Below are 124745 nucleotides of genomic sequence, written 5' to 3' on the forward strand. Positions count from 1 at the left end.
GAAAACAGATTTATTTACATACTGTTTACAAAGGTTAAGTCAGAACAAGACCCAGCTGGAGTTACTCTCTAAGATGCTTTCAGTCATCTTCTCTCAGTGAATGATATCACTGAGAGACAGCTCCTTACGCACACGCTCAGTTGCTATTATTAGAGTTAACCCTTTAAAGAACAAAGAACAGTACAGCACAGGAACAGGCCCTTCGGCCCTCCAAGCCTGCGCTGATCACGTTTACCTATCCAGACAAACCACTTATATCCCTCTATTCCCCATCTGTTCATGTGTCTATCAAGATAAGTCTTAAATGTGGCTAATGTTACTGCCTCAACCACCTTACTTGGCAGTGCATTCCAGGTCCCCACCACCCTGTGTAAAAAACTTCCCCTGCACATCTCCACTGAATGTTTCCCCCCTTACCTTGTGTTGAACTTGTGCCCCCTTATAATTGTCATTATTAAAAGCTTCCAACTCTTCACCCTATCTATACCCCTCATAATATTATAAACTTCTATCAGGTCGCCCCTCAGCCTCCGTCCTTCCAGGGAAAACAATCCCAGTTTATTCAATCCCTCCTCAAAGCTAATACCCTCCATACCAGGAAATATCCTGGTGAACCTTTTCTGTACTCTCTGCAAAGCCTCCAAGTCCTTCTGGTAGTGTGGCGACCAGAATTGGACTATATTCCAAATGTGGCCTAACCAACGTTTTATACAACTAACATAATTTGCCAATTTTTATACTCGATGCCCCGTCCGATGAAGGCAAGCATACCAAATGCTTTCTCCACCTGTGCTGCCACTTTTAAGGATCTGTGTACCTGTACTCCCAGATCTCTCTGTGTGTCTATGTTCCTGATGGTTCTGCCATTTATTTTATAGTTCCCACCTGAATTGGATTGACCAAAATGCACAACCTTGCATTTGTCCTGGATTAAATTCCAACTGTCATTTCTCTGCCCATTTTTATCCTGCTGTATTCTCTGATAATCTTCATCATTATCCGCAACTCCGCCAATCTTAGTATCATCCACAAACTTGCTAATCAGACCAGCTACATTTTCTTCCAAGTCATTCATATACATTACAAACAGCAGAGGTCCCAGCACTGATCCTTCAGTTCACTCAGTTACCTGCAAAGAATCTTGAAGCAGATAATGTGAAGAGGCTCAAGAATTAAATCAATCATATTTCTCGGAAGCATTGACATTCAGTAGCATTGCTGAGTTGAAGTATCACAAAGGGACAAGCTTGTTGGGTACATAGAGACATCAGAATTAGGAGCAGAAGTTGGCAAATTCAGCCCTTCGAGCCTGCTCCACCATTCAATCAGATCATGGCTGATCTCTCCCTGGTCTCAAATCCACCTCCCCACCCATTCCCCATATCCCATTAACCCATTTACTGTTTACCGCAGACTGGCCTTTTCCTGTTCCCAAACATTCTTACACTCTTAATTCAGTCCTAAGTGCGGTGGTGGGTGACTCCTTTCCCACTCACCAGAATGGTGGGATCCCACCAGATTCTGCACTCGGCGTCTCATTAGTTATACACAGGCTAGTTCCCTCCGAGTCACCTGGAGGGCCGGCAGCTGACTCGCCTGCCCACTGTCAGCTGACGGGTTCAAAGGTCCTGGCGCCATATTTAAAAGTGTCGCTGGTAGCCATGATGTGGAGATGCCGGCGTTGGACTGGGGTGGGCACAGGAAGAAGTCTCACAACACCAGGTTAAAGTCCAATAGGTTTATCTGGAATCACGAGCTTTTAGAGTCTCTTTGGAGACTCCGAAAGCTTGTGCTACCAAAGAAACCTGTTGGACTTTAACCTGGTGTTTTGAGACTTCTTACTGTGCCATATTTAAACACCAGTCCAGTTCACTCATATCACTCTCTCCAGCCCGCCTGTCTTCACCAGACTGTCAGCAATCCAGAGGGAAAAGGCTAACAGCCTCAAGAAGAAGTCTGTTCCTCTATTCATCACCCTCCCTCCCAAGCCCATCACCTGTGAGGCGCCCATGCCCCATTTGGACCTCTACCCACTGCCTCTGAAGTGTTCATGCATCCCCTTCCTGTCAACAATGTGGCATCCCTTTGAACCCCTCATCTGTGAGCTTTTCATGCAGCATTGTCGGGGTCGAGCTCCCCCACGCCCAGTGCTCTCTCTACCTTCAATTATCCATCTCCTTCATCCATTTCCTTTCCTCTCTGCCTGCCATTATGAGCTCTCACCCTTCTCCCCTTCTTGGACAACCCTCCTTCCACATTGCCCCCCTTGGTTTTGCCACGCCAATTCACTATCCCACACACCCACCACCACTCCCCCACAGCCTCACCTTGCACTCCGCCCCGGGTCAAACTCCAGACCTTTGTTGTGGTGGCTGAATGTGTCCCGCAACACGGTGCTGTCCAGATAGACACTGGTGTGTGGCACCAGGGGGAAGGAGACCCCTGTACTCCCCAACCCTAGACGCTGTACTGATCTGACTCGGTGACACAGGAGGGTCCATGGGTCCAGTAGCACGGAGCTGCCATGAAGACCAGCGCGGCATGGAGATAGAGGCAGGAGCTGGTCTGCCCTGGCAGAGTGGTGCACATCGCACCAGGAGCAGTGCAGTGCTACGGCAGAAAGATGTTGCACTCACCCCAAAGTCTCTTGTGAACTGAGGGCCGCCTTGTGCATGGCTCTCTTCAGCAATTGGGTTATAGAGCGACGTGATTTCCCACTGGCAAGATTGGAAGGCCTGACAGGATGTGGGCGGGCAGCTATTTTAACGAGCATTCATGATAAACAATTGCATTCACGCCATCCGGCAACTGGGTAACAAAGCCTCCATTAGCCCACTTATGGGAGACTTGCAATGTGATGTTACGCCGGCGGGTTTCCAAATTTTTGGCTCCCGCTAAATTCTCTGCTCCCTTATCACAAAACCCACAGCGAGGAGGATGACAGAATTTTGCCCTCCAATCCTGTTAATTTGGTAAATAGCCTGTATTTTGTGCAGTGTATCTCATGCAGCAGGTATTCTGAATGCACTTGGCTTCTCTACACCCTCGCTATGACTGTAACGCCATGGGGTGAATTTTCCTATTCCGCCTGCCGCGGGAGTTGTAGCGGGTGAGGGGGCGGACCATGGAAAGGTCCGTTGACCTCGGGCGGGATTTTCTGGTTTCGGGGCGGGTGCAGCCGGAAAATCCCACCCTATATTCTGCACCCTCTCCTTTCCTTCTCCCCTATGTACTCTATGAACGGTATGCTTTGTCTGTATAGCGCGCAAGAAACAATACTTTTCACTGTATTCCAATACATGCGACAATAATCAGTCAAATCAAATCTAAAGATGATTATGCACTCTGCCACAGATCTCTCAGTGACAGAAAAACTTTCTCCAAAAGCGCTGTACCGCGTCAAGCTTCTTTTGTTACCCACTGTGATTATACCTTTACAGAACCTCACCGCCTGTGCTTGTCTGAACATCGGCCCCATCAAGAATGCCACTGTAATCCCAGGCAAATGTCCGAGCCCAGGCTGCCAAGAGGCTTTTCTGACCTTCATGTGCGTGATGTGTGTTTGCAGTCTTATTGGAGCCATGGCCCAGACACCAGCCATTATTATACTCATCAGGTAGGCCGGACTGCAACTAATACCTTGTCATGCAAGCTTTAACCTGTTATCTGGTTGATGTGAATGGTTATAATTAGTTCTAGTTGCCTTGATGTTGGAGTGGGATAGACACCGTCACTTGGTGTAGTAGTCCCAAAACCACACTGACCAGAAGATACCACCTTCAAACACTGCTCTGTGCTGAGTTAGATGATTTCGGCTAAGTAGTTCAGACTTCTCAACTGATCCCAAAGCAGCCAACCAGAATACATGCATCCCCACATCTACAATGGACCTCACATGCAAATTCCCATGGATAAAAGCAAATTACTGCGGATGCTGGAATCTGACACCAAAAGAGAAAATGCTGGAAAATCTCAGCAGGTCTGGCAGCATTTGTAAGGAGAGAAAAGAGCTGATGTTTCGAGTCCAGGTGACCCTTTGTCAAAGCTGATGTTTTAAGTCCTTACCTGGTCTGGCCTACATGTGACTCCAGAGCCACAGCAATGTGGTTGACTCTCAATTGCCCTCTGAACAAGGGCAACTAGGGATGGGCAATAAATACGGACCAGCCAATGACGCCCATGTCCCACGAATAATAAAGGTATATTAATGGAACAATGATCAACTTCAAATGGTAAAAACAAAAGAAATATTTACGCTTTGGGCACAGCTGTCATACTCAATGTTCTGAGCAATCACAAGACAAAGGGTGACATGGACTCGAAACGTCAGCTCTTTTCTCTCCTTACAGATGCTGTCAGACCTGCTGAGATTTTCCAGCATTTTCTTCCTCGCACCATGGAGCCCATTGTAGAGAGAGACACATTTAAGCAAGTCACCTTGTTTAACACCAGTGTTTCTTCAACATATAGATCATTCCCAGGCTTCTCTTTGGCGTATTCCTGTAGGGTTAGAGGAATGGTGTTTGGGTGACGCACTAACTTTTTGTCTCTGGGACCCGGGTTCAAATCTAGTCTAGCCAGACGGGAAGACACGCATCTAATTATCATTAGCAGGAGGTGTATGAAATGAGTTTAGCCAGTCTCAGAACAGAGATCATTGGTGTGGGATCCACAACCAGCCAGCAACACACACACAACGCATCTAGCCAGCGATTCCCACATCCCATGAAAGGACAAATTATAAACAAAAACACAAAATTGCTACAGTTGGACATTAGGAATGTAAATCTCACTCAGAGTGACTATATGGTGTAGGAAACAGTGACCCAGCTGTAGAAACTCTTGAAGTTATGGCTGAATGACATTGTTTCAGTTTAAAGTTTATTTATTAGTGTCACAAGTAGGCTTACTGCGATGAAGTTACTGTGAAAATCCGCTAGTCGCCACACTCCGCCGCTGTTCGGGTACACTGAGGGAGAATTTAACATGGCCAATGCACCTAACCAGCACGTCTTTCAGACTGTGGGAGGACTATTATCCTCCTTTTCAGAATCAACAGAATAGACGGGGCCTTCCTCCTTCTCCTCCTCCTCCTCCTCTTCCTCCTGCTTCTCCTCCTCCATCTTCCTCATCATCCTCCCCTTCCTCAGAAGTTGAAGCCCTGGTCGTGGCATCTTCCTCGTCGAGTTGTAGGCCCCTCTGCTACACAATGTTATGCTGCATGCTACACACCCTGAATACTCTTACTGGAACATTCTACAGAGCTCCACCTGAGCCAGCGAGACACCTAAAGCATTTTTTTTGTGCTTTAGTACTCCTGGTGATGAGATGGCTGCCATTGTAGTTATGTTGTGTTTGAGGGCTCCTAAAGGGGGTCATTGACCAAGTTCTTAAGGGGTAGCCTTTGTCCCCTAGAAGCCAACCACGGATCTGTGTTGGCCCCTGAAATAGGTGAGGGAGTTGGTAACTTATTGGTGTGAAGGAGGCATGGAGGCTGCCTGGGAACCTTGCACACACTTGAAGGAAGATCTGTTGAGGTCACGAACCACCGGACGTTAATGGAGTAGAAGGACCTCTGTTTGACAAAGAAGTCCAAATACTGAGTTGGGTGGGGCCTTATGAGAACGTGGATGCAATCAGTGACACTCTCCACCTGATGAAAGTTTTCTCATTGGGCAACGGTCGTGGCTGTCTGTGTCTGAGATGCCACATCACCAGAGAAATCCATGTGTTCCTCCACACATGCAAACAGGGTGTTAAATTACCTTAATGCAGCAGAAAAATCTCCTGGAAAGAACTTGAGGCAAAAGAAATAGAGTCACCATAGTTACCTTTACAGCCATTGGCAGAGTATGGACTTTGGTTTGGGTTGTTGCTGGATCATGTGACATATATCAGGGACCACTTCATGGCTGAGCCTCAGACACCTTTGGCAGAGGGTCTCCCTCATAATGAGTATGAAATCTGGGGTCTGTGCACCCTTCCCACAGAGTAAACTTGCCTGTCCTCCCTCCCCCCCTCATTCATGATGGGAGCGATACTGTCTCTTTCCCCTCACCTCGTGCCGAGCCTCTGGCTTCCACCTGTTCATGTTCACTTGCATCTATGGTGCCCATGTGTGAGGGTGCCTTGCCCATTTTAAATCTTCCATGGCACCAACGCCGTTCCGGGCACCGGGGTGCATGAGTCAGTAAAATTGCCTTGACAAGTGCAGCAGCCGCATCCTTGGGTTAAAGCCAGCCAGTTGCAAGTGAACATTTGCCATTTCTGGGGCAGTTTATACAACTTCTAGAGCAAATTGCAAAGGGAGTCCCTGCGCCTCTCCAAAAGAGTATCCTGGCTCTCCAACAGATCCACAAGGTTCAGATCTGCTCCCACCAGCTCTAATCTGTGCATATTGTTTTTCATAGCTGCCTAAGGAAAACAGGCACGTGCCAAACCCGACCCCACCCCTCCCCCCACCAACCCCATTCTTGCTCCCATACAGATAATGGATGCCATGTTAATGGACTGGACTTCCGAATCACTATCGGTGCGGACTCCGCACGTTCTCTCCATGTCTGCATGGTTTTCCTCCAGGTGCTCCGGTTTTCAGACAAATGAGGGGGGATCTTACAGAGACTTATAAAATTCTAACAGGACTAGACAGGGTAGATGCAGGGAGGATGTTCCTGATGATGGGGGAGTCCAGAACCAGGGATCACAGTCTGAGGATCCGTGGTAGACCATTTAGGACAGAGATGAGGAGACATTTCTTCACCCAAAGAGTGGTGAGCCTGTGGAATTCATTACCACAGAAAGTAGTTGATGCCAAAACATTGAATGTATTCAAGAGGCAGCTGGATATAGCATGTGGGGCAAATGGGATCAAAGGTTATGGGGAGAAAGCAGGATTAGGCTATTGAGTTGGACAATCAGCCATGACCGTGATGAATGGCAGAGCAGGCTCGAAGGGCCAAATGGCCTCTTCCTGCTCCTATCTTTTATGTTTCTATGTTCTATGTTTCCCTCCCATAGTCCAAAAGACGTGCTGGTTAGGTGCATTAGCCATGCTAAATTCTCCCTCAGTGTACCCGAACAGGCACCGGAGTGTGGTGACTAGCGGAATTTCACAGTAACTTCATTGCAGTGTTAATGTAAGCCTTACTTGTGACCCTAATAAATAAACTTTAAACTCCTCTGCCATTTCTGCAGTGACGGAGAGGCTCTCTGTCAGTGTGGAAATCCAGGCCTCCGGGTTCAACGTCCTTGACGCTTTAATTTAATTTGGCTGCTCATGTTAAGAAACGCACACAGAGTAGGAAAATTGCCCAGTGCATCCTTAAATCTTTCACTTTTGTAACGAATCGCAGTATCAAAAGATGTCGAAAGGTCAGACATGTCAGAGCTGGAAGTTAATGATTCAGAAAATAACAAACATCCATCTGGAAACTCCCCTTTCATTTTTGATTCCATCTGGCTTCAGGTTGTCTGCTTGAAGTGGTTTGCAATTTGTGAAAGAAGTAATTGCAATGGATGTAACCAGTCGCTATGCGGTTGCAGGAGAAATTGTTTGTGAGCCTGCTAATTAACTCCCATTCAGTTTTGTTGTGTTTTTCCTGTTTTCCTTCAGGGCTGTTAATCCCGAGCTCAAGTCGTATGCGCTGGGAGTTCTGTTCCTGCTTTTGCGATTGCTGGGTGAGTTTCTACATATCTGTGTTTTTTTTATATATTAAATTGAGAAAGCCATGTGGTGACCGGGCCATGATGGAACAGCAAGAGTAGGTAAGAGGATGAGAAGAAGCAAGAATTAAAGGTTGGGTAACACCAAGTTCAGATATTAAAAGGTTGCCACGGTAATTGAATACAGGGAAGGAAGTGCCAAAGTGTAAGCTTTTTTTGCTAGAGTCACGAGTAGGCTTATATTAAAACTGCAAAGAAGTTACTATGAAAATCCCCTTGTCGCCACACTCAGGCGCCTGTTCGGGTACACTGAGGGAGAATTTAGCATGGCCAATGCACCTAACCTGCACGGACTGTGGGAGGAAACCGGAGCATCCGGTGGAAACCCACGCAGACGTGGGGAGAACGTGCAGACTCCGCACAGACAGTGACCCAAGCCGGGAATCAAACCCGAATTTCTGGCGCTGTGAGGCAGCAGTGCTAACCACTGTGCCACCATGGGCTGACAAGACAAGACATTGCATCCCAACTTACCAAGAACAAAGAACAATACAGCACAGGAACAGGCCCTTCAACCTACCAAGTCTGTGCCAACACAGATGCGTCTCTAATATTTTCTTGCCTCAATGTGGTTCATACCTCCCTATTCCCTGCCTACTCATGTATCTATCCAGATGCTTCTTGAACATTGTTATAGAATCTGCTTCCACCACCTCCTCCGGCAGTGCGTTCCAGGTATTCACCACCCTCTGTGTGAAAAACTTGCCCCTTACCTTACTTTTGAACTTTCCCTCTCTCACTTTCAACCTCTGCCCCCGAGTAATTGACCCTTTGACCCTGGGAAAAAGACTCTGACTATCCACTCTATCCAACCCTGTCATAATCTTGTAAACCTCTATCAGGTTCCCCCCTCATCCACCGACGCTCCAATGAAAACAAGTTTGTTCAACTTTTCTTCATAATCCATATCCTCCAAACCAGGCAACATCCTGGTAAATCTCTTCTGCACCCTTTCCACTGTATCAACATCCTCCCAGTAGTGTGGTGACCAGAATTGTACACAATACTCCAAATACAGCCTAAGCAAAGTCTTATACAGCTGCAGCATTATTTTCCAATTCCTATACTCAACGCCCCGACTGATAAAGGCCAGCATGCCATAGGCCTTCTTGACCACCTTGTCCACCTGAGTTGCCACCTTCAGGGAACTGTGGATCTGCACGCCTAGATCCCTCTGTATGCTCATATTTCTAAGGGCTCTACCATTTACTGTATACTTTCCTTCTGCAGTAGACCTTCCAAATCGCAGCACCTCACATTTGGGGGTTAAATTTCATCTGCCATCTTTCGGCCCAGGTCTCCAGCCGATTTATATCCTGCTGCATCCTCTGACAATCCTCCTCACTATCCGCTACTCCCCCAATTTTTGTATCATCTGCAAATTTACTAATCAGACCACCTACATTTTCCTCCAAATCATTTATATATATTACAAACAACAGAGGCCCCAGCACTGATCCTTGTGGAACACCGCTTGTCACAGTCCTCCAGTTAGAAAAGTACCCTTCCACTGCTACTCTCTGCTTTCTATGCCCAAGCTGTTTTGTATCCATCTTAGCAGCTCACCTCGGACCTCATATGACTTCACCTTCTGAATCAGCCCATCATGAGGAACCTTATCCAAGATTTTACTAAAGTCCATGCATACAGCATCCACTGCCATTCCCTGGTCAATTTTTCTTGTCACTTCCTCAAAGAACTTGATCAAGTTCGTGAGACACAACCTCGCCTTCACAAAACCATGCTGCTTACCGCTAATAAGCGTATTCTCTTCCAGATGTGAGTACATCCTGTCCTTAAGAATCTTCTCCAATAATTTCCCCACCACTGATGTAAGGCTCACAGGCCTGTAAATTCCCGGATTGTCTCTTCTGCCCTTCTTAAACAGAGGAACAATGTCAGCTACTCTCCAATCCTCTGGTACCTTGTCCTTGACTAAAGAGGATACAAAGATTTTGACCAAGGCCTCAGCAATTTCTTCCCTCGCCTCTCTCAGTATTCTGGGATAGACCCTATCTGGCCCGGGGATTTGTCCACCTTAACGTTTTTCAAAACCTCCAATACCTCCTCCCTTTTTATCTCAACATGTCCTAGAATGTCAACATCCTCCTTTCTACACTCATCATCCACCACATCCTTCTCCTTTGTGAATACTGATACAAAGCACTCATTAAGGACCTCACCCACCTCATCTGGCTCCACACACGAATTCCCTCCATTGTCCTTGAGTGGACCTACCCTTTCCTTAGCTACACTCTTCCTCCTTATATACGCATAAAAAGTTTTGGGATTCTCTTTAATCCTGTCTGCCAAAGACATTTCAAGCCCCTTTAGCCCTCCTAAGACCCTGTTTAAGTTACTTCCTGCTACCTTTGTATTCCTCAAAAGGCTTATCTGTTTTCAATTCCCTGAAATTAATGAATGCCTCCTTCTTCTTTTTCACTAAGCTCACAATCTCTCTTGTCATCCAGGGTTCCCGAATCTTGACATCTTTATCCTTCATTTTTACAGGGACACACTTGTCCTGAATTGTTAACAACTGACTTGTCCACCTTAATGTTTTTCAAAACCTCCAATACCCCCTCCCTTTTTATCAATCCACAGGTCGGATGTGGATTTACCCTCAAACAGCCGTCCCCAGTCTACATTCTCTAGCTCCTGTCTAATAATGTCATAGTTAGCCTTCCCCCGGTTTATTGCTTTCACTCTGGGACTACTTCTGTTCTTTTCTACAAACTTATAGAATTATGATCACTGTTCCCAAAATGGTCTCCCACTAAGACATCAATCACCTATCCGGGCTTGTTTCCCAGAACCAGATCTAAGATGGCCCCTTCTGAGTTGAACTATCGACATATTGCCTCAAGATGCACTCTTGGACATGCTGAACAAACTCTGCCCCATCCAAGCCCCTGGCACTAAAGGAATCCCAGACTATGTTGGGGAAGTTAAAATCGCCCAACTCAACAACCCTGTTGTTTTTACATCTTTCCTTAATCTGCTGACATGTTAGTTTCTCCACTTCAGGTTGGCTGTTGGGAGGTCTGTAGTACAACCCCAACAGTGTGATTGCACCACTTCTGTTCCTGAGTTCTACCCATATGGCTTCACTCCATGATCCCACCAAGGTGTCCTCCCTCTGTATAGCTGTGACATTCTCCCTAATCAGTAAAGCAACACCCCCCCCTGTTTTGTCACCCTCTCTATCTCACCTGAAGCATCTAAATCCTGGAATGCTAAGCTGCCAGTCTTGCCCTTCTTTCATCCAAGTCTCCGTAGTTGCCACAACATCATAGTTCCATGTAGTAATCCAAGCTTTAAGTTCATCCACCTTACCTGTCATACTCCTTGCATTGAAGGAAACACATCTCAGACCATCTGTGCTGTCATGTTTTATACATTCTCCCTGCGTTTTATTTCTCTTAGCCTTACTGGACACATTCACTGAGTTCTCCACAGTCTTTATACTCTCTGACCTGCTGCTATGGATCCCACACCCCTGCCTTATTAGTTTAAATCCTGGGTTCGATTCCCAGCTAGGGTCACCGTCTGTGCTGAGTCTGCACGTTCTTCCCGTGTCTGCGTGGGTTTCCTCCGGGTGCTCCGGTTTCCTCCCACAGTTTGAAGGACGAGCTGGTTAGGTGCATTGGCCATGCTAAATTCTCCCTCAGTGTACCCAAACAGGGTCCAGAGTGTGGCGGCTAGGGGATTTTCACTGTGGCTTCATTGCAGTGTGAATGTAAACCAAACTGCACAGTCAAATCTCCGCGCTAGGATGTTAGTGCCCTTCCAGTTAAGATGCAACCCGTCCTTTTTGTACAGGTCCCATCTGCCGTGGAAGAGATCCCAGTGGTCTAAAAATCTGAAGCCCTCCCTCCTGCACCAATTCTCAAACCACTTGGGCTTGATCAAGCAAGATCCAAGCCCAGCCATTTTAATAAGTTCGAGGAAAGGATAAACTAAAGTTTGGTGAGAGATGGGGCAGGATTTTCCAAGTGCCTCCATGACGTGGCAACCCACCATTGGCAGGACGATCCCGCCACTGTCAACGAGGTTTGCTGTTCTGTGCATCCCACCACTGGGAAACCCACGGTAGGGGTTTGCCGTTAGCAGGACTGGAAGATCCGACTGGCAAGAACAGCCAGAAAATCCCGGGCATGGAGTATGAGAGCGAAGCAGTTCACCACAGGTTAAACACCGTGGAATAAAAATGGCCCATAGCAACATGTCAACCTTGGCTCAAGCGGTAGCATCCCACCCAATGACCGGAATTTTACCAACCCGCCCCTCACGGGAATCAAAACGGGCGAGGGGCGGACAGTGGGAAGGTCCGTTGACCTCGAGCAGGATCTTACGGTTTCGGGTTGAACAAAGTCCTAAAATCCTGCCCACTGTGTTTTGCCCTTATTTCTAACCCTAACTCCCTTTAAATGAACCACTTGGCAGCACGGTGGCACAGTGGTGAGCACTGCTGCCTCACAGCGCCAGGGACCTGGGTTCGATTCCCAGCTAGGGTCACTGTCTGTGCTGAGTCTGCACGTTCTTCCCGTGTCTGCGTGGGTTTCCTCCAGCTGCTCCGGTTTCCTCCCATAGTCCAAAAGAAGTGCTGGTTAGGTGCATTGGCCATGCTAAATTCTCCCTCAGTGTACCCGAACTGGCTCCGGAGTGTGGCAACTAGGGGATTTTCACTGTGGCTTCATTGCAGAGTGAATGTAAGCCTACTTGTGACACTCATAAACTTCATTAGGATCAGCTGAACTTGCCACGTAATGCTTAAGAGTGAATGTTAAACCTGCCGTAATTACCATTGTCAGTCCACCTCAGTGTGACAGCGACTGCGCTGTGCTGGATAGTCAGAAAGCTGATTGGAATCAATTCCTTCGTTAAAAACTGTTGAAACCTGATTCTTTAAAGCTTTCAAAAGTTGCATTTTAGACCCAGCTGCTTCATGATTTGTTGATCAATCCTAACTTGTTTGCTTTATCAGCAATTTATATAAACCATTAAAAAAAGATCTTGGCCATTCAGGATCCATCGCTGCATTGCTAGACTAAGTTGCAAAGTTCAGTTCAAACACTTACTGTGTGTGATCTGCAGAAGGGCCGATGTTTTCTGTACTAATGATCAAAGTTAATGCTGAGCTAATCTGTCACTTCCTCCATTTTGCCCAGTGGCATTAATCCTTAAACGTTGCCCTCTGGTACCTCACCCGAGTAACCATTTATAGTTTGCATGCCAAGACAAAGTCAGGGGGAAGGAGGACTTTTTTTGAGCCAGCGGCAGAGAATCTCGCTCGACACAGCATGTGCCAGACGTGACCCTCAGAGTTTGATGAGTCAGTTGAGAGGGTTGCATCACCCCTGAGCTGTGTCCTGTTTCTCCCCAATACCCACACACAAGCAGGAGGCATGGATCTGGAGTGGGAGCCCAGACATATTTCCTCCAGTACCACAATAACACCAAGGTTTATTTCTCTAGTGCCTGTAATGCAGTGTGAGAGAGGATGAATGAACTGAGTCTTCAGAGACCATGTAGAACTTCAACAAAAATGGCTTTATTCAACATGCATGAGCAAGAGCAGAGCTCCTGGCTGTAACTACAGCTTGCTTCCGAGCTACTCTACTGAGCACTGGTTCTTACATATTCTTATACTTTTTCACATTACAAAGTGCTACATTTCCATTAGGTCATCAGATTATTACTTTGAATTGGTTACAGTTCTGTTTTTGATCACATTATTCAGATCCATTGTCCTGTGTGCTTTAACATAATCGTTTTCTGGACAAATCCTGTCTACCTGTTTACAATATCAAAGCATTGTGTTTGTCAGACTGATTTCGATGGGCTATTAATTGACCCATCTCCTGGATATTTGATTAAGCTTTCAGAGGCACAATGGATCCTCTCGACCTTTTGGAGCCTTGATAATTGATGTCAACTCTCATATAGCTGTTGTAACCTTGGAGCAATGCCACCTGGGGTGTGACTGTTTTAGTGTCGACTGAAATATAGTGATTTGTATTTTGTGCTGTCTGCCTGCAGTGAGTGTGAATACTATAGTGCTATCTATTTAACCCTTTCCATACATTCCTCTCCTGCTGCATCCCATACTCCCTGGGTTTTGCCCTACTACAAGCAGTAAAACATTCAAGGTCCTTCATAGGAGTGTTATCAAACAGAACATAACACATAGCCACTAAAGAAATATTCAGGGGGGATTCTCTGGCCTACCTCGAGCGTGTTTCCCATGGAACAAGGCGGCACACCATTTGACCGTAGAGGATCATCTGGGTCGACCGCTGTCAATGGGATTTCACTGGGAAACCCGCGGTAAGGGTGTGCCGTTGGCAGAACCAGAAGATTCTGCCAGCATGAAGAGCCAGGGAATTTGGGCCATTAGCTCAGAGTTTTGTCAAAAGGGGTAGGTTTGAAGAAGTGTCTCAAGGCAGGAGTGCCGATACCCGAGGGCTGCGTAGGGTAGGAGGAAGTTCAGGATGTAGGAGATTGGAGGGATTTGAAAATAAGGGTGAGAATGTTACAACCAACCCTTGCTCAGCCAGGTCCAGTGTGGGTCACTGTGCACAGGACAGATGAGTGAATGGGACTTCCTACTTAATGCAGAGATGCTGAGGTCAACAGAATGGGAGGTGTAGGTATTTGTTACAAACACTAAATCTCACTCTACCTGCCGATTGAACTGTGCCGCAAGAGATATAGTGTGAAATTCTGCACAATCAAAATTAAATCTTTTGTATCTGAAGAGTCTGACAAAGGTACATTTCCTCAAAATAAAATTAATTGAAATACTTATCAAGGTCCAATCAACCCTTCCCACCCATTGCTACAAACCTTATGATCAATAACGGACAATAACAGCAAAGTAAGGGAACATTAGCACTTTCAAGGTGACACGGTGGTACTGTGATTGGCACTGCTGCCTCAAAGCACCAGGAACCCGGGTTCAACGCCGACCTTGGGTCACTGTCTGTGTGGAATTTGCACGTTCTTCCCGTGTCTGCGTGGGTTTCCTCCGGGTGCTCCAGTTTCCTCCCACAGTGAGAAAGACATGCAGGGTAGGTTGATTGGCCATGCTGAATTGCTCTTTAGTGTCAGGGGGATTAGCAGGGTAAGTATGTTGGGTCATGGGACTAGGGCCTGGGTGAGATTGTTGTCGGTGCAGGTCTGAAGGGCTGAATGGCCTCCTTCTGCTCTGTAGGGATTCTATGATTCACCCTCTTCCCTCTGCCCCCACCAATTCGTTTTTAATATTCAACTTTACACTGGACTGGAGTTATACTGCATGCAGTGTCAGTCCTGAGTTTGGAGCGTGCCTCACCGAGGGAGTTGAGCGGATTTTGCGATAGGCTGGAGATGCTGCCATTGTGTAAGTTAAAACCGAAACCAGTTCACATTGGATACCGAGTTAAATAAACTGAAGGGTAATTAATAAATCATAGAATCCCTACAGTACAGAAGGAGGCCATTCGGCCCATCGAGTCTGTACCGACCACAATCCCATCCAGGTCCTATTCCCATAACCCCATGCATTTACCCTGCTAATCCCCCTGACATAGGGTCAATTTATCCTGGCCAATTAACCTAACCCATCTTTAGGAGTGTGGGAGGAAACCAGAGCACCCGGAGGAAACCCACGCAGACACGGGGAAAACGTGCAAACTCCACACAGACAGTGTCCCGAGGTCGGAATTGAACCTGGGTCCCTGGCGCTGTGAGGCAGCAGTGCTAACCACTGTACCACCATGCCGCCAATGGACAGGAATTTGTCCGTACAAAAATGAGAATGTTGTTAAATTCCAAGTTAAACTCTACTGAAATCAACTGTAACGACTTTGGAATTCAGTTTATGTTTACATGGTTTGCTTAATTTGAATTGTCCGTTCATTCAAATTTAAATTGTGCAGAAAATACCGCCCTTGCTGTTTCATTAAAATTGCTTAATTCAAACCACTGCATCATTCAAAAGATGAACAAGACAAGACTGCATCATCAAATCAATTACTTGTGTTACATATAACACAATGAATGGGATTTTCCAACAACCCCTGACCCCCAGCCCCAGGGAGCGTGCTGTAGCATTGGAGATGGCCCGCCATTGGCCGGCGGCAGAATCTTCCAGTCCCGCTGCTGTCCTGTTGTTCGCCCCCTCCGCCGCTGGGGAACCCGGGGTGGATGTTCGTCATCTCTGTCTTAAATGGGCGACCTCCTTAATTTTAAACAGTGACACTTAGTTTTAGATTCTCCACATCCACCCTGTCAATAACCCTCAGAATCTTAAAGGTTTCAATCAAGTCGCCTCTTACTCTTCAAACCTAACCTCTCCAAGTTTTCCTCAGAAGACTACTTGCCAATTCGAGATATTAGAATCATAGAATCATAAAATCCCAACAGTGCAGAAGGAGGCCATTTGGCCCATCGAGACTGCACCGACAACAATCCCACCCAGGCCCTAACCCCACACATTTACCCCGCTAGTTGCCCTGACACTAAGGGGCAATTTAACATGGCCTATCAACCTAACCCACCTAACGGCGGCACGGTGGCACAGTGGTTAGTACTGCTGCCTCACAGCGCCAGGGACCCGGGTTCAATTCCGGCCTCGGGTCACTGTCTGTGTGGAGTTTCCAGTTTCTCCCCGTGTCTGTGTGGGTTTCCTCCGGGTGGTCCGGTTTCCTCCCACAGTCCAAAGATGTGCCTGTTAGGTTGATTGGCCATGCTAAATTGTCCTTTAGTGTCAGAGGGATTAGCAGGGTAGATATGTGGGGTTGCAGGGATGGGGCCCGGGTGGGATTGTGGTCGGTGCAGACTTAATGGGCCGAATGGCCTCCTTCCGCACAGTAGGGATTTTATGATTCTATGAACCCACAAATCTTTGGAGCGTGGGAGGAAACCAGAGCATCCGGAGGAAGCCCACACATTAGTATTAGTCTAGTAAACCTTCTCTGAACTGCTTCAATTGCATTTACACCTTTCCTTAGATAAGGAGAAAGACCAATACTGTACTCCAGATATGATCTCAGCAATGGCCTGTACATTTGAAGCATAACCTCCTTACTTTTGCAATCAATTTCTCTCACGGTAAACGACAATCCAACTGGATATGGAACACATGCTAATAATCATTGCTTTTTGCTATGGAGCCATAATCAATCATCTCTCAACTATCACACCCACACTCCCTCCTATCTCATCTGCATGATTGTAACCTTGATGAAGTGTTTCGATTCACTGGTTTAAGCAGCTTATGGAACACTTAATACATTTACATGAGTATCATGTGCCAGTCATCTGTCGAGATGTGATTCCTTTTTGAGTGATAGCTTCCGCTCCCCCATACATCTTTCTTTCCTGTATAGTTCTGATTGTAATACATTTGTGAAGGTCATTAGGTAAATATGAAGAACAGAAGTTTGAGGGTTGAACAGCATGATTCCATTAATCACTGGTTGTGACTTCAACACTTCTTATTCATGACGACGGAATGCTTCTTCAAGCAAAGACAGTTTTCTCTCCAATTTGCAGCTTAATAACCAGCGCCTCGCCTCTGTTGTATATTTTGTGGAGCACCTTGCCAAGTGCTTCTGAAAGTCAAGATATATTGGGTCATACCACCATCCACAAATGTGATCACATCCTCAAAGAAGGTCACCAGATTTGCGAAGCACATCATCCTTCTCAAGCTATTCCTCATTTATTTTAAACCCTTGATCCTCAGTTGCTTCGTTTATAGGGTAAGAAGTCTCACAACACCAGGTTAAAGTCCAACTGATTTATTTGGAATCACGAGCTTTCGGAGGGCTGCTCCTTCATCAGGTGAGTGGCTCCTTCATCCACTCACCTATTGAAGGAGCAGCGCTCCGAAAGCTCGTGATTCCAAATAAACCTGTTGGTGTTTAACCTGGTTGTGAGACTTCTTACTGCGCCCACCTACCCCAGTCCAACACCGGCATCTCCACATCTTAGTTTGTAATGACCTTCCTCATTTTCAACATTGAGCTAACTGGTCACTGACTCCCCAGCTGAAGCCTTTATTCTGTTGAAGATTTGGGATCATGTTAATGCTTGTGCCAGCTTTCTGCATCTGTGGAGCTGTGATGAACGTTATCAAAGAACAAAGAAAATTACAGTACAGTATGGCCCTTTGGCCCTCCAAGCCTGCACTAACCATAGTGCCCGGGCACTGACCATACTATCCAGTGAACCCATTTCTCCACAGCCATTTGCTTGAGTATTTTTAGTCAAATTCCTTTGAGTGTTCTTCATCAAATTCCTCAGGGTCCAATCCTTTGTTCAAGGGTCGCACTTTGGACTGCTGCATAATGTTGCACCTATGATTTGATTTGATTTATTATTGTCACATGTATTGGGATACAGTGAAAACTATTGATTCTTGCAAACTATACAGGCAAAGCATACCGCTCACAGAGAAGGAAAGGAGAGAGTGCAGAATATAGTGTTACAGGCATAGCTAGGGTGTAGAGAAAGATCAACTTAGTGCGAGGTAGGTCCATTCAAAAGTCTGATGGCAGCAGGGAAGAAGCTGTTTTTGAGTCGGTTGGTACATGACCTCAGAATTCTGTATCTTTTTCCCAATGGAAGAAGGTGGAAGAGAGAATGTCCAGGGTGCATGGGATCCTGTGATGGGCTGCAGTTCTGAGACTGTGGCTACCCCACAAAGTGACCTCCCAGTTTCACTTCATTCCTTCCCCAGTTTCCTGTGTTGTCCTGGTTGGAAAATACATGGATCTGGGAAGTGGATGAGAGGGGTCCCTGGATCGATGCACGATATGCCCATCTCAAGCTAGGAGACAGTAGAGGTTGCTACAAGTCACCTTGCTGCCCCTTGGCAACTGGGCAAGATGTCGCTCAGAAATTCGCTAACAATTTGGGACCAGCCTGGGTCGGCAGGGTAGGGAAAAAGAAATTATTCATTAAATCTCAGCCTTTTGATTTGATAATCTTTTACCTATTGATTTGATTTGATTTATTAATGCCACATGTATTACAGTGAAAAGTATTGTTTCTCGCGCACTATACAGACAAAACATATCGTTCATAGAGTACATAGGGAGAAGGAAAGGATAGGGTGCAGAATGTAGAGTTACAGTCATGGCTAGAGTGTAGAGAAAGATCAACTTAACGTAAGATAGTTCTATTCAAAAGTCTGATGGCAGCAGGGAAGAAACTGTTCTTGAGTCGGTTGTTACGTGATCTCAGGCTTTTGCACCTTTTTCCTGACGGAAGAAGGTGAAAGAGAGAAGGCGGGATTTTCCAGTCGCGTTCACCACAAAACTGGAAAATCCCACCCGAGGTCACAGACCTTTCCATGGTCCGCCCCTCGCCCACTCCGATTCCCGTGTTTGGTGGAACAGGAAAATTCACCCCAGTATGTTTGGGGTGTGTAGGGTCCTTGATTATGCTGGCTGTTTTTCCGAGGCAGCGGGAAGTGTAGGTGAAGTGTAGATGGATGGAAGGCTGCTTTGCGTGATGGACTGGGCTATGTTCACAACCCTTTAGAGTTTCTTGTAGTCTTGGTGAGAGCAGGACCATACCAAGCTGTGATACACCGGATAAGATGCTTTTTAAAATAACTGGTGAGAGTCGTAGCAGACATGCTGAATTTCTTAAGCCTCCTCAGAAAGTAGCGCGTTGGTGGGCTTTCTTAACTAAAGCGTTGGTGTGGAGGGATCAGGACAGGTTGTTGGTGATCTGGACACCTAGACACTTGAAGCTCTCGACCATTTCCACTTCATCCCCATTGATGTAGACAGGGGCATGTCCTCCACTAGGTTTCCTGAAGTCGATGATTGGTCAATTTGATTCTTTTTTTTTGTTGTCTATAACGCTTTGCAATTTTCTTCCCTCTGACCAGGTTTCATTCCTCCTCCTCTCATCTTTGGTGCTGGGATCGACTCAACCTGCCTGTTCTGGACCACAATCTGTGGGGAGCTGGGAGCGTGTATGCTGTACGATAACGTGGTTTACCGGTACCTCTACATCAGCATCGCTATCACACTGAAGACATTTGCGTTCATCCTGTACACGACAACCTGGCACTGTTTGAGGAGGAACGCCGGCAAGTACATTAGAGACGATGAGAGAAATCTGCAGCCGCTGACTGCGAGCGACCTTTTTGCATCGACCTTAACGTTGGACACTGTGGGAAGGGACTCCAGCCAACCTCACTCGCAAAAGACCAAATTTATCTACAATCTTGAGGACCATGAATGGTGCGAAAATATGGAATCTGTCCTATAAAACAAACTTTTAAAATTTATTTTGTACATTTTTTTGGGGATGGAGAGAGGAAAAAAATGGCATAACATTGCCCCGAAGGTGCATTCTTAAACTTTTCAAATTTTTCTTCAGAGTTTTTGGTTCCAGGCCAAGAGGAAGACCTCATAAAGACTGCAGAATGACTACTGAAAATGCGATGATGCTTGTGTGTGGGGAGGGAAGGGTTTAATCAGTGTCACCCACTGATGAATTGTCAAGGGCCATAATCACAATGGACATCTTGCTTGTGTGTCACTGTTTGGAATGTTGAGGTGTGCTACGTCACAGGGTGAGGGGGCACAGCTCTGATCGCGCCAGTACCCCACACGATGACCTCTTGGTTTCAATCGCGCTACTGTGGGCAGTTGCCAAGTGGAGGCCAGGCATTCCTCCCGCAGTAGTACATAGGACTGACTGTTCCACCTAAAGAGAGGCCCCCCTTTGAATTGTGGGAAGGAAACTGGGATAACCCCCTCCCCCACCTCACCTCCTCTCAAAACCTTTCCCTTGCCTTCTTTACCTGGAGAACAGGGAAAGAAGTGCAGAGAGCTCTGAGTGCCAACTCATCCAACATCTGAAAGCTGGAATGGAAGCCCTTTAGGAGGCACAAGTGAAAATCAGATCTACAGAGTGCCACAATAAAGGAGAGAAAACTAGGCCATATGTGAGCTCAAGGTGGATGATGAGCGCCACAGAGTTCGATAAAAAAAAGACCTTGACCAAAATAAAGAACAAGGGACCTCTGAGAAATGAGATTCCAACAAAGTCTCTGAACACTTTGTTCTGGTGTAAATAAATTTGTGAACTTCCCTACACTTAGCAGTAGGCAGAAGAAATAATTTGCCTCTCTGGTATCGGTCAAAAATGTTTTGCTCCTGTCCTTGGTTACGGAAGAAGTTCCACCTTGACATGAAGGTTTCTCCCTGAAGGAAATGCCGACAGGTCCCAATAAATGAATGCTTCGTAAGTTATGTGCTACTTGAAAGGTTATATTTGAGTTTTAAATAGCAGTTCTCAAAGCTCCCTCATGGCCCAGAGAAACTCACCGGTGTCTTGCAGATTTATTTTGGGTCACCGGTGTCTGACACACACACACAAATCATAGAATCATGTGTGTGTCGGCTGCTTTTGAAGGAACCATCCAATTATTCCCACTCCTGTCCTTGTCCCATAGCCCGGCATCTTTCTTCTTTACAAGTACTAGGTGCACTATAAGTTAGGTGCATTGGTCATGCTAAATTTCCCCTTAGTGTCCTGGGATGCGTAGGTTGGAGGGATTAGCAGGTTAAATATGTGGGGCTACGAGGATAGGGCCGACGTGGGATTGTTATCGGTGTAGGCCGAATGGCCTCCTTCTGCACAGTAGGATTCTATGGTTCAAGAACAAAGAACAAAGAACAGTAGAGCACAGGAACAGGCCCTTCGGCCCTCCAAGCCTGCGCCGATCATGTTGCCTGCCTAAACTAAAACCGTATGCACTTATGGAGTCCGTATCCTTCCATTCCCATCCTATTCATGTACTCGTCTAGTTGTCCCTTAAATGCCGCTATCGTACCTGCTCCCACCACCTCCCCGGGCAGCGTGTTCCAGACAGTCACCACCCTCTCTGTAAAAAAACTTGCCTCACACATCCCCTCTAAACTTTTCCCCAAACACCTTAAACCTATGTCCCCGAGTACTTGGCTCTTCTACCCTAGGAAAGAGCATCTGACTATCCACTCTGTCCATGTCACTCATAACCTTGTAAACATCTATCAGGTCACCCTCAACCTCCATCGTTCCAGTGAGAACAAACCGAGTTTATCCAACCTCTCCTCATAGGTAATACCCTCCAGACCAGGCAACATCTTGGTAAACCTCTTCTTTACCCTCTCCAAAGCCTCCACATCCTTCTGGTAGTGTGGCGACCAGAATTGTACACAATATTCTAAATGAGGCCCTAACTAAGGTTCTATACAGCTGCAGCATGACTTGCGAATTTTTATACTCAATGCCCCGACTGATGAAGGCAAGCATGCCGTATGCCTTCTTGACTACCTTATCCACCTGCATTGCTACTTTCAGTGATTGGTGGACATGTACACCCAGATCTCTCTGCCTGTCAATACTCCTAAGGGTTCTACCATTTATTGTATAATTCCTACATACATTGGACCTTCCAAAATGCATTTCTATGATTTCTAAGTACTTACCCAATTCCCTTTTGAAAGTTACTATTGAAACTGTTTCCACCACCCGGTAAGACAGTGCATTCAGATTGTAAGAACTCACTGCGAAAAAAATCTCCCCCTTTCCTCCCTGGATTTTTTGCTACTTTACTGAAATCTCGTGCCCTTTGGTTATCAACCCTCTTGCCTATGACGGTAGTTTCTCTCATATACTCTTACCAAAATCCCTTACAGTTTGGAACAACTCTTTAAATCTCTGCCTGACCCTCTCTGTTCATGGAGAATCAGTCACTAGTTTACTGAGAAATCCACACAGGTAGAATCAGAATCACAGCAGTGCAGAAAGAGGCCATTCAGCCCATCAAGCCTGCATCGACAACAATCTCACCCAGGCTCTATCCCTGTAACCCCACATATTTACCCTGTTAATCCCCCTGACACTAAGGGGACATTTTTTAACATGGTCAATTAACCTAACCTGCACATCTTTGGACTGTGGGAGGAAACCAGAGCACTCGGAGGAAACCCACGAAGATACTGGGAGAATGTGCAAACTCCACACAGACAGTGCCCCGAGGCCAGAACTGACCCTTGGTCCCTGGCTCTGTGAGGCAGCAGCGCTAACCTCTGTGCCACCGTGCCGCCCCGAGATTTGGTCTGTTAAATATGGAGTTCATGTTGCACAATTCCTCCCTGTGTGTGTGTTTTGAGGGGGGGGAGGATGTTGCAACCCATCATCCCTGCCAGTACAGGGGGCAGTGCAATTTGGCAAGTATCAAGACTTGGGAACATCCCAAGTGCACACTCAGAGCTAAAAAAATGTTGTAGCTTTGCAACAAGGGGCACTTATCAGGTCCCATTGTTCAACCAGGAACACATAACCCATTTAACATTAGCTTGGAGTTCTATTCACCCACAGGGACATTACAACCAAGCCCAAGTCTACTTTAATCTGACATCTCACACACACATCTACTATCCTGCAATCCTGGTTAAATATTAACTTACATCCAGATGTGTCCATTGTTTTATTCATTCTTGAAATGCGAATGCCGCTGGCAAGGCTAACATTTGTTGCCCATCCCTGATTATCTTTGAGACTTGGTGGTGAGCCACTATCTGGAACTGCTGCGGCCTATGTGGTGTAGGTACACTCACAAGTGCTTTCGGCAGGGAGTTGTGGGACTTTGACCAAGCGACAGTAAAGGAACGGGGACATATTTCCAAATCAGGAGGGTGTGTGGAATGGAGAGAAATGATCTCAGAAAGGCCCTAACAAGCCATACAGTTCAAGGGCAACTAGGAATGGGCAATAAATGCTGGCCAGCCAGCGACACCGTGTCCCACAATGAACAAACAAAAAAAATCATTCAGATCCATCAGGACTCCCCAACTGCTTCTGTAGTTGAGATAGCATCCCTACAGTGCAGAAGGAGGCTATTCAGCCCATCGAGCCTGTACTGACAACAATCCCATCCATGCCCTATCCCCGTAACCCTACATATTGACATTGACACTAATCCCCCTGACACGAAGGGGCAATTTAGCATGGCCAATCAACCTAACCTGCACATCTTTAGACTGTGGGAAGAAACCCACGCAGACATGGGGAGAACGTACAAACTCCATACAGGCAGTTACGCATGGCCAGAATTGAACCCGGGTCCCTGGCGCTGTAGGGCAGCAGTGTTAACCACTGTGCCGCCATGCTGAGATGAAGCAGCTCAGCGCAGACTCAGGATTGAGACTTGCTCCTGAAGCTCAGCTGCACACTAGGCAGAGCATCCCATATCGAGTCATTGGGGAAGCCTACCAGAAACAGCAGTGAGGGACAATTTGGGTCCTAGTAGAAATAGTCGCGTTCAATATTTAGTTTGTGACCATGTGTGTGACATCCTTCATAAAATGTAGGCATGTGTATATAACATTACATGTAAAAAGAAGTAATCTTGTACCATTCTCAGGCATTTTTCAGTCACTGTCAATGGGTTAACCCCCTCCATAAATACCGTATCACAACTGAAAAGAGTATGGATAATAATGTAAATTGATCTACGGGAAGATATTCTTCTGAACTCTTACAAAAACCTTCATTTTCTTAAAACAAGTTGCTTGTGGACCTGATTCCGTGGCTTGGCCAGGAATGCAGATTGAGGAACTGGCATCAGTCCATGTTTTCTGGGCAGGATATCAGAAGCACCAATTGTGCCCTTGGTCGTGCTAGGCCGTGACTCAGTTGGGGAGTCAGGCATTTGTTGGTTCAAGTCCCACTCCGGAGTCTTGATCACCAAATCATGGCTGGCTCTCTGGTACAGGAGTGCTGCATGATTGGAGGTGCTGTGTTTCCGACAACATATTAAACTAAGGTCCCTGTCTTGTGATTTATTTCTTTCCCATTTCCTTGCTCTCTATTAAATGGCTGCCAATCTTTGCCCAGTTACCAGGAGGTGGGGTTGAGTGGGCCACCACGATCTTCCATTCAATCTCTTCTCCTTTGGCATGTTTGTCCCCCTATCGGTTGATTCCTCATCACACTGTTGAGGTATTGTGATAAACAGTCCAGAATTTGCACTGTGTCAGCGCGCACCGATTTCAGTCTCCGGGTGTAATCTATCATGTTTTTTTCTCCCATCGTGAGCCATATGCTATAATAATATACTCTCTCGGGTAAACTTTGGCCATTTCCCAAAGAATGGAGACAGGTTTGTCCTTGTCCTTTAATCCCTTGAGTTTGCCAATTCCTTTTTTCGCATCTGACCTCTCTGTTACAGATACTAATGTAAATGCCAAAGCGGATCTATTGTAATTGATTACCTCAGGGATCTGGAGAACTCCACTTCTAGATTGATGCCCTTGACTTGTAAACAAGATGGTGAAGGTAACTCTCACTGCAAACCCCTTTTGTTCAATATTCTAACATCTAATGAGGATGGGGCATGGGTGAGATTGCTGTCAGTGCAACTTCGACGGTCCAAATGGCCTTTTTAACAACATGATTGTTGTTAAAAAAAAACCCATCTGGTTCACTAATGTCCCTTTAGGGAAGGAAATCTGCCGTCCTTATCTGGTCTGGCCTACATGTGACTCCAGAGCCACAGCAATGTGGTTGACTCTTAAATGCTCTCAGGAATGGGCAATAAACATTGGCGACACCCACATCCCATGAACGAATTTTTTAAAAGTTTACTAGTGCGACCAATTGAACCAAGCATGGGAACTAGCACAAAAGATTATTTAATTACATTTAATTACATTTTTTAAAGTTATGTTTAGCTCATATTGCTTCTATAATTTACAATTGCATCCATAATTTATTTTCTATTTTGGATTCGAGCAAAACAACCACGTCACCCAAGCTTTTAAAATTCCTTAGTAACTGGACCACATCCACCCGTAATCACTTGCTGCTCAAAAGGTTATCATCTTCTGTATGCTGCATTTCTCTCAATTATTCCACACTCTCTGCTACCAATCCAAGTGAAATAATTACTGACTGTTCTGAATCTGATCGGGAACTGGGTTGACACAGTTCTTTAAGAGGCAAGAGGACCTAATGGAGAAAACTGTAGAGAAACAATAGTTTAGCCTCAATCTGAACCCAGGCACAGAGGCAAAAGATATATTTTTAAACTCCAAGCTATTTCAGGGAAGAAAAAGGAGTCATTTAAAAAATAAAATAAAATTTTGCTGTGATTTTGGTACAAACACTGTCCAGCCTGGACTGAATAGTGATCTACAATCAACAAAGTAAAGTTTACTTATTAGTGTCACAAGTAGACTTGCATGAACACTGCAATGAAGTTACCATGAAAATCCCCAAGTCGCCACACTCCGGCGCCTGTTCGGGTACACTGAGGGAGAATGTAGCTTGGCCAATGCACCTAACCAGCACATTTTTCGGACTGTGGGTGGAAAACGGAGGAAATCCACGCAGATATGGGGAGAATGTGCAAACTCTGCACAGACAGTGACCCAAGCCGAAAATTGGACCTGGGTCCTGGCGCTGTGAGGCAGCAGTGCTAACCATTGTGCCAAAGACAAAAATATTGAAATATTAAAATGGTGGGAGGGTGGCACAGTGGTTAGTGCTGTTGCCTCACAACGCCAAGGACCCGGGTTCAATTCCGGCCTGGGGGTCACTGTCAGTGTGATGGCTGCACATTGTCCCTGTGTCTGCGTGGGTTTTCTCCGGGTGCTCCGATTATATTTCCACACTCCAAACCTGCCCCTTAGCATCAGGGAGATTCGTGGGGTAGATACCTTGGGTAATGAGGATGGGGCATGGGTGAGATTGCTGTCAGTGCAACTTCGACGGTCCAAATGGTCTTTTAGTGCACTGTAGAGATTCTATGATTGAATATACCGGGATCCAGATGATATTCTCATGTTCATGCTCTTAGTTACAATGCGAACTGTACCCAAAAATTAAATTGTAGCCTTGCAATAATTTCCTGCTATTAATTAACCCTTTGATAGAGTTTTCGGGCAAGCAGTTTGATCAGTAGCTAGTTCTGGTTACTTCATCAGAACCCCCATTGTTTGGATATTATGCATGTTTGTAGAATTACATCAAATTCCATAGAACTGGGCTCAACTTGCTGATGCCAGTGTTTAGCCTCCATACAAGCTTCCTCTCCACCTTATTTAGTTTCATCTCATCAGCATATACATTCATTCATTTCTCCCTCTTATACTTAGTTTCTCCTTAAGTGTAAATATGTTATTCCCCTCAGCTGCACCATGTGGTAGCGACTTATGTTCAAACGCACCACTCTCTGGATAAAGGCATTTCTTCTAAATTCCTTCTTGGCTTTTTAGTGACTATTTTATATGTATGATTTCTTGTTTTAGACATTCAGGTGGAGACACTTTTACAAACCTCAACCCTGCTAAACCCTTTCATAACCTTAACCTCTGTCAGCCCTCTCATTAGAGAAATGAACCCAGTATGGTCAATTGATCCCAATAAGGTACAACTTTGGGCAGCACGGTGGCATAGTGGTTAGCACTGCTGCCTCACAGCGCCAGGGACCCGAGTTTGATTCCCGGCTTGGGTCACTGTGTGGAGTTTGCATATTCTCCCTCTGTCTGCATGGGTTTCCTCTGGGTGCTCGGGTTTCCTCCCACAGTCCGAAGACGTGTGGTTTAGGTGGATTGGCCATGCTAAATTGTCCCTTAGTCTCATCAGGACTAGTTAGGATAAATGCATGGGGTTGTGAGGATAGGGCCTGGGTGTGATTGTGGTCGGTGCAGACTGGATGGGCTGAATGGCCTCCTTCTGCACTGTAGGATTCTCAGTTCTGGTTTCATCTTTGCAAATCTTCTTTGCACCTTGTCCAGTCTCTCTGGATACTTTTTCTCCAAATGTGCTCTAAACAAGACTCTATACTAGATTAGCACAACTTTGTGACTTCCAATTCTATCCCCTAAGGAGGGAACGTGAGTGCTTGGTTTGTTTTTATAGGGAGCTGAATTCACATCAGTTGATTTATTATTCATTCCAGAAGGTCCAGCATTAGTTGCGTGAATGCTAATTTGGTTCCATAATCCAATTAGTGACTCAGTTCTCCTCTTCTATTGGTCAATCGAGTATCACCAATGAAAACATAAATCAACAGATGTGCCCCCTTTTTGGAGGGGCACAAACAGTAAAATCCAACTTAGGACTGAAAACAAAGGAAACCTGTCAACTTTTATCTTAATATTTTACCAGTGGTTCGCAATACACACCATTGGTGACAGAGTATCTCAAACATACCACTGGACACTCTGTGCTCCCTCTTCAGGGACATCTGGGTGCAGCCAAAGCCACAGCAGAGAGGTGGACAATCAGGCCAAATGATCCCATTCACCACCCACTGCCTGTGGATGGTCACTCTGGTCTGGAGAACCTTTGGTTTGACACTCCCCTCTGCACCAAATGGTCAACGATCAGTATCAAGAGTGGTGCAGCCAGACGGTGGTGCAGCGGTAATGTCACTGGACTAGTACAACAAGCATCCATGCTAATGCTGTAGGTGCATGGGTTCAAATCCCATCGCAGCTACTGGTGGAACTTAAATTCGATAAATAAATCTGGGATATAAAACTAGTTTCAGTAATGGTGACCATGAAACTACCATTGAGTATCATAGAAACCCATCTAGTTCATTAATGCTCTTTTGGGAAGGAAATTTGCCATCTTTACCTGGTCTGGCCTACATGTATCTCCGGACCACAGGAATGTTTAAAGTTAATTTATTAGTGTCACAAGTAGGCTTACATTAACACTGCAATGAAGCTACTGTGAAAATCCCTTCGTCGCCACACTCCCACACCTGTTCGGGTACACTGAGGGAGAATTTAGCATGGCCAATGCACCTAACCAGCACGACTATGGGAGAAAACCAGAGCACCGGAGGAAACCCACGCAGACACGAGGAGAATGTACAAACTACGCACAGTCACCCAAGCTGGGAATTGAATCCGGGTCCCTGGCGCTATGAGACAGCAGTGCTAACCACTGTGCCACCATGCCACCAATGTGTGGTTGACTCTTACTGCCCTCTGAAATGGCCTAGCAAACCATTCAGTTCAAGGGCAATTAGGGATGAGCAACATGAGATGGTCAGGGGCTCTTAGCTCCCATGTAAGAATACACTTCGAAAAAATGAGTAACACCCCTTCAAGTAGGGAGGGAGGAATGTGTCTCATTCCAAACAGACGTGGAACATGAGCTTATTGGGGCCACAGGAGTTACAGGCCGACTGGGACTCGGTAAATCTGCTTAAAATCCATGCCCAAGAAATAAGCAAGAACGCCCGTGTTGAAAGCCCTTTACTACAAGAGCGCTGCCTCCGCTGGGCGGCAAGTCAGAATGCCATGATGTGGAAGGTGAGAGGTGATAAAGTGGTGAATGTGCAGGAACGACCTGTACAAAAACCATTCCGTGCTAAGAGGAATGGAATGGAGAGAGTTTCCGAGAAGGGGCTCGAGCTGATGTAAACTTCAATTTGATTTGGGGGGTTCAGTTCAAACAGGATCACTCCCCATGCTTAGCTCTGACTGACTGAGTGGAGTCAGGCTCAAATGCACATTTTAGCACCCATGACATGGCTCCAGGCCACATCTATCGCTGGGACATCCTGTGGAGTAATCAATTTTTTCCCAGGTGCGGCACAGTGGTACAGTGGTTAGCATTGCTGCCTCACAGCGCCAGAGACCTGGGTTCGATTCCCAGCTTAAGTCACTGTCTGTGCGGAGTCTGTATGTTCTCCCCGTGTCTGCGTGGATTTCCAGTTTCCTTCCACAGTCCAAAAGACGTGCTGGGTAGGTGCATTGGCCATGCTAAATTCTCCCTCAGTGTACCCGAACAGGCGCCGGAATGTGGCGACTAGGGGATTTTCACAGTAACTTCATTGCTGTGTTAATGTAAGCCTACTTGTGACACGAATTAAAAAACGTTAAACTTTTTCCATTGGCTGTTGTCAGTACTCTATTTCAAAGTCAAAGACTTCAAGTTGATCAGATTACTTTGTACTAGTTTCTTCGGACTAGCTCTGCCGGGTGTTCACCCATTCCCTTCCTGCCTGTGGAGTCTTAGCCTGCAATGTGACCATCTCTCTATATATAATATCCATGATATTCTCTGCCTCACGGATGCACCACAGTGTCCCCAGCTGCCGATCCAGCTCTGAAACCTGGGCTTCCAGGAGCTGCAGCCAGAGACACTTTCTGCACACATGGCACTGGAAATGTTACTGGCTTCCCACATAGAGCATGAGGAGCACACCATGGCTTTGAGCTCTCCTGCTGTGACTTACCCCTTAAAATTAAACTTTTCAGAAGATACTTAAAATCAAATAATATCAGTTAGTCTAGGTCCCTCCTTCCCTGGTCTTTGTTACGAGAGAAAATAGCTCATAACAAACTATAGACAACAAAATATAGTAAATACTTACCTGACTGTACTTATCCAATCAGTTGCTTCCACTTCTCTCACGTCACTTTTGAATCCTGATATCACCTCAGGAATTACCAACTCCAAGCGAGTACTCCTCGCTCAGTCTCGCTCTTTCTCACACTCTTTTATCCTCACTGGATCCACTCTCAGTGTCGATTTTGGTCAGATCACACTTTGAGTACAATGCCCATTTTGATCATTAAAGAAGCAAGGGAGACAGACATTCAAGACCTGGAGGAAGTCCTGATAGAAGGGGAGGCGATGGCCTAGTGGTATTATCACTTAACTATTAATCCAGAAATTCAACTAAAGTCCTGGGGACCCAAGTTCGAACCCAAGTTCGAATCCCGCCATGGCAGATGGTGGAATTTGAATTCAATAAAAAATATCTGGAATTAAGAATCTACTGATGACCATGAAAACATTGTCGATTGTCAGAAAAACCCATCTGGTTCGCTAATGTCCTTTAGGGAAGGAAATCTGCCGTCCTTACCTGGTCTGGCCTACATGTGACCCCAGAGCCACAGCAATGTGGTTGACTCTCAACTGCCCTCGGGCAACTAGGGATGGGCAATAAATGCTGGCCAACCAGCAATGTCCATGTCCCATGAATGAATAAAAAGGAGCAATATGTCTAATCTCTATAGTGTTCATGGTCTGGAGAAGTTTCTGTTTTTTCAACCCATGTACAGTGTGAGAACCAGGTGGTCTTAGAGAAGGTATATGATGCAGAATGGTTAATCTGGAACACTATTTAAGGTTACACTGAGGAACACAAGTAAAGTGCAACTTTGGGAATGATGTCAGGAGTTTCTTCCACACATGGAGTGATCAACACTTGGAATGAGGTCCCAGTGAGAATGGCAGAGCCAACAAGCCTGGAATGATTTGGGAAGTAGAAGATGCAACAACAGGGTAGAGAGCCGAGTTGTTTTAGGTTCACCAGTTCAGTTGGGACTGATTTCCTTCCTCCCCCATATTTAATAGATGATAGTACAACATATTGTACACAATTATACAGCATATGATTGTATAAAGCTAGTGCAAAGATATATGAGGGCGGCACAGTGGCACAATGGTTAGCACTTCTGCCTCACAGCACCAGGGACCCTGGTTCAATTCCAGCTTTGGATCACTGTTTGTGTGGAGTTCGCACATTCTCCTCGTATCTGCGTGGCTTTCCTCTGGGTGCTCCGGTTTCCTCCCGCAATCCAAAGATGTGCAGATTGGGTGGATTGGCCATGCTAAATTGCTCCTTAGTGTCAAAAGATGTGTAGATTAGATGGATTATTCATGGTAAATGCACGCAGTTATGGGGATAGGGCAGGGTGGATGGACCTGGGTACCATGCTCTTTCAGAGAGTCGGTGCAGACTCAATTGGCCGGATGGCCTCTTTCTGCACCATAGGGATTCTATGGATTTCATTATTTAAGAGCAATCAGAAATGGAAGCTTTATTTCCCTCCCTATCTCACTTCCAGAAACTGCTGAGAACAGTTAATGTTACACAGAGAATTGAGCCTGTTTCCTACCAGTCCACCTCATTCGGTACAAAAGTTACCATTATCCATTTGAGCATTGAGGAATCCCTGTTTACTTTGTCATCCATCATAATAATTAAAAACCATGTGATAATATCACATGGACTCAAGTCACTCACCCACCCCAGTGCCGCAACCTGTCACCTCCCAATTAGTCTTAAATTAATTGGTCCATAGATCATTAGCTTTGAGAGACATGGTGGTCGGTGGGGGCGGGGATGGGAGTTGCCTGGCTTGATCTTGCCCCAGATTCCACAAGGAAATTAAATATATCCTTTTGGGCCCCTCTTGTCCTTGATCCACTACCTCAGTAGATTGGCTATGTAGACTACTATGTAAAGTTAAAGCACGGATTACAGCTAAGGTCTTGAGATGGATAGAAAGCTGGTTAGCAGATAGGAAGTAAAGAGTTGGCATAAATGGGTCTTTTTCTGATTGGCAGTCAGTGACTAGTGGGGTTCCACAGGGATTTGTGCTGGGACTGTTCACATTATATATTAATGATTTGGAAGAGGGAAGGGAATGTATTTTCTCCAAATTTTCAGATGATACAAAGTTGGGTGGGAGGGTGAGCTGTGAGGAGGATGCAGAGGTGCTTTGGCGTATGCATGGCAGGTGCAGCATAATGTGGATAAATGTGAGGTTATCCACTTTGGTAGCAATAATAGGAAGACAGATTATTACTTGAAAGGGTATAAATTGAGAGAGGTGGATACTCAGCAAGACTTGGATGTCCTCATACACCAGTCGCTGAAGGCAGATGCAGCAGGCGGTGAAGAGGGCAAATAGCATGTTGCCGTCATAGTAGGAGGATTCAAGTGCAGGAGCAGGGATGTCTTGCTGCAATTATACAGGGCCTTGGTGAGACCATCCCTGAACTAGTGCAGTTTTGGTCTCCTTATCTGAGGGAGGATGTTCTTGCTGTTAATTTAGACATGGGCCTCCGGGCAAACATTTACGTTATCAGGCCCCAACTGGCCTGTCGAGGACCCTGAGAGGCTGTTCTTGCTGCCTGCTCATGAAAGCAGGTTAAAATACAAATCTGTCGACTCCCACCAACTCCACGGTGCGTTCGTAATTTGGGCAATTTACACAGTAATCCCATTCAGTTTCTGCTAGCTAATGGGTATGAAAATTCATCCTCCCTGTCTCTGTAGATGCTTCAACGTTCAAGTTTTTTTTTCGCTGTTGTTCCGCTGAATATTTTGTTATTTATAACCCGGTTGCTAGTGGCTAAATCTAGCGTGACACAATGCACAGGGATCACAAGAGAACTGTACGGCTGTGAACTGCATTCATTAGAAAGGGAGTGTAGGTTGTTATGCCAACATGTTGCACCAGACAGCCATGGGACCTGCTCATGCCTTACTGATTCCCTCCCTATTCCCCGCCTTGCCCACGCAAGTTCCATCTTCTACTCGTGTTGCAAAGAGACCGAGCAGAGGCCTCATTAGTGCAGGTGGAAAGAGTCTGGACAACTCTTCACCAATCCCCCCTCCAGATTTCAATGTCTGATCATCAGCTCAAGGTTCGATGGGAGCAGATTGCGTGATACTAGGGGACTAAATTGAAGGGGACTGTATTTAAAACAGCATGCCGATACCGCTGGCTTCTAGACTGCAAGCAGCACGAGAGTAGAAGTGTCAGCTTTTTTTTAACTAGGAATTCAATCAGATTATTCACGTACAGAATCGGATTATCCACTGAGGTCACGCTCCATTAGACCTGACCCTCAAGTGGCTCATGGATTCTCCAGCAATGTGGAAACCACTTCTCTGTTCCTACATTGGCTCCATGTTCTGACTAACAAATTGCAGTCGCTTTACCCACCTCAGAAAGACAAAAGACTGAAATATGAAAGGACACCAGAGTCCAAGACAAAAATTCACCCCGCCCCCCCCCCCTCCCCCCACCCTGGCTCCCCAAATCTAGCACTCAACTGACCTCGAACTATTCAGTTCTTTCTAAAACAGCAAACATGGAAACCTAGAAAATAGGAGCAGGAGAACCACTTTTGCCTCTTCGAGCTTGCTCTGCCATTCATTATGATCATGGCTGATCATCCAACTCAATAACCTGATCCTGCCTTCCCCTATATCCTTTGATCCCACTTACCTCTCGCGCTATATCTAGCTCCTTCTTGAAAACCTTCAATGTTTTGGTCTCAACTGCTTTCTGTCGTGGTGAATTCTACAGGCTGACCACTCTCTGGGTGAAAGAATTTCTCCTCATCTCAGTCCTAAAAGGTTTTCCCTGTATCCTTAGACTATGACCCCTGGTTCTGGCCACCCCCACCATCGGGAACATTCTTCCTGCATCTATCCTGTCTAGTCCTGTTAGAATTTTACAGGTTTGTCTGAGATCCCCCCTCATTCTTCGGAACTCCAGCAAATATAATCCTAACAGACTCAATCTATTCTCATACATCAGTCCAGCCACCCCAGGAATCAGTCTAGTAAACGTTCTCTGCACTCCCTCTATAGCAAGAACTTCCTTCCTCAGATAGGGAGACAAAAACGACACACAATATTCCAGGTGTGGCCTCAACAAGGCCTGTATAATTGCAGCAAGATATCCCTGCTTCTGTACTCGAATCCTCTCACTATGAAGACAAAATACCATTTGCCTTCTTCACCACCTGCTGCACCTGGTGTGCAGCAACTGGTGTGCAAGGACACCCAGGTTTTATTGCATATTCTCCTCTCCTGCTTTATAGCCATTTAAAGGTGTGTAGGTTAGGGGGTAAATATGTGGGGTTATGGGGATAGGGGCTGGGTGGGATTGTTATCAGTGCAGATTCAATGGGCCAAATGGCCTTCTTCTGCACACTGGGATTAACCCATCTCCGCACGCCTGCCCTCACCCCTTTCCCTCCCTCCCAGAACGATGATAGGGTCTCCCTTGTCCTCACTTTTCACACCACCAGCCTCTGCATTCAAAGGATCATTCTCCACCATTTCTGCCAGCCCCAGCATGATGCTACCACAAACACATCTTCCACTCACCCCACCCAACCACCCCCCCTACCCCCCAACCAGCATTCTGCAGGGAGCGCTCCCTCGTGACACCCTGGGCTACCCTTCCATCATGTCCAACTTCCAATCCCCTTCCCACAATACAATGGGGTGGCACGGTGGCACAATGGTTAGCATTTCTGCTGCACAGTAACAGGAAATTGGGTTCAATTCCGGCCTTGAGTCACTGTCTGTGTGGAGTTTGCACATTCTCACCGTGTCTGCGTGGGTTTCCTCCGGGTGCTTCGCTTTCTTCCCACAGTTCCAAGATGTGAAGGTTAGGTGGATTGGCCAAGCTAAAATTGCCTCTTTGTCCAAAGATGTGCAGGTTAGGGTGGGAGCAGGAGGTTGGGCCTGGATAAGATGCTCTTTGCAAGAGTCAGTGCAGACTCAATGGGTTGAATGGCCTCCTTCTGCATTGTAGAGATTCTAATCACAGAAGGTGCAAGGCTGACCCTTTACCTCCTCCTTCCTCACTGTTTAAGGCCCCAAACACTCCTTTCAGGTGAAGCAGAATTTCACTTGCATTTCCTTCAATTTAGTTTATTGTATTTGCTTCTCCCAATGCGGTCTTCTCTACACTGGGAAGACTAAATGCAGTCTGGGTGGCCACTCTGCGGAACACCTTGGCTCAGTCTGCAAGCATGACCCCAAACTTTCTGTTGCTTGCCCTTTCAACTCAGCATCTTGCTCTCATGCCCACATGTCCAACCTTAGCCTGCTGCAATGCTCCAGTGAAGACCGACGCTCGCTCGAGAAGCAGCACCTCATCTTCTGCTTGGGCACATTACAACCCTCACAACTCAATGTTGAGTTTGATAACTTTAGATTTTTAAAGTTATTAATATTTGTTGAATGCAGTATGAACACTTTGGCATTCTACACAAAATTATACAATTTGCAGTTGTCTGAATTTATCCAAATTCTTTACCAGAAGGTCCATTTTAAAGTACTCATAATACATTGTGCAAACACTGTCTGTGTGGAGTTTGCATGTTCTCTCCGTGTCTGTGTGGGTTTCCTCCGGTTTCCTCCCACAGTCCAAAGATGTGCAGGTTAGGTTGATTGGCTATGCTAAATTGCCCTTCAGTATCAGAGGGATTTGCAGGGTGAATGTGTGGGGTTACAGGAATAGGGCCTGGGTGTGATTGTATTTGGTGCAGACTCATTGGGCCAAAAGGCCTCCTCCTGCACTGTAGGGATTCTATATATAGAATAGAAGGTTTCTATCCTCAATGGTCATTGATGCATTGATGAGCCAGTTGGCTTTTTACAACAATCCAGTAACTCCATGATCCATTTTCTACTTTAACCTGCTGTTGTGAGACATAATACTGTGCCCTTTTCTACTGATATCAACTTCTTACTTTGAGATTTTAAGAAATTGAATACCAATTCTGAAACACAAGTCTGAGATTATTGGCAACAAGAAGAGAGAACTCAGCAGGTCTGGCAGCATCTGCGGAGAGAGAAAACAGAGTTAACATTTTGAGTCCTTTGTCTCTTCATCAGAATTAAACAGAGGGAGAAATGTGTTAGATATTAAACTGCAGCTGTGAGAGATTGCAGCAAGATGTTGTAACTTTAAGAACAAAAGACAGATGGTCGTGTGTCTGTGTGTGTGTGTGTGTGTGTCTGTGTGTGTGTGTGCATATGTGTGTGTGTGTGTGTGTGTGCATATGTGTGTGTGTTGGGGGGAGGATTATTGCATTGAGACAATAAATGTATGTTATATTAAAGAAGGGTTTAAGATGGTGGAGAAAGGTTACAGTCTAAAGTTGTTGAACTCAATGACCGGAATTTTACCGGCATGCCCGCCACCGGAATCAGTGGAGGCTCGGAGAATGGCATTCTCCAGTGGTCTGGGGTGGGATTGTACGAACCTCAGGCAGACGTGCCAATAAAATTCCGCCCAAAGTTGATCATTGGAACAGATTGGTATTAGAATTGGTTATTAGACCAAATTATTAGTTTGGATTATTAGTCCAGGTCTCTGGAGTACTAGCCCAATACCATAACTACTACATTACTGTACCCAGTACACATGGCATTGTAAAGAACCAAATCTAGCTGGACTATCCTTCGTTAGTGTTGCCAGAGTGGTATTCAGATAATTAGAATGCAGAATGTATGGTGAAACAGACAATAGAATTGAATATTGCCTTATCACATTGCAATACAACAAATTACTCTGAATGTATGTGAGAAAGGTTGTGAAATCGCACACGGCAGCCTTTCCAATTGTTCCTGGTGCTAAATCCTAGGGGGAACCAGAAAACAGGAGAAAATAAACTGGGTCTCTTTTCTCTCGCAAAGAAAAGGCTGAGGGGGTGACCTAATAGAGGCCTTTCAAATAATGAAAGATTCTGATAGAACCGACACAGAGAGAATGTTTCCACTGGTGAAGAGGAACAAAACCAGAGGTCAACAAAAGAAGATAATCACCAAGAAGCACAATAGGGAATTCAGGAGGGATTTCTTTACCCAGAGAGTGGCGAGAATGCAAGGCTCACTACCACAGCGAGTCGCTGAGGCAAATATAATCAGCGCACTCAAGGGAAAGCAAGGGGGAGAAAGAATATGCTGATATATTTAGATGAGGAAAGCTAGGAGAAGCTTACCCACCAGCTTGGTCTGGTTGAACTGAAAAGTCTGTTTCTGTACTCTGCAATCGCTGTTTTATGCAACCTTTGACACTGATTTAATTTGACCCAATTACTTGAGTTTTAGATTCCCAAAGGGAGCTCAGTTCTAGTCTATTTTTGGTCCTATTCTGTTCTGCCTTTACTGCAGGTGTATAACGTATAGCCTGGTATTAAATTGCACGTAGCAATAATGTCAGTCACAATGACATATGTTGCTAGCACTTGTCTTTTCCTTGCTGCAGGCAATTCTGTCTATCACTTTAAACGCACATGCAAATTTTTAATTATCTGTCTGTCACACACAGCGAGCAGCTTGATACGAAGTAAATCTGGAATTATTTTCCCTGGGAAATTTATGCATGAGTTCTTTATAGAATTTCCCTTCTCCCTTCCAACAAGAGAAGGCACCAGTCTACTCTCTCAATCAGGAGTGATTGACGTCAGGCGACTAAACCATCTAATAACCTGCATAAATTGAAATAATGATGCAGGCAGTCAGGTAGAAAGCAAAGGCTACCTGTGGTGATATAAACTCATTAGGGTAGCATCAAATGGTTTGGCAGATCATTCAAACTCAATAAGCAGAAACATAAGAGGAGTAAGCCATTCAGTCCCTCGAGCTTATTGCACTATTTATCTAGATCCTTGACCATCTTAGCACCAGAGACAATGCTGACCCATTGAATAGTTGGGTATGTATTCCTTGGAGGTTAGAAGAGTGAGGGATGACCTTCACAGAATCCCTACAGTGCGGAAGGAGCCATTCGGCCCCTCAAGTCTGCACCAACTCTCTGACAGAGCATCTCTTCCCCAGCCGTATCCTTGTAACCCCACACATTTCCCATGGCTAATCCATCTAACCTACACATCTTGGGTCATTAAGGGTCAATTTAGCATGGCCAATCCACCAAATCTGCATACCTTTGGACTGTGGGAGGAAACCGGAGCACCCACGCAGAAAACTCATGCAGACATGGGGAGAACGTGCAAACTCCACACAGACAGTGACCCAAGGTTGGAATCGAACCTGGACCTCTGGAGCTGTGAGGCAGCAGTTCGAACCACTGTGCCACCGTGCCGCCCTTCAAACGTGTAAGATTCTGAGGGGGCTTGACAGGGTGGATGGTGAGATGTTTTCACCAGTGGGAGAGCCTCGAACAAGGGGACGTAGCTACAGGATAAAGGGCCGATCACTTAAAACTGAGGAACATAGAACTTTCTTCTCGTAGAGGGTGGTAAATCTCTGGAATCCTCTGCCCCAAAGGATGGTGGAGGCTGAATCATTAGAAGTATTTAAAGTGGAGGTGGATAAATATTTTATAGATTGAGGAATGAGGACTGTGGGGAAATGGCACAGAAAAGGAGTTGAGACTGACACAGATCAGCATGATCACACTGAATGGTGGGGCAGGCCTGAAGGGCCTGGTGGCCCACTCCTGCTTCTGATTCCTGTCTTCGTGTGAAGGCTCTGACAATGAGAAAGCTATCACAGAAAATTGTACATTTGAGGGGATTTTGCGTCTGTACATTGCACAATAGAGAAATAACCCTTGGTATTAAATACTGAAAATACTCAGCTGGTCAGGCAGCAAGTGTGGAGAGAGAAACAGAGTTAACATTTCAGGTCGTGGATCTTTCCTCAGCAGTAACTCTGGACGTTAGCTAGAGTCTCTGCAAGTGTGATATAAAACAGTGAGTGTTAATATACCCTCATATCAACTACCATGAAAGTCAACATTGGGGAAGAGATTGTCTCCTTTTTCATTTAGGAAAGGGTAACTAAGATGAAAATAAAAGCTCCCTCCTTATTATTGAATAATCTATTGTATTGATGCGCTATCAATAAGGCGAAAGACTACTGGTGTGCCAATATAAGTGTAGGCTTTTATTCACAACAGAATCAGGAGCAGATCCCAACAAATAACCAACCTGGACTGAACAAGGGGGAGGAGACAACCACCTTTATACTAGGTGCCGAGGGGAGGAACCAAACTGGAAGGGGATGTGTCCAGGTATGACAAACACACATAACGGTGGTCCCATATAGGACAAAGGCACAACTGAGGTCCACCACATGTATGTTACATGATGTCATCGCCAATCATTTTAAAATAGCAAATCCATAAGATCATAAGACATAGGAGCAGAATTAGGCCACTCGGCCATTCAATCATGGCTGATATATTTCTCATCCCCATTCTCCTGCCTTTTCCCCATAACCCCTGACCCCCTTATTAATCAAGAACCTATCTATCTCTGTCTTAAAGAACTCAATGACCTGGCCTCCACAGCCTTCTGCGGGAAAGAGTTCCACAGATTCACCACTCTCTGGCTGACAAAGTTCCTCCTCATCTCTGTTTTAAAGGATCGTCCCTTTCGCCTAAGATTGTGTCCTCTGGTTCTAGTTTTTCCTACTAGTGGAAGCATTCTCTCCACCTCCACCCAATCCAGGCCTCCTGTAAGTTTCCCCTTTTGAATGTTAATGCTGCAAGGGGTCTGACAGGATATAGAAGATGAGCAGATCCTTAACCACCCTAGAATCAGAGGCACGTTGCTCCTTTGACTTTGTGACAGGACACATTAGAATTTGCAGTCCTTCCTTTAGCTGGTGCCCCTAATACCACTATGTGGTCCACACTGACCTGAACTTCACACAAACACTTTTAAGCTACGTTGCAAAATAGTCAAGTGTCTCAGTCATCCTTCCTCACAATCTAAAAGACTGAAGCTGAAACACAAGTTCCCCTGACATGGCCAGAACTACCCATGACCAATCTCAGTCAGTCTGTGACCAATTCCAGTCATTGAATTATAGAATCCCTACAGTCCAGAAGGAGGCCATTCGTCCCATCGAGTCTGCATCAACTTTCCAACAGAACATCCCACCCAGGCCTTATCCCCTTGGCCCTATGTATTTATCACGCTAATCTCCCTCACCTACGCATCTTTGGACACTAAGGGGCGATTTAGGATGGCTAGGCCGCCTAACCTGCACACCATTGGAGTGCGGGAGGAAACCAGAGCACCCAGAAGAAACCCATGCAGACATGGGGAGAATGTGCAAACTCCACATGGACAGTCACCCGAGGCTGGAATTGAACCCAGGTCCCTGGCACTGTGAAGCAGCAGTGCTAACCACTGTGCCACCCCATAATAGTTGATATGAGAGTATATTACCAGTTGCTGCCAATCCATGACCAATCCCAGTCAGTCCATGATCGATCCAATCAGTCTACAGCCAATCCCAGTCAGTAGTTTGTGCTAGGCTACTTAGTGCAGAAACATCTTCTTCGATCCAACTTGTCCTCTGTCAGTGTTTATTCTCCAGATGAGTCTCCTCCCATCCCTCTTTATCTTCACCAATCAGCCCATCTTCCATTTCCCACCCCGCACCCCGCTCCCCTTCCTACCCCACCGTACACTTATCTCACTTTCCCTTGAATTTGTCTCAACCACGCTCTGAATAATGGGCTTTCTCCTGAATCCCCTACTGGATTTGTTACTGCCTAATTTACATGCATGGGTCGGCACGGTGGCACAGTGGTTTGGGGCAGCATGGTGGCATGGTGGTTAGCACTGCTGCCTCACAGCTCCAGGGACCTGGATTCGATTCCCAGCTTATGTGGAGTTTGCACATTCTCCCCATGTCTGTGTGGGTTTCCTCCGGGTGCTCCAATTTCCTCCAGGCTGATTGGCCATGCTAAACTGCGCCTTAGTGTCCCAGGATGCGTAGGTTAGAGGGATTAGTAGGGTAATTGTGTGGGGTGACGGGGCCTGGGTGGGGTTGGTGCAGACCCGATGGGCCAAATGGCCTCCTTCTGCACTGTAGGGATTCTATGATAAGTTTAGGAATCCTGACAAGTAGGAACGTCTCTCCTACATCTATATCCACCTTATCAAACACCTTCATAATTTAAGAAAAGAACCCCATCGGATTACCCCTTAGCTTTCTCCTTGCCAGTTGAAGCAGCCCTAGCCAGTTCAGCTGTTCTCGGTCAGTGTAATCTCCCAGTTAAGATCTTAGCCAGGCAACAATTAGGGTACTACAACAGTCAGAGAGGGTTCCTGTTCCTGGGGGTCACTGTTTTTCCTGTAAAGTCTCTGGAAGCTGAGTAAATTCAAATTGAGATGTCCTCAAACATCAGACAACAGTCACTGCCTGGACGTGAACATGAGGAATAGTTACTTAGGCCAGTGAGAGCAACCCAACTGAGGGTCAGTGCCACCAGGGGAAGAAGGAAGAGCATTGAGAACAGTATCATTCATCAGATGTTCCGTCACATGAACCAGCTGAAAATATACGAGTACAGAAAGTGTTAAGGATATGCTAGTCCTACTCAAAGTCATTTAACTTTGTACTCTTTTACAGCCAACAGAGGAGGTGTAATATTAGAAAAACCAACAGCAACCTATTTGCTTATTGGTGACTTTAAAATGAAGTCTCTGATACAAACTAAATATTTGAAGAGCTGATTGTTTTTCTTTTCTCGTAGAGAAAAAAACAGCCGGTAGGCCATGAGCCTGAATTCCAATTCCTCCTTGACATTCTCTCGATGTTTACGAGCCGCACCCACAAGTGAAACTGTGCACGTTCCCCACTGAGCCTTTCTCCAATGTCTACCAAAGACTGGGAGCACTGTCTTCTGGGCCAAGGATCTTTCCCAGCATCCTTGCTGAGTTCCTCAGCCTCACCAGCCTTTCTACAACCATGTACAAGCCGATAAAGGCCAGGTCCTGGGATGAGGGGCCTGTCCTATGAAGAGAGGCTGAGTAAATTGGGTCCATATTCTCTGGAGTTTAGAAGAATGAAAGGTGGTGTCATTGAAACGTTCAGGATTCTGAAGGGGCTTGGCAGCGTAGACACTGAGCGGTTGTTTCCTCTGGCTGGGAAATCCAGAACAAGGGAACACACTTTCAAGGCAAGGGGCCAATCATTTAGGACAGAAATGTTTTCACTTAATTTGATTTGATTTGATTTATTATTGTCACGTGTATTAGTATACAGTGAAAAGTATTGGTTCTTGTGTGTTATACAGACAAAGCATACCATTCATAGAGAGGGAAAGGAGAGGGTGCAGAATGTCATGTTACAGTCATTGCTAGGGTGCAGAGAAAGATCAACTTAATACAAGGTAGGTCCATTCAAAAGTCTGATGACAGCAGGGAAGCCTAAGGATCGCCAAATCTGTACAAGATTGAATTAAAGCATTGTTAGAAGTTTAAAAGAGTTAGGATAAAGATTTAGAAGCATAGAACGAGAGTAAAGATAGAATGAAAAGGTACGCTGGGCATAGCTTGCAAGAAGTCGGAATCCTTGGAATTCTCACGCCAGAGAATTGTGAATGTGCCATCATTGAGTTTATTGAGGCTGAGATAGTCAGATATTTGGTCTCTTGGGGATTAAGGGATCTGGGGAGCGGGTGGGAAAGTGGAGTTGAAGGTCAAGATCAGCCATTGTCATATTGAATGGCAGAGCAGGCTCATTGGACCCTGTTGCCTTCACCTGCTCCTTTTGCTAATGTTCTTAAATAAATCTGGTTTCTTTTATATCACAATACTCAGGCTAAGGTCAGGCACTCCATGAACCCTGGGGGCCCAACTCTTTGCCCTTGGCCTCATCTAAATGCCTCATGCAAACAGCCAGCAAGGCTGCCATAGAAAAGATGACCTTCAGGAGAACTGGACTTGGGTCGCTTGCCTCTGTCAGCTATTTTTTTTAATTCATTTGTGGTCATCGCTGGCTGGCCAGCATTTATTGCCCATCCCTAGTTGCCCTTGGAGGGCAGTTGAGAGTCAACCACATTGCTGTGGTTCTGGAGTCACATGTAGGCCAGACCGGGTAAGGACGACTCTGTGCGTCAGTGGTGGAAGGAGTGAATGAGTAGGTTGCTAATCAAGCATGTTTGTCCTGTATGTTGCCGAGCTTCTTGAGTGCAGTTGGAGCTGCACTCATCCAGGCAAGTCGGGAGTACTCCATCACATTCCTGATTGCACCTTGTGGACTTGCTTTGCAGAATTAGGAGGTTAACATACTAGCCACAGGATTCTCAGCCTCTGACCTGCTCTTGTAGCCACAGTATTTATATGGCTAGTCCAGTTCAGTTTCTGGTCAATGGTAACACCCCAGGATGTTGATAATGGGGGATTCTACGATGGTAATACCATTGAATGTCAAGGGGGAATGATTGGATTCTCTGTTGTTTGAGATGATCATTACCTGGCACTTGTACAATTGTGTGGCATGAGTGTTACTTTCCACTTGTCAGTCCAAATCGGAGTGTAGTCCAGATCTTGCTGCATTTGAACACGGTCTACTTCAGTATCTTAGGAGTTGTGAATGATGTTGACCATTGTGCAATCATTAGCAATCATTCCCACTAATCTTATGATGGAGGGATGGTCATTGAAGAAGCAGCTGAAGATGGTGGGTCTAGGACACACCCTAAGGAACCCCTGCAGCAATATCCTTGGACTGAGATGATTGACCTCCATCTCCAACAACTATCTTACTCTGTGCCAGGCATGACTCCAATGAGAGTCTTCCTCTGATTCCCATTGATTCCAGTTTTGCCTGAGCTCCTTGATGCCATACTCAGTCAAATGTTGCCTCAATCTCAAGGGCAGTCACTCTCATCTCACCTCCAAAGTTCAGCTCTTTTGTCCACATTTGGACCAAGGCTGTAAAGTGGTCAGGATTTGATTGGCCCTGGCAGAACCCAAAACTGAGCATCAGTGAGCAGGCTATTGCTGTGTAAGTGCACAGTCGACAACCTCTTCCATCACTTTGCTGATGATCGAGAGTAGACTGATGGAGCAATAATTGGCCAGGTTGGATTTGTCCTGCTTTTTGTGTACAGGACATATCTGGGCAATTTTTCATATTACTGGGTAGGTGCCAATGTTGTAGCTGTACGGGAATAGCTTGGCTGGAGGCCAGCAAGTTCTTCAGCACTAATGCAGTTATGTTGTCAGGGCCCATAGCCTTTACAGTATCAGCGCCTTTAGCCATTTCTTGATATCACGTGGAGTGAATCAAATTGGCTGAAGACTGCCATCCATGATATCGGAATGGGCAGCAAGATGGTAGCGAGGTGGTTGGAAGACAGCAACGAAAAAACAGCACACACCAACGTCTCAAGTACAATTAGGGGTGGGTTAAAATGCTGGCCTTGCCAGCAATGCCCACATTCCCAAGAACACATTTTAGAAAAGTGCCTACTGGGCGGCACGTTGGCACAGTGGTTAGCACTGCTGCCACACAGTGCCAGGGTTCCGGCTTCGATTCCCGGCTTGGGTCACTGTCTGTGCAGAGTTTGCACATTCTCCTTGTGTCTGCGTGGGTTTCCTCCCGCAGTCCAAAGAGGTGTGGGTTCGGTGGATTGGCCATGCTAAATTAATCCTAATGTCAGGGAGATTAGCCGGGTAAATACTAGGGGTTACGGGACTGGAACCTGAGTGGGATTGTGGTCGGTGCAGACTCGATGGGCCGAATGGCCTCCTTCTGCGCTATAGGGATTCTATGGATTCTACAGCTATCAGCAGCCACTAGAAGTGCTTCTCCCAGCTCTACATTAAACTCTGATTTGAGTTCCTTTTATTGTTGGCATTCGCTTGCCCACATCCATGTGAGAAAAACCTGAGTCAAACAGGCGCTGCTTAATTTCCCCAAGGGTTTTAAAATGTGGGCCATTCAGGAGACAGTCAGGCTGGGGCCTAAGGCCTAGTTTAGACTCCTAGCCTAGAAGCCTTAAAATGATGGTAGAACAATGTTATGCAACAATGACTAATTTCTGCTCCACATCATGGGAGTCAGTTTTCAATTCCAGTGTACACCACATGGATGTATTTGGGGTTGTACCCAGCCCACTGACTATAGTTTGAACATCTTGGATTAGCACTCAGATCCTTATCTTGTTAGTCCAGCTACAGCCAGTTCCTCTTTGCTTGGTACAGCAAGATAAATCAGTCCCAATTCATTTAGCTTGGCTGTTTTAATCCTTCTCACCTTTGGACCATGAGGTCACGAGTTCAAGTTTCATGCCAGGACTTAATCACTTAACCCCAACTGAAACTCCAGTGTCAGTTAAGGAACCTTTATATCATTATAGCTTGAATGTTAACCAGAAGTTAATCAGAAGTGGGTGGCATAGTGGTTAACACTGCTGCCTCACGGCGCCAGCGAGCCGGATCTGATTCCGGCCTTGGGTGACTGTGTGGAGTTTGCACGTTCTCCCAGTGTTTGTGTTGATTTCCTCCGGGTACTCCGGTTTCCCCCCACAGTCCAAAAGATCTGCAGATTAGGTGGATTGGCTATGGGTGGAAGGTCAGATGTTTCTTGCATATTGGTGCAGACTGAAGGGTCTCTTCTGTACTGTATGATTATATGATTCTAGAAGTCCCACTGGTCTAAATGGGTCAATGTAGAAGATCCCATGGAGATCTTTGAAGAAGAGAAGGGAACCCTTCTGATATCCTAATAATATTCTTTCATCAATTAATATCATCAATAGATAGTTTAGCTGGTCAATGTTGTTTGTGGGATATCATTGGAATTGAATGACTTCTGCGTTTGCCTATATTGTACTTCAAGAATATGTGAAGTGCATTGAGAACGTGGTAAGTTGCTAGGTAAATATTGTTTCCTTTCTTGTCTGTTATTAATCAGACGGTTGAACCTGCTTTCCCCCTGTTTGCTTTCATGAATACGTGATTTCTAAGGTTTAAAAGATTCATAGTTCATGGTTAATTAAAGCCAACCTCTTTCAAATATTCCATGAAGAAACTAGCAGAATAAAAAAATCCGCAGTTTATTTTTAACACAACGATGAATATCAACAGCCTGGTAGAACTGAATTACTTTGGAAAACAATTGAAAATTGTATCTTAATAACCAGGAAGAAACATAATCAATGTTGTAATCCGAGTAACACAACTTAATGTCTATATAACCGTCGGCTCAATGGACCTTAGCCTTATATTGAAATTACAATGATTGAGCAATAAAATGGAAAATATTTCCCAAGTCTATGTTGAAGGATTGAACCCTTCCCCCACTCCAATAACCAACAGTCTAAGAACACAGCTCACCTGCAGATGGTCAAAATTCTTGTACATTGTGCTAATCCTGGAACCATTCCTTGTTAGTCCCCCAATTTTAAGGTGGTCTGATTGCTCATCAAACTGAAATTAAACAGAAACTTGCACTAATTTCAATTTAACACCATTTCAATGCTTTGCATTTATATCTGGCACCTCACATTAAAGGACACTCTAGAGGCGGCACTGTAGCACAACGGTTAGCACTGCTGCCTCATAGGACCAGGGACCTGCATTCAATTCTCAGCCTTGGATCACTGTCTGTATGGAGTTTGCGCATTCTCCCTGTGTCTGCATGGATTTCCTCCGGGTGCTCCGGTTTCCTCCCACAGTCCAAAGATGTGTGGGTTAGGTGGATTGGCCGTGCTAAATTGACCCTAGTGTCAGGGGGATTAGCAGGGTAAGAATGTGGAGTTACAGGAATAGGGCCTGGGTGGGATTGTGGTCAGTGCAGACTCAATGGGCCAAATGGCCTCCTGCAGGGACTTCTATGGAGATGATGGAATTGAGAGGCAGGAAATTGAAGACACAATCGAAAAGAGACAAAGTTAGAGGCATTTGAAGGGAGGGCAAGAAGTAATTTTAGAGCAGTGGTGGGCAACCTCTGGCCCAGGGGCCACTTGCGGCCCATTTGGATTCAGAGTGCAGACCACGAGCTATTTTGTTGAACGTTGCCCATGTGCAGGGTTGCCACATTCTGCTGATATCCGTCCACAGGTGTGACAGAAGCGATAGGCACATATGGGGAGGCGATGGCTTAATGGTATAATCCCTGGACTATCAATCCAGAACTCAGCTAATGTTCTGGGGACCTGGGTTTGAATCCCGCCATGGCAGATGGTGGAATTTGAATGCCATTAAAAAAGAATCTGAAATTAAGAAACTACTGAAGACCATGAAACCATTGTCGATTGTCGGAAAAACACATCTGGTTCACTAATGTCCTTTAGCATTAATTCTCGGCCTCGGGTCACTGTCTGTGCGGAGTTTGCACATTCTCCCCGCGTCTGCGTGAATTTCCTCCGGGTGCTCCAGTTTCCTCCCACAGTCCAAAGATGTGCAGGTTAGGTGGATTGGCCATGCTAAATTGACCCGAGTCATCCTTACCTGGTCTTGCCGACATGTGACTCCAGAGCCACAGTAATATGGTTGACTCTCAAATGTCTTCTGAAAAAGGGCAACTAGAGATGGGCAATAAATGCTGGCCAGCCAGCAATGTCTGTGTCCCACGGGAAAGTGAAATGAGGTCATAGGGTCATAAGGCGGGACTTTACGGCCTCACTCAAACGAGACTGGAAAATCCTGCCCAAGGTCAACAAACATTTCTGTTGCCCGCCCCTCGCCTGCTCCGTTTCCATGGCGGGTGAAGCGGTAGAATTCTGGCCATAAAGTTTTACAGCACCAAAAGAGGCCATTCGGCCCATCATGTCAGCACCAGCCATCAAGCACCTATCTATTCTAATCCTTTTTTCCAGCACTTGGCTGTAGCCTTGTATGCTATGGCGTTTCAAGTGCCGATCCAGATGCTACTTAAATGCTGTGAGGGTTCCTGCCTCTCCCACCCTTTCAGAGAGTTGAGTCCCAGATTCCCACCACCCTCTGGGTGAAAAGATTTTTCCTCAAATGCCCTCTAAATACCCTGCCCCTTACCTTAAATCTTTGCCCTCTAGTTACTGATCCCTCTACTAAGGGGAACGGTCACTTTCTATCTGCCCTATCCATGCCCCTCATAATTTTGTACATCTTGATCGGGTCCCCCCTCAGCTTTCTCTGCTCTAAGGAAAACAACCCCAGCCTAACCAGCCTCTCTTCATAGCTGAAACGCTCCAGCCCAGGCAGCATCCTGGTGAATCTCCTCTGCACCCTTTCTCATGCAATCACATCCTTCCTCTAGTGTGGCGACCAGAACTGCACACACTACTCTAGCTGTGGCATAATGAGCATTTGATGCAGTTTCACCATAACCTCCCTGCTCTTACATTCTATGCCTCGGCTCATAAAGTATCCCGTATGCCTTCTTAACCATCTTATCTACCTGTCCTGCTGCCTTCAGTGATGTTTGGACATGCACCCAAAAGTCTCTCTTATCCTCTTACTATCTAGCATCCTACCATTCATTATATATTCCCTTGCCTCATTAGTCATCTCACATTTTTCAGAGTTAAGTTCCATTTGCCACTGTTCTGCCCATCTGACCACATATAGAACACATAGAATTTCAGACCAGCTCATTTATATCATCCTGTAATCTAAGGCTTTCCTCCTCGTTATTTGCCACACCACAATTTCCACGTCATCTGCGAATTTACTGATCATACCCCCACATTCACATCTAGATCATTAGTGCACACTGCAAACCACAAGGAAGCCAGGACCGACCCCTGCGGTACACCACTGGACACAGGCTTCCAGTCACAAAAACAACCTTCGAGCATTACCCTCTGCCTGTGGAGTTTGCAGGTTCTTCCCGTGTCTGCGTGGGTTTCCTCCGGGTGCTCCGGTTTCCTTCCACAGTCCAAGGATACGCGGGTTAGGATGATTGGCCGTGCTAAATTGTTCCTTAGTGTCAGGAGGATTGGCAGGGTAAATACATGGGTTTACAGAGATAGGACTTGGTGGGATTGTTCTCGGAGCAGGCTTGATAGGCCGAATAGCCTCCTTCTGCACTGCAGAGATTCCTCCTGCCACTGAGTCAATTCATCAGAAGAAAAGATATTTAAACATCAGCTGGTATGTTTTATTTTACCTGGTTGATAGTACTGAAAATGGTCTGCTGGATAAGAAAACAAATATTTAATCAATGTTACCTGGATGGAGATTGCGCAGCACGGTGGCATGATGGTTAGCACTGCTGCCTCACACGCCAGAGACCTGAGTTTGATTCCTGGCTTGGGTCACTGTTTGTGCAGAGTCTGCACGTTCTCCCCGTGTCTGCGTGGGTTTCCTCCGGGTGCTCCTCCCATAGTCCAAAGATATGCTGGTTAGATTCATTGGCCATGCTAAATTCTCCCTCAGTTTACCCGAACAGGTGCCAGAGTGTGGCGACTAGGGGATTTTCACAGTAACTTCATTGCGGTTTTAATGTAAGCCTACTTATGACTATTAAATAAACTTTAAACTTTAGATTGTTACACACACATATTTAAAAAAACAACTGGGAAAGACTAATTTTCTTTCACAAATACAAATGATAGAAAGTCTTGAAACCCATCGATTGTTACTGCCAAACTTTAACAAGAGAGATTACAGTGCGTGGAACAGACTCATGAGGTTTAATGTCCCACTCCGAGTGTATCCTTTGTTTTGCTGAGAATGGGAGAATAAGGGATACAGTATGTCCTCGCTGTAAGTGGGATTTGCTTTTCCTGAAAACCACTATGTTAGGTAAATCAAATTTACGTGAATCATGATTTCCAATAGGATTATACATGTCAAAGTTGGAGTTGGGATCCATCGGACAATTCTCCCCCAGAAAAAAATTAATGGCTAGAACTTTACTGTCCCGCCCGTTACGGGAATCAGAGCGGGCGAGGGGTGGACAATGGGAAGGTCCATGGACCTCGGGTGGGATTTTACGGTTTCAGGACGAGTAGGGCTGTAAAATCCCACCCATAGGATTACAGAGATAGGGCCGGGGTGGGATTGTTGTTGGTGCACGCTTGGTGGGCCGAATGGCCTCCTTCTGGCTTTTCCACTACTTTTCTTACCAGTGTATTTATAGGATCTTTTGAAGACACAGCTTTGAGCTGTCTGCATGGAGCCAGAATCTTAGGTGTTGAGATCCTGGTTCTCTTCTTCTGAGAAGCTCAATGACTGAAGGTTTTTTTTATTTGTTATTGGGATGTGGGCATGCCTGGCTGGGCCATCATTTATTGCCCATCCCTGAGGGCATTTTTTAAAATTTAAGAGTCAATCAAATTGTTAACCACATGTAGGCCGGACCATAGAATCATAGAATCCTTACAGTACAAAAGGAGGCCATTCGGCCCTTCGAGTCTGTACTGACTACAATCCCACCCAGGCCCTATTCCCGTAACCCCACACATCTACCCTGCTAATCCCCCTGACATTAGGGTCAATTTAGCATCAACCTAATCCGCACATCCTTGGACTGTGGGAGGAAACCCATGTAGACACAGGGAGAACGTGCAAACTCCACTCAGACTGTGACCCAAGGCCAGAATTGAACCCAGGTCCCTAGTGCTGTGAGGCAGCATTGCTAACCACTGTACCACCATGCCAACCAGGTAAGGACGACAAATTTCCTCCCCTAAAGGACATCAGTGAACCAGATGGGTTTTTCCGACAATCGACAATGGTTTCATGGTCATCAGTAGATACTTAATTCGAGATATTTTCTGTTGAATTCAAACTCCACCAGGTGACTCAGGCCGGGTGAGATTCAGGCAGTGAAAGGTACCTCTGGCTCCTGCAATGAAGTGTTAAAGAAACAGAGATGAGGAGGACATGCCTGATTTTGAGTCGGTTGGGGGTGAAGTGGGGTCAGGTCAAGGGGACCAGTGGAGAATACCATGGGAAGTGGTGTGCTTAGATTGGGGGGAAGGGTTACCTGTGGGAAGTAACTAGTTTCTCTGAAGTTAGAAGTGCTTCATTTCTTTTAATTCTATCTGAGTAACTATTGATGTAAAATTGGCGGAACCATCAGAAATTAGTGATTTAAATTGCTTTATCAGATGGCTCGCAATGCAGTGTAATTGTCCAGGGGAATTAGCCCTTCTCAACAATCGCTGGGTAAACCCTTATCTGTTAACTTCCAAAAGGGATTCCCCAGAGTATCTTTGGGGTACCCCCAAAATCCATAAGATCATAAGATATAGGAGCAGAATTAGGCCATTTAGCCCATCGAGCCCACTTACTAGCCTAGGTTGCCCATCACTTTTTTTTGGTATCTTTCGGTTCTTTAATTCTAACCAAATAAGCCAATTCAAATTATGGTCCCCACATGACAAGTTTAAGTTTATTTATTAATATCACAAGTAAGCTTACAGTATAACACTACAATGAAGATACTGTGAAAATCCCCTAGTCACCACACTCCGGCGCCTGTTTGGGTACATTGAGGGAGAATTTAGCATGGCCAATGCACCTAACCAGCACATCTTTCAGACTGTGGGAAGAAACCGGTGCACCCGGAGGAAACCCACGCAGACTCGGAGAGAATGTGCAGACTCAGCACAGGTAGTGACCCAAGCCGGGAATCGAACCCAGCTCTCTGGCGCTGTGATACAGCAGTGCTAACCACTGTGTCACCGTAACAAGACAAGGCATTATATCCCACCTTGGGCTCGATCAAACAAGATCCAAGCTGACAGGATGAGGCATTCCACCCGTCCCGGGCTCGATCCAACGCTTCATCTTAGACAAAAGGCCAAGTTGGCTTTGGAAAATTGCGTCAGATAAAGCCTCGGTTCAACCTCATCGCCTACCTTGATCCTTTACTCTACCCTAGCCATGGAAAACCATGATCGCAGGCGTCAGCACAGCCCAGTGCAATGGGCTAGCCTCGTCCCCTGCTTGACCATGGTTTCACCCCTGCTGGGTAAGCATTGGAGTTCAAGATGTAATGGCTGAAGAATTGATCACCACGAGAAGGAACAACAACAATTTGCATTTAAATTTAAACCTCAATCCCCATCTCCTTCCAAGATTTCAGTACTGGCCCCCACAGGAACCATGATGTTGCTGTACCTCTCTCGTACTCATAATATTGACAATGGGATACTTGCAGCCCACCATTCCCTGGCAACTATGGGTGGCATGGTAGCACAGTGGTTAGCACTGCTGCCTCACAGCACCAGGGACTCGGTTCAATTCCTGGCTTGGGTCACTGTCTGTGTGGAATTTGCACATTCTCCCCATGTCTGCGTGGGTTTCCTCCGGGTGCTCCGGTTTCCTCCCACAGTCCAAAGATGTGCGGGTTAGGCGGATTGGCCATGCTAAATTGCCCCTTAGTGTCAGGGGGACCAGCTAGGATAAACGCATGGAATTGCGGAGATAGGGCCTAGGTGGGATTGTTGTTGGTGCAGGCTCGATGGGCCAAATGGCCTCCTTCTGCACTGTAGGGATTCTATGATTCTATGAACCTCAGACTTGCTACTCCATGCATTTGTGGGTCAGCATCGACAGATTGTCAGCTCTGAAATGTTAAAGTTAGCCATGATATATATTTGCATATGTATCTGTGCACAGATAAAGGCCAAGAGGGAAAGTGATAGACGGACAGAATAAATCAACAGAAAGACAGACAGACAGATAAAATAGATATAATTAGACATACAGACAGGTAGATAGAAAAATTAGTAACAGATTTGTCTATTTTGTCTGTCTATCCCTCTGTCAGCAAGCAAGTTAGACCGACATGTAGATTGGTAGACAGATAGAGAGAAAGATAGACACATAATCAGAGATAATAGAAAGAAATAGATAGGCAGGAAGGATGGATGGACTGACATATTGTCCATTAATATACCTGCCATTGGGATCAACAATATGAGCGGTTGTTTTAGTTTTTATAGAGTTTTACTAAAATAAACACAACACGGACACAAAGGAATAATTCTTCTTTATATACTGCCGGGGAGTGAGGTAATACTGTGACAATATTTCCCAGCGTAGTGGCACACCAAATAGTGATTCATCTCTGGCTGCTTGTGCACAGCTGCATCATTATGCTAGTGCCTCCAGTTTTCAATGCATCAAGAACTGGGCTGACACTCCAACGCGGTACTGAGGGAGTAGGTGGGGTTGGTTAAGGCCCCATTTGCCCACCTGGATGGGTGTAAAAGATCCCATGACATTATTTCGAAGAAGAACAAGGGGAGTTCTCCCCAGTGTCCTGGCTCATATTTATTCCCCGACCAATGCGGGGGCAGCACGGTGGCACAGTGGTTAGCAATGCTGCCTCGCAGCACCAGGGACTCAGGTCTGATTCCCGGTTTGGGTCACTGTCTGTGCGGAGTCTGCACGTTCTCCCTGTGTCTGCGTGGGTTTCCTCCGGGTGCTCCAGTTTCCTCCCACAGTCCAACAGACGTGCTAGTTAGGTGCATTGGCCATGGTAAATTCTCCCTCAGTGTACCCAAACAGGTGCAGGAGTGTGGCGAGTAGTTACTTCATTGCAGTGTTAATATAAGCCTGCCTGTCATAGAAACACTACAGTGCAGAAGGAGGCCATTCGGCCCATCGAGTCTGCACCGACCACAATCCCACCCAGGCCCTACCCCCACATATTTTACCCGCTAACCTACACATCCCAGGACTCTAAGGGGCAATTTTTTAACCTGGCCAATCAACCTAACCCGCACATCTTTGGACTGTGGGAGGAAACCGGAGCACCCGGAGGAAACCCACGCAGACACGAGGAGAATGTGCAAACTCCACACAGACAGTGACCCAAGCCGGGAATCAAACCTGGGACCCTGGAGCTGTGAAGCAGCAGTGCTAACCACTGTGCTACTGTGCCGCCCTAAGAATCATAGAATCCCTACAATGCAGGAGGAGGCCATTTGGCCTGTTGAGTCTGCACCGACAACAATCCCACCCAGGCCTACCCCCATATCCCTACATATTTTACCCACTATTCCCTGCATCCCAGGACACTAAGGGACAATTTTAGCACGGCCAATCAACCTAACCCGCACATCTTTGGACTGTGGGAGGAAACCGGGACACCCGGAGGAAACCCACGCAGACACGAGGAGAATGAGCAAACTCCACACAGACAGTGACCCGAGCCGGGAATCGAACCCAGGTCCCTGGAGCTGTGAAGCAGCAGTTCTAACCACTGTGCTACCGTGCCGCCCTGTGACACTAATAAATAAACGAATAAATAAATAAACTTAGTAAGAACGTTATCTGGTCATTATCACAGTACTGGTTTGGGATCTTGCTGTGCACAAATCGGCTGCTGCATTTCTGACTTGTATCAGCTGTAAGGTGCTTTGGGCTGTCCTGAAGTCACAAAAGGAGCTGGAGAAACGCAAGTTCTTTCTTCATATTCGGGGTTATCATGTATTCAGACTGGGAACCACTTTGCCCAAACCCAACTCAAACGGGAGCATTTAAACCAAAAAGCAGAGTATTACAGATGCCAGAAGGCAGCGACTGTGGAGAGAGAAAGGTTAAAGATTCAGCTCTGACATGCTGAGTATCTCCAGCATTTTCTAGTTTTATTTCCAGCTGGAATATCACAACCGCCAGAGAGAGTTCATTACCCTTCAGTCTGCGTTCGATTGAAACCAAGGTCCAAGAGATGAAGAAATAATTCAGTCTAACCACTGCCCCCTACCCTCACCACCTCCCCCCTCCCCCCCCCCCCCCCCGCCAACCCCGCAACCCCCCACCCCCACCGGCCCCAGTTCCTTCAAATATGACATTTTCATATAATTATCAGACTTTTGAGCAACTCTCTCTATGTTCGGCACCAGAGAATCTGATTTATTATTTATTCATTTTCTTCCTGGGCGAGTAGTCCAGAGATCCTCAATATAACAGCAGCACCAAATAAAATTAAATGTACAATTATATTTTGCGTTGAGTAGGTGGCAAAGTAACTCATTCTCATCCTATTGCTTTTTGCGCGACATATTTTATTGGCTGTTAACTAAGTCAGAATTGCTTTCAGTTTAATGTGTTGCAGAAGATATTCAGGAGAGCAACAAAAGGTGAAAGAACGGCAACTGACTATCACAGAATCTCTACAGAATAAAGGGAGGCCGTATGGCCCATTGAATCTGCACTGACTCTCCGACAGGTTGTCTTACCCTGGCCTGTCCCCCTTCCCTATCCCCGTAACCCCACATATTTACTTCGCTACCCCTCTAAAAAATGAGAGAGATATATGTGCACTATACATTTTCTCTGTGCAGCTCAGAAAGGAACACTTTGCATTTCTGTTCCCATTTTTTGGTGTTTATCTGGTGAGGAATATTATTCATAGAATCATACAGTGCAGAAGAGGCCCTTCCGCCGCCTATCGAGTCTGCATCGACATATTACAAACACGTGAACTCCCACCTAATCCCATCTGCCAATACTTGGCCCATTGCCCTGAATGTTATGACGTGCCAAGTGCTCATCCAGATACTTTTTAAAGGATGTGAGGCAACCCGCCTCTCCCACCTTCCCAGGCAGCGCATTCCAGACTGTCACCATCCTCTGGGTAAAAACGTTTTTCTTCACATCCCCCCTAAACCTCCTGCCCCTCGCCTTGAACCTATGTCCCATTGTGGCTCACCCTTCAACTAAGCGGAACAGCTGCTCCTTATCCACTCTCTCATAATCCTGTACACCTTGATCAGGTCGCCCCTCAGTCTTCTCTGCCCAATCGAAAACAATCCAAGCCTATGCAACCTCTCTTCATAACTTAAATGTTCCATCCCAGGCAGCATCCTGGTGAATCTCCTGTTGGGGAATGGAATATTTTTTTTATTTGAGGCTGTCAGTATCAACAGCAGGTACTCCTAGGTGAGTGCAACTGATCCTAAAATCTGCTTCATCCAATTCCCAGATCAGGTACACCATCGGTTAGCTAAGGAATAAAGGTCGATCACTACATTGCTCTGTTAGTTCAGATACAGCATTAGGATAATTGAATCACAGAATTGTCATGGAGCAGAAGGAGGCAATTTGGCTCATCATGTCTGCACTGATCTCCAAATGAGCATGATGGATGGACTTAGTACCATTCCCCTGCCTTTTCCCCGTACCCCTGCTGTTTCGATTCAAGTCATCATCTAATGCCTTCTTGAATGCCTCAGTTGAATCTTCCTCTACCACACTTCCAGGCAGTGAATTCTAGACCCAAGCCACTCGCTGTGTGACAAAGTTATTGCTCACATCACATTTGCTTCTTCTGAAATTCACTTTGAATCTATGCCCTCTCATTCTTGATCTTTTTACAAGGGGGAACAGTTTCTCCCAATGTATTCAGTCCAGCTCCCTCATGAATTTGAACACCTCTATCAAATCTCCTCTTAGCCTTCTTCTCTCTAAGGAGAAAAATCCCAACCTCCCCAATCTATCTTCTTAACTGAAGACTCTCATCCCTGGAACCATTCTTGTAAACTCTTCTGCACTCCCTCCACTGCGTTCACACCCTTCCTATAGTGTGGCGCCCAGAACTGTGCACAATATTCCAGCTGAGGTCTAATTAGTGTCTTGTATGAGTTGAGCATAACCTCCTCGCCCTTGTACTCTATGCCCCTATTATTAAAGCCCAGGATACTATATGCTTTATGAACTGCTCTCTCCGCCTGTCCTGCCACCTTCAATGATTAATGAACATATGCACCAGACCCATCTCCTCCTGCACCCCTTTAAGAATTGTACCCTTATTTTATATTGTCTGCCCATGTTCTTCTTCCCAAAATGCATCACCTCACATTTCTCCATATTGAACTTCATCTGCCACCTATCTGCCCACTCCACCAACTTTCCATGTCCTTTTGACATTCCACACTGTCCTCCTCACAGTTTATGAATGCTTCCAAGTTTTGTGCCATCCATAAACTCTGAAACTGTCCCCTGCACACCAAGATATAGATGACTACAACCCTTCCTCCAGCCTGAAAAAGTCCATTGTATTTTCCTTCCTGTTTCCTATTATTCCACCAATTCTGTATCCACGTCGTTACTGTTCCTTTTATTTCCATGAGCTATAGCTTTTCCCACAAGTCTGTTGTGTGGCACTGTATCAAATGCCTTCTGAAAATCCAAGTGCACCACATCAACAGCATTACCCTCATTGACCCTTTCTGTTACCTCTTCAAAAACTCCAGTAAGTTGGCTGAATACAATTTCCCCTTTAGAAATCCATGCTGGCCATTCCTAATCAACCCACATTTTTCCATGTGGCAACTAATTCTATCCTGAATAATTCTTTCCAGAGTTAGGTACAGAATAAATCTCCTTGTAATCTGACTCAACCAGCAGCCAGATCAGGTAGTGCATGGGTTAGAAGGAGTTAACCTCCTTTTACACAGTCCTAACGACAGACCCAATCCCTGCTTCAGACATTTTCATTTCCCATGCCAGTCATCTTTTGGCATCTCTGAGTGAAGTTACCAATTAGCTTCAAGTTAGGCAGCAGATCCGGGAAGTGGATTGTGTCTCTGACTCCATTTCAGAATTGTGAGGAGAGATTTTCGGACAAGCGACAGGAAATAATTGTTTTTGCACAACAGTTAATCAATAGCTGGAAGAGATTGCTAGGAAGCTGAGAGTGGATGTGGGTAAAATAAAACCGTCAGACGCTGTAACGGGAGAACTGGTGTTCCAAAAGGATGTGATCAAAGGGTAGAATCACCTTCTTCAGAAATCTTTAAGTACAGAGCCAGCAGAGAAAGGATTCTGAGTTCCTTATGCTCATCTTATGATGCACAATAAATAATAGATGTTCATTTATTCATGCCATTCTCCGCAGGGAGCTGAAACAAAAAAAAATTGCAAATTTGAAAATGTTGTGGGGATGAATCATTCCTTCACTAAGAAGGTTATGAACTTGCATGTTTGCAAAAGGATCCAGGAGGGATGGTCCAGCTCCTTGAGGTAAACCTTTTGACTGGGGTAATTACATCGGTTGCCTTAGCGATAGTCAAACGCTCCTGAGTGGTTGAAGTGTTTTTGGTTGTTTCCGTTTGGAGTTAACAGAGGTTCTCAACAAGTTCGGCAAGTGCTTCCCTCCAGCTAGCTGCAGCTATTCATTTTCGATATTGCAGGAGAACATTTTATCTTGTGTTGCACTTTTCAGAGACTATAAGAGAATGCCACTAGCCAAGTGAGGTGCTTACAATACCAACGTAATTAATATATGATAACTGGGTAGTTAATTAAAAAGGAGTAACCCAACTGGTTGGCCAAGAGCCAGTAATCCCCAATACAATTTGCAACAAAAGAGTTTAATTTCAATTAATAACCAAGGGTTTTCTTAAAAGGACTTCTTTATTGTTGATATTAGAACTATTTAATATTGCAGTGTAGTCGAAGCTAACTAAGCTTTTTGCATGAGCTCATTCTTTGTTTTCTTAATGCAGAAAGAGATTAAATGCTGTTATTCATTAATATTCCTCTTTCTAGTTTTCTATCATTCTCTCCTGAGTTATGTAGGGATGATAATCCGTAGACAGTCAAGTACTCGCTTAAATGACCAGTGGAGATCGCGAGTGCTGGCGGGCTATTCAGCTGTGATGAGTATCACTGTTAGGCCTGTGTTCTCATCTAAGACCTCTATACAAATATTGTCCAACAGGTGTCAACAGATGAAGTGGCAACCCTGACTGGCTCTCGTCCAATCCAAGGATGGTCTGGCCAACCACAGCAGCCCCAACTGCTGCCCAGGCTGAACTCAGATAACTCAACGCAAATTGGGGCTGGGGCTGGCTGAGAAACCATGCTTGAAGTGGAGGACATGTTAGCACTAGGCAGCTGAAATAGGAGAGTGAAATTGTTTATCTATCGCACATGAACATAGAAATATAGAAAATCGGTGCAGGAGTAGGCCATTCGGCCCTTCGAGCCTGCATCACCATTCAAATGATCATGGCTGATCATGCATTTTCAATATCCCACTCCTGCTTTCCCTCCATACCCCTTGATCCCTTTAGCCACAAGGGCCACGTCCAGCTCCCTCTTGAACATATCTGAACTGGCCCCAACAGCTTTCTGTGGTAGAGAAATCCACAGGTTCACAACTCTCTGAGTGAAGAAGTTCTTCCTCATCTCAGTCCTGAGTGGCCTACCCCTTATTCTTGGTTCTGGACTTCCCCAACATCGGGAACATTCTTCCCGCATCTAGCCTGTCCAATCCCATCAGGATTTTGTATGTTCCTATGAGGTCCCCTCTCATTCTTCTAAATTCCAGTGAGTATAAGCCTAGTCGATCCAGTCTCTCTTCATATGTCAGTCCTGCAATTCCAGGAATCAGTCTGGTGAACCTTCGCTGGACTCCCTCAATAGCAAGAATGTCCTTCCTCAGACTAGGAGACCAAAACTGCACACAATACCCAAGGTGTGGCCTCACCAAGGCCCTGTATAGTTGCAGTAAGACATCCTTATTCCTATACTCAAATCCTCTTGCTATGAAGGCCAACATGAATTAATATAGAACACTGGGACTATCAAGGCTTTCTCCATCCCTCAGAAGGAAGCTGCAATCACGGGGAATATGTGCCAGAGTTAAAAGTTCAGTGTTGTAGCTCCAATTTCCTGATTGTGACCTTTGTGAGTGCAGCTTCTTGGTCGGGTCAGGGGTCATCTCACAACACCCTCTCTGTGAATGTGGTGTAGACCAATAAGTGTGGGCCAGTTTAAACCCAGAGAGATTCACCGTTTACTCCCTGTCTCCCACTCACTTCACTCCATCACTAATGTTCTCCAAGATACAAGTCAGAAAGTATCCTCAGCCCCCGTTATCCCCTCCCATGAATAGCCATTCAGGATCCATGAACCTTGAGACCAAGCCGGTGACTCAACTGAGTTGGGCACATGGCACCTTCTCTCCGTCCAGTGGCCCCTGTTGAGAAGTGTACATGTGAACACTGGGTTGAGGTCAAGTATGATAACCTCCATGGCCAAATTGCCAGCAGATGCCCAGGATTGTATTTGAAAAGCAACATTTACTGGCTGCCGCTATGTGTGGAACTACAACCCAAGATATCGTCCGTTCCTTCACTGTCGCTGGGTTAAAATTCTGGAACTCCCTCCCTAACAGGACTGTGGCTGTACCTACACCACATGGACTGCAGCAGTTCAAGAAGGCAGCTCATCACCACCTTCTCAAAGGCAACGAGGAACGGGCAATAAATGCTGGTTTAGCCTGATCCGCCCACAGCCCATAAATGAATAAAAAAAACACAAGCCAGCAGCCAGCAGTGAGTCGAGAGAAAATTGGAAAATAAAGGAAAGCAATAAATAACTTTGCTATCAATCATTTCAATAAGGTACGCTGCTCAATGCTGGTTTAATCTGCTTACAGGCACTCCTGTCTGTCACTTAACAACAGACTGATTATGTGTCTATAACAAAGTGCAAGCTGTCAAACACTAATTGTGGACATCAGTCTGAAGGAATCATCATCTCTTTTCTCAGAACAGCCTGATCCCCTTTCAGTGCTGATTTTATAGACACGCAATATGAGGAACTGGTTTTCCTTGAAACTCTATATTACCCCCCAGGACACGTTCGCGAGAGTGAACTTTGTAAACCAAAGTTTTGGTGGGTTTAGCACATTTCTGTTAGTCGTCTGAAATACCCGCCTAGGATTCGCATCTACGATTAACCCTCGACCCTCAGGAGCAGCACGGTGCCACAGTGGTTAGCACTGCTGCCTCACAACGCCAGGGACCCAGGTTCGATTCCCGGCTTAGGTCACTGTCTGTGTGGAGTCTACGCATTCTCCCTGTGCCCGTGTGGGTTTCCTCCGGGTGCTCCGGTTTCCTCCCACAGTCCGAAAGATGTGCTGGTTAGGTACATTGGCCATTCTAAATTCTCTCTCAATGTACGGCACAGTGACACAATGGTTAGCATTGCTGCCTCACAGCGCCAGGGACCCGGGTTCAATTCTCGGCTTGGGTCACTGTCTATATGGAGTTTGCACATTTTCCCTGTGTCTGCATGGGTTTCCTCCGGGTGCTCCAGTTTCCTCCCACAGTCCAAAGATGTGCGATGTAGGTGGATTGGCCATGCTAAATTGTCCCTTCATGTCAGGGGGACTAACTAGGGTAAGTGCATGGGGTTATGGGGATAGACCTGGGTGGGATTGTGGTCAGTGCAGACTCGATGGGCCGAATGGCCTCCTTCTGCAAGGTAGGATTCTATGTACTTGAACAGGCACTGGAGTGTGGCGACTAGGGGATTTTCACAGTAACTTCATTGCAGTGTTAGTGTAAGTGTACTTGTGATAACTAATAAATAAACTTTTGAACTTTAAATTAATGCCCTCCTCTCCTGAAGGTGCTCAATCTGGTTATGTTATCGTGCCAGCTGGCTTTTACCATCTGCCTACAGATGGGGAATGCCCACTTTTATTCCTCAGCATCTTCAGAAGCAGAGGGAGAGAACTGAAGGGTTTCATGGTATGATTTCAAAGTCTTTTTTTTGAGAGTGTCCCTAACTGAAACAGAAACACAAAAGCTAGGTTTCTGAGAAAGGTTTGTTAATAGGATTTCCTGGCTGTGACATCAGATACCTGACCGAACATACTTTCTTCCAACTTCTTCCGTCGGGAATAAGATACAAAATTCTGAGACCACGTACCAACCAACTCAAGAATAGCTTCTTCCCTGCTGCCATCGGACTTTTGAATGGACTTACATTATAATAAATTGATCTTGTTCTACACCCGAGCTATGACTATAACACTACACTCTGCACCGACTCCTTTCTTCTCTCCTATGTACTCTATAAATGGTATGCTTTGTCTGTATAGTGCGCAAGAAACAATAATTTTCACTGTATCCCAACACACGTGACAATAATAAATCAAATTTTTTAAAAAAGAAATAAGCCTCTGGTAAGATTACGCACAAATGGAGGCTAATTGGGAAGAGGAAACCAGGCTGAGATATTGAATTTCAGATAGTGCTCAGGACAGGAGTGTGGCTGTGAAGCTGTGTGTGTGAGCCAGCAGAAAGAATTGAAACCTAAAAAGCTGTGAGATCGGCTGAAGAACCAGAGATGACCACACCTCATACTCGAGTGTTATTGGGTGCTCAGGTGAAAGTGACTCTGGGAAAATTATACCATCAGGACTATTGTGACCCGAATTTTTTCTTTAATTCATTCATGGGATGTGGGCGTCACTGGTTGGATCAGTATTTATCCCTAATCATCCTTCAACTGAGTGGCTTGCTGGGCCATTTCAGAGGGCATTTAAGAGTCAACCACATTGCTGTGGGTCTGGAATCACATGTAGGTCAGATCAGGTAAGGATAACAGATTTCCTTCCCTAAAGGGACATTAGTAATCCAGATGGGTTTTTATGACAATTGATGATGGTTTCATGGTCATTATTAGACTTTTAATTACAGATTTTTTTTAAATTCAAATGCGACCATCTGCCATGGTGGGATTCGAACCCAGGTCCCCAGCGTATCACCTAGGTCTCTGGATTACTAGTCCAATAACAATACCATTATGCCACCACCTTCCCATGAAGGAAGACTTGGTAATATCTATATTTATGGAATTTAGATAGAGTAACGTGGTTGTCAGATGTTACTTGAGGGTCAGATCCTGTGTGATTAAGAGTGGTTGAATTCCACTGGAGAAAGATAGAGTTGTGAGAGACATTGGTACCACACGGTGCTCCACATTTATAAGAGGGTTCTCTAAGAAATCTATGAGACTCACCTTTGTTGCATCAGCTATTTAAAGTGAAGTTAATGTGTTTTTTTTTATTCATTTACTGGATGTGGAGTGTCATTGGTTAGGCCAGTATTCATTGCCCATCCCTAGTTACCCTTGAGAAGGTGGTGGTGAGCTGCCTTCTTGAACTGCTGCAGAATTGTATTGAATACAATTTGCCTGTTCGTTCATGTTTACGCTATGTTGGTTTTGGTTTGATTGTTACAGTAAAAGGTTTAAAAAGCAAAATCTTCCCCATCAGATTTTTCTGTTGGGGTTGCTTGGTTTAAGTTTATTTATTAGTGTCACAAGTAGGCTTACATTAACACTGCAATGAAGTTACTGTGAAAATCCCCTAGTTGCCACACTCTGGTGCCTGTTTGAGTATATTAAGGGAGAATTTAACATGGCCAATGAACCTGACCAGCACATCTTTCAGATTGTGGGAGGAAACCGATGCAAACCCATGCAGACACAGGGAGAACATGCAAACTCCACACAGACAATGACCCGAGCTGGGAATTGAACCTGGGTCCCTGGAGGTGTGGGGCAGCAGTGCTAACCACAGCGCCACCGTGCTGCGTGACTTCAGCTCTTTCACAATATTGGTCTCCGCAGGGGTTGTAACAAGGAGGAAAATAAAATTAAAGCAACTCTGGAAAGTTAAGAAACTTTAATTAACAGCATTGTGATGACTTCATGCATTTTTGTTGCTACTTTGTGGCATATTGAAGTTTCAAACTCTAACAGAGTTCAACATGATGGTTAGGTCAGTCAGACAAGCCAATTGTGTTGGTCACTCACTGAGTCTCCTGTCCATTATTGGATCCTACAGGCAGCTCAGCACAAATTTAAACTGACAGAGAGTATAAAAATGTGGAGCAGGTAGTACATTCCCACTGTTACCAGCGAGTGACTGCTTTGTATTATAAGTGCATTACACATTACATTGACAACATAACAGAGGCACTGAATCAATTTAACCCCTGATTTTGAAGATAATTATTTAAAAGGAGAATTGATTTACACGGCACTTTATGCTGTGTCTCAATATTACCCAATGCGTTTTACGGATAAGTCTTAATCTTACAAGACTCCTTAAGATGGAATAAGGTAGATATTTTTTAATTGGGTGGAAAATTTGTTTTCTTACTATTAATCAGTTTAGTTGTAATTGTATATTTTTTTTGTTGCAGTTTATGCCTGATTTTTTTTATTTTTCTATCCCCTATCAACATCCTGGGGGTTTGACCAGAAACTGAGCTGGACTAGCCATTTAAGTACTGAGGCTACAAAAACAGGTCTGAAGCTTGGAATCCTGTGGTGAGTAACTCACATCCTGACTCTCCAAAGCCTGTCTACCACCTACAATAAGAAGTTTAACAACACCAGGTTAAAGTCCAACAGGTTTATTTGGTAGCAAAAACCAAAAGGTGGCTTTTGCTACCAAATAAACCTGTTGGACTTTAACCTGGTGTTGTTAAACTTCTTACTGTGTTTACCCCAGTCCAACGCCGGCATCTCCACATCATGACTACCATCTACAAGGCATTGTTCAGGAGTGTGATGGGATACTCTCCACTTGCCTGGATGGATGCAGCTCCAACAACACTCAAGAAGCTTGACACCATCCAGGGCAAAGCAGTCCACTTGATTGGCACCCCATCCCCAAACATTCACTCCCTCCACTGCCAATGCACATTAGCAGCAGTGAGTACCATCCACAAGATGCATTGCAGCAATATGCCAAGCACTTTCCAAACCCACAACCTCTATCACCTAAAAGGACAAGGGCAGCAGATACCTGGGAACATCACCACCTGCAAGTTCCCCTCCAAGACGCACACCACCCTGATTTGGAAATATTTCATCATTCGTTCACTATTTCAGGTTCACAATCCTGGAACTCCCTTCCTAATAACCTACACCACATAGACCACAATGGTTCAAGAAGGTAGCTCACCACCACCTTCTCAAGGACATTTGGAGCTGGGCAATGAATGCACCAGCGTCGTCCACGTCCTATGAATGAATAAAAAGAAAAAGAAAAATGGGCAGGAACTATTTTTGCTGATTGGAATACCATTCCTGAAATTGGAGGAGAATGACCAGTTCTCGAATGGGAATGACAGGTAGGGGCAGCTGTGCCTTGTACACTACGTATCACTGAGCCTCACCTGCAATAAGTCACTAAACCATCCTGGGCAGGTTTGAGGAGGGTTGTCTTCATGCCACCACAGAACAGAGATCATCACCCTCCAGGCTTGTGTCCCAGGGATGGCTCCTTCCTCAGGTCACAATGCTGCAACTAGATTAAACCATTAAGCCACCAGCTCCTACTCAGGTGCCACCAGTGGCGTATATCAGATTACTTGGTTGTTTGTAGATATGCCATCCTTCTGCCACCATCTAACAGTATTGTTCCATCACCAGTCCATGCACAGTCTTCAGCGCACTGTATGTTTTTTATACCTTGCATGGGTCATCATGAGTAGGTATTCCTTAACTAACCACCAGCCCACACCCCACTGCCCTCGCAACTCACTGTGTAATCTCCTGGGAAAGGCAAAAAAAGGAAAAAAATGGGACCAGTAAGAGAAAACCTATCCTGGAAGATTAGCCGATCAAAACCATTCATGAGAAGCTTGACACCGCTCAGGACAAAGCAGTCTGCTTGATTGCGACCCCTTCCATAAACATCCACTCGCTCTACCACAGATGAACAGTGTTCACCATCTCCAAGATGCACTGTAGGAACTCACCCAGATTCCTTAGGCAGCACCGTCCAAACCCACGACCTCTACCATCTAGAAGGACAAGGGCAGTAGATAACTGGGGACACCACCACCTGGAGGTTTCTCTCCAGGTCACTCACCATCCTGACTTGGAAATATATCGGCCGTTCCTTCACTATCGCTGGGTCAAAATCATGGAACTTCCTCCCTAACAGCACTGTGGATGTACCTACACCTCAAGGGGTGCAGCAGTTCAAGACAGCGGCTCTCCATCACTTTCTCAAGGCTAACTAGGGACGGGCAATAAATGCTGGCCTAGCCAGTGACGTCCCATAAAGGAATTTTTTAAAATGAGATCACACGGACCAAATTTATCTGTAAAAAATCTTAATGCTTTTTCCATGACATGATGTCATGTATATAATTCTATGTGATGTTTGGCCCAGCCCAGCCCTCTCTTTGAGGGGAGAGTCAGCAGCCACCAGACCATATTACCTTATCTTCCTTTCGCTCCTGTCCTTTTCGATCTTGGTGCCAGCTGGCCTGTGCAATAACCTTTAACCTTTGACCCCTTTCTCAATAAACTGGCTAGGTTAGAAGGGTAAATGGTGCAGTCTGCAAGTTAGAACATTAACCATTCTGCCCCCTTGCTTTTTTTTTATTAGTGTCACAAGTAGGCTTACATTAACACTGCAATGAAGTTACTGGGAAACTCCCCTAGTCGCCACACTCCTGTTCGGGTACACTGAAGGAGAGTTTAGCACCTAACCAGCACGTCTTTCAGACTGTGGGAGGAAACCAGAGCAAACCTACATGGACATGGGTAGAACGTGCAAACTCTGCACAGACCCAAGCCAGGAGTCGGTCCCGGGTCCCTGGTGCTGCGAGTCAGCAACGCTAACCACTGTGCCACCGTGTCGCCCAAAGGGAGATTGGCAGAAGGGGACAGCTGATCCAAAGGGGTTAAATGGGGTTCAAAGGGAGAGGGGGGGGGCGTCAGTTGCTCTTTAAGCAGCGAAGGGGCGTTTAACACAAACTTTATTCCCACCCCCTCCCCACCCACCCACCCACCCACCTCCCCATTCCTTCTGCTCTGCTCTATGCAAATGGGCATGAGCTGGAATTCCTGCGTTCCCCAATACACTCGGGAAACCCTGGGAAACGCAGAGGGAGGAGAATGAGAGAAAGGGAAACGGGCAGTGGATTGAACTACGTTTGAATGGGAGACGGTCACACGCAGACACCAAACACACACACACAGGGACGAGCAACACAACTTGTTCAGGAGAAGCGAGGGTTGGCAATTAGCTGCCAGCTCCCTCCCTCCCTCTCTCTCTCTCTCTCTGTGCCCCGACAGAAGTGGTGTGTGTGTGTATTTCAGAAACATCTGAAAGTGACAACACAATGCACCTGGAATTGAAGAGCTGGATGTTTGGACTCCTCACTCTTCTCGCAATTCTTCTAATCCTGGCAGATATTTCCCAAGTGGAGATGGAATTCGGGTAAATGTGTTCCTATACAGATGTATTTATCAGCGGTGTGTTTTCTCTGTCGATGTATCACTTTAACCTTGTGTATGTGTGTGTGTGTGTGTGTTGGGGGTGGTTGCTGATTGATCTTAAATTTCTGTCTTGTCCATTTTTTAAAAATACTGCCTGCTTTACTGTCTGCTAGTTTACTCAGACACCAGCCGGGTGTGTGTGTGAAGAGTGTAGCTGGTTCTTTGTTTTTTTTTATGTGGCTTTTTGTTTAATTAGGTGGGAAGTGAATTGAATTTGCGGCAGAGGCAGTCAGAATTAGTGTGTCCCCCTCCCCATCCCAACAGAGCTGTGATCAGTGTGGCCCCTTTAGTCTTATCTAATTTTCTCTCTCTGCCCCCCATTCTCCTGTCTCTCCTCCATTCTCTTTGTGTGAGATCTCTTCCCCACTCTCCTCCCTTTTTTTATGTCTTTGCTTCCACCCCTCACCATTTTCCCCTGTAAAATTCTTTCATCGACTGCCCCCGTTTCTTTTTTTTGCTTCTGTCTCATTCCCCCTCTGTCTGTTTGACTTTCTTGTCTCAGTCTCCTGTCCTTTTGTGTCTCGCTCACTCCCCTCGACCTTCCCTCTTTCTTTACTTTCTCCCTCCCAGTCTCTGTTTGACTGTCTCAGTGTCTTTCTCTTCTGTGTATTTGTCCATTCTGTTCCCTTTTCTCTCTCTCTGTCGGTGTGTATTTATGTCTGTATCTAACCTTATCTCTCTTTATCACGGACCCCTAGTAATTCTCACCTTTTTCCGGTGTCTCCCCCAATGCTGTTTCCACCATTATTGGGTGTAACTTTGATTTGATTTATTATTGTCACATGTATTGGTGTACAGTGAAAAGTATCGTTTCTTGCGCACTGTACAAAGCATACCGTTCATAGAGAAGGAAAGGAGAGAATGCAGAATGTAGTGTTACAGTCATAGCGAGGGTGTGGAGAAAGATCAACTTTATGCGAGGTAGGTCCATTCAAGAGTCTGATGGCAGCAGGGAAGAAGCTGTTCTTGAATCGGTCGGTACGTGTCCTCAGACTTTTGTATCTTTTTCCCGACGGAAGAAGGTGGAAGAAAATTGTTCAGTGTCACAGTCTGTGTCTAAATCTGCATTGCAATCTGATCTGTGTAACCTCATAACACATGACAAGAGGACATTAGGTCATAGCCAGAAAAGGGACCAGCACAAAAGCAAACTTTTGCTGCTATCCCCCCACCTATTTTTGTGTAGTTTTATTGCTAATAAGCAGGCATGGGAGTTTTTGATTTATTTATTTCTAAAGTGGTGTGACCAAGCTGATGACTCCAGCCCCTGGTTTACTGAGCAGTTTGGAAGGACCTGCCTGTGAAAATGATTGTGAAACGGCTGTGTCTGATACATTCATGTTTCTTTTCTCTCTGTGTTTCTTTAATGATGTGTCCTCTCTTCTTTCGAAATGTCTCTGGAGCCTTACCCCACCCTCTCCGAATGATTTTCTCCTGCTGTGTGTCTCAGCCTGTACTCCTCTCTTGCCCAGCCCTGGATCGCTGACGGGTTCCCTATTTCCTTCACTGATTTTCAGTAATTCTGCCTCCACTCTTTGAGACTCTCCCATCTTTCGGTTGAGACAGTAAACCGAGGCCCTGTCTGCCCTCTTGGGTGAACCTAAAATATCCCGTTTCAAGAGCAAGGGAGTTAACCCTGGTGCCAATCTTTATCCCTCAAACAACATGGCTAAAGCAGGCTATCTGGTCATTATCACATTGCTGTTTGTGGGATCTTGCTGTGTGCAAATTGGCTGCTGCGTTCCCTTTGTGGCGACACTTCAAAAGTGTAATGACTTCAATCAGGCCATTGAGATGGCCAATTGGAATATGAACTGCCTGATTAAGGAGTCAATTGATGTGCCATTTAGGGAGTCTTTGTACTTAACTGGGAGTGTCGGTTCCTCTGGGACCCCCAAGGTAGACTGCTAACTGATAGCACTCTGCGTACTGCTGTTGGAATTGTAAATTAAGAGATTTTGGTGAAGGGACTTCTGCCTCCGCACACTTATTACAAAAAGTACTTCATTGGTTGTGGAGCACTTTGGGATGTCCCATGGTCATGAAAGGCGCTATATCAATGCAATTCTTTTTTTTCATTGCACCATGCTGCTGTCTCAAAGTCGTCTTAAAATCCCATCTCTTTGAACATCAGTTTGGTTCCCTGTTCAATCTTTCACGTTGTCTGTCCTGCTCCCTCCTCTCCATCTCAGGGAGCGCACGGGGAAATTTCCCTGCCCGCGGGGAATGGGAGTGTTCATTTCAGCCTCACAGGGGCTGCCACCCACCGACATGAGGAACGGTCCCTCTGGAATCTGCTGAACAGAAACTGTGTGTAAAAGAAACATATACCCAGGAAACTGAGAGTTGGTGCCACTGAATTCAACTGGGCTCGACAGATGTGCCCTTATGTCTTCTCACCTGCCTGGACCCCTTCCATGTTCATTGTTCTAACTGTCCGACTCCAAGCCACTTGCTGTCATCAGTGACAGTTACATTTGCACAGGTTAACAAGCCTGTTTTCTCATTGATCCACTGGTCTGTTTGGTGAATCGACTGTCTGACTATGACACTAAACCAGACAGAGTGAGCAAGTACCAGATTCAATTACAGGGTGACGATCTTTTGTCAGACGTTCTGACGGGAGGTCATTGACCTGAGACACTAACCCTGTTTCCCTCTCTGCAGACATTACCTGACCTGCTGACTATTTCCAGCATTTTTGATTCCTCTTCCAGATTTTCAGCATCTGCAGTATTTTGCTTTAGCCCCACATTCAATCTCCAGTTGGTGCTGATTCGAGCTGACGACAGCACGATGGCACAGTAGTTGCCTCACTACTCCAGGGACCTGGGTTCAATACCCGGCTTGGGTGAGCGTCTATGTGGAGTTTGCACGTTCTCCCTTGTCTGCGTGCATTTCCTCTGGGTGCTTTGGTTTCCTCCCACAGTCCAAAGAAATGAAGGTTAGGTGGATTGGCCACGCTAAATTGCCCGTTAGTGTCTAAAGATGTGTAGGTTAGAGGGATAGGGTCTGGGTGGGATGTTCTGTCAGAGAGTCAGTGCAGACTCAATGGCTGAAATTTTGCCACCACACCCGCCCTGGAATTGGCTCGCAGGAACGGAATTCTCTATTGGCCTCGGGTGAGATTTTACGAGTCTCGCCCAAGTGAGGTTGTAAAATACTGGCCATGGGCAGGATTGTACATCCTTGTTTGTCCCGAAACCATAAAATCCCACCCACGGTAAACGGACCTTTCCATGGTGGACCTTCTGCCCGCTCCGATTCCCGTGGCGGGTGGGCAGTAAAATTCCAACCAATGGGCCAAATGGCTTCCTTCTGCCCTGTAGAAATGATCCTATGATCAGCTCCCGTCCAGTTCACAGCATCGGCAGCCTGCAACACATTAAGCAATTCAGCTGTATGGGTCGTTCCAAAGCAGCAGAGGCAAAATCCTATTACACCCAGACACCCCACCAGCCCGTGGGGTTGCCAACCTTCCAGGATTGGCCTGGTGTCTCCGGGATTGAGGTTCAATTTCCGGGACACTGCGCTGGTAAGCCTGTAAAAAAAACAGGAAAATTAAAAAAGAATGGCTTTAATTTTTCATCATTTTCTTTGAAGGTTTCTCTTTAGCAGATAAAAATATTGAAAATTGAGGGGGGGAAACTGATTGGCTGACAGTCAAGCATCATCCAATTGGGTAATGAGTCTTTTTGCTTTCCAATTGGCGAAGGAAGGCAGCGCGTTACAAGGATGGATTTGTTGGCCGACTCATGTCTAGAGCTTGGGGTAGCAAGTCATGTGATGAAGCCTCCAGAAATACATTTAATCACATTTGGCAACCCTATCCCCTACTACAGAATCGTAGTTCACAGAGGGAGTTCTTATTTCTTCCTTATTTCCAATCTTGAATTCTTCGACTCTTTCCCTTCAATTTAACCTGGCATTAACCTGGCTCTCACCTCCCCCACTTGATGCCAACATTCTCCTCCACCTCTTCTTTTTTTCCTGATTCCAATTGGCCACGGCTTCCTTCCTTCTAATTGAATATTATAAAATGATGGGACAGATGTGAAGGGTTGAATGGTCCACTCCCGTTCCCATGTTCCAGTACCATTTGGGAACTCGTTCCCTCTATCCCAGCTGAACTCCCATTTTTCCATTCCTTTCCTCTCTCTCTCTCTGGGAGGAATTTTCCCATCCTGCCCGCCACAGGAATCGTAGCGGGTTGTGTGGGGGGGGTGGGGGGGCGGGGGGGGGGGGGATAGCGGACAATGCAAAGGCCCGTTGACCTCGGGCGGGTTTTACCAGTCTTGGCGCGAATGCAGTCAGGAAATCCCACCCCGAGTCTTCCGTCTTAAGCTGGCAATCTATCTCTTCTCCCTACCACACCCCTCTGCCACCTCAGTCAAGCTGGCACTTCCTCGCTATCCCTCAATAATACTGTTCCAATTTACCTCTCAACCTGCCTCCCAGCCCCTGCCTCTCTCCACTGCAAGGCATTGGTTGTTACTCTACATTCTCAGCCTATAATAAAGACACGGTTCAAAGATATGCGACCTGCTCATGGAATATTATTGATTGAAAAATGGCCTCAGCATTTACCTTCAAAATAACTCACCATACTTCAAAAGTAGTTCATTGTGCAGTTTTGCTCCAATCAAAGAGAAGGACTCTTCTCATGAGGAGACCTGAATTGCAAACTCAAAAGGATATTGTCGAGTTACAGGGTTGCTATGATGCAGAAGACGGCCATCTGGCCCATCAAGTTCATGCTAGCTCTCTGAAGAGTAATCCAATCAAACCCATTCACCCACTCTATTTCTATTATCCTGCAAATTTATTTTTCTCAAAAGCCATTCAATTTCCTTTTGAAGCAATTCTCTCTGCTTCTACCACCCTCTAGGCGGTGAGTCCCAGCTCATTACCACTTGTTGAGTAAAAATGTTCTTCCTCACATCCTCTCTTAACAATACCTTAAACCTGTGTCCCTTACTTCCTGTACTATCAGCATATGGAAACAGATTTTCTTTGTCTAACTTATCTCAGTCTTCGATTTTGCAAAACTAACTCCACAACTTGACCAATGCTTTCTGAAGGCATGATTGAGAAGTATTCTTAATAGAGTAGATAGGAGGCAGCAAGACATTGATAATTGGAGGTGAGGCTTGACACTGAGGGGCTGATTTGACTAATTTTTACCCATATGATTATAGACCTTACCTTTTAGAACCTCTTCTTTACAGTAACGTTTGTTACTTCTATACTTTGCTGCCACGTTGTGTTCCAATTTAAGTTTAAAGTTTATTTATTAGTGATACAGGTAGGCTTATATTAACACTGCATTGAAGTTAATGTGAAAATCCCCTAGTCGCCACACTCCGGCGCCTGTTCGGGTACACTGAGGGAGAATTTAGCATGGCCAGTGCACCTAACCAGAACGCCTTTCGGACTGTGGGAGGAAACCGGAGCACCCGGAGGAAACCCACGCAGACACAGGGAGAACGTGCAGACTCCACACAGACAGTGACCCAAGCCAAGAATGGAACCGGGGTCCCTGGCGCTGTGAGGCAGCAGTGTTAACCAGCGTGTCACCAGGCTGCCCCAGTTGGAGGTTGATTCTTAGAGATTGAGGTGTATTAGTCATAAGTGCCGTACAGTGTTTGTGTGATAGTCCTCACTGCTATTTTAACAGAGGCTGTAATCTATCATTAAAATAGCAGATGGCAGAATTTGATCCCGATGTATTAGTAAGGTTTTTATCGAAATCACATGGTAATTTTTTTAAATTGTCAAAATTAACACCAAATAATTTCAAACATAAACAATGTTATTCAGACTGACACTCATAATTCTTATTATTTTTTATTCATTTGTGGGACATGGCCGTTGCTGGCTGGCCAGCATTTATTGCCCATCCCTAGTTGCCTGAGGGCAGTTGAGAGTCAACCACATTGCTGTGGCTCTGGAGTCACATGTAGGTCAGACCAGGTTAGGACGACAGATTTCCTCTCCTAAAGGACATGAGTGAACCAGATGGGTTTTCCGACAATTGACAACGGTTTCATGGTCATCAGTAGATACTTAATTCCGGCTATTGTTTTTGTTGAATTCAAATTCCACCATCTGCTGTGGCGGAATTCAAACCCGGGGCCCCGGAACATTAGCTGAGTTTCTGGATTAATAGTCTAGTAATAATACCACTAGGCATTACTCTTTACATTGGTAACTCCTGTGTTTTGGATGAACCATTAACCCTTACAGGTGCAAGGTGATGTCTCAGATGTCCCTGGAGTCTTGACTGAACAGGAGAAGAGAAAGTTAATAAGATTTTATTTTTATTCATTCACGAGATCAGTGTTGCCAGTAAGGCGGGCATCTATTGTCTATCCATAATTGCCCTGGAGAAGGCTCTGGTGAGGCAGCTTCTTGCTTAGAAATGAGGGCAACTGAGAGTCAACCAAACATGGGTCTGGAGTCGGATATAGGCCTATAAAGAACGGATCACTCCCTGCCATAAAGGATATTCATGAACTAGATGGATTTCATGACAGTCCATTTATTTCATGGTCACCATTGCTAATATCAGTTTTTTGTTGCAGTTTTCATTTGATTAACTGCATTTCCTAATAGCTGTGGTGGGGCTTGAACTAATGTCTCCAAATCATTGGACCAGGCATTTGGAAAAGAGCTGGATTCAGCGCAACAGTGGTCTTAGTAATTATAAAGTAGACGGAGAAAAGCTTGCTGAAAGGAGAAGGGTTAGAGATCAGGGGAGATGGTATGGTGGTGTTAATATTGCTGGACTAGGAATCCAGACACCCAGGCTAATGTTCTGGGGCCATGGGTTCAATTCCCACCACAGCAGCTGGAGGAAATTAAATTCAATTGATTAATAATTCTGGATTAATTAGCAACGGTAACCATGAAACTATCATCGATTAAAATCACATCTGATCTACTAATGTCCTGCAGGGAAGGAAATTTGCTGTCCGTACCTGGTCTGGCCTACATGTGACTCCAGACCTACAGCTCTCTTAAATCATAGAAGCCATAGGATCCAGTGCAGAAAGAAGCCATCCAGCCATCAAGTCTGCACCGACTCTCCGAAAGTGCATCCCACCCAGGTCCTCCTCTCTGCCCTATATCCATAATGTGGAGATGCCGGCGTTGGACTGGGGTAAACACAGTAAGAAGTTTAACAACACCAGGTTAAAGTCCAACAGGTTTATTTGGTAGCAAAAGCCACACAAGCTTTCGAGGCTCTAAGCCCCTTCTTCAGGTGAGTGGGAATTCTGTTCACAAACAGAATTTATAAAGACACAGACTCAATTTACATGAATAATGGTTGGAATGCGAATACTTACAACTAATCCAGTCTTTAAGAAACAAAACAATGGGAGTGGAGAGAGCATCAAGACAGGCTAAAAAGATGTGTATTGTCTCCAGACAAGACAGCCAGTGAAACTCTGCAGGTCCACGCAACTGTGGGAGTTACAAATATTGTGACATGAACCCAATATCCCGGTTGAGGCCGTCCTTGTGTGTGCGGAACTTGGCTATCAGTTTCTGCTCAGCGACTCTGCGCTGCCGTGTGTCGCGAAGGCCGCCTTGGAGAACGCTTACCCGAATATCAGAGGCCGAATGCCCGTGACCGCTGAAGTGCTCCCCAACAGGAAGAGAACAGTCTTGCCTGGTGATTGTCGAGCGGTGTTCATTCATCCGTTGTTGCAGCGTCTGCATAGTTTCCCCAATGTACCATGCCTCGGGACATCCTTTCTTGCAGCGTATCAGGTAGACAACGTTGGCCGAGTTGCAAGAGTATGTACCGTGTACCTGGTGGATGGTGTTCTCACGTGAGATGATGGCATCTGTGTCGTGCCGGATCATCGACACAGATGCCATCATCTCACGTGAGAACACCATCCACCAGGTACACGGTACATACTCTTGCAACTCGGCCAACGTTGTCTACCTGATACGCTGCAAGAAAGGATGTCCCGAGGCATGGTACATTGGGGAAACTATGCAGACGCTGCGACAACGGATGAATGAACACCGCTCGACAATCACCAGGCAAGACTGTTCTCTTCCTGTTGGGGAGCACTTCAGGGGTCACGGGCATTCGGCCTCTGATATTCGGGTAAGCGTTCTCCAAGGCGGCCTTCGCGACACACGACAGCGCAGAGTCGCTGAGCAGAAACTGATAGCCAAGTTCCGCACACACAAGGACGGCCTCAACCGGGATATTGGGTTCATGTCACAATATTTGTAACTCCCACAGTTGCGTGGACCTGCAGAGTTTCACTGGCTGTCTTGTCTGGAGACAATACACATCTTTTTAGCCTGTCTTGATGCTCTCTCCACTCCCATTGTTTTGTTTCTTAAAGACTGGATTAGTTGTAAGTATTCGCATTCCAACCATTATTCATGTAAATTGAGTCTGTGTCTTTATAAATTCTGTTTGTGAACAGAATTCCCACTCACCTGAAGAAGGGGCTTAGAGCCTCGAAAGCTTGTGTGGCTTTTGCTACCAAATAAACCTGTTGGACTTTAACCTGGTGTTGTTAAACTTCTTACTGTCTATATCCATAACACAGTAAGAGTTTTAACAACACCAGGTTAAAGTCCAACAGGTTTATTTGGTAGCAAATGCCATTAGCTTTCGGAGCGCTGCTCCTTCATCAGATGGAGTGGAAATCCACTCCATCTGACGAAGGAGCAGCACTCCGAAAGCTAATGGCATTTGCTACCAAATAAACCTGTTGGACTTTAACCTGGTGTTGTTAAAACTCTTAGCGTGTTTACCCCAGTCCAACGCCGGCATCTCCACATCATGACTATATCCTTAACCCCATGGCTTGGCTAATCCACCTAACCTGCACATCTTTGGAGTGTGGGAGGAAATCGGAGCACCCAGAGGAAACCCACACAGACACAGGGAGAACGTGCAAACTCCACACAGACAGTGACCCAAGGCCGGAATCGAACCCAGGTCCCTGCTGCTGTGAGGCAGCAGTGCTAACCATTCTGCCGCTGTAATTGCCCTCTGAAACGGCCTCAGCAAACCATTCAATTCAAGGGTGCTTAGGGATAGGCAATAAATATTGCTCTTGGAGTGATGCCCACATCCCAAGAATGAATAAAGGAAATACAATCGAGGCTGAAGGACAGAAGAGAATAAAAGCAATATACTACGGATGCTGGAATCTGAAACAAAAACAGAAAAGGCTGGAGAAACACAGCAAGTCTGACAACATCTGTGGAGAGAGAATAGAGCCAATGCTCTGACGAAGAGTTATCCAGACTCATAATGTTGGCTCTATTCTCTCTCCACAGATGCTGTCAGACCCGCTGAGTTTCTCCAGCCTTTACTGTTTTTGTGCAGAAGAGAATGTTTCTTTTACCTACCTCTCAGTTGCATTGTTGAGTGAGACTGCGTGAGCTGTGAATGGATATTCTTTTGTCCCTGCAGATTTTCAGAGGGAAGGAGGGCTATGAAGTCAGCCAAGGATGATCTACAGAACAAATGTTGTAGGTACGTAAGTTGGGAGGACATCCCCTCTCTTTACTTTTTAGTTAGGACACTGGGATTTGTAACCTTTTGCGGCAAATTCGCAACCCAAAACCCGTGAGGGTGACAGCTTGTATGTACAATGTCACAGAGTGATGTCCCCGGGTCTGTACCTGTGAGCTTCTCACATATAAGCTTCAATCGCATCACTGGGCAGTTGTGAAGTATAGATCCGGCATTTCTCCACAAGAAAACAAATAACTGAAGTATAAGGCTGATAATTGTCATAGGCCCCTGTTTGTTAATGACATTCCCAAGCCTCTCCATTGATGAATAGCCAGGAAAGGGGAAGGAATACAACAATCACAACTTGTCCGACATCCCAAAAAACAAGAAAGCCAGGAACTGGCTCCAACCGTGCAGATAACACTTGGGGGGTCAAAGATGAAAGGGTAGGCCCCAATTTCAATTCCTAGTAACTGTAACTCTACATTCTGCACCCTCTCCTTTTCTTCTCCCCTATGTACTCTATGAACAGTATGCTTTGTCTGTATAACACACAGGAAACAACACTTTTCACTGTATCCCAATACATGTGACAATAACAAGTTAAATCAAACGTACGAATGATCCAGTCAGCAGCTCCAATGGACAAAACAAGAGGCAAAGGAGCCAACGTTGACTTGATCGAAAACAGAAAATGTTCGAAATACTCAGCAGTTCTGGCCACATCTGTGGAGAGAGAAACAGAGTTAATGGGTGGAATTTTCCCATCCTGCCTGCCGCGAGAATCATAGCAGGTGGGGGGGGGGACCAGGTAAAGGTCCGTTGACCTCGGGAGAGACTTTCCGGCCTTGGGGCGAGCGCGGCCGGAAAATCCCGCCCAATGTTTCAGCTTGATGTTTTGGCAGAAGCTCCCCAGGATTCTAAAGAGCAGGCAAATGCTCCCTGGTGTCCTGGATATTATTTATTATTTAATCAACACCTGAAAACAGGTTATCTAAGCATTAACACAGAGTTATTACTGGGCTATTGCTGTACTCAAACTGGCTGCTGTGCTTCCTATATTGCAATAGCGACTTGTGAAACTGTCGACATTCAAGAGGGCATTCGAGGGTTACTTGAATAGAAACAATGTGCAGGGTATGGGGAAAAGGCAGGGAATTTTTTTTAAATTCATTCGTGGGATATGGGCATTGTTGGCTGGCCAGCATTTATTGCCCATCCTTAGTCGCCCTTGAACTGAGTGTCTCACTCGACCATTTCAGAGGGCAATTGAGAGTCAACCACATTGCTGTGGCTCTGGAGTCACATGTAGGCCAGACTGGATAAGGCCATAGGTTTCCTTCCCTGAAGACCATTAGTGAATCAGATGGGTTTTTCCAACAACTGACAATGGTTTCATGGTAATCAGTAGATTCTTAATTCCAGATTTTGTTACTGAATTCAAATTCCGCCATCTGCCGTGGCAGAATTCGAACCTGGGTCCCCAGCACATTAGCTGAGGAATGGCATAATGCTCATTTGGAGAGCTGGTGTAGACAGAATGGGCCAAATGGCCTTCTTACTGTCGTAACAATTCTGTGATCTTGTGAAACTAAACTGGGACATTCCGAGATTGTGAAAGGTCATATATAAATGAAAATCTTCTATTTCTCTTAAAAATATTTTATCTTGAATTTCTCAGATTCCAAATGATAGACCACTTAAATGGCAGTTTCTCAGCTGATGTCCAATCAGTTCCTTTGCAGTTACCATTACCCAGTTTACATTGAGTTCCAATCTGTGATCAACATTGTGCCCGTCTGTCTGCAGCTTGTCCACACACAAAACATTCCCACAGGATCTGAGCACTTTATTTTTGTTGTGAATTCCATGGCTGTTCATCTTTCTCATCTTCACACATTGTCTTCACCGGCTATCCATCGATTTGAGGATGATGTCCCGTCAAGGTCACAGTTTTCTGTCATGGGTCTGCACATGACTGAACAGGCCAATTTTTGACCCACATACCTTTGACCATGTGGGGTAGGAGTGGTAATGGGATCCGGAGTCCAGTTCTTTTTAAAAAATTATTACTGTCACAAGTAGGCTTACATTAACACTGCAATGAAGTTACGGTGAAAATCCCCTAGTCGCCACACTCCGGCGCCTATTCGGGTACACTGAGGGAGAATTTAGCACGGCCAATGCACCTCACCAACACGTCTTTCAGACTGTGGGAAGAAACCAGAGCACCCGGAGGAAATCCACGCAGAAACGGGGAGGATGTACAGACTCCGCACAGACAGTGACCCAAGCCAAGAATTGAACCCTGGTCCCTGGCGTTGTGAGGCAGCAGTGCTAACCACTGTGCCACCATGCCGCTCTTTGCTTTCTTTACTTTTTCCTTCCTTGCCTCCGCTCACCATTAAGACATTGGGACTCAAAGCACGATGCAGCTTGCTGGACAAGTTGCTTCTATTCTGAATGATTGGTAGCAAGCCTCATTCAGTAGAGACTGTACTGTAGAGGACCTTCCAATCTTCAGGGGCAGAGAAGAAAGTCTGCATTCATGACATGAATGGTTGTTCATTCATTACTGCCATTGCTGTGAATTACTATTTGAATGGCCATAAATTAGGAGAGGTCTGGGTGTCCTCGTACACCAGTCACTAAAGGTAAGCATACAGGTGCAGGCAGTAAAAAAGGCAAATGGTATGCTGGCCTTCATAACGAGAGGATTTGAGTACAGGAGCAGGGATGTCTTGATGCAGTTATACAGGGCCTTGGTGAAACCTGGAACATTGTATGCAGTTTTGGTCTCCTTATCTGAGGAAGGATGTTCTTGCTCTAGAGGGAGTGTAGAGCTTTACCAGACTGATTCCTGGGATGGCGGGAGATGAGGAGAAATTTCTTACGTTTTAAGTTTATTTATTAGTGTCACAGGTAGGCTTACATTAACACTGCAATGAAATTTCTGTGAAAATCCCCCAGTCGCCACACTTCAGCGCCTGTTTGGGTACACTGAGGGAGAATTTAGCATGGCCAATGTGCCTAACTAGCACATCTTTTGGACTGTGGGAGGAAACCAGAGCACCCGGAGGAAACCTACGCAGACACGGGGAGAATGTGCAGACTCTGCTCGGACAGTGACCCAACCTGGTCCCTGGTCTGTGAGGCAGTAGTGCTAACCACTGTGCCACCCATCTTCCCCCCGAGAGTGGTGAGCCTGTGGAATGCACTAGCACAGAAAGTAGTTGAGGCCAAAACATTGAATGTTTTCAAGAAGCAGTTCGATATAGCACTTCGGGTGAAGGGGACCAAAGGATATCGGGGGAAGGCGGATGATCAGCCATGATGATAATGAATAGTGGAGCAGGCTCAAAGAGCCGAATGGCCTCTTCCAGTTCCTATTTTTTATACCATAAAGTGGTGTGGATTCTGCAGCACCAGCTGTGCAGGATGGGGGGATGTTATGTGTCATACTCCCATCATTAGGAACAGAATAATGTACCAGATACGGGTAGGAGGTTCCTGCACAACAAGCAGCCCATCTGGGAGTTCAGTATGTCCCATGGACTGCTCAATCCCTCTGTCAAATTATCTCTCCAATTCCCTCTTGCATCCGCCAATGCAATCTGCATCCAAATTCCCTGTGCCTCTGTGTAATGGAGCTGCTCACCTTCCCTCTCCTGTTTGCAAAAGCTGCACAGAATCAACTTCAGAACAGGGTCCCATGTGGCACAAGGTTCAGCCTATATCCTACACAAGTGTTGGAATGGATAATCATTCTGCACACAGGTCCCCTGCTGCTGGAACAAGTTAAAGCCAGTGCAGCACTCACTGATTCGGGTAGAACTGGATAGAAACACGAGACAGTCTTGCTGTTAGATTTCACGTCCTCCTGTATTGCACAACGGAATGAGATCCTGAACAACCAGAATGTAAGCTGTGAACTAAAGTGAGCTGAGGGGTCAGCATGGTTATCCGCGATGTGCGTATTTTGAACATCAGAACCATTTCCCTAATGGGTCAATGCGTTGACTGATGTGAGACTGAACTCTATTGACCAGCTTTCAAAAATGTATTTGTTCACAGGATGTGGGCGTCGTTGGCTAGGCCAGTATTCGGGGGCGGCATGGCGGTTAGCACTGCTGCCTCAGAGCGCCAAGGATCCGGCTTCAATTCCCGGCTTGGGTCACTGTCTGTGTGAAGTTTGCACATTCTCTGTGTGTCCATGTGGCTTTCCTCTGGGTGCTCCAGTTTCCTCCCACAGTCCAAAGACGTGCTGGTTAGGTGCATTGGCCATGCTAAATTCTCCCTTAGTGTATCCGAACTGGTGTCGGAGTTTGGCAACTAGGGGATTTTCACAGTAACTTCATTACAGTGTGAACGTAAGCCTACTTGTGACTAAAAAATAAAACTTTAACTTTATTCATTGCCCATCCCTAATTGTCCTTGGGGAGTTGATAATGAGCTGCCTTCTGGAACCACTGCAGTCCATGTGGTGTAGGTACACCCATACTGCTATTAGGGAGGTTGTTCCAGGATTGTGACCCAAAAGGCGATATATTTCCAAATCAGGGTGGTGTGTAGCTTGGAGAGGAACTTGCAGGTCGTGGTGTTCCCATACATCTGCTGCCCTTGTCCTTATAGGTGATAGAGAGTGTGGGTTTGGAAAGTGTTGTGAAAGAATCCTTGGTGAGTTTATCAGTTCACCTTGTAAATGGTACATGCTGCTGCCACTGTGCACTGGTGATGGAGGCAGTGAATGTTGAAGGTGGTGGATGAGGTGCCAATTAAGTGGACTGCTTTGTCCTGGATGGTGTTAAGCTTCTTGATTGTTGTTGGAGCTGCACCCATCCAGGCAAGTGGAGAGTATTCCATCACACTCCTGACTTGTGCCTTGTAGATTCTGGACAGATTTTGGCAGTCAGAAGGTGAGTTACTCGCCGCAGGATTCCTAACCTGATCTTGTAGCCACAGTATTTATACCAGTTCAGTTTCTGGTCATTGGTAACCCCCCCAGGATGTCGAAATGTCTTAGATTCTCACCACAGTCTCTCCATTGAATTAGCCCATCTCAGCCAGAGCGGCAACAGAGATGCTATAATAGCCTCAGTGTCCTTGCATGGAGGAAAAGAAAATCAGCCAGCGTTGCTCTGACGAAGGGTCGGCCAGACTCAAAACGTTAGCTCTGTTCCTTCTCCACAGATGCTTTAGACCTGCTGAGATGTTGCAGCATTTTCTGTTTCTGAGCCAGGATTTCTTCTCTACATGACTGTTCAATGACCCCCCACTAGGAAATAGAATCATAGAAATCCTACAGTGCAGATTGGCCCATCGACAACAGACAACAATCCCACCTAGGCCTTATCCCCGTAATCTTTCATTTTTACCCTGCTAATCCCTCTAGCCTAGACACTAAGGGTCAATTTATCATGGCCAATGCACCTAACCTGCACATCCTTGTCCAAATACGTTGTGTTCGGACAGGAACAGACACAGTTGCAATGCTCCCCTTGGAAACACTTGCTTGAGCAGGGTCGATGCTGTGAGGATATTTCCCCTTATGTGAAATCCAGAACTAGATTACATCATTTCAGAATAAAAGGTCTCCCATTTAAGACAGAGGTGAGGAGCAATTTCCTCTCTCAGAGGTTTGCAATGGGGGCTGAGTCGTTGACTGAGGTAGGCAGAATTTTGTACTATAGGGAATCAACAGGCTGTGTGGTACAGGCAGCTGATACAAAGATTGGCAGAGGAACAGATAGTATTGAGGAGACGGGGAGACTTCAGTAGGACTTGGCAAGTTAGGAGGGCGGGCAAAGAAGTGGCAGATGGAATACAATGTGGGAAAGTGTGAGGTTATTTTAGTAGGAAGAATAGAGGCGTAAACTATTTTCGAAATGGGGAGAGAATTCAGAAATTGGAAGCACGAAGAGACTTGGGATTCTGAGTTCAGGATTCTCTTAAGGTTAACTTGCAGGTTGAGTTGGTAGTTGGGAAGGCAAATGCAATGTTAGCATTCATTTCGAGAGAAATAGAATACAAGAGCAGGGACGTACTGCTGAAGCTTTTTAAGGATCTGGTCAGACCACACTTGGAGTATTGTGAGCAATTTTGGGCCCTGTATCTAAGGAAGGATGTGCTAGCCTTGGAAAGGGTCCAGAGGAGGTTCATCAGGAATGAAAAGCTTGATGTATGAGGAATGGTTGAGGACTCAGGGTCTGGACTCGTTGGAGTTTAGAAGGATGAGGGGGATCACATTGAAACTTACAGGATACTGAAAGGCTTGGATAGAGTGGACGCGGGATAAAATGTTTCCATTAGTGGGAGACTAGGACCTGAGGCACAGCCTCAGATTAAAGGGACGACTCTTTAGAACTGAGATGAGGAGGAATTTCTTCAGCTAAAGGGTGGTGAATCTATGGAGGCCAGGTCATTGAGTGTATTTAAGACAGAGATAGATAGGTTCTTGATTGAGAAGGAGATCAAAGGTTACGGATATCAGGCGGGAGAATGGGGTTGAGAAACTTATCAGTTATGATTGAATGGCAGAGCAGACTTGATGGGCAGAATGGCCTAATTCAGCTCCTATATCTTATAGTCTTAAGAATTGAGACCAAGATCAAATCAGCCATGATCTTACTGAATAGTGGAGCAGGCTGGAGGGACCTATTCTTGTTCCTATTCCTTACCTTCCTTATTCTTATAAATGGACACTTGAGTGGTGTACGAGGATTCCGGTGGCAGCCATTTCCCAGCAAGGGTCAGAACCCGAAGCAGCATGGGAGAGAAAAAGGAAAGAGCAGAAAACAAACCGCAGAATGGAACTGACACCCGGAGCTGGAGCGAGCGAGGTGTCATTTTCAAAGTTGTCATGGTAAAATACGAGTCTGGACAGCTGAGATTACCCCCAGCTGCTGAGTCTGTTCATTCGCTGGGGACGCGCCTGTACACACACACACACACACACACACCAACCTCAGGCTTGCTTTAAATAGCAGACTATTTCTGGTGAGTCTGGCCCCACCGTGAGCAAAGCGTCACAACAGTTGCCCCCCCTCTTTCTTGGTTTGATCCTGATGCTGAGGGTTGGGGCGGAGCTACAGCTGTAATTTCCTGGAAATTGGTTTCATAGAATCATAGAATCCCTACAGTGCAGAAGGAGGCCATTCGGCCCATCGAGTCTGCACCGACCACAATCCCACCCAGGCCCTATCCCCACATATTTACCCTGCTAATCCCCCTGACACTAAGGGGCAATTTAGCATGGCCAATCCACCTAACCCGCACACCTTTGGACTGTGGGAGGAAACTGGAGCACCCGGAGGAAACCCACGCAGACATGGGGAGAACGTGCAAACTCCACACAGACAGTCTCCCGAGGCCGGAATTGAACCAGGGTTCCTGGTGCTGTGAGGCAGCAGTGCTAACCACTGTGCATCTCAGCAATCCATGGAACGCTCTTCTCCACTCGGGTTCTCAGTTTACATCAGGTGTTGTTTGAAGTTAGTCCAAACATTGACTGAGCTTTATACAGCGACTTCACACAGATGGTCAGGAAAATTAAACTCCAGTCAGAATTCTACAGGCCGGGATTCAAGGAGGATGGTCAGTGGCCAGAGTACAGGTTGGTTGGCTTTAGAAAGGTAAAATCGCCATAGTCTCAGATGACGGTAGGCTGATCTCCCCTTTGAGGGGGAGTTGACTGGTGGTGACTTAACCTGAGGATCGCCACACCTCAGGTGAGGGGCGAGGTTGAGAAGGTGAGGCCTTCATGAATGCCCTCAGCCGATACGAGAATTGAACCCACACTGTTGGCATCGCTCTGCATCATTAACCAGCCGTCCAACCAACTGAGCCAACCAGAAGCAGCTTTTGGCATAGGAGGTCCAAAATTTAATAAGGTTCCATGCTTCTAAATGCTGTCCAGTGATCCTGATGGATATTTTGTGGTGTCTGTGCGTACACACAGCCATTGGGTGGAATCTTGCGTTAGGGTCTGTCTGAAAACTGATGTGTTTCTAGTCGGTTTTCTCTCCAGATCTTCAGACACTGTGTCAGAAAAATTTGGGGGGTGGGGGTGCCATATTGAGAGGCGGGGCCTAATCAAACAGGCAAATCCTGGCTGCATTGAGATCTGAGCGCCCTGATCAGAGCAAAAAAAAAATCTCTCCCCCCGCCAACTCTCTGCGATGAAAGCTGGCATCTCTTCCACCACCACCACCTCCCCCGCCCCCCGCAAATAGTCATTACTGGCATTGTGCCTCCCCCCCCACCCTTGCGATCAAAGCCAGCATCTCATCACCACGCCCCCCACAAATAATCAATTCTAGCACACCACTCCCCCACCCACGACCCCCTGAATATCACTGACATCAGACCACATTCTCCCTCCTCCCTGCCAGACAGTCAATGCCATCATCCCTCCCAATCCCCACAATCATAGAATCCCTACAGTGCAGAAAGAGGCTATTTGGCCCATTGAGTGTGCACCAACCCACCTTTCTTTTATCTTACTCAAGTTCTATCCCCATAACCCCACGTATTTTCCCCACTAATCTACACATCTTGGGCAGCACTAAGGGGCAATTGGGCATGGCCAATCCACCTGATTCGCACATTTTTGGAGTGTGGGAAGAAACCGGAGCATCCCGAGGAAATCCACACAGACACAGGGATAATATGCAGACTCCACACAGACAGTGACCCAAGGCCGGAATTGAACCCAGGTGCCGCGCACTGGGAGGGAGCAGTGCTCACCATTGTCCACCCGTGCCACCCTTTTTTGGAAATAGACGCAGGACCAGGCCATTCAGCCCTTCCAGTCTGGTCTGCCTCTCAATACAATCAGAGCTGATCTTCTACTTCAAAGTAATTACCGTAACATAATGTTACCCCAGAATCAAAGCTAGCATCTCCTCTCCCTCCCCCCCCCCAAAAGAAAAATCAATGCCGGCATTCCCCATCTCCTCATTCCCCCGAACATTGCACACATCAGATTCCTCTGCATCCTTAACTGGATTAGGTTCCATGTCAATAAGGCTAAACACCTGATTGATGCTGTAATAAAAAAATTACACCCCCAACCCCTCTCCCAGACTTACCCTTTGACCTCTGAACTTATTTCATCGTAATCGTTGTAAAGACTGTGGAAAAGATTTACTAGGATTCTACTGGGACTTGATGGTTTGAGTTGTAAGGAGAGGCTGGATAGACTGGGACCTTTTTCCCTGGAGCGTAGGAGGCTGAGCGGTGATCTTATAGAAGTCTATAAAATAATGAGGGGCATGGATCAGCTAGATAGTCAATATCTTTTCCCAAAGGTAGGGGAGTCTAAAACTAGAGGGTATAGGTTTAAGGTGAGAGGGGAGAGATACAAAAGGGTCCAGAGGGGCAATATTTTCACACAGAGGGTGGTAAGTGTCAGGAACAAGCTGCCAGAGGTAGTAGTAGAGGTAGGTACAATTTTGTCTTTTAAAAAGCATTTAGACAGTTACCTCTGGGGAGCGCTCAGACCGAAGGTTTGAGATGTGTCTATTTTAACGCAAGGAGTGTTGTGAACAAAGTGGATGAGCTTAGAGCGCGGATCACTACTTGGAAATATGATGTGGTGGCCATTACAGAGACTTGGATGACTCAGGGACAGGACTGGTTACTTCAAGTGCCGGGTTTCAGATGTTTCAGAAGGGACAGGGAGGGAGGCAAAAGAGGTGGGGGAGTGACACTGTTGATCAGAGATAGTGTCACGGCTGCAGAAAAGATGGACACTATGGAGGGATTGTTTACGGAGTCTCTGTGGGTGGAGGTTAGGAACAGGAAGGGGTCAATAACTTTACTGGGTGTTTTCTATAGGCCGCCCAATAGTAACAGGGATGTTGAGGAGCAGATAGGGAAACAGATCCTGGAAAGGTGTAATAATAACAGAGTTGTCGTGATGGGAGATTTTAATTTCCCAAATATTGATTGGAATCTCCCTACAGTAAGGGGTGTAGATGGGGAGGAGTTTGTTAGGTGTGTTCAGGAGGGTTTAGTGACACAGGATGTAGATAAGCCTACAAGAGGAGAGGCTGTACTTGATTTGGTATTGGGAAATGAAGCTGATCAGGTGTCAGATCTCTCAGTGGGAGAGCATTTTGGAGATAGTGATCATAATTCTATCTCCTTTACAATAGCATTGGAGAGAGATAGGATCAGACAAGTTAGAAAAGTGTTTAATTGGAGTAAGGGGAATTATGAGGCTATCAGGCAGGAAATTGGAGGCTTAAATTGGAAAGAGGTTTTCTCAGGGAAATGTACGGAAGAAATGTGGCAAATTTTCAGGAAATATTTGTCTGGAGTTCTGCGTAGCAACGTTCCAATGAGACAGGGAAGTTATGGTAGGTTACAGGAACCGTGGTGTACAAAGGCTGTAATGAATCTAGTCAGGAAGAAAAGAAAAGCTTACAAAAGGTTCAGGGAGCTAGGTAATGTTAGAGATCTTGAAGAGTACACGGCTAATAGGAAGGATCTTAAGAAGGAAATTAGGAGAGCCAGAAGGGGTCATGAGAAGGCCTTGGCAGGCAGGATTAAGGAAAACCCCAAGGCATTCTACAAGTATGTGAAGAGCAAGAGGATAAGACGTGAAAGAATAGAACCTATCAAGTGTGACGGTGGGAAAGTTTGTATTGAACCGGAAGAAATAGCGGAGGTACTTAATGAACACTTTACTTCAGTATTCACTATGGAAAAGGATCTTGGTGGTTGTAGTGCAGACTTGCAGCGGACTGAAAAGCTTGAGCATGTAGATATTAAGCAAGAGGATGTGTTGGAGCTTTTGAAAAGCATCAAGTTAGATAAGTCGCCGGGACCGGATGAGATGTACCCCAGGCTACTGTGGGAGGCGAGGGAGGAGATTGCTGAGCCTCTGGCGATTATCTTTGCATCATCAATGGAGACGGGAGAGGTTCCGGAGAATTGGAGGATTGTGGATGTTGTTCCTTTATTCAAGAAAGGGAGTAGAGATAGCCCTGGAAATTATAGACCAGTGAGTCTAACCTCAGTGGTTGGTAAGTTGATGGAGAAGATCCTGAGAGGCAGGATTTATGAACATTTGGAGAGGTATAATATGATTAAGAATAGTCAGCATGGCTTTGTCAAAGGCAGATCATGCCTTACGAGCCTGATTGAATTTTTTGAGGATGTGACTAAACACATTGATGAAGGAAGAGCAGTAGATGTAGTATATATGGACTTCAGCAAGGCATTTGATAAGGTGCCCCGTGCAAGGCTTATTGAGAAAGTGAGGGGGCATGGGATCCAAGGGGACATTGCTTTGTGGACAGAACTGGCTTGCCCACAGAAGGCAAAGAGTGGTTATAGATGGGTCATATTCTGCATGGGGGTCGGTCACCAGTGGAGTGCCCCAGGGATCTGTTCTGGGACCCTTACTCTTTGTGATTTTTATAAATGACCTGGATGAGGAAGTGGAGGGATGGGTTGGTAAGTTTGCTGATGACACAAAGGTTGGAGGTGTTGTGGATAGTGTGGAGGGATGTCAGAAGTTGCAGCGAGACATTGATAGGATGCAAGACTGGGCGGAGAAGTGGCAGATGGAGTTCAACCCAGATAAGTGTGAGGTGGTTCATTTTGGCAGGTCAAATAGGATGGCAGAATATAATATTAGTGGTAGGACTCTTGGCAGAGTGGAAGATCAGAAGGATCTTGGGGTCCGAGTTCATAGGACGCTCAAAGCAGCTGTGCAGGTTGAGGCTGTGGTTAAGAAGGCGTATGGTGTACTGGCTTTCATCAATCGAGGAATTGAGTTTAGGAGTCGTGAGATAATGTTGCAGCTATATAAGACCCTGGTCAGACCACACTTGGAGTACTGTGCTCAGTTCTGGTCGCCTCATTACAGGAAGGATGTGGAAGCCATAGAAAGGGTGCAGAGGAGATTTACAAGGATGTTGCCTGGGTTGGGGAGCATGCCTTATGAGGATAGGTCGAGTGAGCTCAGCCTTTTCTCCTTGGAGAGACGAAGGATGAGGGGTGATCTGATAGAGGTGTATAAGATGTTGAGAGGTATTGATCGAGTGGATAGTCAGAGGCTTTTTCCCAGGGCTGAAATGGTTGCCACAAGAGGACACAGGTTTAAGGTGCTGGGGAGTAGGTACAGAGGAGATGTCAGGGGTAAGTTTTTCACTCTGAGGGCGGTGGGTGCGTGGAATGGGCTGCCAGCAACGGTGGTGGAGGCGGATTCGATAGGGTCTTTTAAGAGACTTTTAGATAAGTACATGGAACTTAGTAAGATAGAGGGTTATAGGTAAGCCGAGTAATCACTAAGGTAGGAACATGTTCGGCACAACTTTGTGGGCTGAAGGGCCTGTATTGTGCTGTAGTTTTTCTATGTTTCTATGAGTAAGATGGGTATAGAGGGATATGGGACAAATGCCGGGAATTGGGACTAGCTTCGGGGTTTAAAAAAAAAGGGCAGCATGGACAAGTTGGGCTGAAGGGCCTGTTTCCATGCTGCAAACCTCTATGACTCTATGACTAATCTCAAGGGAAATGCAGATGTGAAATTCTGCTGCAAACAAAAATCATATTTACTCCCAGTGAAAGCCAGGGGTTGTTGCCCACGAGCTGCTCCCGGGGATCTGAGCTGATTTCAGAGGCACGAGAGCCTTGAGGAAGTTCATTGAGTCTGTAATTATTCACGACAGTGCGAGTGCACAGCAGTGTTCCCTGACAGGCTCTGTCTGTCACAAGCACACAACACTCGCTGACAGGTCGATGCAGAATGTAAACCAGCAGCACCTTGCTGGCAATCAAACCACAAGCTACAAGCAGCACAAATTAATACTGATCCTCATTCAGAAGTAAGGCCTCCTACACCCATCAATCAGTCTGCCTCCCTGCAGGAGTCCTCACAAATATATTAGTAATCTAGCATTATTTACATTTTGTCTTTATGCAAAGCTCCTCTCCTCCAGCTATCTGCGTTCCATTACAAAAATGCATTTACATCCATATTACATCAGTGCAACCAGGTCTGCAGCAGAAAAACAAGCCCTTCAGCCCATCTGGCCTAAGCCAGCACTTATAGAAACCCTCCAGTGCTGAAGGAGGCCATTCGGCCCATCGTGTCTGCACCGACAACAATCCCACCCCAGGACCCTATCCCCACAGCCCCATACATTTAACCCGCTAATCCCTCTAACCTACACATCCCTGGACACTAAGGGACAATTTAGCATGGCCAATCCACCTAACCCGCACATCGTTGGACTGTGGGAGGAAACCGGAGCACCCGGAGGAAACCCACGCAGAAACAGGGAGAATGTGCAAATTCCACACAGCCAGTGACCCGAGGCCGGAATTGAACCCGGGTCCCTGGAGCTGTGAGGCAGCAGCGCTAACCACTGTGCCATCGTGCCATCCAAACTCAAATCCATTCTGCCAGCGGTGGGATGCTCTTATGCTGCATACAAGTTTCCTCCTTCTTTGTCTCTATTTATCTAACCCTATCAACATAGCTTTCTTTCCTCAATAAAAAATGCTGGAAAAACTCAGCAGGTCTGGCAGCATCTGTAGGGAGAGAGAACAGGGTTAATGTTTCGAGTCCATCTGGCTCTTCATCATAACTGAGAGAGAGGGAAAATCTGTAGCTGGAAGAGGTTGCAACAAAAATGCCTCCATAATTTGCTTATTTTTCTTTCTTGTCTTCCTCCTACACTTATCCAGTTTCCCTTCAGCACAGCGGTTAGCACTGCTGTCTCACAACACCAGGGACCTGGGTTCAATTCCCAGCTTGGGTCTCTGTCTGTGCGAAGTCTGCATCTTCTCCCTGTGTCTGCGTGAGTTTCCTCCCAAAGTCTGAAAGACATGCTGGCCATGCTAAGTTCTCCCTCAGTGTACCCAAACAAGTGTCGGGGTGTGGTGTCTAGGGGATTTTCACAGTAACTTCATTGCAGTGTTAATGTAAGCCTACTTGTGACACTAATAAATAAAACCTTTAAGTACCTTCATACCATTGACCTCAATTAGTTCATATGGTACAAAAACAGAAAATGCTGGAAAATCTCAGCAGGTCTGACAGCATCTGTGGATAGAGAACAGAGCCAACGTTTCGAGTCTGGATGACCCTTTGTCAGAGCTTGTTTCAGATTCAACATCCGCAGTAATTTGCTTTTTTATCTTAGTTCTTATGAGAGCAGGTTTCACATTCTAAACATGTGTTGGATGAAGACATTTGGCCTCAGTTACCTCACTTACGTTCTTTAGATAACACCTTATTGCACTATTAACAATTCTCAGCATCTATCGGACAATATATTTCACTTCTGAGTGATTGTTGTTATGCAGGGCAGGAGGGCCCAATTTACAACCTTGCCACTCCTGAGATTCCAGTCCACGAAGCCCGGGCAACTCAGTCTCCAATATATCTCCTCATTGTTGGAGTTTCCAGTTTGAAATCAGTGGACCTGAAGGGTTGGAAAAGGTTGGCTTTCAGTGTGGAGAGGCGATGGCCAAGTGATATTACCACTAGACTATTAATGCAGAAACTCAGCTAATGTTCTGGGGACTCGGGTTCGAATCCTGCCACGGCAGATGGTGGAATTTAAATTCCATTTTTAAAAATTCTGGAATTAAGAATCTACGAATGACCGTGAGTCGATTGTCGGAAAAACCCATCTGGTTCACTAATGTTCTTTAGGGAAGGAAATCGGCTGTCCTTATCTGGTCTGGCCTACATGTGACTCCAGAGCCACAGCAATGCGGTTGACTCTCAACTGCCCTCCAAAGGCAATAGGGATGGGCAATAAATGCTGGCCAGCCAATGACACCCATGTCTCACGAATGAATAAAGAAAGTTGCTTCCTTTGTTAGGTTAATCCTGAATCAATCCCTCCTTCAGATGTCCATTAAGACATGTCTTATTTGTTGTGTGTGCGTGCATGTAGCACTTTGAAATCAATGCTTGTGGTTGTCTAGGGAGGAAATGATCACAAACACCTCATCTGCAGTGCCGCGGGAGAGGATCGAGAGGAAAGAGAGTGTCCAGCGACAGGCAAGACTCCTTGACATCCCAGAATGGAAGCTTAATACTACGCTAACTGCAAGGATAAGGTGAGGTTCTGCGATTCACAATAGAGGATTCTTCTGAACTTCCCAGGTTTGAAAACTAAAACTCACAAAGCAAATTAACTGGCTGGAACGTAGCTTCTGATTTGTTTTTCCTTCCATCTCTTCTCCGAAAGGCACTGAGGTGTGAGTGAGGGTTTAGTTCCTCAGCAACTGGTCGCCTGCTCCAATAATTTGCCAAGTGGTCTACTTTAACTTTGTAAAAAAAAAGCAAAAGAGTTAGAACTCGTATTTCTATCATCCGTTCCACAATATCAGGACATCACAAAGCACTTCCTAATCATTAAAGTATTTTTGAAGTGTAGTCACTGTCGTAATGCTGAAATTGTGTCAGACAATTGGGGCGGCACAGTAGCATGGTGGTTAGCGCTGCTGCCTCACAGCCAGGGACCTGGGTTCAATTCCAGCTTCGGGTAACTAACTGTCAGTGTGGAGTTTGCACGTTCTCCCCATGTCTGCGTGGGTTGCCTCTGAGTACTTTCCTACTTCTGTTACAATTCCCATGGGGAACTGCAAACCAGAAATAGCAAAATTTACAGAATGGGAAATGAAGAAATTACCAATAAGGTTCCACTTTTACTGGAACAAGAATCAGAATAAACACAAAATACATGTCAATTAGCAAGCAAATGATACTTCTTATTAAAAGGTAAATTTCATTTTGAATAATTGATACAACAAAGATGCGTCAATGCAACCATAAGTATTGGCATCATTCTCCGGACACATGTGATGCTATGTAGTTGCAAAGTTCTACACTATGCGGTTCTTCATTGACACAGAGTGGATAGGAATCCTATCCAACAACAACCTTCACCTTTGAGTTTTATGTGTTACAAGTCGGGTCGGATACTTCAAGGTATTCTGTGAAGCTCACCTGATCTGTAATGTTTTCCGTTGGATTTGGCTAGGATGAGCGTGAGAGGTTTCACTCCAGGTGTGATTCAACTGACCCACGAGGAGCTTTTATCAAAAACAAAGTTTAATTAAGGATATTGTTGATATGTTTAGTAAGACACTTAGCAAGAACTTTTAACAATTATGAACAAGAAACACAACAACCACAATAATGTATAACTCTTAAGGAAATATCCCTAACGTGTTCCAACCAAAGCCAACATCCAAAAACCCCTCCAAATAAGCACAATATAGCATAGGTTAATGCCCACTTGTTACAGGAATCCAGCCTCCTGGGTTGAGTGCTGGGAATCCCTTGTGAAGCAATTCAGAAGAGGTTGTAATTGAATCTGTTTCCCAAAACACAACTTCTTTAAGGCAAGATGGCAAGAAGCCTCTCCTTCAGCTAACTGATAATTGTTTCAGAACCAAAACAAAGAGAACAGGGAGAGAGAGAGAGAGAGAGACTGCTTCTTAGCTTGCTGCTAAAACACCTTCCAACAAAAACAAACTGAAAGTCCTATCACCTGACTGCCACAGCTTAGCTCCACCCCAATCTCATCGCTAAAGCTATAAGCTGCAAGATTTTTTAAAAAACCTTTCTGAAAGGTATACTCACATGACAATGGGTATAATTATCATCAGCAAGACACACCTCTACAAACCCCTCTCTCCCTCAGGTCACAACGGTCCTGATGTAAAGCTTTCCAGAGTTCCTTTTAAATTGACTAACCAGTTCATGGCTCTTTCTGGGAATACACTCAGCTCTTCAGTGTCACTGAACTATTCACCGAGCTTCCCAGCCCTCCTCCAGACCTACAACCCTTCCAAGAGTTTTCAGATTTTAGACCTTTTTAGCTAGCTCACACAGTGCCAACAAGAGGCCCTGTCTCTTTTTCTGCCAATCAGAAAATCTGATCTCTTCCTGAGAGTGTTGTGTTTCCTTTGCTTGCAAGGATTCTCTACGTTCCTCTTTCTGTCTCTGTCTGCTTTCTCTTTGAGTCTGCACCTATACATACATTGCCTTTACCCTCCAGCCCATCTGCTTGTTACTCTCCTTTGTATCTGCAGCTCTCCTTTGGGCAGAATTTTGTGTCCCTTCCCACCAACAGGATTTTCTGGTCCCGCTGAAGTCAATTGTCTTTTCAACGGCTAACCCCTTTGAGGATGAAACCTCATGGTGGCGTCGCCATAAAATTCTGCCCTTTGTGTCTGCCAGCTACACAGCTTCATTGTTAATGTCCTTCTTGTTGGTACTGCTTCCCGATCAAGAGATGGAGCCACATGGACTAATGTTTCTTAGTATCCAAGAAAATTACAATTATTCCCTTTATAATTGATGAAAACTATCACAAATCCTTTTCAAATATTCTTAATTACAGATTCCATAGACCTTAAAAATAAATTAATAATTTTCCATACTGCTTCCAGATCAAAGGTCATCACACAGTTGTGTTTCCTGCACTATATCAATTTTCCTGATCACTGAAACTCAAATTGATTTGATTTGATTTATTATTGTCACATGTATTAACATACAGTGAAAAGTATTATTTCCTGCACACTATACAGACAAAGCATACCGTTCATAGAGAAGGAAACGAGAGAGTGCAGAATGTAGTGTTACAGTCATAGCTAGGGTGTAGAGAAAGATCAACTTAACGCAAGGTAGGTTCATTCAAACATCTGACAGCAGCAGGGAAGAAGCTGTGATTGAGTCGGTTGGTACGTGACCTCAGACTTTTGTATCTTTCTCCTGACGGAAGAATGTAGAAGAGAAAATGTCCAGGATGCGTGGAGTCCTCAATTATGCTGCCTGCTTTTCCGAGGCAGCGGGAAGTGTAAACAGAGTCAATGGATGGGAGGCTGGTTTGCGTGATGGACTGGGCTTCATTTATCCTTGTGCTAAAATCCCTCTCGGGTCGTTCCCCTTCCTAGCTCCGTATCCTCCTCCAGCCCTACAACCCTTCCAATAATTTTGTACTCCTCCAAGTTTGGCCTCTTGTGCATCCTCGCTTTCCTTCACCCCTCCTTTAGCAGCCGAGCCTTCAGTGTTTTGGCCCTCAGCTCCGGAATTCCCTCCCTTTCTGTCTTTCTCTCCGAGTTTAAGATGCTCTTTGCAAAACTTACCTCTTCAACCAAGACCTGCCCAAATGCTCTTAAGTGGCTTGGTGTCGAATTTATATTTCATTACACTCCTGTGAAATGCCCTGGTATATATTAGTGCATTAAAGGTGCTACGTAAATAAAAGTCGTTGTTGCTATTTGGGCATATGTCTGCAGGTGTTTTCCCGGGTGTGCATGTTACAACACTTGTAGTCATTCCCCATTGACAAGAGCCCTTACATCCCTTTTCACCCATTGAATTCTGATTCATACACTGTGAACGTGGATTGTGAAATCAGACAATGTGGTGACTCCAGGTTCAGATTTTTAATTCAATTGAGATTTCTGTTAATTACGACAGAGCTGTGTTTGCCCTTAATGGAAGGGCACCAATGCTGTGATCTCAGTTAATGGTCCAAGGAATTAGAGCCAGGCACAAAGTGCCAGTATTCACAGATAGCTGGCAAGGATCTGGCCTCAGCATTGCAGTATTAACTGTTGCTCCTGACACACACACTATGTGAAGGAAGTGCCAGAGAAGAATTGTTGGCACAGCTGAACCCGGCTCCCAACTGGCTCAGTCTCGTGGGGGACCACTTCAGTTGGCAAGGCTGGTGAGCGGGGATGGGGGATGGGCTTAGTCTGGCAGAGTTCCACAGAAACCTGAAATAATAGGCTTGAGGAGAAACACATCTTAACATCAGATAGCCAGAGGTTAAGCAGGAAGAAGGAAAAAGAGGAATTGGAGTGGGGGGAGGGGTGGTTAGAAGTAATTATACAGTGCTGGGACTGCAATGTGTGTATGTAAATGTGCAATGTATTATTAGAAAGAAACTTGGGGAACTGGAGCCATTAATTCGAATTGAGTGACATGAGATTGTAATGTTGACTGAGCCTTAAATTCAGAAAGATGGTACGCCAAGAAAATATAGTCGATTCTTTTTTTGATACCCTGGACTCAAAATGTTATGTCAAAGAATCTATCCTGCGACCACGCTTGTTTTCCCATTGTATAGTTTGCAATGTAGACATAAAATGGGAGGCTAATGAAGTTTACTATTGTTACCAAAAATAGAGGTGTAACGAATACAGATTTCAGAATGGTATCAATCGATCAGCAGAATCGGTGAATAGGTGGCAGATGCAGATGATCGCAGCCAAGTATAAAGTAGTCATTTCTGGAAACAGAATAATGAAGGGAGCAAGATTCTTGATGAATGAAGGAACAGCTATGTTTAGGAATGCAGATAATCCGATGCGGCGGCACGGTGGCACAGTGGTTAGCACTGCTGCCTCACAGCGCCAGGGACGCATGTTCGATTCCTGGCTTGGGTCACTGTCTGTGTGGAATTTGCATGTTCTCCCCGTGTCTGCGTGGGTTTCCTCCAGGTGCTCCGGTTTCCTCCCATAGTCCGAAAGACGTGCTGGTTAGGTGCCTTGGCCATGCTAAATTCTTCCTCAGTGTACCCAAACAGGTGCTGAATGTGGCGACCAGGGGATTTTCAAAGTAACTTTATTACACTGTTAATATAAGCCTACTTGTGACACTAATAAATAAACGTATCTAGTTCATAGAATCCCTACAGTGCAGAAGGAGGCCATTCGGAACCAACAACAATCCCATTAACCCCACATATCTACCCTGCCAATTCCCCTGACAGTAAGGGGCAATTTAGCATGGCCAATCACCCTAACCTACACATCTTTGGACTGTGGGAGGAAGCCGGGGCACCCAGAGGAAATCCACACTGACGCAAGGAAAATGTGGAAACTCCACGCAGATAGTCACGCAAGGCCGGAATAGAATCCGGGTCCCTGGCGCTGTGAGGCTGCAGTGCTAACCACTGCTGCCTCTATAAAGGGGGTAGTACAAGAATAAGAGGCTACAAATTGGGCAAATGGGATTATTGGTTTTGTACAGTCGGGCACTGATTATCAAAGCAAGGAGGTTATGTTAAACTTGGGCAATAGATTGATCAGGTGACGTTCAGAACATTGTGTATTATCTGGAACGTCGCATTATAGGAAGGACATGAGAGTCACAGGAAAATAAGACAGTGAGAATTCACTTTGATAGCACAGGGAATGAGGGATCCTTGGTGTGAATGAAGGTATTTTCAGCCTTTTCACAAACAGTGGGATAAGGGGGAAAGGTGAGGATGCTTTTCAAAATTCTGAAAAGGTTTGAGAAATTCGCTAATGAAAGATTATTCTTCTGCAGCGCTGCTGCTAACAAATATTATTTCCACTGGTTGGATGCTTAATAACAAGGGACTCAGATTCAGGATGAGTGCTGATAGAACAAAAGGGACAGGTGGGAGAATTATTTTTGCATTAAGTATCGTCAGAACATGGGATATTGCTTCACTGAGGCAGAGACAATAACACAATTCATAAGGGAACCGGATAAATATTTCGAAAGGATGAATATAAAACCTTTATCGAAAGATGAGGCAAATAGGATGAGAATGGTTCTTCAATTGAAAAAATAGAACTGAGGAAAAATAGTCTCTTAGTGTTTCAGAATCCATTTAGAATTTAGAATCCATGCAATCCCGACAGTGCACAAGGAGGCCATTCAGCCCATCGAGCCTGCACCGACAACAATCCCACCCAGGCCCTATCCCCGTAACCCCATATAGTTAGTCTGCTAATCCCTCTGACACCAAGAGACAATTTAGCATGGCCAATCCACCTAACCTGCACATCTTTGGACATTAAGGGGCAATTTAGCATTGCCAATCCACCTAACCTGCACATCTTTGGTCATTTAGCCAGCTATGGTTGTGTTAACTCTTTCAAACCATTATCAGTTAGTCCCAATCCCTGCACTTTCACCAGAGCCCTGCCCATGTTTCCTGTTTCGTGAGCTATCCAATTGTCTTTTGAAATTTAACACAAAATCTGCCTCTACCACCTTTCAGGCAACATATTCCAGCTCATCATAACTCACTGGGCAGAATTACCAGGATGGTGAGCAGAGAGTCAGTGCGTAAGCCGTTCCTGCCAACTCTCACAGGCTCACTGCCGTCTTTCACTCCGTTGAGCTCTGAGTGGCAGTGGGCGTGACTTCAATTTGTCCTTTGGAAAGAAGTCCTGCCTTGGAATGCTGTCTGTCAATGCTCTGGATGTCCTGTGGGACCAGGAGGGGGCAATCAAGGGGTAGACCAGGGCAGGGAGGGAGGACCAGATCTCCCAACTTCTGAAGGGGTCTGTGTGTCCCAAATCTCAAGGGGCCTTCCTCCCTCCTCCCACTTCCTGAAATGGAAAATTGTTTATTTTTGGGTTACCCACCCTGCTCTGCCCAGCGCCCGCCAACCTAAATATTGAGCAGGTAAAGGCCCTTAAGTGGCCACAAAGTGACCGCCTAAGGGCCTTAATAGGGGAAAGGACAGATATCCAAACAAAGAAAGAGAAACAAAGAACAATACAGCACAGGAATAGGCCCTTCGGCCCTCCAAGCCTGCGCCGCTCATGTGCCCAACTAGACCATTCGTTTGTATCCCTCTATTCCCAGTCTGTTCATGTGGCTATCTAGATAAGTCTTAAACGATCCCAGCATGTCCGCCTCAATCACCTTGCTTGGGAGTGCATTCCAGACCCCCACCACCCTCTGTGTAAAATACATCCCCCTGACATCTGTGTTGAACCTTGCCCCCCTCACCTTGAACCTGTGACCCCTTGTGTTCGTCACCTCCGACCTGGGAAAAAGCTTCCCACTGTTCACCCTATCTATACCCTTCATAATTTTATACATCTCTATTAGGTCGCCCCTCATCCTCTGTCTTTCCAGGGAGAACATCCCCAGTTTACTCAATCTCTCCTCATAGCTAAGACCCTCCATACCAGGCAACATCCTGGTAAACCTTTTCTGTACTCTCTCCAAAGCCTCCACGTCCTTCTGGTACTGTGGCGACCAGAACTGGACGCAGTATTCCAAATGTGGCCTAACCAACGTTCTATACAGCCGCAACATCATATGCCAACTTTTATATTCTATGCCCCGTCCAATAAAGGCAAGCATGCCATATGCCTTCTTCACCACCCTCTCCACCTGTGCTGCCACCTTTAAGGATCTGTGGACTTGTACACCCAGGTCCCTCTGTGTGTCTATACTCCTGATGGTTCTGCCATTTATTGTATAGCTCCCCCTTACATTAGATCTACCAAAATGCATCACTTCGCATTTATCTGGATTAAATTCCATCTGCCATTTCTCCGTCTAATGTTCCAGCCTATCTATATCCTGCTGTATTCTCTGACAATGTTCATCACTATCCGCAGCTCCAGCAATCTTTGTGTCATCCGCAAACTTACTGATCACACCAGCTACATCTTCCTCCAAATCATTTATATATATCACAAACAGCAGAGGTCCCAGTACAGAGCCCTGCGGAACTCCACTAGTCACAGACCTCCAACCGGAAAAAGACCCCTCCACTGCTACCCTCTGTCTTCTATGGCTAAGCCAGTTCTCCACCCATCTAGCTAGCTCACCTTTTATCCTGTGTGATTTAACCTTTTGCACCAGCCTGCCATGAGGGACCTTGTCAAACGCTTTACTAAAATCCATATAGACGACATCCACGGCCCTCCCCTCATCAATCGTTTTTGTCACCTCCTCAAAAAACTCAACCAAATTTGTGAGGCATGACCTCCCTCGTACAAAACCATGCTGTCTATCGCTAATGAGATTATTCAGTTCTAAATGCGCATATATCCTACCTCTAAGAATCTTCTCCAACAATTTCCCTACCATGGACGTCAAGCTCACCGACCTATAATTACCCGGGTTATCCTTGCTATCCTTCTTAAATAACGGGACCACATTTGCTATCCTCCAATCCTCTGGGACCTCACCTGTGTCCAGTGAAGAGACAAAGATTCCTGTTAGAGGCCCAGCAATTTCATCTTTTGCCTCCCTGAGGAGTCTAGAATGGATGCCATCCAGCCCTGGGGATTTGTCTGTCTTAATGTTTCCTAAAAAACTTTACACTTCCTCCCTTGTAATTGAGATTTTTTCTAACGGGTCAACACATCTCTCTGAGACACTACCAGTCAACATGTCCCTCAACTCGAGGCTTAGCCCTCCCAACCGTGAAGTTGCATCTGGGTCAGGGAGTCCAGTCCATGCCATTTTACATTCCCTCCCCCAACTGCCTCAGAACCTACCTGGGGGGTGGGGGGAGCATAGAATTCTGCCCACTGTGTAAAAAAAGGAGTCTGCTCATCCCCTGCTCTGAGTCTCATGCCAATTACCTGTTTACGTCCCCACCCTTCACCACTGGTTACCAATCCACCCACTGGGATCAACCTTTTCTCTACATCAAATGAATCAAAACCCTCCATATCTATGAAATCGCCCCTTATCTTCCTCTGCTCAAGGGAGAACAATCCCAGCTTCTCTTGACTCTCCACAGTCCTTCATCCTTGCTACCATCCAGGGAAGATGATGGTCATGTCGATGAACTGTTAATCTAGAGGCCCAGGCTAACGCTCTGGAGACATGGGTTCAAATCCCACCATGGCAGCTGGTAGAATCTGAATTTAATATATAAGCTTGGAATTATAAAGTGAATTGCAGTGACGATTCTTGTAAAACCTTAGCTGGTTCGGTGCTGCCCTTGAGGGAAGGAACTCTGCTGCTCTTTGATCTGTGTGTGACTTTGACCCCCAGCAATGTGGTTGACTTTTAACTGTCCTCTGAAATTGCCTAGTAAGCCACTCCGTTCAAGAGCAATGAGGGATGGGCAAAAAAAAATGCTGGTCTTGCCAGCGACACCCACATCCCATGACAACATCTTTAAAAATCAGAGTATAAAGTTAAAGTTTATTTATTAGTCACAAGTAAGGCTTACGTTAACACTGCAATGAAGTTACTGTGAAATTCCCCTAGTCGCCACATTCTGGCACCTGTTCGTGTCAATGCACCCTAACCCAGCACATTTTTCAGATTGTGGGAGGAAACCGGAGCACCCGGAGGAAACCCACGGAGAAACGGGGAGAATGTGCAAATTCCACGCAGACAGTGACCCAAGCCGGGAATCGAAGCCAAGTCCCTGGCGCTGTGAGGCAGCGGTGCTAACCATTGTGCCACCGTGCCGCCCACATATAGAATCATAGAATCCCTACAGTGCAGAAGGAGGCCATTGGGCCCATTGAGTCAGAATCCCCCTGACAGAGTTTCCCACCAAGGTCCTCTCCCCCGCCTTATCCCTGTAACCCCACACATTTACCATGGCTAATCCATCTAAGTTACACACCTTGGGACCCTAAGGGGCAATTTAGCATGGCCAATCCACCTAACCAGCACATCTTTGGACTGTGGGAGGAAACCGGAGCACCCGAAGGAAACCCACACAGACACGGGGAGAATGTGCAAATTCCACACAGACAGTGACCCGAGGCTGGAATTGAACCTGGGTCCCTGGCGCTGTGAGGCAGCAGTGCTAACCACTGTGCCACCCTTCATCACCTTCATCTTTCCTAAAACATTGTGCCCATTCAACTAAAGCCTTGCCAGTAATTTATAAAGGATGAGCATAACTTCCTTGCTTTTGTACCTTGTGCCTTATCTGTTCTGTGGTTGCTATGGTTTGCACTGCAGGATCTCCGTGTCTGCCATTAGAGGGACCTCTGCTGGATAAAAGAAAGTGGCAAATAACCCAGAGTCCCTATACTTAGGATGAAACTTTTATCTAGATTAGCTAACGGAAATTCCCAGCATGTGCAGATAAGGTCACATTCTTCCAGGTCACAAATGGAACGCTCTTGAGAAGGATCCTGACTATTTTTTTCATTCAACTGTGGGACACGGGCATCACTGGTTGACCAGCATTTATTGCCCATCCCTAGTTTGCCCTTGGGAGGGCAGTTGAGAATCAACCACATTGCTGTGGCTCTGGAGTCACATGTAGGCCAGACCAGGTAAGGGTGGCAGATTTCCTTCCCTAAGGACATTAGTGTACCAGATAGGTTTTTCTGACAATGGTTTCATGGTCATCAGTAGATTCTTAATTCCAGCTATTTTTAATTGAATTCAAATTTCGCCATCTGCTGTGGCGGGATTCGAACCCGGCTCCCCAGGGACATTAGCTGAGTTTCTGGATTAATAGTCTAGCGATAATACCACTTGGCCATCACCACATTTGAATCCCACAGCCAGAACTTGAAGCTAAAAGTCAAACAGTGACAACGCTTCAAAATTGTGAAGTGCTTTGGGATGACATGTAAAGCACTATACAAATGCAAGTCTTTCTTCAGGGGGGAAAGGGTAGGGGAACAAATCTAATTTGATATTTCTTTCAGGGTAGCCAATGAGGTTTAACCGAAGTGTTGTTACCTGATGCAATTTTTCAAAACCATCTCAACCTTTTGGCTCAGATGAAGCATCAGATTAATGGGGCGCAGTGCCTCATCTGGTCAGCTTGTGTCTTGCTTTTCCCTTTCATGACCATGAATTGGATTCAATTTCAATTTGGCTTTTTTTGGATGGAATAAAAATTCGGAGAAAAAAAAATTGCCAGTCCTTTCAAAGAGCTGGCATGAGGGCTGAATGGCCTCCATTTGCAATGAGTGATTTCATGATGAAGGCACTGTGGCTGAGGATGGGGTTGGCAGCTGTATTATGGATTACTAGTGTAAATCTAAATAACGTCATAAACTTTGTTTTCCTATCATTCACAATTTACTCTGCTCTCTTTCCCATTCCTAGGAAAGACATACTGAAGTTTCTGGATGCAGAGAAGGACATTTCGGTTCTGAAGGGCAGACTGAAGGCGGGGGATATTATTCATTATATATTTGACAGGGACAGGACCCTGAATGTATCCCATAGCCTGTACGAGCTGTTACCAAGGATATCGCCAATGAAAAATAAGCACTTCAAACAGTGCGCGATTGTAGGAAATTCTGGGATTCTGCTCAACAGTGGCTGTGGGCAAGAGATTGACACACATGAATTTGTGATAAGGTAAAGCCTAGAAGACGAGATGAGGACAGTGCGATAAGGAAAACCACTGAAAAAAAGCGCATCAATTCTGGTCATTTTAAATGTATTCAAGTTGTAAAAGAAGGTATCTGGAGTCCTTTGAAGGAAATCTTAGCTTGGTTCCATGATGGCTTTTTCACTTCACAAACTGTGGGTTGGAGCTCTACTCCTGGTCAGAAGCAGTACGGGGGGAGAGCCGCACTGTCTAAGAAGCTGCCCCACAGATCACGTTTCAGATTTCTTGTTTTTTTTATCGCTCTTCGGGGAGTGGCTGTCATTGGCAAGGCCGGCATTTATTGCCCATCTCTAATTATCCTTGAGAAGGTGGTGATGAGCTGCCTTCATCTTGAAGCATGACAGCCAAGGTGCTGAACACACTGCTGTTCGGTAGGGTGTTCAGACGGGTTCAGGGGGAATCTTAAAGATCCTGTGGCACTATGTAAAGGAGAATGGGGTGAGCTAATTTGCTGTCCTGACCAACATTCCTCCTTCAGTTGACATTAAAATACATCCCATTTGCACTTTGTGAAATCTGGGGTTAATAGGAATGAGGGGTTGAAGTTACAATCACAGATTCATAGACATTTACAGCACAAAAGGAGACCATTCAGCCCATCATGTCCATGCCAGTCAACAAAGAGCTGACTGCACTAATCCCATTTTCCAGCGCTTGGCCCACAGCCCTGGAGGTGATGCAGCACAAGCCAATATCTAAATAAGTACTAAACGTTGCAGGTGTTTCTGACTCAACCACCCTTTCAGGCAGTGAGTTCCAGACGCCCTCCACCCTCTGGATGAAAATATTTCTCCTTATTTCCCCTCTTAGAATTCAGCCTCTGACCTTAAATCTATCCCCCTTGGTGATTGACCCTTCTACTAATAGAAAAAGTGCCTTCCTATCCATCCTATCTATACCTCTTATAATCTAATACACCTCTATCAGGTCCCCTCGCAATCTTTGCTGCTCCAAAGAAAAACAGCCCCAGCCTCATCGAATCCCTACAGTGCAGAAGAGACCATTCGGCCCATCGAGTCTGCACTGACTTGCTGACGGAGTATCTTCCCCAGGCCCTCTTCTCCCACCCACAACCTCATGCGTTTACAATGGCCTTCAAGATGAAGGCAGCTCATCACCACTTTCTCAAGGGTAATTAGAGATGGGCAATAAATGCCGGCCTAGCCAATGACAGCCACTCCCAGAAGAGCGATAAAAAACAACAAGAAATCTGAAATCAGTGAAGAAGAAAATATCTTCTAACCTACACGTCTTAGGGCGGCACGGGGCACAGAGGTTAGCACTGCTGCCTCACAGCACCCGGGTTCAATTCCAGCCTCGGGTAGCTGTCTGTGTGAAGCTTGCACATTCTCCCCGTGTCTGCATGGGTTTCCTCCGGGTGCTCCAGTTTCCTCCCACACTCCAAAGATGTGCAGGTTAGGTTGATTGGCCATGTTAAATTGACCCCAGTGTCGGGGTGATTTGCAGGGTAAATGAGGGTTACGGGAATAGGGTCTGGGTGGGATTGTGGTCGGTATAGACTTGATGGGCCAAGTGGCCTCCTTCTGTACTGTAGGGATTCTGTGATCTTAGGACATGAAGGGGCAATTTTAGCATAGCCAATCTACCTAATATGGACATCTTTGGACTGTGGGAGGAAATCAGAGCACCTGGAGGAAACTGGAGCAGACACGGGGAGAACTTGCAAACTCCACACAGTCACCCAAGGCTGGAATCAAACCCGGAGCCATGGGGCAGCAGTGTTAACCACTTTGCCACCATGTCGCCCCAAGTCTCTCAATGTGTTTTGTGCCTTCCTAAACGAGACTTTTCTGTTTTGGGCAGATACAAGTCAGGGTCTCTGGTGAGGTGGTGGGTATATTTGACCGCTTCAGGGATGCTTTGAGGACATCCTCTGTTCTCAAATCTAAAGGGGTGTGAGCTGCAGAGTTCTGACAGCATTGGATTAAGTTCCATCATGCGATGTAATTGAATTAGCTGCTAATCACACAGAAATTGTTCTCATGAATCTGTGGGAACTTAAATCCTCACCAGGGCATTCTGTATTTACCTTCAACAGTGAAGAAGAAAATATCTAATTCAGGGAAAAGTGGCTGCGGTTGTAGAGCTGCCTCTGTGAGAGTGGATTTATCATTCATTATCTGACTGTAATATCCTTTCTATTCCACCCTTTATACCCCTTTTTGGCATCTTAAATTCCGTTTGCAGTCAATTAAACTCATTAACAGGGAAGCACGGGTGGCACAGTGGTTAGCACTGCTGCCTCACAGCGCTAGGGATCCGGGTTCGATTCCCGGCTTGGGACACCATCTGTGTGGCGTCTGCACGTTCTCCCCATGTCTGCGTGGGTTTACTCCGGGTGCTCCGGTCTCCTCCCACAATCCAAAAGACGTGCTGGTTAGGTGCATTGGCCATGCTAAATTCTCCCTCTGTGTATCTGAACAGGCGCTGGAGTGTGGCGACGAGGGTATTTTCACAGTAACTTCATTGCAATGTTAATGGAAGCCTACTTGTGACGCTAATAAATAAACTTTAAACTGTAACACCTTTATATGAAAGTATGAAGTGGCCAAACACCGGATTGTGATCACCAGGAAGTGATCAACACCGGATTGCATGATGTTTGGTTCTCAGTGGGTGACACGATGGTACAATGGTTGGCACTGCTGCCTCACAACACCAGGGACCCGGGTTCAATTCCTGGTTTGGGTCACTGTTTGTGCGGAGTCTGCACGTTCTCCCCGTGTCTGCGTGGGTTTCCTCTGGGTGCTCCGGTTTCCTCCACAGTCCGAAAGATGTGCGGGTTAGGGTGCATTGGCCATACCCGAACATGTGCCAGAGTGTGGCGACTAGGGGGGTTTCACAACATCTTCACTGCAGTATTAATGTAATGTTACTTTTGTGACACTAATAAATAAACTTTAAACTTATTTTCCCTCATTCATGCTATTTCTTTTCTAAATAGTAAGTGAAAACGTTCAAAGAAAGTGAAGAAAGGTTGTTTTTCAATGACCCAATAATTTTACTCCTGGGTTGCTTGGAGATTAGTCTTAAATTCCTGGAGGTTCCCAAGTCAGTACTGGAAGATTGATAACAGTGGATAACAAGGATTGTCCTCGCCTCTTGATCTGATTCCCTCCCCACCCACGCCACCTTCAGCCGTTTAAGTTGGTCTGAGTTGATGAGCAGCTGTTGCGAGCTGTATCAATCTCAGTCACCATGTATATTATCAATCATAGAATTGTAGAATCCCTACAGTGCATAAGGAACCACTCGGCCCATCGAGTGCACCGCCAACTATCCCACCCAGGCACTATTCCCGTAACTCCACGTGTTTACCCTGCTGATCCGCCTGCCACTCAGGAGCAATTTAGCATGGCCAATTCACCTAACCTGCACATCTTTGGAGTGTAGGAGGAAACCGGAGCATCTGGAGGAAATCCACGCAGACACGGGGAGAACGTGCAAATTCCACACAGTAAACCAAGGCTGGAATCGAACCCGGATCCCTGGCGCTGTGAGGCAGCAGTGGGGCAAGGGTCAAGAGTCATGACTTGTGGCATCTTTCTGGGGAAGTGGTTTTGTAAAGCGGAAAGAGGGAAAAAATTGAAAATACAAATGACATTGAAGTGCCCTCGTAAGCAATTCCAAAACAACAGTGGAGAAAATGACCAGTTACCATTTGAGAAAGTTTGGCCAGGGTACCAGAAGAGCACTTAACTTCCTCAAATACTAACATGTAAATGCTCGCTGATCAGACACATGGGACTTTCACCTGAAAGAACAGCACCATTGACACTGTAGAACCTCCTCAGCAATGCAACAAAGCATCAGCCTAGATCATGTGCTCAAATCCCTGACCTGGGACTCAAGCCTCCAGTGACGCAAAGTGGTTAGCACTGCTCTCTCACAGCGCCAGGGACCCAGGTTCAATCCCAGCTTGGGTCACTATCTATGCAGAGTCTGCACATTCTCCCCGTGCCTATGTGGGTTTCCTCCCACAGTCCGAAAGAAATACTGGTTAGGTGTATTGGCCATTCTCCGTCCGTGTACCCGAACAGGCGCCGCGGAGTGTGGCGACTAGGGGATTTTCACAGTAACTTCATTGCAGTGTTAATGTAAGGGCGGCAAGCTGGCACAGTGGTTAGCACTGTTGCCTCATAGGGCCAGGGACCCAGGTTCAATTCCGGCCTCGGGTCACTGTCAGTGTGGAGTTTGCACATTCTCCCTGCGTCTGCGTGGGTTTCCTCCGGATGCTCCGGTTTCCTCCCACAGTTCAAAGATGTGCAAGTTAAGTTGATTGGTCATGCTAAATTGACCCTAATGTCAGGGGGATTAGCAGGGTAAATGCATGGGGTTACGGGAATAGGGCCCTGGGTGGGATTGTGGTCAGTACAAACTTGATGGGCCGAATGGCCTCCTTCTGTACTGTAGGGACTCTAAGACTACTTATGACATATTAAACTGTTACCAACTAAGGCAAGCTGACACTATAGATTGTGAATGATTTGTGTAGGGGAGGGAATTGATGGGCCGAAGGGCTTTCTTCATTATATCCTTACATGTGTTCTTCAGTTCTGGTGGAATGTTGGGCTAGATCATACGCTGTTGTGGAAATAATGAATGATTAATTTCCCATTTAAATTCTTTTTAAGATGCAATCTTGCCCCGGTAGAAGAGTATGCACAAGATGTTGGTCTGAAGACCGATTTAGTGACGATGAACCCTTCGGTGGTGCAGCGTGCGTTCGAAGATTTGAAGAATGAGACGTGGAAAGAGAAGCTGCTTCACCGGCTAAAAATGTTGGACGGCGGAATTCTGTGGATTCCCGCGTTTATGGCGAAAGGGGGAGAGGAGCGAGTGGAATGGGTGAACAAGCTCATCATTGAGCACAAAATTCACGTGCAGACGGCATATCCGTCGCTGAGGTTCCTCCATGCTGTCCGGGGGTGAGTTCCGGCTCTGCTGATAAGGAGCCCACTTGTGACATAATCCTCCAAACTGCTTTGCTTGATTTTTCCATTGTGAACTCATTGCTGCCCAGAGGGAATGCTATCTGCTCAGACAGACTTGCCTTGAGTTCTGTCATGCGCACTGTGTTCTTTGGCAACAAGCTGGGACTTGCTGCCAGTTAATTAGGTCACAGTCTCGGAGGGAGATAATGAGATTAAAGCGAAGGTGTTAAAAATTGAGGTGCTTGAGATATTTGTGCTCCAGTGATTTGGGAAGAATTGCTCATTGTCCATTCATGGAGAATCTGGCAGCGAATGACGAGTGTAGATCAGGGTAAAAATTGCTCTCAATCACCAGCCTGCTATTACAGAGGCAAAGATTTTTATGTCACATTTCTATATATGTGAGTCTCAGTGGATGAAACATGAGTTCCACTCTGTACTTGTTTTTACATCAATTGATCACAGATCTCCATCATTAAAGTTCAGTCCAACTCTACGGACTGGACATTTTATTCATTTAGAATCGTAGAAGAATCATAGAATCCCGACAGTGTAGAGAGAGGCCATTTGGTTCATCGAGTCTACACCGACAACAATTCCACCCAGGCTCTAACCCCGTAACTACACATATTATACCCTGCTAAACTCCCTGACACTAATGGGCAATTTAGCACGGCCAACTTCCCAGCCAGCACATCTTTGGGCTGTGGGAGGAAACCGGAGCACCCGGAGGAAATCCACGCAGACACGGGGAGCGCATGTAGACTCCACACAGACAGTGACCCAAGCCGGGAATCAAACCTGGATCCCTGGCGCTGTGAGGCAGCAGTGCTAACCACTGTGCCACCCGCCATTTTTGTGGGACATGGGCGTAGCTGGCTGGTCAGCGGTACGGCACGGTGGCACTGCTGCCTCACAGCGCCAGGGACCCGGGTTCGATTCCCGGCTTGGGTCATTGTTTTGTGCGGAGTCTGCACGTTCTCCCTGTGTCTGCGTGGGTTTCCTCCGGGTGCTCCAGTTTCCTCCCAGAGTCTGAAAGACGTGCTGGTTAGGTGCATTGGCCATTCTAAATTCTCCCTCAGTGAACCTGAACAGACGCCGGAGTGTGGCGACTAGTGGATTTTCATTGTAGTGTTAATGTAAGCCTACTTGTAACACTGATAAAATAAAATAAAAATTATTGCCTAATTCCATTTGCCCTTGTTCAGAGGGCAGTGGTTAGCACTGCTGCCTCACAGTGGCAGGGGCCCGGGTTCGATTCCCGGCTTGGGTCACTGTCTGTGTGGAGTCTGCATGTTCTCCCTGTGTCTGTTTCCTCCGGGTGCTCCGGTTTTCTCCCACAGTCCAAATATGTGCAGGTTAGGTTGATTGGCCATGCTAAATTGCCCCTAGTGTCAGCGGGATTAGCAGGGTAAATAAGTGGGATTACGGGAATAGGGCCTGGGTGGGATTGTGGTCGGTGCAGAGTTGATGGGCCGAATGGCCTCCTTCTGCACTGTAGGGATTCTATTCTATGAAATGTTTAACTAACTTGATTCGGTTTTTTTTTAGAGGTAACAGAGAGGGTTGATGAGGGCAATGCTGTTGATTTGACGTACCTGGACTTCCAAAAGCCATTTGATAGAGTACCATACAGCAGACCTGTGAACAAAGTTATAGCTCATCGAACAAAAGGGACATGGGTACAGAACTGGCTGAGGGTCAGCAAATAGGGAATCATGATTCATGGATGTTTTTCAGACCACAGGAAGTTGTATAGTGGAGTTAAAGTTAAAGTTTATTTTTAGTCACAAGTAAGGCTTACATTAACACTGCAATGAAGTGACTGTGAAATTCCCCTAGTCGCCACATTCCAGTGCCTGTTCGGGTCAATGCAGCTAACCAGCACGTTTATCAGATTGTGGGAGGAAACCGGAGCACCCGGAGGAAACACACGCAGACACGGGGAGAACGTGCAAACTCCACACAGACAGTGACCTAAGTCGGGAATCGAACTCGGCTCCCTGGTGCTATGAGGCAGCAGTGCTAACCACTGTGCCACCCACCTAGGGAATTCCCTAGGGAACGGTGTCCGGGCTCCTGTTCTTCCTGATATATATCAGTGGGCTAGATCTTTTTGTACAGGGCACAATTCCAAAATTTCCAGATGGTACGATAGTTCGAAACATTATGAACAGTGAGGATTGTGTAGAACTTTCAGAAGGACTTAGACAAGTTGGTGGAAATGGGCAGGCACATGCCAGATGAAGTGCAATGTGGAGAAATGTCAAATGATTTATCTTGGTCGGAAGAACAAGGAGAGATTAGGTAAAATAAAGGATGCAACTCTAAAGTGGGTGCAGGAGCAGAGGGACCTAGGTGTGTATGTACATAAGTCATTGAACGAAGCAGGACAAGTGGAGAGGGTGGTTAATAAAGTGTACAGTATCCTAAGCTTTATTAATAGGGGCATTAGACACTAACTCGGCCTCAGCAGGAGTCCAGTTCTAAGCAGCATCTTTTGGAAGTGTGTGAATGCATTAGAGTCATATAGCGCAGAAAAGGCCCTTCGGCCCATCCGGGCTGCACCTACAATAACTACCACTAAAGCTGCGCTAATCCCATTTTCCTGCACTTGTCCCATATCCTTATATATTATATTTCAGGTGCTCATCCAAATATTTTTTAAAGTTGTAAGGTTTCCGGCCTCCACTACTTTCCCAGGTAGGGCATTCCAGATTCCCACAACCCTCTAAGTGAAAGCTTTTTTTCTCAAATCCCCTCTGAATCTCCTACCCCTTACCCTAAAATTATGGTCCCTCGTGATTAACCCCTCAACCAAGGGGAACAACTGTCCATCCCCTTCATAATCATATACACCTCAATCATGTCCCGTCCCCCCCCTCAGCCTTCTCTGCTCTAAAGAAAACAATCCAAGCCAATAGCTCAAATGCTGGATCCCAGGCAACATCCTGGTGAATCTTCTCTGTGCCCCCTCGAGTGCAATCCTTCTTATCGTGCGGTAACCAGAGTTGTTGACTGTGGGATGACTGAGGACAACCAGGAAAGCATTAAATAGTCATCTCTAGTTTCTCAGAAGACTAAGGAAATTTGGCATGTCCGCTACGACTCTCACCAACTTTTATAGTTGCACCATAGAAAGCATTCTTTCTGGTTGTATCACAGCTTGGTATGGCTCCTGCTCTGTCCAAGACCGCAAGAAACTACAAAAGGTCTTGAATGTAGCCCAATCCATCACGCAAACCAGCCTCCCATCCATTGACTCTGTCTACACTACCCACTGCCTCGGCAAAGCAGCCAGCATAATTAAGGGCCCCACGCACCCCGGACATAATCTCTTTGACAAAGGGTCATCTGGACTCGAAATGTCAGCTCTTTTCTCTCCTTACAGATGCTGCCAGACCTGCTGGGATTTTCCAGCATTTTCTATTTTGGTCTCTCTTCTACCTTCTTCCGTCAGGAAAAAGATACAAAACTCTGATGTCACATACCAACCGACTCAAGAACAGCTTCTTCCCTGCTGCCATCAGACTGTTGAATGGATCAACCTTGCATTAAGTTGATCTTTCTCTACACCCTAGCTATGACTGTAACACTGCATTCTGCACTCTCTCACATCCTTTTCTGTGAACGGTATGCTTTGTCTGTATAGTGTGCAAAAAACTATACTTTTCACTGTATGCTAATACATGTGACAATAATAAATCAAATCAAATCAAAAGTCAAAGTTAGCGAAGATGTGGATGAGGGTTTCAGTAGCAGATGGGAGTTGGCAGCTTTGTGGATGGCATGGATATGCGATTGGAAACATACCACAGGGAGAAACCCTGGCACCATTCTGGGGAGGCTTTCATATGGTTGCCATTTGGAGCCATCGTACAATCACACTTGTGCCTTGTCTATAATGTTAACAACATTTGGTGACTGAGGGAAACCATTCCCACTGGTTAGTAATATCTGGGAGCAGCTGAGTTACCAAATAACATATGGGGGAAGCTGCCCTGTCTGAATCCTTGGGAAAATGCATTTGCCAACAGCTGAACATCAATTTCCAAGCACCACAAATTAACGTTTGGATGCTTGACTTGCCACATCAGTAATAAGGATGTTGCTGCAATGAGTCACTTGTCACCATGCCTTCCTTGTCTTGTATTTTAATTGGCAGATTACTTGTAATGTATGGAAAGTAAATCATTTTAAAACCCAGCCACTTCTCCAGCTTCAAATCATATTAACACCTCGGCACATAATTAGACTTGGCAACAAGGCAGATAAACTTGGCTTTGTAACGAGATGTTTTGAGACAAAGCCATGGAATTCTTGGCGAATTGGGGGGAAAAATTACAAATATTTGCTACAGCTAAAATTGCATTGTTGTCGATCCTCAAATAAATGAAATATTAGATGCTGGCAGGAATTTATTTTATTTTAATTTTTAAAAACATTTGATCTAGTTATATGTCTAAAAGAATATTCTAGAAGAGCAGGGAGTGCTGAGGATTCCTCAATAATGGAAGGGTTGTTAATTGTGACCCAATTATTAAATGAATGTGGTTGGGGCGCAGTGGCTTTTGGACACCTACCCTAATTGCACTCAGGTTAATTTTACGTACTTTCAAATTTCACAATTAATAGATTTTTAATTTCTAAAAAAGGGAAAATCAAAGTGACCAAAGATTCCCGAAATTACCGGAATAATTCTACTATCCCATTGGCATCCAAAGATGTGCAGGTTAGGTGGATTGGCCATGCTAAATTGTCCTTTAGTGTCCCAAGATATATAGGTTAGCAGGCGAAATATGTTGCGTTATGGAGTCAGCCTGTGTAAGAGTTGGTGCAGGCTTGATGGGCCGAATGGCCTCCTTCTGCACTACAGGGATTCTATGAATCGGTTGCAGAAAAGCTGCATTCTTTCAATGTCCTGCTGTTTCCCTGTGCCTCTCTGAATTCTCTCTGAATTCACACTGCCACTCTTCCCCTTCGCCATTCCAGATCAACCTGTGACTCTCCTCCTTACCAGCGCTATTGTCCCCCTCCCCCCCCCCCCTCAACATTTCAAGTACATGTTTCTTATCCTTGTGTTGAAATTGCTCCATTGCTTTCAGCCCTCCTACAGTCCTGCCGCTCTCACCCGCCAATCCCCCACAACAGCTCCCCCAATTCCCACTCCCCAATCTCTGCCTCCCTGATTCTAGCCTCCTGTGCACCTCCACCTTTCACTCCACCGTTGTTGACCATGTTTTCACCTCCTTGGACACACACAGGACTTACCACCCTAATCCCCCTGCTTCTGGATCTCCACTGCAACTGACAGGCGGAGGAATGGAAGATTGTTTATTCAGGAACAAAGACTTGCATTTATATTTCTTTTATTATCTCAGTCCACTCCAAACAGCAAATTAACTACTTGTTTTTTACATAGTGCCATTCATGCCATTGTCATTTTCTGGATTGATTGTTCCAATTGTCTTCTGGCTGACCTTTTGACCTCCATTCATCCGAACTTCTGCAGCCCCCTATCCTACTTTGCCCCCAGTCCCACTTGCCTATCACTGTTGTCCCTTCTGTTATAATTTATTTATTTATTTATTAGCATCACAAGTAAAAAGTAAAGTTTATTTATTAGTCACAAGTAAGGCTTACACTGCAATGAAGTTACTGTGAAATTCTCCTCGTCGCCATAGTCCGGTGCCTGTTCGGGTAAATGTACCTAACCAGCACGGCTTTAAGACTGGGAAGAAACTGGAGCACCCAGAGGAAAACCCACGCAGACAGGGGGAGAACGTGCAGACTCCGCACAGACAGTGACCCAAGACAGGAATCAAACCTGATTCCCTGGCGTTGTGAGGCAGCAGTGCTAACCACTGTGCCACCGTGCTGACCCTTCTGATCTGTTTGACTCCTTATCCTCAATGCTACAAGCTTACAATTCTGATCGTTGTAGTTTAATCGCACCAAGCCCTTCCGTCTTGAGGGGAACAGCGAGATTCAGATCAAATGTCCATTGTACACTCAGCCTGAATTCACCCTCACTTACGCACTGCGACCTCCTCCAACCTTTGTTCATGTATTTATCTCTCCTCTGGTTATTTAAAGTAACTCTCCCACAACCCCCCCGCTACCCCAAATTAATGGCTAGAAAGCTAAGCTGAAGGAAGGAACTTCATCGGCTTTTTTAAGCTCTTCACACTCCATTAAGATACAGTTACCTAGCAACCCAGGCCAGCGCCACTAGCGACCTAAATCAATGTCCGGTTTTAACTATCATTTGGGATTTGACTGGGGGCATGTTGTTGCTGAGGTTAGTGTGCCATACTAGAGGTGTTGATGCTCAGTGGGAAGTCTTTCACTGCAGCCTGCTGTTTTGAGTCCTTGGAGAGTGGTTTGTTCGGAATCTCAGTGGCTGAAAAGAGAAGAGACAGTCAGATAGATCAATCGTGACAGTTTGAGGGTTTGTCCTTCGAGGGATGATGTTATTCATTGCTTGGACACAGACAGCCTAGTTCACCGGGCGGCACGGTGGCACAGTGGTTAGCACTGCTGCCTCACAGCGCCAGGGACCTGGGTTCAATTCCAGCCTCGGGTCACTGTGTGTAGAGTTTGCACATTCTCCCCGTGTCTGTGTGGGTTTCCTTCGGGTGCTCCAGCTTCCTCCCACAGTCCAAAGATGTGTGGGTTAGGTTGATTGGCCAGGCTAAATTGACCCTAGTGTCGGGGGATTAGCAGAGTAAATAAGTGGGGTTACGGGAATAGGGCCTGGGTGGGATTGTGGTCGGCGCAGACTCGACCTCCTTCTGCACTGTAGGGATTCTATTCTATGAATAAGGGCCTTAGAACTGGGTCAGAGAACCCAAGATTTGCAAAGCGCTATTGGCCAAGATTGTCTGAAAAATACTAAAGGATGATGGGAACATTTCAGATGGAGACTAAAGTACAAAGGCTTGTATTTTTCTAGTGCTTTTCCAGGCCTCACAACACCCCAAAGCATTCACTGCAAATTAACTATGGCACTATCCATAATTTCCAAATCTTCCATACATTGAGATACTGGAAAACTGGAGAATTGCAGATGTTACACTCTTGTTCAAAACTGGGCGAAAAGTTAAGTCCAGCAACTGTAGCCAAGTCTGTTTAACTTCTGTGGTGGGGAAGCTTCTGGAAACGATAATTCGGAACAAAATTAATAGGCACTTGGGAAAATACGGGTTAAGTAAGAAAAGACAGCATGATTTAAAAAAAAATTTCATAGAATGTGGGCTTTACTGGCAAACTTAGAAACATAGAAACTAGAAGCAGGAGTAGGCCATTCGGCCCTTCGAGCCTGCTCTGCCAGTTAACATGATTATGGCTAATCCTCTATCTCAATTCCATACTCCAGCGCTCTCCCCATACCCTTTGACACCCCTAGGGTACAGAAATCTATCTATTTCCTTCCTAAATACATTCAGTATTGAGGCCTCCAAAGCCTCTGAGTGAAGAAGTTTATCCTTGTATCAGTCCTAAATGGCCTATCCCATATTCTGAGACTGTGACCCCTTGTTCAAGATCCCCCCTCCCCGCCCCACCCCCAGCCAGAGGAAACAACATCCTTGCATCCAGTCTGTCCAGCTTGTCAGAATTTTATGTTTCAATGAAATCCCCTCTCATTCTTCTAAATTCCAGTGAATACAGGCCCAGTCAGCCCAATCTCTCCTCGTATGGCAATCCTGCCATCCCAGGAATTAGTCTGGTGAACCTTTGCTGCATTCCCTCCATGGCAAGTATATCCTTTCTTAGGTAGGGAGACCAAAATTGCACACAGTACTCCAGGTGTGGTCCAGAAATTGCCCATCCCTAATTGCCTTCTAACTGAACAGCTTGCTAGGCAATTTCAGGGAGTAGCTAAGAGTTGACCACATTGCTATGGGTTTGGAGTCACATGTAGGCCAGACCCGGTAAGAATGACAGATTTCCTTCCCTAAAGGACACTAGCGAACCAGATGGATTTTAATTAATTTAATTTATATTCTACTAGATGTTTTGCCAGGAGACCATTAGCCTGGGTGCCTGGATTACTAATCCAGAGATATTAGCGCAATGCTACATTCCCTCTGATTTGTGAAGGGGAAATCACATTTAACTAGTTTGCTAGAGTTTTTGATGTGGTAAGAGAGAGGATTGATAAGGGTACTGCTGATGATGTGATGTATATGGACTCCCAAATGACATTTAATAAATTGTCTCAAAACGGACTTGTGAGCAAAGTTGGAGCTCACGTATTAAAAGGGACAGTAGCAACATAGAGTCATAGAATCCCCACAGTGCAGAAGGAGGTCATTTGGCTCATCGAGCCTGCACTGACAACAATCCCACCCAGGACCTATACCCTAACCCCATATATTTACCCTATTAATTCCTCTGACACTAAGGGGTAATCTAATCCGCACATCTTTGGACAGTGGGAGGAAACCGGAGCACCCGGAGGAAACCCACGCAGACACAAGGATAATGTGCAATCTCCACACAGACAATCACCCGAGGCCAGAATTGAACCCGGGTCCCTGGCGCTGTGAGGCAGCAGTGCTAACCACTGTGCCACCCCTTAACATGGATACAGAATGGCTGAGCACCAGGAGACAAAGAATAGCAGCGAATGGCTTTTTTTGGACCGGAGGAAGGTTTATTGTGGAATTCTCCAGGGATCAGCATCAGGACAGGTGACACCAGGGCCCATGTTCGATTCCGGCCTTGGGTGACTGTCTGTGTGGAATTTGCACATTCTCCCCGTGTCTGCTTGGGTTTCCTCCGGTGCTCTGGTTTCTTTCCAAACTCCAAAGATCTGCAGGATAGATGCATTGGCCATGCTAAATTATCCCTCAGTGTCTAAAGATGTGTAGGTTAGGTGGGTTAGCCAGGGTAATGCGTGAGATTGTGGGAATCGACGGGGGGACGGGGGTGGGGGGGCGGGGGGGGGGGGTGGTGGAAAGGTGGGCCTGGGCAAGGTACTGTCTTCATGAGTTGGTACAGACGCAATGGGCCAAATGGCCTCCTTCTGCACTGTAGGAATTCTATGGGCCCCTGCTCTTCCTGATATATATTAATGATTTCCTTTCTATAACTGTGGTTTAGTCTCAAATGAAGATTGGTAACGTAACTGATTTCCTTTTCCCCAGGTACTGGCTGACCAACAGGGTTCTGATCAAACGGCCCACCACTGGCCTCCTCATGTACACTCTCGCCACTCGATTCTGTGATGAGATCCACCTCTATGGCTTCTGGCCCTTCCCTAAGGACCAGAAAGGAAATGTGGTGAAGTATCACTACTACGACAGCCTGACGTACGAGTATAACTCACGGGCTACTCCTCACACGATGCCACTGGAGTTCAAGACATTGAGAAATATGCACCTCCAGGGTGCATTGAAACTCAACGTCGGGGAGTGCAAATTGGCAACGCAGAGCTAGCGAGAAGGCAAAGTGAGGAGGGAGACTCACCTTTTGCGCCCAGAAACTGTGGCATCATCGAAGAAATGGGAAGGTTAAACACCCGCCTCACACAGAGGGATGCGATGGCTGTGTGAATAGTCTCTGGTGGACAAGCCATCAACAACTGGGCACACTCTTGAGAACGTTAACTTAAGAATGGGAACACAAATGTTTTGTTGTCTTTTGTAAAAGAGAGAAGGAGCTGAAGCTACGACCACGGGATTGGATACCTGCTTGCAAGATTCAGCGATATTTTTATTTTGAGGATTTCATCTGACAAGATGGAAGCTGCTTTGTGCAGAATTAGGTCCCCTTGCAAAGCAGACACTAATATAAATAACTTGAAACATACAAACGCTTAAATTTCAAGGAATGTAATTTTGTGTTATCAGTAAAACTTGTGAAGGACTTCCAGGAAAGCACAGTGGACATTATCACCAGCAAATGCAATTTGAAGCTAATTACAAAAGCAAAGCTGTTCAGTCGGAATGTACGCTGGGAGATTCTTTGTTACTGTCCCTGAAATATGAGGAACTAAGTCTCATCAATCTGGAAGCTAATTGAAAATTAGCATTTATTAAGTACATAAGAATAATTTAAGTGAGTGCTCCACAAACAAAAGTTTTAATCAAATGGTCAGTGCATATTCTCCAGATCACTGTCATGTGGAATCTGTCATTTGCGATCTCAAAAGATCTGCACTCTGTAATCTAGCACCTGTAGTTCTCTGAAAGGATCCAATCCCATTTATAACTACAAGGCTAGGCTGCAATTTGGGACAGTATAGAGTCAGTTATTCTCTACAATAAATGGAATGTAGCTCTCTATAGCAGATGGGATCCACAGGTCGCTATAATGCAAGATCTCCAAATCAGGGTCTCCAATTTACTATAATACAGGGGGCTACAATTCACTATGGGAGGGGGTGCAATTCACTACAATACTTGGTCTACAATGCTCTATAAGCTGCTTTCCTTATAGTATAATATAAAGTATACTCTAAAATACACTCATGGCCGATACTGCCTGTAAGAAAGGAACTACCGTTCAAAATTTAGAGGATATACTCTTTAATACACACAGGGTTTGCTATCCTCTATAACGCATACAGGATTTACTATTCCCAAGATCACATGTGGAGTTTATCATTCCCTATATCACAATGTATATAACTATTGCCATCTTCTTGACTGCCTCACACAGAACTGTGCTATTTTATTCCAATTCTCTCTGGTTACCTCAGTAGCATAACTTCAGGTGCTTATCTGCACGGGTCTCACATGCTCCCCTAGTGCAGCAGCAAATTGGGTGCTATGCCATCCAAAGGTATGGGGCAAAATACCTTTTGGGTGACAAAAATTCCGAAAGCTCTCAGAGAGCCTTGAAGGAACCAAGGGAAAGTTAATTCTGAAATGGATAATGGAGCAGTGAGCTGATAACAGGGTATGTAACTGATGATAATACACACTGAAGGTGATATTCTCAACAAAATATACAGATCTGCTGCTGTGCATAATTTTACAGTCGAGCTGCTATTCTTTATAATGTACACAGGGTTTGCGATTAACTGTTTTATGCAGAGGGGCTGATATTCTCTGTAATACACCCTTGGAGGGGGGGGGGGGGGGCTGCTTTACCGTTCTCTATCAAATGCAAAGGTTTGCTATTCTCTCTAACATCTAGTAAAGCTGATGGTTTCTATTACATGAACTGATCCTGGTTATTTCGGTATTAGAATTGCAGCACCACACAGCCCAGAAGGAGACCATTCGGCCTGTGAGATAGTCAATATCTTTTTCCAAAGGTAGGGGAGTCTAAAACTAGAGGGCATAGGCTTAAGGTGAGAGGGGAGAGACACAAAAGTATCCAGTGGGGCACCTTTTTCACACACACAGTGTCTGGAACAAGCTGCCAGAGGTAGTAGTAGAGGTGGGTACAATTTTGTCTTTTAAAAAGCATTTGGACAGTTACATGGGTAAGATGGGTTTTGAGGGAAATGGGCCAAATGCAGGCAATTGGGATTAGAAACATAGAAACCCTACAGTGCAGAAACAGGCCATTCGGCCCATCGCGTCTGCACCGACCACAATCCCACCCAGGCCCTACTCTCATATCCCTACACATTTACCCGCTAATCCCTCTAACCTACGCGTCTCAGGACTCTAAGGGGCAATTTTAGCATGGCCAATCAACCTAACCCGCACATCTTTGGACTGTGGGAGGAAACCGGAGCACCCGGAGGAAACCCATGCAGACACGAGGAGAATGTGCAAACTCCACACAGACAGTGACCCAAGTCGGGAATCGAACCCAGGTCCCTGGAGCTGTGAAGCAGCAGTGCTAACCACTGTAGCTTAGGGGTTTAAAAAAAAGGGTGGCATGGACAAGTTGGGCCGAAGGGCCTGTTTCCATGCTGTAAACCTCTATGACTCTATGACTCTGTTGCACCTTTGAGAGAGCTATCTTTGACTTACAATTGACTTTTAAGGGGCGTCTTGACAAATACATGAATAGGATGGGAAAAGCACGATATGGTCCCCAGAAGACTAGGGGGTTTCAGTTCAGTCGGGCAGCATGGTCGATGCAGGCTTGGAGGGCCGAAGGGCCTGTTCCTGTGCTGTAATTTTCTTTGTTCTTTGTACTCCCACTCCCCTGCTCTTTCCTTACAACCCTGCATAAACTTTCCTTTTCAACTATTTATCCAATTCGCTCCTGAAAGCTGCTTTTGCTTCTATTGTCCTTTCAGGCAGAGTTTTCCAGATCAAAGTTTATTAATTAGTGTCACAAGCAGACTTATATTAACACTGCAATGAAGTTACTAGGGGTACATGTTCATAGCTCCTTGAAAGTGGAGTCACAGGTGGACAGAGTGGTGAAGAAGGCATTCGGCATGCTTGGTTTCATCGGTCAGAACATTGAACACAGGAGTTGGGACGTCTTGTTGAAGTCGTACAAGACATTGGTAAGGCCACACTTGGAATACTGTGTGCAATTCTGGTCACCCTATTATAGAAAGGATATTATTAAACTAGAAAGAGTGCAGAAAAGATTTACTAGGATGCTACCGGGACTTGATGGATTGAGTTATAAGGAGAGGCTGAATAGACTGGGACTTTTTTCTCTGGAGCGTAGGAGGCTGAGGGGTGATCTTATAGAGGTCTATAAAATAATGAGGGGCATAGACAAGGTAGATAGTCAGTATCTTTTCCCAAAGGTAGGAGATTCTAAAACTAGAGGGCATAGGTTTAAGGTGAGAGGGGAGAGATACAAAAGTGTCCAGAGGGGCAATGTTTTCACACAGAGGGTGGTGAGTGTCTGAAACAAGCTGCCAGAGGTAGTAGTAGAGGCGGGTACAATTTTATCTTTTAAAAAGCATTTAGATAGTTACATGGGTACGATGGGTATAGAGGGATATGAGCCAAATGCGGTCAATTGGGATTAGGTTAGGGTTTTTTTTTTAAAAAGGGCAGCATGGACAAGTTGGGCCGAAGGGCCTGTTTCCATGCTGTAAACCTCTATGACTCTATGACTAAGTTACTGTGAAAATCCTTGAATCACCACACTCCGGCGCCCATTCGGGTACAATGAGGGAGAATTTAGCACGGCCAATGTACCTAACCAAAGCAGTTTAAAATAACAGAAACAGAAAATGCTGGAAAATCTCGCCAGGTCTGACAGCATCTGTGGAAAGAGAAGAGAGCCAACGTTTCGAGTCTGGATGACCCTTCGTCAGAGCTGAGAGTAAAGAAAATCAGAAGAGATTTATTTGTGGAGAGGGAAGTTCTGGTCTGTGCCCTTGCATTAGAAGATATATAAAATATATCACCAGAAGGCATTAATTTATTGAGTCAATTGACAGCAAAAGGAGAATAAGAATTCTTCAGTACGATGTTGTTCTGAGCCCTGTCGAGATTGATGTTTAAAATAAAGGATATGAATTTCCCAACTCAAAGGATCACATGACAAGATTTCAGGATTTAACATGTTCATTGCAACAATCAACAGTCAACTAAACTCACTTCATAGATCAACCCCCACAGTGCAGAAGGAGGCCATTCGGCCCATCGAGTCTGCACCAACAACAATCCCACCCCAGGCCTTATCCCTACAACTCCACACATTTACCTTCATCCCTTTATCCTACACATCCCGGGAAACTAAGGGGCAATTTAGCATGGCCAATGCACCTAATCCGCACATATTTGGACTGTGGGAAGAAACCAGAGCACCCGGAGGAAACCCACGCAGACACGGGGAGAACGTGCAAACTCCACACAAACAGTGACCCAAGCCAGGAATCGAACCTGGGTCCCTGGTGCTGTGAGGCAGCAATGCCGTGTCACCGTGCCATGACTTACTAGGCAACTAATAGACTAAACATTTTAACATAACCAAAAACCCCAAGCCATGTTTAGACATTATGTTGAATTCTCTGCAGAAATGTTAACTTGTTTTTAAAGTCCAGTACTTCTCCCAGCTTAATCAACAGAGTCTCTTCCCCCTTTACATTAGGACAAGACTTCCAGAGTCCTTTTAAAAGCCCCTCCACTCAATCCTACTGAGCATATACGAATCAGCTTCCACCAGCAAGGCTCCCTCTGGCAACTTTCTTTTTATTCATTCATGGGACATGGACATCGCTGGCTGGCCAGCATTTATTGCCCATCCCTAACTGCCCTTCTGAGTTCCAGTATTATCCTGATATAGCGAGGAGAGGTATCGGTTCCGAGGCTGATCTTGCTTTCATGTTACTTCGGGGGAGAATTGTGGCATCATAGTGACATCACTCAGCTAGTAATCCAGAAACGTAAACTTTCTGATACGGATTCAATTCCCACCATGGTTGCTGGTAGAATTCAAATGCATAAATCTGGATTATAAAGTTAGACCCATTAATTATGACTATAAAGCTATCATCAATTGTAGCAAAGATCCATCTAGTTGGCTGATGTCCTTTAGGGGAGGAAATCTACTACCCTACCCCTGGTCTGGCCTTCATGTGACTCCAGACCCAAAGCAAGGTGATTGAATCTTAACTGTCCTCAGTTAAAGGGCAATTACGGATGGGCAACAAATGCTCGCTTTGCCAATGATGCCCACAGCCCGTGAAAGAATAAGGAAAGGAATTGATTAGGAGTAGGACTGGATTTTTCCCTAGCTCCCCAATCATAACTGAATCCAATTATAATGGTGCAGGTTCTCTCTGGAGGAGATCGATAACTCAGCATTGTTCGGGAATAGAATTTGGAACATCCTTTGACTACATGGCCGGGATTCTCCCAGCCTGCTGCGTTACTCGAGTAGTGCAGCGGGCCGGGAGACAAAGTGGGGGGCCTCTAGCGGGATTCATGACTGGTAGATCGCGAGTCTCCAAGGCACTTCTTTTCAGCATTCTTTTCAGCGTAATCAGCTCCGCACTGGAAATCGGGATGGGGGGCGGTGCGGGTGGTCGGAGAATGGCCAACAATCGGGAAGCCGGCAGTGGGACCAGTGTGCATGTGCCAATCTCCCCGCTGACAGATTGGCGCATGCACAGTGGCTCGCTTAGCCTGCTGATGCCAGCCTCTCAGGCAGGATGTGGGCATCATTGGCAAACGAGCATTGTGTCTGGAGTCACATGAAGGCCAGACCAGGGGTAGGGCAGGCAGCAGATTTCTTCCCCTAAAGGACATCACCCACAGTGTGAACCTCCCTGAGGCACTCTGTGATGCACCGAGTGTCAGAGATTCGCTCAGGTAAGTACACCCAAACATTGGGTGGGAAATTCTCCCGTTTTCCCGCCCGCTGGGCACTTATGTTTTTTTTTGGGAGAATCCCTGCCTATATCTCAGTTCCTCACTGGACGAAGCTTTATTCACTCTCCGCCTCTCTTTCCTTCTTTAAGATGTTTGTTAAAACTTACCTCTTTGACCAAGCTCTTGGTCATCTGCTCTGATATCTCCTCATCCAGCACAGTGTCAAATTTTACTCACTGATGCTCATGTAAAGCAGTAATGCGACATAAATGAAAATAAACATTGCAAATTTTTCTGAAGGCCCTTTTGGAAAAAGAGGGGAGAATCCGGTCTTAATTTGGGAAAAGGGAACCCATTGATCAGATCTGTAACTGTAGCACTGTGGAAAATTGCTGAATCAATAGACCCATCCAAACACATAACACATTTACCAATAAAACTTTGCTCTGATCAAAGACCCTATGAATTGCAGATCAGAAAGCAATTTACAAATTCACTGCTGTCAGGCACCAATATAATCAGTAAATTAAACACAAGCGCTAAAATAAGAACACTGGGACAACAGTAGGGGGTCTCTTCTTATGATACCGAGGGAGGTGAAGGTCTAGTGGTATTATCGCTAGATATTAGTCCAGAAACTCAGCTAATGTTCTGCAGACCAGGGTTCAAATCCCACCATAGCAGATGGTGGAATTTGAATTCAATAAAAAATACCTGGAATTAAGAATCTACTGATGACCGTGAAACGCTTGTTGATTGGTGGAGAACCTATCTGATTCACTAATGTCTTTTAGGGAAGGAAATCTGCCATCCTTCTCTGGTCTGGACTACATGTGACTCCAGAGCCACAGCAATGTGGTTGACTCTCAATTGCCCTCCAGGGGCAACTAGGGATGGGCAATAAATGCTGGCCAGCCAGCAACGCCCATGTCCCATAACTGAACTTTAAAAAAACCTCTAGGACCTGTCTCTGTGTAGATGGGGTAAGGTGGTCTAGCAAAGCAAATACTTGCTCCATCTGATTCCTTAGATTCATCTTAATCCCTTTGTGTGTGAGAGGACAATTTTCCAGCGTATTTTTCCCTTATTGTCCCAGGGGTTTTCTCTGTTTTTTTTAATCTTTCCCTGGAAAACAAGGGGAACATCTCTTTCAAATGCTTCTTGAGCTATATCTGGGCCAATGCTTCAATGAATGCTCAAAACGGATGAATAATTCAGGCATTAACTAGTGTTCAGTTACTTGTGATATGCAAAGCTGCTGTGTGTGTGCTTCACTTAACACGAAGGTTCTTTTGATAATATTCCAAATGCTTAAAGTGGTTTTGCATATTCTAAAAATAGTCACACTTCCTTTTTTTTCCCCCACATTTTGAGCTTCTTGCTGCTCCTTGAGAATGAACCAGATAGAAACATAGAAACATTGAAAACTACAGCACAAAACAGGCCCTTCGGCCCCACAAGTTGTACCGAACATATCCCTACCTTTTAGGCCTACCTATAACCCTCCATCCTATTAAGTCCCATGTACTCATCCAGGAGTCTCTTAAAAGACCCTATTGAGTTTGCCTCCACCACCACTGACGGCAGCCGATTCCACTCGCCCACCACCCTCTGTGTGAAAAACTTCCCCCTAACATTTCCCCTGTACCTACACCCCAGCGCCTTAAACCAGTGTCCTCTCGTAGCAGCCATTTCCACCCTGGGAAAAAGCCTCTGAGAGTCCACCCGATCTATGCCTCTCAACATCTTATATACCTCTATTAGGTCTCCTCTCATCCTACGTCTCTCCAAGGAGAAAAGACCGAGCTCCCTCAGCCTATCCTCATAAGGTACGCCACTCAATCCAGGCAACATCCTTGTAAATCACCTCTGCACCCTTTCAATCTTTTCCACATCC

At 45.8% G+C, this 124745-nt stretch overlaps 2 protein-coding genes and 1 long non-coding RNA gene across 4 annotated transcripts in view; 2 read left to right on the forward strand and 1 right to left on the reverse strand.

The window, feature by feature from the left end:
- slco3a1a (solute carrier organic anion transporter family member 3A1a) overlaps positions 1 to 20980 on the forward strand; it is a 215020-nt gene extending 194040 nt beyond the window's left edge. Inside the window, exons 8-10 of the mRNA XM_078241289.1 lie at positions 3441 to 3616; positions 7613 to 7677; positions 19613 to 20980. Coding sequence (XP_078097415.1) covers positions 3441 to 3616; positions 7613 to 7677; positions 19613 to 19998 — 627 coding nt within the window. The 3' untranslated portion in view covers positions 19999 to 20980. The remainder of the gene's footprint in view (positions 1 to 3440; positions 3617 to 7612; positions 7678 to 19612) is intronic.
- Positions 20981 to 66737: 45757 nt separating this feature from the next.
- On the forward strand, positions 66738 to 118821 carry st8sia2 (ST8 alpha-N-acetyl-neuraminide alpha-2,8-sialyltransferase 2). Of its 2 annotated transcripts, XR_013500762.1 has the most exons (7): positions 66794 to 67018; positions 76535 to 76597; positions 91535 to 91669; positions 102402 to 102659; positions 107349 to 107642; positions 111040 to 111281; positions 116801 to 118815. XR_013500762.1 is itself a non-coding variant. In XM_078241282.1 (6 exons), exons 1-6 carry the CDS (start codon positions 66921 to 66923, stop codon positions 117090 to 117092), a joined length of 1140 nt encoding a protein of 379 aa, XP_078097408.1. In that variant the 5' UTR covers positions 66738 to 66920; the 3' UTR covers positions 117093 to 118821. The 2 variants fall into 2 exon arrangements, 1 of the variants encoding a protein (XP_078097408.1); XM_078241282.1 differs by lacking the exon at positions 111040 to 111281 and having other exon boundaries at positions 66738 to 67018; positions 116801 to 118821.
- Positions 67827 to 83337, reverse strand: LOC144511198 (uncharacterized). Its single transcript, XR_013500763.1, has 4 exons — positions 83257 to 83337; positions 77198 to 77305; positions 76471 to 76577; positions 67827 to 70618 (listed from the first exon to the last, which is right to left on the reverse strand). It is a non-coding gene; the product is annotated as an uncharacterized LOC144511198 (long non-coding RNA).
- Positions 118822 to 124745: the final 5924 nt, after the last annotated feature.

The sequence above is a fragment of the Mustelus asterias genome, chromosome 24 (assembly GCF_964213995.1).
Source record: "Mustelus asterias chromosome 24, sMusAst1.hap1.1, whole genome shotgun sequence".
Taxonomy (NCBI): Eukaryota; Metazoa; Chordata; class Chondrichthyes; order Carcharhiniformes; family Triakidae; genus Mustelus; species Mustelus asterias.

Coding starts and splice junctions, on each gene's coding strand:
- st8sia2 (XM_078241282.1), top strand. CDS start 66,921: ATGCACCTGGAATTGAAGAGCTGGATGTTTGGACTCCTCACTCTTCTC. Junction 76,598..91,534: donor CTACAGAACAAATGTTGTAG/GTACGTAAGTTG, acceptor GTGGTTGTCTAG/GGAGGAAATGATCACAAACA. Junction 102,660..107,348: donor ACACATGAATTTGTGATAAG/GTAAAGCCTAGA, acceptor ATTCTTTTTAAG/ATGCAATCTTGCCCCGGTAG.